The sequence below is a fragment of the Gymnoscopelus microlampas genome (genome assembly GCF_963454915.1).
Source record: "Gymnoscopelus microlampas genome assembly, chromosome: 19".
Taxonomy (NCBI): Eukaryota; Metazoa; Chordata; class Actinopteri; order Myctophiformes; family Myctophidae; genus Gymnoscopelus; species Gymnoscopelus microlampas.
Genome location: NC_139956.1, coordinates 8,002,057 through 8,146,235, shown reverse-complemented (window position 1 = coordinate 8,146,235; position 144,179 = coordinate 8,002,057). Strand labels below are relative to the sequence as shown.

Genomic DNA, 144,179 nt, shown 5'->3' with positions numbered 1-144,179 from the left:
CAATGTCATAGATGGGTTTTTGTACAGTGAAGTCAAGACCTAAATAACCAAAGAATCTGGGGGGGGAAATATTTTGTCCATCATTCAACCATAATGTCTCAGAATGTGACATTATGTATGCAAATTAGACTAATGATTATATTTCAAAAACTGATTCCCTAGAAATTATGGCAGACGCATCATGCTTATTAAAAAAAAAGTGTGCAAAGTACAACAATTACATTAACAGTATCAACTATAGGCTACACTTGATAAGATGAAATGCAACTCAGAAGATGAATTTGAGCAAAATCCAGTTTGCTTCCAATGACAAGTGTACTGAACACTAGGTTACATGTTCATATGTGTCCATGAGATCACGTGTCCCCTGACAGTTAAAGCTGTTAGTGTTAAACCAAAGGTCCAGTCGACTGTACCACTGTCTTGTCCACTGAGGTCACAATACTGAATGGAATTCATTCATCATCATTCAATTTGACTGGCATTTCTCTCACTTAATCTGTAGGAACTTAATCTTGTTTCCTGAAATAACACACACCACGAATAATTCCATGAACACTTCAGGTCCAACTCCAGCTATTCAACTCCAGCTATTCAATTGAATTGAATTGAATTGAATTGAATTTGAGGTCCAACTCCAGCTGAACCTGAAGTGAGGGGACAAAAGAAAAGAGAATGTAGATGACAAGCAATGACACAACAGCAATAAGGCATCACTGAATTGGCCACCAGATGTTTTTTTATTATATCATTATGATCGGGTTCACCTAGCCTGGCATTGACAGACTGATGATGTGGATTCACTCACACGTTCCTCCATGGTATCAGTCTGGACTTCGGCCCATAGGCAGAGAGTATGAGAAATCAGAAAATGAGCGGGCCAATCAGGGGGCTGCTTTTCACTGTCGTACGGACAGCAGTTGAAACGCAGTCACTGATTGGCCCGGTCATGTCTTTGTAATCCTGAGTGTTAAACTCTTAACGCTCCAGGGGCCAGTTGCACCACCTCATACTAAGTTCAAACTTAGCCTAGTTATGGCTTAAATGGCTTTTTAAAAAGCCATTTAACCCATAGCCGGGAAAGTATCTGTGTCATTTTAGATTTCTTTGGCTATTCAAAAATAGCAGATATACAAGCTCATAGCGCGGCACCGAGTGCCGCGCTATGAGCTTGTAGATCTGCTATTTTTGAATAGCCAAAGAAATCTAAAATGACAGAGAAGCGTCCCTGGATTGAATGGGTTAAGCTATAACTAGGCTAAATTTGAACTTAGTGTGAGGTGGTGCAACTGACCCCAGCCCCTGAATCCATGAGAGAAACTAAATGAAAATTCAGGTCGAGTGTCAGGGTACTCAATAGTCAATACCATGTGTGCCCACTGGAAGAAGTGAAGCGAAAGTGGTCTGTGTGGAACTAGTGAGAAAGTTGAGATATTTCACTAAAATACACATTTTCATTCTCCAAATAAATACCCCCGATTATCTTGTAACCTAGTGTCACCACCACCAGGCTTTTCCACGTGGAGGGGAAATGATGGTGTAGTGTGAGAGTCCAGCTGTACAACGTTCAACCACAAGCTGAACCTGTTTGTGCTACACAGTCGCTGTCTCTTTAAAACCACTGCCTCCTGCAAACATCCAGGAAGTCCCTCCCTTTGCCTCTCCTAATTTTCTTCACAAGAAACGAAACTCAGAACTGTTGTGTATTTCTCTCTCAGTCTCTCTTCAGAGTAAACCAAAGTGTTGTGTGTTTTCTCTCAGTGTGAGTGTGGTTGTCAGTCAAATGGCAGAACAACAGCAGCAACAACAACAACAGGGATGTGAGCTGGACCAGGACCAGTTCTGCTGTTGTTCTGTCTGTCTGGACCTTCTAAAGGAACCAGTAACTTTACACTGTGGACACAGTTACTGTAGAAGCTGTATTGAGGGTTACTGGGACCAGTATGAGGAGACTGGAGTCTACAGCTGTCCCCAGTGCAGAGAGAGCTTCAGTCCCAGACCTGTTCTGAGGAAGAACACCTTGCTGGCTGAGGTGAGATGACCTTACAAGTTACAACCACACATTAAACTACATGTTCTGATACACAAAACTCCTTGTTGACTATGTTGATAGATGGTAGTTATACTATATGTTGGTTACTTACTACACATTATGTTATGTATGTTGATAATGTCCACAAATACTAAGAATACTATTTAGATTGCATGTTAGACCAGTGCTTCTCAAAGTGGGGTCTGGGGACCCTCAGGGGTCCATGAGAGGAGTCCAGGGGGACCCGAACAAAATGTGTTAATAGAGCACCACAGTCTGTTTAACCACTGTAACCCTATACATCAGCTACTTGAAAATTGACGATCTACAAGCTCACAATGCAATGATATGCAATATTTTAAAAACATTTTAACAACATAAATCTTGTATGGGTGGCCAACATTTGCCAAATACATATTAATTTGGGGTTCCTTGACATGGAAAAAGTTTGAGAACCACTGGTTTAAACAGATGCTAGGTTTGATGGTATCTTAGTTTCTTTACAGTCTACAGTACTTACATTATTGTGTCATTTTGTTGACTAGGGTAATTTACTCTGATCTTTGACTGTGTTAGTCACTGGTTAATCATTAAACTCTAGCGTCCCTATTGTTGCCATGTCATTCATTGTAGGCAAACATAATAGCAGATTCATAGGATTCTAGTGGTGAAGAGTGTCTGCTAAATGTTTACATTGTAAATGCAAAAGTTCAGAACCAGTTTTCAGATAATGTTACAATGATCTTACTAGATGAACTAATACCTGTCATTTCTCACTGTGTTTATCACCATGAACCTCACAATGACTGTGTTGTATTTGTCATCAGTGAGTGACCTCCCCTCCTCTTCTCTTTACTTCCAGGTTGTGATGAAGCTGAGCAGTGCAGGAGGTCAGCAGTCTTCTGTCTCTGCTGCTCTGCTGTACGCCGGTCCAGCAGACGTGGCCTGTGATTTCTGCACCGGAGCCAGACGTCACAAAGCTCTCATGTCTTGTCTGGCGTGTCTGGCCTCTTGCTGTGAGACTCACCTCCAGCCTCACTACAATGTTCCTACTTGGAAGAAGCAACAAACTAATCCCAGCCACCAACAAACTGCAGGAGAAGATGTGCTCCAGTCATGACAAGCTGATGGAGGTGTTCTGTCGCACAGACCGCCAGTGTATCTGCTATCTGTGCACCATGGATGAACATAAGGGCCATGACACGGTGTCAGCTGCTGCAGAGAAGACAGAGAAACAGGTTGGACCACCATCACTTGAAGACAAATCATAAGATAGAGCATGTTTTAAAGATAGAAGCTAAATAACCATGTCAGAGACATTAAAAGCACAAACCAGGGTGTTGTACAATAAAAAGTATTAAAGGATGAAGTACACCCAATGAACCCAATGAAAATAAAACATTGATCATTTTGATAACTTTTCATGAATCATATTTCACCATTAAGAAGGGGCAAGATGCAGGGGCTTAATATTGATATCTCATCCCTGCAAAGGTGTATTTTGGAGAGGTTACACAGTTGATACCCATTTAGACCTGAGGCCGATTCTATGAATGCCTTATAAATCCTGACCTAAGTTTTCTGAAAAACTATTTTTTTTAATTAAAAAAATAAATAATAATATTGCTATTTAATGTATATAGCAACAACCACACACAGAGGTGTTCGCAGCTGAAAGGTATAACGTATAGGTGTTCCAGGTCTAAATGGGTTAAGAGGATTTGTGGATCCAAACTAAACTGTCTCCAATTTAACTTGTTTTTACCCTGTATCCTGTATGAGTTCTCTTTCTCTCCTGATTGGATAGAATTGGTATCCTGACTTGAAAATGTGCTTTGTTTTCAAGCCAAACTGTCTCTTCCTGTTTCTTGCAGAAACAGCTGGTGACAATTCAGGAGGAAGTCCAGCAGAAGATCCAGGAGAAAAAGAAGGAGCTGAAAGACCTGAGACAGGTCCTGGAGGCCCTGAACGTGAGCTGATATTATGATAATAGTTCTTGTTCTTGTGTTTACTGTGATGCTGTATGGATGAGACAGTGCCTTGTGTCATCAGAAGCACTAAAGCAGTGGTTCTTAAACCAATTAATATGTATTTGGCTGCAGACCCCCATTTGAAAATATTTTATGCCAGCAACCCACGTATAAGATTAGTGTTGTTAAAATGTTTCAAAATTATTCATTATTTTTCACATTCTCTCATGAATATTAGAAAATAGCAGATCTACAAACTCAGAACGCGCCGCGATGCATTTGCCATGTGTTGGGAACTTGTAGAACGGCTATTTTCAAATACTGTAGCTGATTTCCTGAGGCCGATTCTAAAAATGTCTTTCTGAAAAACGTATATTGCTATATCAGTGGTGCTCAAACCCTTTCATGTCAAGGATAACACAAAAAGTGTGTGTGCGTGTGTGTGTGCGTGTGCGTGTGCGTGTGCGTGTGCGTGTGCGTGCGCGTGCGTGTGCGCGCGCGCGTGTGTGTGTGTGTGTGTGTGTGTGTGTGTGTGTGTGTGTGTGAAGCAGAGCTCTGCAGAAGCAGCAGTGGAGGCCAGTGACAGGATCTTCAGTGAGATGATGGTCTCCATTGAGAGAAGACGCAGTGAGCTTAAAGAACTGATCAGAGATCAGCAGCAGACTGCAGTGGCTCAGACTGAGGCTCTCCTGAGGCAGCTGGAGGACCACATGGAGCAGCTGGAGAGGAGACATGCTGACCTGGAGGAGCTGTCCAACACTGATGACATCATCACTTTCATTCAGGTTCCACACATGGCATTTTACTGTTTGGTTTTGACTCATTTAGGAGAAATCAGCTTCATATTTCATCTCATTCCATCATATCATATTATATTACATTCCATTACATCATAGTATATTACATGACATGGCATAACATGACATTATTAATGTTGGTAGTTACTAATACTAATATAGTTCTAGTATACAGTAGTTGTCCAGACCACAATAACAATGTCAGAATTAGGCCTGTCACAATTATTTGAGATAATAACTATTTCAATTTCCCCAAAATAGCAGACCTAAATACTATTAACAAAAAAACAAAATAGGCTATTGGAGAGCCTTTTATAGGGACACATGATCTGATGCAGGACAATGTCACTATGACTGAAAGAGACAAGATAGGTCTGTTCCAAACCATATACTCTGTTGCCACACTCGTTCGTTCATTCGCCCCATAAATCACAATGGAAGCTTGTGAGCTTATTTCCACTATTTCTAAAATATACAGTATACATTATGAAATATCTGCCCTGTGCAATTTGTGTTCGTAGATTGGAACATAAATGTAATATCTATTGATTTGCCAAAAACACAATCACATTGTTAATCGCTAGTTTTAGTTAACTGGTTGAACAACAAGGACATCAGCTCAACTCCATAATTGTGATCAATGTACTAATCTAATGATCTCTTGGTTTAATGTTCTTCCATCCCTGTCTGTACTGGTTTACTTGTCTCTCTCCAGAGTTTCCAGTCTCTCTCCAGTTCCAGTGGATTTCCAGTCTCACCCAGTGTGGTCATCTGTCCTCTGAGGTCCTTCACAGATGTGATTGATGTGGTGTCTGGTCTGAGAGACCAACTAGACAACATCCTGAAGACAACTTGGCCAGAGATATCGAGGAGAGGTGAGATTTAAATGTGTTTCTTGTTTTTCTAACCAGCCATCATAGTAAACATGGATTGATGGCGAACGCGGAAGGAGGCGAAGCCGCGCCTCCGCCCAAGTGGAGCATACTATGAAACTCTGCTCGGCTTGTGTGTGTGTGTCTCTGTGTGCAATACTGTGCGTGCACTGCCTGTGTGCAGCCACAGAGTGCGCCAGAGTGCAGCTACAGTCAAAACACACACACGTCCTTAAATACACAATATTTTGGAGCTGCGTTCGCTTCCAGCGTTCGCGCGTCTTACTTGTGAAGTCAGAAGGCAACTGGAGATATTTGAACTGGAGCAGACTGATGGTACACAGGTTGGCTGTCTGTCAGATTGAACAGTAACATTGAAGAATTTAAGCAAGACTATTCCTCAAAGGAAAGATTAGGGTTAGATTTAAATGTCTTTATTGTGTTTTAACCGGCCCCTATACTGTACAATACATTTCTAAGTGTTGAAACAGTTTGTACAGGTGGAAGTATGTCTGGGAAGGCTACTAAAGCCTGTAGTATGGGGGGCAGTAAATTAGTGAGACCTGCGTTTCATGTCACCCGCTACAGTATATAAATGCACCATTTACCATTTTTTATTATTATATTTTTATGCTCAATAAATTATCTTGAGGAGTTCTCTCTCCTGATTGGATGAAATTTGTAACCCACCTGAAAATGTATTATAAATGTAAAATGAGAGACGGGGAGACAGCTGTCACTGAACAAACACTATATAATAGCAATGATGCTATAATAGCTTGAACTTTTTGACAAAACCCTTGGAACTTCAGTTGAATCCATTCTTCAGTATGATGTCTATGCTATACTGTATATGTGACTGCCTTTAAGAGAGCTACGTTACGACACTGCCGTAAAGCAGGTCTGTTGTCTTTTACGTCAGTCGTATGTTGTGACCTCCTGTAGGCTCACGCTGTATGTTTTACATGCCTGAAGTCAGCAGTAAAGTCTATTGGATTTGACCCTTTGTGTGGACATAGAAATCCTTTACAATGTCATGATGACCTTTACTGTTTTCTTGTGTCTCCAGTTGATGTTTTACATCCAGCGGAGCCTCAGACCAGAAAGGACTTTTTACAATGTGAGTCCATGTTGATGCAGGTTCTGAACGTTGAAGTTTCATTCTGATATGTTGTTATTTAAAGCTCTAATGAGTTTGATCTGAGAGACTAACTCTAAACACAATAAGGTTCATGAGGTTTGATTTTTCTTTTGTCGTGTGTTCTCACAGATTCCTCTCCTCTGTCTCTGGACATGAACACAATAAACACAAAGCTCTCCCTGTCAGAGGAGAAGAGGAAGGTGACTGCAACACGCCAACAACAACCTTACCCTTATCATGCAGAGAGATTTACTAATTACTGTCAGGTGTTGTGTACAAAGGGTCTGTCTGAACGTTGTTACTGGGAAGTAGAGTGGAGTGGTTATGGGGTTCGTATAGCAGTCTGTTATAAAGACATCAGCAGACAAAACATCTTTGGAGACAATGATAAATCCTGGTGTTTACAGTGCTATGATAAAAACTACAGTTTCAAACACAACAGTGTTGAGACTAAAGTGTCAGGGCCTCTCTCCTCCAGAGTGGGGGTGTACCTGGACCACAAGGCAGGTACTCTGTCCTTCTACAGTGTTTCTGACACAATGACCCTCCTACACACAGTTCAAACCACGTTCAAACAACCTCTCTATCCAGGGATTTTTTTTGGGAGCTATGGAGATACAGCAGAGCTGTGTAAGACATGGTAGACATGTTAAGAATACTGATGATGATATTCAGGTGAAAACTTTGTTTTCTTCATTTGATTATAGCTTTTCTCTTCTAGATAAAGCTTGTGTAAGAATGATGTGTACAGTATACTACACCATCATGATCAATACATCCATTGTGTTCCGCTCATTGCATTTCTTTAATAAGCCTGCTGCAGACAATCATTATACAGTATGCCCTGTTATCTTGTTGATATTACTACAGAGCCCTCTGTCAGTCTGTGTAGATTGGTTATACTGAATGTAGTGGTTCTCAAACTGTTGGTCTGGACCCCCAGGAGGTCCCCAAATGATGATATTTTGCTTAATGTGCAACATTGTTTTCTCACTCAACAGTAAACAACATACAGTATGTATAGTGTATATAGGGTATCTGCACATTTCTAAAGTGACAATTTATGGACTTTTAAGACCTATTGAATACCTCTAAAAAATAATAATAAAACATGGCATTACTGCGTCAAAAGTAATCAACAAACTATACTATAAAAACTGGTCAAACATTGGCCAAATATTACCTGACTTAGAGACAGAAAATGTGAAAATAGCCAATCTACAAGCTCACAACACCTTGCAACGTGAGGCTTTGTGAGCTTGTAGATCTGCTATTTTCACAATATTAATGGAGTTACACTAAATGTAATGCTTCCACTCCTGCAATTCCAAGTGTTTGTCAGGGTGGGTGGTCCCCTGTTCAAATATGATTCTTTTTAGGGGTCCCCAGTTCAAATATTATTTTGGGGGGTCCCCAGTTAAATTATGATTTTTGGGGGGTCCCCAGTTCAAATAGGATTATTCTGGGAGGTCGCGGCCTGAAAAGTTTGAGAACCACTGGTGTAATGTCTTACTCCTCAATGTGTCAATATAGGGTATTGTTTGTCAACGGTTATTCGTTATTCGATTTAATCATTTATAAAAATATGTGTGTAAAAGTCAAACTTGTGTCTATGCTACATTGTTCCCTGCACAATGATAATAATTAAATATTTCCACACAGATTCATAATGAATGACATCATTGACATATCATGGGTTAATGACTCATTAACTTTGGATTACAACTGGACTTTGTATCATTTATTACTTATTTTTCCGTTGCACAATGATGAATGAACTGTCTCTTTTCTTCAGTCAGTTTATTAGAACTTCTTCAGCAAAATAGAACAACAGTTTTCAAGTTCACATCATGTACATGTACTCAGAATGTGACATTATGTATGCGATTTAGACTAATGATTATATTTCAAAAACTGATTCCCTGGGAAATACATATTTCAAAATTATGGCAGACGCATCATGCTTGTTAAATAAATATTGTGCAAAGTACAACAATTACATTAACAGTATCAACTATGCTATGGGCTACAACACTTAATAGGATGAAATGCAACTCAGAAGCAAATTTGAGCAAAATCCAGTTTGCTTCCAATGACAAGTGTAGTGGGGCCAGTTGCACCACCTCATACTAAGTTCAAACTTAGCCTAGTTATGGCTTAAATGGCTTTTTAAAAAGCCATTTAACCCATAGCCGGGAAAGTATCTGTGTCATTTTAGATTTCTTTGGCTATTCAAAAATAGCAGATATACAAGCTCATAGCGCGGCACCGAGTGCCGCGCTATGAGCTTGTATATCTGCTATTTTTGAATAGCCAAAGAAATCTAAAATGACAGATAAGCGTCCCTGGATTGAATGGGTTAAGCTATAACTAGGCTAAGTTTGAACTGACCCCACTAGGTTACATGTTCATGTGTGGCCATGAGATCATGTGTCCCCCGACAGTTAAAGCTGTTAAACCAGTTAAGGTCCAGTCGACTGTCCAGGTCGAATACTGAATGGAATTCATTCATCCTTCAATTTGACAATGCTGCTGGCATTTCTCTCACTTAATCTGTAGGAACATAATCTTGTTTCCTGAAATAACACACAAGACACAATGAATCATTCCATCAACACTTCATCAGGTGCAACTCCAGCTGAAGTAAGGGGACAAAAAAAGCAGAAAAAAGTAGATGACAAGCAATGACAAAGCAGCAATAAGGCATCACTGAATTGGCCACCAGATGTCACCCTTGTATAATTTTCAGGTTTCCCCTTTATTATGAGTTCACCTGTCTTGTCTTGTCTTGTCTTGTCTTGTCTTGTCTTGTCTTGCCATGACATGACATATTTGTAATCCTAGAGAGTATTAAGAGTGTTTCACTCTAATATATGTGCTCACTGGAGAGAATGTGGATCTAGTGGAAAAAGTCGAGATATTGTACTAAAATACACATTTTCTGCCATACTCTAACCCAAATAAATACCCCCTATTATTATCTTGTAACCTCGTGTCACCCCCACCAGGCTTTTCCACATGGAGGGGAAATGATGGTGTAGTGTGAGAGTCCAGCTGTACAACGTTCAACCACAAGCTGAACCTGTTTGTGCTTCACATCCACTGTCTCTTTAAAACCACTGCCTCCTGCAAACATACAGGAAGTCCCTCCCTTTGACTCTCCTACTTTTCTTCACAAGAAACGAAACTCAGAGCTGTTGTTTTCTCTCTCAGTCTCTCTTCAGAGTTAACCAAAGTGTTGTGTGTTTTCTCTCAGTGTGAGTGTGGTTGTCAGTCAAATGGCAGAACAACAGCAGCAACAGACATGTGAGCTGGACCAGGACCAGTTCTGCTGTCCTGTCTGTCTGGACCTTCTAAAGGAACCAGTGGGTCTACCGTGTGGACACAGTTACTGTAGAAGCTGTATTGAGGGTTACTGGGACCAGTATGAGGAGACTGGAGTCTACAGCTGTCCCCAGTGCAGAGAGAGCTTCAGTCCCAGACCTGTTCTGAGGAAGAACACCTTGCTGGCTGAGGTGAGATGACCTACAAGTTACAACCACACATTAAACTACATGTTCTGATACACAAAACTCCTTGTTGACTATTGTGATAGATGGTAGTTATACTATATGTTGGTTACTTACTACACATTATGTTATGTATGTTTATAATGTCCACATATACTAAGAATACTATTTAGATAGCATGTTAGACCAGTGGTTCTCAAAGTGGGGTCTGGGGACCCCCAGGGGTCCATGAGAGGAGTCCAGGGGGACCCGAACAAAATGTGTTAATAGAGCATCACAGTCTGTTTAACCACTGTAATCTCACAATACAATGATATGCAATATTTTAAAAAAACATTTAAACAACATAAATCTTGTATGTGGGTCCCTATCACAAAATATTTTCATATGGGGGTCCGTGGCCAACTACATATTAATGTGGGGGTCCTTGATATGAAAAGGTTTGAGAACCACTGGTTTAAACAGATACTAGGTTTGATATTATCTTAGTTTATTTGCAGTCTACTTACCTTATGCTGTCATTTTGTTGACTAGGGTAATTTACTCTGATCTTTGATCTTATGTTTGTAGGCAAACATAATAGCAGATACACAGGGTTCTAGTGGTTAAGAGTGTCTGCTAAACGCTTAAATTGTACATTTTTAACAACATAAAGCAATCAACTTTATGTAATACAAAGGTTCAGAACCACAGTGTTCAGATAATGTTACAATGCTCTTACTAGATGAAGTAATACCTGTAATGTCTCACTGTGTTTATCACCATGAACCTCACAATGACTGTGTTGTATTTGTCATCAGTGAGTGACCTCCCCTCCTCTTCTCTTTACTTCCAGGTTGTGATGAAGCTGAGCAGTACAGGAGGTCAGCAGTCTTCTGTATCTGCTGCTCTGCTGTACAAGGGTCCAGCAGACGTGGCCTGTGATTTCTGCACCGGAGCCAGACGTCACAAAGCTCTCATGTCTTGTCTGGCGTGTCTGGCCTCTTACTGTGAGACTCACCTCCAGCCTCACTACAATGTTCCTACTTGGAAGAAGCACAAACTAATCCCAGCCACCAACAAACTGCAGGAGAAGATGTGCTCCAGTCATGACAAGCTGATGGAGGTGTTCTGTCGCACAGACCGCCAGTGTATCTGCTATCAGTGCCTCATGGATGAACATAAGGGCCATGACACGGTGTCAGCTGCTGCAGAGAAGGCAGAGAAACAGGTAGGACCACCATCACTTGAAGACAAATCATGAGAGAGATCATATTTTAAAGACAGAGGCAGAACTAGATGACCATGTCAGAGACATTCAAATCAGGGTGTTTTACTTTACTTTTCAAGATCTTTGTATTAGTTTTTAGTACAAGGCCCAGGGGCAAGCATACTGCACATACAAATCTTTTCATATCGTATCACAAAAAGACAAACAAAATGTATATACTACATACCCCTATCCCACCCTCCCCCAATTTCAATCCCCAGGACAGTTGTAGGCACAATCGTAAGAGAAAATTAGAAATAAAAGGAAAAACAAAAGGCACGAAAATTAATCAGAGCAGATAGAATAGGAAAAAAAGCAGATGTATAAATTAAAATAAAAACATTTTAGGTTTGCTGTGTGCTGCAGTCGCAACAGGCATACCCCACACTATGCAGCCTGAGTGTTGTGGTAAAAAGTCATGAACGGACCCCAGGTCTTATAGAATTTTTTCTCTGAGCCGGCTATTGAGAATCGCAACATCTCCAATTTAAGGCAAGACATTATATCGCGAAGCCACTGAGTGAGCACGGGCGGGGCAGCATCCTTCCATCGGAGCAGAACAGCACGTCTGGCGAGCAACAGGGCAAAGTCCACCATACGGCACTCGTGTCAATGGGAAATCCTCCCCTCCAACAGTGCCAAACAGCGCAATTAGGGGGTCTGGGTCTAGAGTTCGCCGTAAAATAGTAGATAGGGTATAGAAGACACCCTCCCAAAATGGTTGTAATTGCGCACACATCCAGTATTGGTGCATGAGGGTTGCGTCAGTATTCTTGCACTTGTCGCAGGTGGGGGTTATGTCAGGGTATATACTTGCAAGTTTGACCTTAGACATGTGAGCTCTGTGAACTATTTTAAACTGAATTATACAACAGGTAGTTCCGACCAAGCAATCTGATTGGTTGAAAAGATATCTAGCCGTGCTTCAAACCAGCATGATAGCACAGGCCTAATCACATTAATAAATCACGTTATCGTACGAAGGTATCGCACGGCGAAAATAGCCGATCTACAAGTTCACAACGCGTCGCCATCGCAACGCGTTGTCAGCTTGTAGATCAGTTATTTTGGCCACGTGACACGGTCGTACGACGGAGCATATAGCCTACTGGAATCAGCTGTGTTGATGAGACGGTGCCTCAGAGCGCTGCTACAGGGACTATTTAATGTCTCAGTCAAATAAACTCTTCTCTTTACAGGGAAACGGTTAATAGCGAAACATTTTTATTATGAATTGCCCCACAATATGAATACATTTGGATGTGTTTTGTTGGTAACTGTTGTATAATCGCAATATTACACGAGAGGGTGTGCTTTACCAACATTATTGGCACTTCAGTGATGCTTGCGGAACTCGGCTCCGCCTCGTTCCTGACCGCATCACTGGCGTGCCAATAATGACGGTAAAGCACACCCTCTCGTGTAATATTGCTTAATTAAACAATGCCTTGCACAGAGTGAGGACTTATGTAAAATAGAATCCCAATTTTCAGCGGACAACGTGATCCCCAAATCATGTTCCCAGTCAGCTTTTATCTTGATGTCTTCAGGCGGGGACCATCGACCTTATGATCGATGGTCCCCGCCTGAAGACATCAAATTTTCCTGGCCAAGGCTACATTCACCAAACGTGAATGGAGGAGAAGCATCGTTAGATGTAATTATAATCATCATGGGCGCAGGCCTCAAATTGGAGATTATGTCATATAGTGTTAATATAGCGCCTTTGGCCATCGGGTCAAAAAGGAGGAATTGATCGATAGGATTAATATTGGGCTCTTCGGGGAAAAGAGGTACGGGTGTTTTACAATGGAAAGTATAAAGTACACTCCTTTTGGACCCAATGAAAAACGGCGATTGATAACATTTCAAAAATGATTTCATGTACATTAATCTTGCACTTGCAAAAGTGTGTTTCACTTGAATTTCACTTGTTTTTACCCTTTTACCCCTGTTTTTACCCTGTATCCTGTATGAGTTCTCTCTCTCTCTCTCTCTCTCTCCTGATTGGATAGAATTGGTATCCTGACTTGAAAATGTGCTTTGTTTACAAGCCAAACTGTCTCTTCCTGTTTCTTGCAGAAACAGCTGGTGACAATTCAGGAGGAAGTCCAGCAGAAGATCCAGGAGAAAAAGAAGGAGCTGAAAGACCTGAGACAGGTCCTGGAGGCCCTGAACGTGAGCTGATATTATGATAATAGTTCTTGTTCTTGTGTTTACTGTGGAAAGATGGTGATGCTACGTATAATATGGATGAGACAGAGCCTTGTGTCATCAGAAGCACTAAAGCAGTGGTTCTTAAACCAAATATTATGTATTTGGCTGCAGACCCCCATTTGAACATATTTTATGCCAGCAACCCACGTATAAGATTAGTGTTGTTAAAATGTTTCAAAAGTATTCATTATTTTTCACATTCTATCACAAATTTTAGAAAATTGCAGGTCTACAAACGCGCTGCGATGCATTCGCCATGTGTTGGGAACTTGTAGAACGGCTATTTTCAAATACTGTAGCTGATGTCCTGAGGGCGATTCTAAAAATGTCTTTCTGAAAAACGTGTGTGTGTGTGTGTGTGTGTGTGTGTGTGTGTGTGTGTGTGTGTGTGTGTGTGTGTGTGTGTGTGTGTGTGTGTGTGTGTGTGTGTGTGTGTGTGTGTGTGTGTGTGTGTGTGTGTGTGTGTGTGTGTGTGTGTGTGAAGCAGAGCTCTGCAGAAGCAGCAGTGGAGGCCAGTGACAGGATCTTCAGTGAGATGATGGTCTCCATTGAGAGAAGACGCAGTGAGCTTAAAGAACTGATCAGAGATCAGCAGCAGACTGCAGTGGCTCAGACTGAGGCTCTCCTGAGGCAGCTGGAGGACCACATGGAGCAGCTGGAGAGGAGACATGCTGACCTGGAGGAGCTGTCCAACACTGATGACATCATCACTTTCATTCAGGTTCCACACATGACATTTTACTGTTTGGTTTTGACTCATTTAGGAGAAATCTTCTTTTTATTCCACTCGATTACATTACATTACATTACATTAAATTATGTCTTGGCATAATTTGTGCTGGTAGTTACTAATATAGTTCTAGTATACAGTAGTTGTACAGACCACAATAACATTGTCAGAATTAGGCACAATTATTACATAATGGCCTAATCACAATTATTTGAGACTAGACCATACCCGGTGAAGGGCGCAGGCGAAAGTAGTTGCAAAGTTGGGCTTAATGCACGTCCTGTCGCGCGGTTTCTCCCCCGCGCGCGCCCCGTCGTGGCGCCCCCCTATTTTGGGGTACCAAAAGCGTGGGACAAAAAATTCCAAAAGTGAAAAAGAAAAAAGAAAAAAAATTAACATTTCTTTTTTATTTTCCTGGGTGTCCCCGGACCCCCTGGGGGCCTGCGCACCCCTGTGGAACATGGCGGACCCCTTCGGCTGTTTTTTTTAATATTATAGGAGGGTGTTGTGATGTATTTCATATAAATGTAATTTCAGTAATGCATTGAAGCTGGTATTGAGGCGGTACTAAAAGAGGCGGTACTAAAAGAGTATTTGTAGTAGTAGTTAAGTAAGTATTGTTACTCAATGTATTTACTTGAAAGTGTTTTTAATGACTTTATTAGCTGTAAAGTTTTTTTTACAGATTTTTAAGTATTTGTACTGTTTTTATCAACTTTTAGGTATTTGTAGTGTTTTTATCAACTTTTAGGTATTTGTAGTGTTTTCATCAATCTTTAAGTATTTTTACTCTTTTTTTCAACTTTTCAGTACTTTTAAGTATTTTTACTCATGTTGAGTACTCTGAAGTATTTTTACTCAAGGTATTTGAGTATTCTCTCCGTCCCTCTCTCTCTCTCTCTCCCCATCTCCCTATTTTCACAACGCATCGCGAGGCGTTGTGAGCCTGTAGATCAGCTATTTTCAGTTTGTTGCAACCTTTATTGTGAAGGAACGACTGGAAGTGCTAAGCTATTCAGTCGGACTGTGACATAACACTCTGAGATGCTACCTCGTGACATTGTATCACAGAAATCCACAAAAGTCACCAAAATAACACTGTTCAACGGGCTAATTAGTTAGCATTGATGACATTGACCACACTAACGTTCATACAGGTTGTTGATAAGATGTTTGACGTAGCCGTTTGAGTGACGACAGCAGCGTTGGTTAACATTAGCGTGGCGCATGCTAATTGCTAACGCTACCCAGTTGCAAATTTGGGGTTAATGCACGTCCTGTCGCGCGGTTTCTCCCCCCCCCCCCCCCCGGCCCGCGGTCACCCCTCTCCACGGGCATGTGTGTATCCTACTATAATTCTAGTAACCTGACGGTGGACGTGTGGCTTTGCGAGTTGTTTTGAGCTTGTAGATCAGCTGTTTTGTAAAGATGTGTATATTGTGTGTATCGCGACGCATTGAGAGCGTGTAGATCGGCTATTTTCAATTGATTGCAACCTTTATTGTGAAGGAACGACCGGAAGTGCTAAGCTATTCAATTGCGTGTGACATAACACTGTGAGTCGTGACATTGTGTCACAGAAACCCACCAAAGTCCCCAAAATAACACTGTTCAACGGGCTAATTAGTTAGCATTGATGACATTGACCACACTAACGTTCATACAGGTTGTTGATAAGATGTTTAACGTAGCCGTTTGAGTGACGACAGCTGCGTTTAAACATTAACGTTAGCCGCATGCTAACGCTACCCGTGGCTTAGCTCCACACTGACGGCCCATTATAGGCAGCTGTTGGCTTAAACCCAACTAACGGCAACACAGTATTGGACATAAGCATTCACATACATGCTTTAGACAGGATTAGCAACAACCGGTAGTTTGTTTACATGGCGCAGGACGTCGCGGGTGGCAGCGCGCCGACATCCGTCGGGCGGCGCGGCGATGTTGGGGTAAAGGCCCCACTCCCAGGCGAGGCTTATGCTTGCGCTAGGCCGCGACTTCCGCGGGGCCGCTGCCTCGTCTCCTTCGTGTCTTGTGACATTTGTAATGGACAGAAATGTAAGTTGGGCTTGTTTGTGTGAGAATATTACCACATTGGTTCGAAATGTGTGCTTATTTCAGCATTTAGGAGGTAACTGTGCGTGAGCTGTGTGAAGCGAGCGAGCTGCTGATTTCAATGGCGGCCGCGGCGCCGGGGCCGTCTGGTGTGTTTGCTTTCCACAGAAAGAATTGTAGACAGTCAGAGAGTGGGCGGGGTCTCGGTGTTGCCATGTCGGCGTACTGTAAGCGCTGTAGGGCCAATGTTGGTGGTATAGGGTTCGTTTGGTTTGGCCTCGTTTTCATAGACCTCGTTGCTTGTTTCTCTCGCGAAACCTGGCACAACGACGCATGCGCAGTTTGATCGGAGACCCAGGACCCCATCCACCCACCGTCAGGTTACTAGAATTATAGTAGGACTAGACCATACCCGGTGAAGGGCGCAGACGAAAGTCGTCGTGGGGTTAATGCACGTCCTGTCGCGCGGTTTCTCCCCCGCGCGCGTCCCGTCGTGCCCCCCCCCCCCCCCCCCCGGTCGCTCCCGTCGCGGCAAGAGCCATATGAAATCCGTTTTATTTTTTTCCCAAATTCTGTTTTTTCCATTTTAATATTTCTGAATTCTGTATTTTGCTTTTTATGCTCATTTTTACCATAAAAAAAGTGTCTGGTAAGTGGAAATGAATAAATGTTCAAGATATAACAGTCCATACATGTCTCTGAAAGAAATCTACACAATTCCAAATCTTTAATATTTGCAAATTATATGCAAACATAGAACAGTATATAAGTACATTAAATAGCACCAATATAGGCTTGCTATTTTAATATAGCAAAATATAAATATAAAAACGGATATATAAATACTATGTTGTTATAGTTCTATATATATATATATATATATATATATATATATATATATACAAATTTGCTATATAAAATAGCAAAATAGGCTTGCTATTTTCTGTTGCCCTGCAGCAGGCTTGAGTATATTTTTTGATGGCATTTTACACCACTAACAACATTAATCAGAGAATCACACGTCTTTGTCACAACTCGTGTTTTGTCTTTTTGTAGTTTTATTTTTAACCAACACAGTACAAAGTACTGGACACACAGATGACACACAGGTCATAGATGACACAGGTCATAAACCTGGAAATACAGGAAAATAAACATTGTATTACCATATATTCATAGCATATATGATTCACAATTAAACAGCAGGTAATGTAGCACAGTCTATCACAGTAGAACCGAAATAGCAGAAAATGACTACAATACCCATGAGGCATTCTGAACCATGAGCCAACGCGTCGCCCAAGCTACCATTAAGTTACAGTGTCCAAGTTACAATACACAAAATACACCAAAATAATACTTTTCAATGGACTACTTGGGTAGCACTGATAATATTAACCACAGCTAAGGTTCATAAAGTTTGTTGATGAAATGTTTACATTGTTGATTAAGTCACGATGACGACGTTAGCATTAGCGTTAGCCGCATGCTAGCGCCAAACGTCCGTTAGCTTAGCATCACGCTAACGGCTCATATTAAGTTGGTTTGGCTAATAAACATTAATCCCAACTAACGCCAACACAGTATTGGACATAAGCATTCACATACATGCTTTAGACAGTATTAGCAACAACCGGTAGTTTGTTTACATGGCGCGGGACGTCGCGGGTGGCAGCGCGCCGACATCCGTCGGGCGGCGCGGCGATGTTGGGGTAAAGGCCCCACTCCCAGGCGAGGCTTATGCTTGCGCTAGGCCGCGACTTCCGCGGGGCCGCTGCCTCGTCTCCTTCGTGTCTTGTGACATTTGTAATGGACAGAAATGTAAGTTGGGCTTGTTTGTGTGAGAATATTACCACATTGGTTCGAAATGTGTGCTTATTTCAGCATTTAGGAGGTAACTGTGCGTGAGCTGTGTGAAGCGAGCGAGCTGCTGATTTCAATGGCGGCCGCGCCGCGGGTCCGTCTGGTGTGTTTATTTTCCACAGAAAGAATTGTGCCGAGAGTGGGCGGGGTCTCGGTGTTGCCATGTCGGCGTACTGTAAGCGCTGTAGGGCCGATGTTGGTGGTATAGGGTTCGTTTGGTTTGGCCTCGTTTTCATAGACCTCGTTGCTTGTTTCTCTCGCGAAACCTGGCAACACGACGCATGCGCAGTTTGATCGGAGACCCAGGACCCCATCCACCCACCGTCAGGTTACTAGAATTATAGTAGGATAATCACAATTATTTTCTACAAGTGTCATAATTGTAAACATTTTCAAAAAATAGAAGATCTACAAGATCAGCTTCTGAGCTTGTAGATTGGCTTCTTCCACTGTTTTGTAAAATATTTTGAAAGTATAACATTATTCAATATATGCCCTGTACAATTCGTGTTCGTAGTGTGTGCTGGTTGAACAACAAGGACATCAGCTCAACTCCACCAATTGTGATCAATATTCTAATCTATCTCTGTCTATACTGGTTTACTTGTCTCTCTCCAGAGTTTCCAGTCTCTCTCCAGTTCCAGTGGATCTCCAGTCTCACCCAGTGTGGTCATCTGTCCTGTGAGGTCCTTCACAGATGTGATTGATGTGGTGTCTGGTCTGAGAGACCAACTAGACAACATCCTGAAGACAACTTGGCCAGAGATATCAAAGAGAGGTGAGATTTAAATGTGTTTCTTGTTTTTCTAACCAGCCATCATAGTAAACATGGATTGATGAAGTCAGAAGGCAACTGGAGATATTTGAACTGGAGCAGACTGATGGTACACAGGTTGGCTGTCTGTCAGATTGAACAGAAACATTGAAGAATTTAAGGAAGAATATTCCTCAAAGGAAAGATTAGGGTTAGATTGAAATGTCTTTATTGTGTTTTAACCGGTCCCTACTGTACAATACATTTCTAAGTGTTGAAACAGTTTGTACAGGTGTAAGTATGTCTGGGAAGGCTACTAAAGCCTGTAGTATGGGGGGCAATACATTAGTGTGACCTGTGTTTCATGTCACCCGCTACAGTATATAAATGCACCATTTACCATTTTTTTAAATTATTATTATCATTACTATTATATTTTTGTTCTCTATAAATATAATAGAATCAGGAGTTCTCTCTCCTGATTGGATGAAATGTGAAACCCACCTGAAAATGTATTTTCTAGCTGTTTTACTGAAGAGCTGGAGAGACAGCTGTTACTGAACAAACACTATATAATAGCAATGATTACTATCAAGCTATAATAGCTTGAACTTTTTGACAAAACCCTTGGAACTTCAGTTGAATCCATTCTTCAGTATGATGTCTGTCATATATGCTATATATGTGACTGTGCCTTTAAGAGAGCTACGTTACGACACTGCCGTAAAGCAGGTCTGTTGTCTTTTACGTCAGTCGTATGTTGTGACCTCCTGTAGGCTCACGCTGTATCTACCTTACAATTGGGATCTACAGTCATGCGCCACGACGGTTGTCTGTGGCCAACACGACGGTTGTCTGTGGGCAACTTGCATCAGTGTTGCCACACTTGCGCGCCAGCAACAAGCAACCAGCTTCATCCAACAGCACCGCGCTGCGCACTGCGCATGCGTGGACGCACTTTCCCTAACCAATTACACGCCACTTCACGCTTACAACTCCTGGACATGGCAACCCCACCTACCACGCCCCCCATCCAAATACTGTCTGTCTGTCTGACTCTTTGAGAGGGTTGAACGCAGCGCGCGCCGTCTCGCTGGGCTGAGGGTGCTGCTTCTCAGTTTGCTTTCGTTTTCGGTTTGCGTCTGGAAACACTGTTGCTCTCGCTTTTGGTTTGCGTCTCCAAAACATCTACAGCCCACTTCACGAGAGCCTCGCGCCAGCGACTAGACGGAAGGGTCGCGTAGCGACCCGCACCTCTAGTGCTTTACATGCCTGAAGTCAGCAGTAAAGTCTATTGGATTTGAGCCTTTGTGTGGACATTGAAATCCTTTACAATGTCATGATGACCTTTACTGTTTTCTTGTGTCTCCAGTTGATGTTTTACATCCAGCGGAGCCTCAGACCAGAAAGGACTTTTTACAATGTGAGTCCATGTTGATGCAGGTTCTGAACGTTGAAGTTTCATTCTGATATGTTGTTATTTAAAGCTCTAATGAGTTTGATCTGAGAGACTAACTCTAAACACAATAAGGTTCATGAGGTTTGATTTTTCTTTTGTCGTGTGTTCTCACAGATTCCTCTCCTCTGTCTCTGGACATGAACACAATAAATACACAGCTCTCCCTGTCAGAGGAGAAGAGGAAGGTGACTGTAACACAACAACACCAACCTTACCCTGATCATGCAGAGAGATTTACTTACTGTCATGTGATGTGTACAGAGGGTCTGTCTGAACGTTGTTACTGGGAAGTAGAGTGGAGTGGTAGAGGGGTTTGTATAGCAGTCTGTTATAAAGACATCAGCAGACAAACAACCTACTTTGGAGACAATGATAAATCCTGGGGTTTACAGTGCATTGATAAAAACTACAGTTTCAGACACAACAATGTTCACACTAAAGTGTCAGGGCCTTTCTCCTCCAGAGTGGGGGTGTACCTGGACCACAAGGCAGGTACTCTGTCTTTCTACAGTGTTTCTTACACAATGACCCTCCTACACACAGTTCAAACCACGTTCACACAACCTCTCTATCCAGGGATAAGGGTTGCATGGGGATATGGAGATACAGCAGAGCTGTGTAAGACATGGTAGACATGTTAAGAATACTGATGATGATATTCAGTTGAAAACGAAAGCTTGTGTAAGAATGATGTGTACAGTATACTACACCATCATGATCAATCAATCCATTGTGTTCATCTCATTGCATTTCTTTAATAAGCCTGCTGCAGACAATCATTATACAGTATGCCCTGTTATCTTGTTGATATTACTACAGAGCCCTCTGTCAGTCTGTGTAGATTGGTTATACTAAATGTAGTGGTTCTCAAACTGTGGGTCTGGACCCCCAGGGTAAACAACATACAGTATGTATAGTGTATACAGGGTATCTGCACATTTCTAAAGTGACAATTTAAGGACGTTTAAGACCTATTGAATGCCTCTAAAAAAATAAGATAAAACATGGCATTACTGCATCAAAAGTAATCAACAAACTATACCATAAAAACTGGTCAAACATTGGCCAAATATTACCTGACTTAGAGACAGAAAATTTGAAAATAGCTGATCTACAAGCTCACAACCCCTTGCAACGCGAGGCTTTGTGAGCTTGTAGATCTGCTATTTTCACAATATTAATGGAGTTACACTAAATGTAATGCTTCAACTCCTGCAATTCCAAGTGCTTGTCAGGGTGGGTGGTCCTCTGTTCAAATATGATTATTTTCAGGGGTCCCCAGTTCAAATATTATTTTGGGGGGTCCCCAGTTCAAATATTATTTTGGGGGGTCCCCAGTTCAAATATTATTTTGGGGGGTCCCAAGTTCAAATAGGATTATTCTGGGAGGTCGAGGCCTGAAAAGTGTGAGAACCACTGGTGTAATGTCTTACTCCTCAATGTGTCAATAGGGTATTGTGTGTCAACGGTTATTCGATTTAATAATTTATAAAAATATGTGTGTAAAAGTCAAACTTGTGTCTATGCTACATTGTTCCCTGCACAATGATAATAATTAAATATTTCCACACATAGATTCATAATGAATTACATCATTGACATATCATGGGTTAGTGACTCATTAACTTTGGATTACAACTGGACTTTGTATCATTTATTACTTATTTTCCCGTTGCACAATGATGAATGAACTGTCTCTTTTCTTCAGTCAGTTTATTAGAACTTCTTCAGCAAAATAGAACAACAGTTTTCAAGTTCACATCACTTCCTCAATAGTACAATTAGAGACCAGTGGTGTAAACTAAGTACGTGTACTCAAGTACTGTACTTAAGTACAATTCTGAGGTATTTTTTACTTTACTGTAGTACTTCCCATTTTCAATACTGAACATTATTGGATAGAAATGTAAAAACAGCACGAGTACAGTCAAACACTTTGTCTAAAAGGATAACACCACAAAAGTCCTTGTGGTCTTGTTTCATTGGGGTTCTAGGTACTGGGGGCATTGACCCTTTGACTATCTTAAAACTACATCCCATCACTCAAATACCCCTTAATTGCCTCTGAGATGTAGTGGAGAATTAATAGTCACTAAGTCAGTCAATAGGCTTTTGTTTATCTTATCCAGTGGTTCTCAACCTGTTCAGGCCGTGACCCCCAAAAATAATCCTAATTGAACTGGTAACAGACTGTACAATGAAAGATTATAGGCCTTTAAATTGGTTAATTTAGCAAAGCGTTAAAACTGCACATACCAACACTACCAAAATACGGTAGCTGATCTGCAGTGAAGCTATTTTCGCTATTTTAAAATGTTTTTTAAAATAAAAATTAAGATAAGTCCTAAGACGCTGTGCAAAATAGGGAATATGTTTGATAAAGTGAATGATACAGACAGCACAGCTGTAAAAAAAAAAAAAAAAAAAGAGAGGGGCTTTCGCTGGCCTGGCGGTCCAGACGCATACCACATATGCTGGTAGTCCAGCTTGACAGCGTGTGGTGGGTTCGACTCGACGACCTTTGCTGTATATCACCCCCCCATCTCTCTCCCCCATTTCCTGTCAAAATACTATCCTATCAATAAAGGCAGAAAAAGGCCCAAAATATATCTTTCATTTCGAGTTTCAATTCAAAAATCCAATGTGTGGCCCTTTACTCACTTTATCAAAGTCAGTTTGGCCCCCTATAGAAAAATGTTTTTAGCGGTGCCAGCCGCTCTACATTTGACCGTGTCTGTGTGTCCGTCCGTCCGTATGTTATGTCCGTATGTTTGAGCACGGCAAACGCAGTGTGCAGCCACCAGGAGGCAGAGTTTAGTAAAACACATTTTTGGAATAAATTTACAGGGATTTAACATTGTTTCTCTAGTTCATATATAGCCCAATTAAATAAACTCATCAAAGGCACCGCTTCCTTCACACAGGGTGTGATTTTTTTTATGTCCAGTGAAGTCAAGACCTACAAAACCAAAACATCTGGGGGAAAAAAATGATTGTTTTTTCTAAAAACATCATTCAATCATAATATCTCAGAATGTGACATATTATACATGCACAGTAGACTAATGATTATATTTCAGAAACTGATTCCCTGGGAAATACATATTTCAAAATGATGGCAGACGCTTATCATGTTTATTAACCACTTAAACCCCATATGGGTAACCAGAGTCCCTCAGGGCTCAATACTAGTGTCTTTTCTGTTTTGGGTTATTGTGGGGAAAGCTTTCGCTGCTGCGACGCGTTGTGAGCTTGTCGATCGGCTATTTTCTGTGACCACAATACGGATGCTGGGGTTTTTAAGTGGTTAAAAATAATATTGAATATAGAAGTCCTAAGTACATTTGCTGTATCATTTTGTTTTGTTTATTTAGTCACAAGCTCTCTTTAATGCTTTTCATCAGTTTATGAAAATCACAGACAGACTTAAAGGGCCACTTCCCTGATTTTGAACCCAAATCCTGTTTTCATGAAGTCGAGGACAAAATGAAGATGATTTGGCAGTGCTTCTATGTTTTTATTTTGAATTTGGAATGTTTACTCTGTGACATCACAGGGTGAACCTCAGTTCCTCCTATAGACTACTTGGACGACAGTGTTTCCTGTAAACTGTAGTTCCAGTCGGAACTATACTAATATCAGCTGGAGTCCTGTGACTATATCTTCTCATGTATGTACGCTCCAAATAGTTCTGCTGTCCCTATTTTGGCCATTAAACAAAAATACGATTTATTTATTGCTATGTTTAACAAAATGTGTAAAAAAAAAATCACTACCTTTGGGCAACAGTGTCACACCACGAAGTAGGGCATTATTTATTTTAAGAAAAAAAATCATATAAAGTTGAAATATGGAGATAAAGGTTTTCTGCATAACAGCGACAATACAGTATTTTTGATAGTTTGAATGTGTGTCAAGTCAAGACTCAGAAAGGGAGCTTTGACTTAAGAAAAGAGAATCCTCTTCCTACTGGCTCAGGTATAGTCAGAACTGAACTACACCCCTGCTCTACTACTGCCCTGCTCCACACTACATTTCCCAGAATGCAACAGCAAAATGGCCGCTCATTACCTGATCAGAAACACCTGAAAAGGAATGGAGGTGCTCAGTCAGTATACAAACACACTTCAAAGAGTAGAGAAGGAACTCCAAGTTCTAGAAGAAGTTCATCCCAAAGATGCCAATGGTTGGTGAACTGTTTATTGACTTTGTTTTGCAACTGCTTATGTGTTTGAAATGTGGCTTATAATGTGTTCATGGTTAACTGGCTAAGTTTAAGGAACTCATTGCAGCATTGCACACACATTAAGTAGCATTGTCCTCCTTTTGTGTTTGGAAAGAAAAGTGTGAAATGCAAAATAATACAAAGTTAAAAAGGTTAATTCTGTATGATTTTAAAACTACTAAAATGTAGAAAATTCATGAAATTACCATGTTATGGTTTATTGAGTTAAGACTACTAAAATTTGGAATTCATGAATTTGCCATGGTTAAAAAATGCTTAAAATGCTAAGTGAAAAATAGCCGATCTACAAGCTTGTGGGTCTGCTATTTCCTAAAATGTGTCTTTATTCCATTTCAAGGACTTAAAATGGTTTATTCATTTAAATGTTTAATTCATTTAAAATGTTTAAAATAATTTACTTTAAATAACTTGTTTTAAGGCATTGATTGGTTAAAGACACTTTTGTTTGCCTAAGGGCTGTAATTGTTTTAAAGCATTTATTGTTTTAGAGCATTTATTGTTTTAAAGCATTTATTGTTTTGGAGCATAATTGTTTTAAGGCATTTATTGTTTTGGGACATTTATTGTTTTAAAACATTTAATGTTTGAAACCCTAAGTTTTGAAAACCCTAAGTTGTTTAAAAAACACCCTCATTTTGTTGTAAAACGGCAATGTTGTTAAACCTTGTTTCTTTCTGTCTTTAAGGTTTACAACCTGTCTGTCTGACTGACTATGATTGACCAATCAACAAAAAGAAACCAACAAAAGTGAAATATAAGAGTTGGAAAAATAAAGAAGTTGATTGAGTTTAAGACTGAGTTGTGTCCTTGTATTGGGTTTGGAGCTGAACTGTGACAAACTTGACAATGTGAGCTTGAACAAGCCTAAGTTTATCCAATAAAACATTAATATAATAAGCTGTACTTTTCATGTCATAGTCCTTTTCAAGAGCAGTGGACCTTAACCATGAGATTAATGAAACACAATGTTGGGTTGATAGTGTCCTCAAACTAAATATTGTACAAAATCATTATGTCTTTACTCTGATATTTGCTCAAGAAAAAAATAGTTTCATTTGTATTGACAGCAAAATCCTGTATGGCTATAAGCAAACGAATGGTGAACGCTGCCCCCTTGTGTCCAAAGTGAAACATAACCTGAAACAGAATCTCATTTAATGTAACTTTGCATTCACAGTATTGTTTGTTTTTGTTTTGTTTTTAGAATTCCACAAGTTTAACAAATACGTACATTCAATTCTCACTGGAAAAGATTGACAAAGTGAGGCTTGGAAAGGGAAATCTAGTGACTATTATGAGGTCCTATTCAGAGGTCTGAGAGTGTTTAATGAATGGTTTATTGTTTTCCTTCCAGAATACAGTGAGTAGCCTATGCTTGCATAATGTCTGTTGCTTTGCTGTCAAAGCACATGAGGTGTTGCCTGTTCCGTTGAACAGAGATTTACTATATTCCATTTCCCCTTTTAATGCTGACCTTTTCTTAATCATAAGTTGTCTGTCTGTCAGTCTACCTTCTAGTGTATTTTAATTACAATAAAAGGTTTTAGGCCTATAAGGTCTCTACTCCTATATGCTTTTCTACTCCATGTGAATCAACAGCCAATGCCTAAAAGTGTGTATAATTTGAAACTTGTATGTTCTGAGCTTTTTCATCTGGACCGTGTACATAACACAGCTATATGAATTACAGTAGGAGAGGTTTTATTGGACACAATGTCATAGATGTTTTTTTTTTCAGTGAAGTCAAGACCTAAATAACCAAAGAATCTGGGGGGGGGGGGGATATTTTGTCCATCATTCAACCATAATGTCTCAGAATGTGACATTATGTATGCAAATTAGACTAATGATTATATTTCAAGGACTGATTCCCTGGGAAATGGCTCATTGTGATATCGTAACTGTGCTGATATCGAGAATAACCACTCCAGCATTTCAGGTCACTGTATGTTTATTTGCTTAAAGAAATAGTCCACATGAACCGGCTCAGGTAAACAACATCCTGCCTAGTACAGACTCCACTGCGCATGTCATAATAACTTCTGACCAGAGTCACCAGACTTAGTATCTGATGCCCTCCTCCCGACTGGAGTGATACAAACAGGTAATCAATTATTCCCAGGATATCACACTTATTGAAAAAATATTGTGCAAAGTACAACAATTACATTAACAGTATCAACTATAGGCTACACTTGATAAGATGAAATGCAACTCAAAAGATGAATTTGAGCAAAATCCAGACAATGACAAGTGTACTGAACACAAGCTAAAATGTTCATGTGTGTCCATGAGATCATGTGTCCCCTGACAGTTAAAGCTGTTAAACCAAAGGTCCAGTCGACTGTACCACTGTCCTGGGGTGCAGTACTGTACGTTAGTCCGACAGCGCATTCCTCCGACAGCGCAGCGCTCCGACGTTTCCAATACTAAACCCGAACCAAACCCGCACCCTAACCGTAACCGCACGCGGATGGCACATAGTCGGAGAAAAGGTCTGTCGGATTAACGCATGCCTCCCGTTGAGTTGAAGCCCAAGCCCCATACCTACCCCATAACCCCCCACCCAACCCACCTTCATCACCCCCCATATCCCCGACATTCGCCACAACCCCATTTTTCAGTCCCCCTCCTACCTGAAAGCCCCCCTATACCCACCCGTCATACCCATCCCCATACCCCCCACAGGGAGGCATGCGTTAATCCGACAGACCTTTTCTCCGACTATGTGGCATCCGCGTGCGGTTAGGGTTAGGGTGCGGGTTTGGTTCGGGTTTAGTATTGGAAACGTCGGAGCGCTGCGCTGTCGGAGGAATGCGCTGTCGGACTAACGTACTGCACCCCTGTCCTGTCCACTGAGGTCACAATACTGAATAGAATTCATTCATCATTCAATTTGACAAGGCTGCTGGCATTTCTCTCACTTAATCTGTAGGAACTTAATATTGTTTCCTGAAATAACACACAATTAATGATTACATCAACACTTCAGGTCCAACTCCATCTGAACCTGAAGTGAGGGAACAAAATAAAAGACAATACAGATGACAAGCAATGACACAACAGCAATAAAGCATCACTGAATTGGCCACCAGATGTCACCCTGGACTTGTATCATTTTCAGGTTTACCCTATTTAGCATGATCAGTTCACCTGTCTTGCCATGACATATTTGTAATCCTAGACGAGAGTATTAGAGCGTTTCATTATAATATATGAGCTCACTGGAGTCTGGATGAAGTGGAGAGAATGTGGAACTACAATAGTGAGAAAGTCGAGATATTTGACTAAAATACACTTTTTCTGCCATACTTTACCCCAAATAAAGTATGGCAGAAGCCTGGTGGTGTGTCACCACCACCAGGCTTTTCCACACAGAGGGGAAATGATGGTGTAGTGTGAGAGTCCAGCTGTACAACGTTCAACCACAAGCTGAACCTGTTTGTGCTAAACAGTCACCGTCTCTTTAAAACCACTGCCTCCTGCAAACATCCAGGAAGTCCCTCCCTTTGACTCTCCTACGTTTCTTCACAAGAAACGAAACTCAGAACTGTTGTTTTCTCTCTCAGTCTCTCTTCAGAGTAAACAAAAGTGTTGTGTTTTCTCTTAGTGTCAGTGTGGTTGTCAGTCAAATGGCACAACAGCAGCAACAGACATGTGATCTGGACCAGGACCAGTTCTGCTGTCCTGTCTGTCTGGACCTTCTAAAGGAACCAGTGACTCTACAGTGTGGACACAGTTACTGTAGAAGCTGTATTGAGGGTTACTGGGACCAGTATGAGGAGACTGGAGTCTACAGCTGTCCCCAGTGCAGAGAGAGCTTCAGTCCCAGACCTGTTCTGAGGAAGAACACCTTGCTGGCTGAGGTGAGATGACCTTACAAGTTACAACCACACATTAAACTACATGTTCTGATACACAAAACTCCTTGTTGACTATTGTGATAGATGGTAGTTATACTATATGTTAGTTACTTACTACACATTATGTTACGTATGTTGATACATTAACATTATATTGTTTGTCGACAAATACTATAAGAATGTTATTTAGATTGCATGTTAGACCAGTGGTTCTCAAAGTGGGGTCTGGGGACCCCCAGGGGTCCATGAGGGGGTTCCAGGGGGTCCCCTGGTCCCAACAAAATGTGTTCAGAACATTGTGTTCAGAACAACACAGTCTATTTAACCACTGTAACCCTATACATCAGCCACTTGAACATTACAGATCTACAAGCTCACAATGCATCACAACACATTATGCAATATTTTGAAAACATTTTAACAACCTAAATCTTGGGGGTCCCTGGCAGAACATTTTTACCTGGTAGTATATGTGCAGTCTACTTACCTTATGCTGTCATTTTGTTGATAGGGTTAATGTACAGTAATTACTCTGATCTTTGACTGTGTTAGTCACTGGTTAACCATTAAACTCTCCCTATTCTTGGCATGTCATTCACTGTAGGCAAACATAATTCGTAGGGTTCTTGTGGTTAAGAGTGTCTGCTAAATGCTTACATTGTAATTTTCTTTCCTTGGCCTAGTGGCAATGTGCGTGCAAAGTTTCATGGCAATCGCATGCTGTGTTAATGATTTGTGGCATTTTGTTCAAAACGTACCACTCTTTGGAAGCCAATCTTAGCCAATCAGGATGAAATATGAAAAATCTGACAGAACCATGGTTAAATGACTATAGAGATACTGTGTTCTGATGTGCATGTTTGGACAAAATCTGTATGAGTAATAAAAAAAAAGAATTGTTTTGCAAAAATCGAAATAATAATAGGCCGATCTGAAACATTTTGGGCAAAGGTTCTGCTCTGACATCCATGGAGTTTGCGTGCACAGTTTCACTGCGATCGGGCCAACGGTGCCGGAGATTAGCTGCTCGCAGACAGACGGACACACACACGGTCGGACGGACAGATGGGTTGCAAAACATAGTCCCCGGCCATGCCTTTGGCCTGGTGGAGACAATGTGATTAAGATAATGATCTTAGCCTACTAGATGAACTTGTAATTTCTCAATGTGTTCATGAACCTCACAATGACTGTGTTGTATTTGTCATCAGTGAGTGACCTCCCCTCCTCTTCTCTTTACTTCCAGGTTGTGATGAAGCTGAGCAGTACAGGAGGTCAGCAGTCTTCTGTCTCTGCTGCTCTGCTGTACGCCGGTCCAGCAGACGTGGCCTGTGATTTCTGCACCGGAGCCAGACGTCACAAAGCTCTCATGTCTTGTCTGGTGTGTCTGGCCTCTTACTGTGAGACTCACCTCCAGCCTCACTACAATGTTCCTGTGTTGAAGAAGCACAAGCTGGTCCCAGCCACCAAGAAACTGCAGGAGAAGATGTGCTCCAGTCATGACAAGCTGATGGAGGTGTTCTGTCGCACAGACCGCCAGTGTATCTGCTATCAGTGCCTCATGGATGAACATAAGGGCCATGACACGGTGTCAGCTGCTGCAGAGAAGCTAGATAAACAGGTAGAACCACCATCACTTGAAGATAAATCATGAGAGAGATCATGTTTTAAAGATAGAAGCAGAACTAAATTACCATGTCAGAGACATTAAAATCAGGGTGTTTTACAATGGAAAGTATTAAGTACACTCCTTTTGGACCCAATAAAAAACAGAGGCCATTGATAACTACAAAAGTGTATTTGTAAGTTACAAAGTTAATTTAAGATGATGTGTGGATCCATACTAAACTGTCCAATTTCACTTATTTTGACTCTTTTAACCATGTTTTTATCCTGTATCGTGTATGAGTTCTCTCTCTCTCTCTCTCTCTCCTGATTGGTTGGAATTGGTATCCAGACTTGAAAATGTGCTTTGTTTACAAGCCAAACTGTCTCTTCCTGTTTCTTGCAGAAACAGCTGGTGACAATTCAGGAGGAAGTCCAGCAGAAGATCCAGGAGAAAAAGAAGGAGCTGAAAGACCTGAGACAGGTCCTGGAGGCCCTGAACGTGAGCTGATATTATGATAATAGTTCTTGTTCTTGTGTTTACTGTGATGCTATATGGATGAGACAGTGCCTTGTGTCATCAGAAGCATTAAAGCAGTGGTTCTTAAACCAATTAATATGTATTTGGCTGCAGACCCCCATTCGAACATATTTTACTGTAGCTGATGTCCTGAGGCCGATTCTAAAAATGTCTTTCTGAAAAACGTTTATTGCTATATCAGTGGTGCTCAAAACCTTTTCATGTCAAGGATAACACAAAAAGTGTGTGTGTGTGTGTGTGTGTGTGTGTGTGTGTGTGTGTGTGTGTGTGTGTGTGTGTGTGTGTGTGTGTGTGTGTGTGTGTGTGTGTGTGTGTGTGTGTGTGTGTGTGTGTGTGTGTGTGTGTGTGTGTGTGTGTGTGTGTGTGTGAAGCAGAGCTCTGCAGAAGCAGCAGTGGAGGCCAGTGACAGGATCTTCAGTGAGATGATGGTCTCCATTGAGAGAAGACGCAGTGAGCTTAAAGAACTGATCAGAGATCAGCAGCAGACTGCAGTGGCTCAGACTGAGGCTCTCCTGAGGCAGCTGGAGGACCACATGGAGCAGCTGGAGAGGAGACATGCTGACCTGGAGGAGCTGTCCAACACTGATGACATCATCACTTTCATTCAGGTTCCACACATGCCATTTTACTGTTTGGTTTTGACTCATTTAGGAGAAATCAGCTTCATATTTCATCTCATTCCATCATGTCATATTATATTACATTCCATTACATCATAGTATATTACATGACATGGCATAACATGACATTATTAATGCTGGTAGTTACTAATACTAATATAGTTCTAGTATACAGTAGTTGTACAGACCACAATAACAATGTCAGAATTAGGGCAGTCACAATTATTACATAATGGCCTAATCACAATTATTTGAGATAATCACAATTATTTTCTACAATTGTCTTAATTGTAAACATTTTCAAAAAATAGAAGATCTACAAGATCAGCTTCTGAGCTTGTAGATTGGCTTCTTCCACTGTTTTGTAAAATATTTTGAAAGTATAACATTATTCAATATCTGCCCTGTACAATTTGTGTTCGTAGTCTGTGCTGGTTGAACAACAAGGACATCAGCTCAACTCCACCAATTGTGATCAATATTCTAATCTATCTCTGTCTATACTGGTTTACTTGTCTCTCTCCAGAGTTTCCAGTCTCTCTCCAGTTCCAGTGGATCTCCAGTCTCACCCAGTGTGGTCATCTGTCCTGTGAGGTCCTTCACAGATGTGATTGATGTGGTGTCTGGTCTGAGAGACCAACTAGACAACATCCTGAAGACAACTTGGCCAGAGATATCAAAGAGAGGTGAGATTTAAATGTGTTTCTTGTTTTTCTAACCAGCCATCATAGTAAACATGGATTGATGAAGTCAGAAGGCAACTGGAGATATTTGAACTGGAGCAGACTGATGGTACACAGGTTGGCTGTCTGTCAGATTGAACAGAAACATTGAAGAATTTAAGCAAGAATATTCCTCAAAGGAAAGATTAGGGTTAGATTTAAAAGTCTTTATTGTGTTTTAACCGGCCCCTATACTATACAATACGTTTCTAAGTGTTGAAACAGTTTGTACAGGTGGAAGTATGTCTGGGAAGGCTAATAAAGCCTGTAGTATGGGGGGCAATAAATTAGTGTGACTTGTGTTTCATGTCACCCGCTACAGTATATAAATGCACCATTTACCATTTATTATTATTATTATATTTTTGTGCTCAATAAATGATCTTGAGGAGTTCTCTCTCCTGATTGGATGAAATGTGTAACCCACCTGAAAATGTATTATAAATGTAAAATGAGAGACGGGGAGACAGCTGTTACTGAACAAACACTATGTAAAGCAATGATGCTATAATAGCTTGAACATTTTGACAAAACCCTTGGAACTTCAGTTTAATCCATTCTTCAGTATGATGTCTGTCATATATGCTATATATGTGACTGTGCCTTTAAGAGAGCTACGTTACGACACTGCCGTAAAGCAGGTCTGTTGTTGTCTTTTACGTCAGTCGTATGTTGTGACCTCCTGTAGGCCAAGCCCCCAGAGCCCAGTTCTTGCATTGAAGCGAAATGGACATGCTGGCATAGAGTTAAAAAATCACACCCTGTGTGAAGGTAGCGGCGCCTGTTGAAATGCCATAAAAGATGGGTTGGCGTGCAGGGAATCGCCCTTGAACTATTGCGTTCCTATCTCAGTGACAGAACTATTTCCGTTGTCTCTGGTGACACCTCCTCCCCCTCAGCCCCTCTCACGTGTGGTGTCCCACAGGGGTCTGTTCTTGGACCTCTCCTGTTCTCCATCTACATGCTGGAGCTAGGTCACATCATCCGCAGGCACAAGCTTTGCTTCCACTGTTATGCGGATGACTCGCAAATTTATGTCCCGGTCAAATCCCCGACCAAAGGAAGCTTAGATGGTCTAAGGGCCTGTCTCGCTGACATAAACTCATGGATGTCACAAAACTTCCTCCAGTTGAACTTAAGATAAGACTGAGATTGTGCTCTTTGGTCCCCCACATCTCACTAGCCTTTTAAAAGACGACCTGGGCAGCCTGTCCAGTGCTGTAAAACCGGTCGCCAAGAGCCTAGGTGTCTTCTTCGACTCAGATTTCTCATTCAATGTCCAAGTCAAAAAAACTGTACAATCATGCTTTTACCAACTCAGAACAATTGCAAAAATTAAGTCTGTCCTGTCATCTGTAGATCTAGAGAAACTCATACATGCATTTATAACCTCCCGTCTGGACTACTGCAATGGGCTATACACTTGTTTAAACCACAAAACAATTTCTCGCCTGTAGCTGGTGCAAAATGCAGCTGCCAGGCTTCTGACTAATACAAGAAAACGTGCCCATATCACCCCTGTTTTAGCAACTCTCCACTGGCTTCCTGTTGTTTTTAGAATTGATTTTAAGATACTTTTATTAGCTTTTAAGGCCCAAAATGGTCTTGCCCCTAAATATATCACAGATCTGGTGCCTCCCTATGACCCACCCCGTAGCCTAAGATCCTCTGAGGAGGCCCTCCTAATAGTCCCCAAAACAAATTTGGTCACAAAAGGTGATCGGGCTTTTTCTGCCCGAGCACCTACACTATGGAATGCCCTACCTGTGGAAATTAGGAAAGCAAATTCCCTGACATCTTTTAAAACACTTCTAAAAACACACTTATTCAGGAAAGCCTTCCCCTAGATCCCCCTATCAGCCATAACTGTTTTGTGTGTGCTGTCTTTCTATCTACAGTAGTACCTATTTTATGTTATATTATTTCTTCCTTATCCATGTTCCTTGACTTATTTTAATTACCAGATATGTTTTTACTGCTTATCTGAACTGAATGCTTTTATGTCAAGTCCATAAGACTTTTTAATCTTGTATGCTATGTTTTTACTGTTGTTCAGCACTTTGTAACTTATGTTTTGAAAAGTGCTATATAAATAAAGTTATTATTATTATTATTATTATTATTATTTGATACATTTTGTCATTGATATGTGTTTATAATGTGTTTATAGCCATGTGTCACGTGAAGCTTGACCAATCACTTTGCTGACCAATCAGAGCGTTGACGGGTCTGACCAGTCAGAGCGTTGACGGGTCTGGCCAGTCAGAGCGTTAACGGGTCTGACCAATCAGAGCGTTGACGGGTCTGACCAATCAGAGCATTGACGGGTCTGACCAATCAGAGCGTTGACGGGTCTGACCAATCAGAGCGTTGACGGGTCTGACCAATCAGAGCGTTGACGGGTCTGACCAATCAGAACGTTGGCGGGCCTGACCAATCAGAACGTTGACGGACCTGACCAATCAGAACCTTGGCGAGCCTGACCAATCAGAACATTGACGCAAAAGCCAGGTATAGAGGGCTAATATCCGCTCTATACCTAAAGGTATAGAGCGGCTAGCGCCGCTAAAAATAATAGAGAGGGCACCGGATATCGCCTCCCATCCACTTGCATTGAGTTGCTCACCCAGCGCATGAAGCGAATTCACCCCTTCTTCCGGGTTGTAAAGTGTGATGGGCGTAGCCTATTTGGGGCCACTGTGATACGTTCTGCGTCACAGAAGTGACGCGTTTTACGTCACAAAGGTGCGCGGCCCCGTGCGCAAGCTCGTGAGTCAAGCCCATTGGTCGAAACCGTTTTCGCTCGTACATTTGCAGTGGCCCCGTCCGTTTAAGCTGCAGTACCTACGAATGGCCAGCATGTCATTTCGCTTCAATGCAACCACTGGGTTCTGGGGGCTTGCATGCTGGCCATTCGTAGGTACTGCAGCTTAAACGGACGGGGCCACTGCAAATGTACGAGCGAAAACGGTTTCGACCAATGGGCTTGACTCACGAGCTTGCGCACAAGCTTGCGCACGGGGCCGCGCACCTCTGTGACGTAAAGCGCGTCACTTCTGTGACGCAGAACGTATCACAGTGGCCCCAAATAGGCTACGCCCATCACACTTTACAACCCGGAAGAAGGGGTGAATTCGCTTCATGCGCTGGGTGAGCAACTCAATGCAAGTGGATGGGAGGCGATATCCGGTGCCCTCTCTATTATTTTTAACTCTATGCTGTAGGCTCACGCTGTATGTTTTACATGCCTGAAGTCAGCAGTAAAGTCTATTGGATTTGACCCTTTGTGTGGACATTGAAATCCTTTACAATGTCATGATGACCTTTACTGTTTTCTTGTGTCTCCAGTTGATGTTTTACATCCAGCGGAGCCTCAGACCAGAAAGGACTTTTTACAATGTGAGTCCATGTTGATGCAGGTTCTGAACGTTGAAGTTTCATTCTGATATGTTGTTATTTAAAGCTCTAATGAGTTTGATCTGAGAGACTAACTCTAAACACAATAAGGTTCATGAGGTTTGATTTTTCTTTTGTCGTGTGTTCTCACAGATTCCTCTCCTCTGTCTCTGGACATGAACACAATACACACAAAGCTCTCCCTGTCAGAGGAGAAGAGGAAGGTGACTAAAACACAACAACAACAACAACCTTACCCTGATCATGCAGAGAGATTTACTCAGTTTCAGGTGATGTGTACAGAGGGTCTGTCTGAACGTTGTTACTGGGAAGTAGAGTGGAGTGGTGGAGCGGTTCGTATAGCAGTCTGTTATAAAGACGTCAGCAGACAAGACATCTTAGGATCCGATGATAAATCCTGGTGTTTGCGGTGCTCTGGTAAAAACTACAGTTTCATACACAACAGTGTTGAGACTAAAGTGTCAGGGCCTTTCTCCTCCAGATTGGGGGTGTACCTGGACCACAAGGCAGGTACTCTGTCCTTCTACAGTGTTTCTGACACAATGACCCTCCTACACACAGTTCAAACCACGTTCACACAACCTCTCTATCCAGGAATATGGCTTTATAGCTATGGAGCTACAGCAGAGCTGTGTAAGACATGGTAGACATGTTAAGAATACTGATGATGATATTCAGTTGAAAACTAAAGCATGTGTAAGAATGATGTGTACAGTATACTACACCATCATGATCAATCAATCAATCAATCAATCCATTGTGTTCCGCTCATTGCATTTCTTTAATAAGCCTGCTGCAGACAATCATTATACAGTATGCCCTGTTATCTTGTTGATATTACTACAGAGCCCTCTGTCAGTCTGTGTAGATTGGTTATACTAAATGTAGTGGTTCTCAAACTGTTGGTCTGGAACCCCTGGAGGTCCCCACATGATGATATTTTGCTTTATGTGCAACATTGTTTTCTCAACAGTAAACAAACCAACATACAGTATGTATAGTGTATATAGGGTATCTGCACATTTCTAAAGTGACAATTTAAGGACTTTTAAGACCTATTGAATACCTCTAAAAAAATAAAATAAAACATGGCATTACTGTGTCAAAAGTAATCAACAAACTATACTATAAAAACTGGTCAAACATTGGCCAAATATTACCTGCCTTAGAGGCCTTCACAATATTAATGGAGTTACACTAAATGTAATGCTTCCACTCCTGCAAATCCAAGTGCTTGTCAGGGTGGGTGGTCCCCTGTTAAAATATGATTCTTTTCAGGGGTCCCCAGTTCAAATATAATTTTTGGTGGGACCCCAGTTCAAATATTATTTTGGGGGGTCCCCAGTTCAAATAGGATTATTCTGGGAGGTCCCCAGTTCAAATATTATTTTGGGGGGTCCCCAGTTCAAATATTATTTTGGGGGGTCCCCAGTTCAAATAGGAATATAGCTGCAAGCAGCGATAATATGGGGCCAGGAGAGAGAAAGAGAAATGATAATTCCTTTAACAGGTCAGTTCATGAAAGTCCTTGCGGTCTTGTTTCCAATGAGGGCCTGTGAGCAATTAGGGGTTAAGAGTCTTGCTCAGGGACAAATTTCGTTTCATCGACAGCTATGGCCGACCCTCAAAGAGAGAGAGAGAGAGAGAGAGAGAGAGAGAGAGAGAGAGAGAGAGAGAGAGAGAGAGAGAGAGAGAGAGAGAGAGAGAGAGAGAGAGAGAGAGAGAGAGAGAGAGAGAGAGAGAGAGAGAGAGAGAGAGAGAGAGAGAGGATTGAAGAGACAGAAACATGGAAACGGAATCGATTGAAGATAGAAACGGAATAGATTGAAGAGACAGAGACATTGAAACGGAATAGATTGAAGATAGAAACGGAATAGATTGAAGAGAGAGAGAGAGCCATGGAAACGGAATAGATTGAAGATAGAAACGGAATAGATTGAAGAGAGAGAGAGAGCCATGGAAACGGAATAGATTGAGTCATGTTTTTTGCAATTCAACTTAAATGAGTCTGCATCAAGTGAGGCTTGAACCGGCAACCTTGCGATCATGAGGCACTCTTAGGTAGCTGCAACACTACCTATAGTGCTATAGCTTTGTCCAGGCTGATATCGTCTGTTGAGGATCACAAACTCTTGCCTTCTGTCATGACCCAAGCCCCTGTTTCACTAACACAAAGATCACTCGTTCACAAACCATTTACCAATGAAGAAATTGTACATCTCCTCAGAACCAAAACTAGTGAAAGTAGCCGATCTACAAGCTCACAAACCATTAAAAGTTGTCAGATTGTACATCGGCTATTTTCACAATGAAGTATGTTATACATTGAAAAAACATACTCTCATTGCTATCTGAAAAGTTGTGAGATTGTAGATCAGCTATTTTCACAATGAAGTATGTAAAAAACACTCAATTAAGTATTTCATGTTATCTTTAACAATTGCAAATGTATTCATTGATAGTCATGTTGTGTGAAATGCAACTTAGATGAAGTCTGCACCAAGTGAGGCTTGAACCTGTGACCTTGAGGTTGTGAGACATACACTTAAGCGGGACGCTATTGGACCAAGAGACAAACCTCTGAAAAAAGAGATCACACTGATCATACAGTTTCACGCAAATAGCTGAAAAATCCTGGGTTTAAGTGTTTTTCAAACTGCTCAAGATTGCGGACAACCTAAGGGCGGTGCTTACTGGTCAACGTGATAGATGTGTTCCTCATTAGTCAAGGCACATGTGTAAGCAGGTCTAATGGCTGTCGGCCAAACGAGGCATGACTTTTGCCTGTTTAAAGTTTCAATTTTCAAAAAATTGCTATAGCGCCCCCGTTTGACCAATTGGAGTAAGATTGGTTTCAGTGATATTTGGAATGGCCCTTTACATTTCTGCAAATTTTCAAAGAATGGTAAGTCTGCATGTATGAGTTAGGGGCAGATGAATAATTGTCATAAAACTGCAATATTCATTGGCTCATTAAAGCTTCATTTTTTCACTTATGGAAGATATTTTGCAAACGTTTTTTGGTATAGGTCCAAAGTTCACGTGTAAAAAGTTTCGTGCAGATTACTCAAAAATCCCAGGAGGAGATAGGTTTTAACTGTTTTTCATATAATTCAAAATGGTGGGAGATCTAAAGGTCAGAGGTCAAAAGTCAGAGTGTGAAAGTTGTTCAGCATGAGGAGATGCATGTGTGCATCGAAGTTTCATGGCTGTAGGTGAAACAGGGCATGAGTTGTACCTGATCAAAGTTGGCATTTTTCAATTGAGTGCTATAGCGCCACCTTTTGACGAAAGATTGTGAGAATTATTTCATGATCGTTTTTCATGACCATCTATCATATGGCCGAGTTTCATAAAAAGCGACTGCACGGTTCAGCCAGAACTGCCAAAAGTGGCAGAAGAAGAAGAAACGGAATAATGCCAATAACAATATGGGTCCATGCTGGAAGCCTGGCCCCATAATTATTCTGGGAGGTCGCGGCCTGAAACATTTGAGAACCTCTGGTGTAAGGTCTTACTCCTCAATGTGTCAATAGGGTATTGTGTGTCAACGGTTATTCGATTTAATCATTTATAAAAATATGTGTGTAAAAGTCAAACTTGTGTCTATGCTACATTGTTCCCTGCAGTGCACAATGATAATATTTAAATATAATGCTGAGTTTGCTTTTATCCACTTTCTATGTTTTACTAATTGTACACTTAAACAATGTTGCCAGTAATCTTCAATACATTTTATATATACATGTAATGACTTCCACACATAGATTCATAATGAATGACATCATTGACATGACATATCATGGGTTAATGACTCATTAACTTTGGATTACAACTGACTTTGTATCATTTATTACTTATTTTCCCTTTGCACAATGATGAATGAACTGTCTCTTTTCTTCAGGCAGTTTATTAGAGTTTATTGAGGAAGTGATTTATTATCACGTCCTCAATAGTACAATAGACCAGTGGCGTAAAATAACTAAGTACATGTACTTAGTTAAGTACAATTCGGAGGTATTTTTAGTTCACTGTAGTACTTCCCCTTTTCAACTGAACATTTTATTGGACAGAAATGTAAAAACAGCACAAGTACAGCCAAACACTTTGTCTAAAAGGATAACACCAAAAAAGTCCTTGCGGTCTTGTTTCCATTGGGGTTCTAGGTACTGGGGGCATTGACCCTTTGACTATCTTAAAACTACATCCCATCACTCAAATACCCCTTAATTGCCTCTGAGATGTAGTGGAGAATTAATAGTCACTAAGTCAGTCAATAGACTGTTGTTTATCTATAACCCAGTGGTTCTCAACCTGTTCAGGCCGTGACCCCCCAAAAATAATCATAATTGAACTGGTAACAGACTGTACAATGAAAGATTATAGGCCTTTAAATTCGTTAATTTAGCAAAGTATTAAAACTACACGTTACAAAATACGGTAGCTGATCTGCAGTGAAGCTATTTTCGCTATTTTAAAATGGTTTTCAAAATAAAAAATAAGATAAGTCATAAGACGCCGTGCAAAATAGGGAATATGTTTTATAAAGTGAGTGATACAGACAAGACAGCTAAAAAAATAAAAGATAGTTGACCCTATTATAAAGTCTATCGTGTCAAATCAAATTCATGCAGTTTTAACATAATTCACTACTATGTGTTTCAAGTTTCAATACAAAAATCCAATGTGTGGCCTTTCACTCACTTTATCAAAGTGAGTTTGGCCCCTATAGAAAAAAAAAACTGTTTTTTTTATGTCCAGTGAAGTCAAGACCTACAAAACCAAAACATCTGGGGATTTTTTTAAAATGTTTTTTCTAAAAACATCATTCAATCATAATATCTCAGAATGTGACATATTATGCATGCACAGTAGACTAATGATTATATTTCAGAAACTGATTCCCTGGGAAATACATATTTCAAAATGATGGCAGACGCTTATCATGTTTATTAACCACTTAAACCCCATATGGGTAACCAGAGTCCCTCAGGGCTCAATACTAGTGTCTTTTCTGTTTTGGGTTATTGTGGGGAAAGCTTTCGCTGCACAAGCTTTGTGCAGCTCAACGCGTTGCGCTGCGACGCGTTGAGAGCTTGTCGTTCGGCTATTTTCTGTGACCACAATACGGATGCTGGGGTTTTTAAGTGGTTAAAAATAATATTGAATCTAGAAGTCCTAAGTACATTTGCTGTATCATTTTGTTTTGCTTATTTAGTCAAAGCTCTCTTTAATGCTTTTCATCAGTTAAACATTTATGAAAATCACAGACGGACTTAAAGGGCCACTAACCTGATTTTGAACCCAAATCCTGTTTTCATGAAGTCGAGGACAAAATAAAGATGATTTGGCAGTGCTTCTATGTTTTAATTTGGAATTTGGAATGTTTACTCTGTGACATCACAGGGTGAACCTCAGTTCCTCCTATAGACTACTTGGACTACAGTGTTTCCTGTAAACTGTAGTTCCAGTCGGAACTATACTAATATCAGCTGGAGTCCTGTGTGACTATATCTTCTCATGTGTGTACGCTCCAAATAGTTCTGCTGTCCCTATTTTGGCCATGTCTTTAAACTAAAATATGATTTATTTATTGCTATGTATAACAAAATGTGTTATTTTCACTACCTTTGTGCAACAGTGTCACACCACTAAGTAGGGCATTATTTATTTTAAGAAAAAAAATCATATAATGTTGAAATATGGAGATAAAGGTTTTCTGCATAACCGTGACAATACAGTATTTTTGATAGTTTGAATGTGAGCTTGAACAAGCCTACGTTTATCCAATAAAACATTAATATAATAAGCTGTATTTTTCATGTCATAGTCCTTTTCAAGAGCAGTGGACCTTAACCAAGAGATTAACGAAACACTACTCTGTTGGGTTGATAGTGTACTCAAACTAAATATTGTACAAAATCATTATGCCTTTACTCTGATATTTGCTCGAGAAAAAAATAGTTTAATTTGTATTGACAGCAAAATCCTGCATGACTATAAGCAAACAAATGGTGAACGCTGCCCCCTTGTGTCCAAAGTGAAACATAACCTGAAACAGAATCTCATTTAATGTAACTTTGCATTCACAGTATTGTTTGTTTTTGTTTTGTTTTTAGAATTCCACAAGTTTAACAAATACGTACATTCAATTCTCACTGGAAAAGATTGACACAGTGAGGCTTGGAAAGGGAAAGCTAGTGATTATTATGGGGTCCTATTCAGAGGTCTGAGAGTGTTTTTAATGAATGGTTCCTTGTTTTCCTTCCAGAATACAGTAGCCTGCTTGCATAATGTCTGTTGCTTTGCTGTCAAAGAACATGAGTTGTTGACCGTTCCGTTGTTTTCTTAATCATAATGCAGTTGTACAGTCTACCTTCTAATGTATTTAATTACAATAAAAGATTATAGGCATATCATTTGGTCTCTACACCTATATGCTTTTCTATTCCATGTAAACCAGCAGCCAATGCCTAAACGTGTGTATAATTTGAAACTTACAGTATGTGTTCTGAGCTTTTTTCATCTGGACCATGTACTGTACATAACACAGCTATGAATTACAGTAGGAGAGGTTTTATTGCACACAATTTCATAGATGTTTTTTTTACAGTGAAGTAAATACCTAAATAACCAAAGAATCTGGGGGAAAAAAATATTTTGTCCATTATTCAACCAGAATGTGACATTATGTATGCGAATTAGACTAATGATTATATATCAAGAACTGATTCCCTGGGAAATGGCAGACGCATCATGCTTATTGTGATATTGTAACTGTGCTGATATCGAGAATAACCACTCCAGTATTTCAGGTCACTGTATGTTTATTTGCTTAAAGAAATAGTCCACATGAACCGGCTCAGGTAAACAACATCCTGCCTAGTACAGACTCCACTGCGCATGTCATAAAAACTTCTGACCAGAGTCACCAGACTTAGTATCTGATGCAGTTAAAGCTGTTAAACCAAAGGTCCAGTCGACTGTTCCACTGTCCTGTCCACTGAGGTCACCATACTGAATGGAATTCTTTCATCATCATTCAATTTGACAATGCTGCTGGCATTTCTCTCACTTAATCAGTAAGAACTTAATCTTGTTTCCTGAAATAACACACAATTAATAATTACATCAACACTTCTGGTCCAACTCCAGCTGAACCTGAAAGAAAAGAGAATACAATACTCCAGCTGAACCTGTTTGTGCTACACAGTCACTGTCTCTTTAAAACCACTGCCTCCTGCAAACATCCAGGAAGTCCCTCCCTTTGCCTCTCCTACCTTTCTTCACAAGAAACGAAACTCAGAGCTGTTGTTTTCTCTCTCAGTCTCTCTTCAGAGTAAACCAAAGTGTTGTGTGTTTTCTCTCAGTGTTAGTGTGGTTGTCAGTCAAATGGCAGAACAGCAGCAACAGACATGTGAGCTGGACCAGGACCAGTTCTGCTGTCCTGTCTGTCTGGACCTTCTAAAGGAACCAGTGGGTCTACCGTGTGGACACAGTTACTGTAGAAGCTGTATTGAGGGTTACTGGGACCAGTATGAGGAGACTGGAGTCTACAGCTGTCCCCAGTGCAGAGAGAGCTTCAGTCCCAGACCTGTTCTGAGGAAGAACACCTTGCTGGCTGAGGTGAGATGACCTTACAAGTTACAACCACACATTAAACTACATGTTCTGATACACAAAACTCTTTGTTGACTATTGTGATAGATAGATGGTAGTTATACTATATGTTGGTTGCTTACTAATACTACATGTTATGTTATGTATGTTGATACATTAACTTAACAATATATTGTTTGTCGACAAATACTATAAGAATGCTATTTATACAGTATGTTAGACCAGTGGTTCTCAAAGTGGGGTCTGGGGACCCCCAGGGGTCCATGAGGGGTTCCAGGGGGTCCCCTGGTCCCAACAAAATGTGTTCAGAACATTGTGTTCAGAACAACACAGTCTGTTTAACCACTGTAACCCTATACATCAGCCACTTGAAAATTACAGATCTACAAGCTCACAATGCATCACACATTATGCAATATTTTGAAAACATTTTAACAACATAAATCTTGGGGGTCCCTGGCAGAACATTTTTACCTGGTAGTTTATTTGCAGTCTACTTACCTTATGCTGTCATTTTGTTGATAGGGTTAATGTACAGTAATTACTCTGATCTTTGACTGTGTTAGTCACTGGTTAACCATTAAACTCTCCCTATTCTTGGCATGTCATTCACTGTAGGCAAACATAATTCATAGGGTTCTAGTGGTTAAGAGTGTCTGCTAAATGCTTTACATTGTAATTTTCTTTCCTCTGCCTAGTGGCAATGTGCGTGCAAAGTTTCACGGCAATCACATGCTGTGTTAATGATTTGTGGCATTTTGTTCAAAACGTATCAGTCTTTGGAAGCCAATCTTTGCCAATCAGGATGGAATATGAAAAATCTGACAGAACCATGGTTAAATGACTATAGAGATACTGTGTTCTGATGTGCATGTTTGGACAAAATGTGTATGAGTAATACAAAAAAATTTTTTTTTGCAAAAATCTAAATAATAACAGGCCGATCTGAAAAAAAAATGGGCAAAAGTTCTGCTCTGACATCCATGGAGTTTGCGTGCACAGTTTCACTGCGATCGGGCCAACGGTGCCGCAGATTAGCTGCTCGCAGACAGACGGACACACACACGGTCGGACGGACGGACGGACGGACGGGTTGCAAAACATAGTTTCCGGATATGCCTTTGGCCTGGTGGAGACAACAATGTGATAAAGATAATGATCTTACTAGATGAACTTTTAATTTCTCACTGTGTTCACCATGAACCTCACAATGACTGTGTTGTATTTGTCATCAGTGAGTGACCTCCCCTCCTCTTCTCTTTACTTCCAGGTTGTGATGAAGCTGAGCAGTACAGGAGGTCAGCAGTCTTCTGTCTCTGCTGCTCTGCTGTACGCCGGTCCAGCAGACGTGGCCTGTGATTTCTGCACCGGAGCCAGACGTCGCAAAGCTCTCATGTCTTGTCTGGCGTGTCTGGCCTCTTACTCTGAGACTCACCTCCAGCCTCACTACAATGTTCCTGTGTTGAAGAAGCACAAACTAATCCCAGCCACCAACAAACTGCAGGAGAAGATGTGCTCCAGTCATGACAAGCTGATGGAGGTGTTCTGTCGCACAGACCGCCAGTGTATCTGCTATCTGTGCACCATGGATGAACATAAGGGCCATGACACGGTGTCAGCTGCTGCAGAGAAGGCAGAGAAACAGGTAGGACCATGATCACTTGAAGACAAATCATGAGAGAGATCATGTTTTAAAGACAGAAGCAGAACTAAATGACCATCTCAGAGACATTAAAATCAGGGTGTTTTACAATGGAAAGTATTAAGTACACTCCTTTTGGACCCAATGAAAAACAGAGGCGATTGATAACTTTTCAAAAATGATTTCATGTACATTAATCTCGCACTTGCAAAAGTGTATTTGTAAATTACAAAGTTAATTTAAGATGATATAGGGATCCATACTAAACTGTTTCCAATTTCACTTATTTTGACTCTTTTAACCATGTTTTTTATCCTGTATACTGTATGAGTTCTCTCTCTCCTGATTGGATAGAATTGTTATCCTGACTTGAACATTATGTTTTGTTTACAAGCCAAACTGTCTCTTCCTGTTTCTTGCAGAAACAGCTGGTGACAATTCAGGAGGAAGTCCGGCAGAAGATCCAGGAGAAAAAGAAGGAGCTAGAAGACCTGAGACAGGTCATGGAGGCCCTGAACGTGAGCTGATATTATGATAATAGTTCTTGTTCTTGTGTTTACTGTGGAAAGAGGAAAGATGGTGATGCTACGTATAATATGGATGAGACAGAGCCTTGTGTCATCAGAAGCACTAAAGCAGTGGTTCTTAAACCAATTAATATGTATTTGGCTGCAGACCCCCATTTGAACATATTTTATGTCAGCAACCCACGTATAAGATTAGTGTTGTTAAAATGTTTCATTATTTTTCACATTCTCTCACACATTTTAGAAAATAGCAGATCTACAAACTTGTAGAACGGCTTATTTTCAAATACTGTAGCTGATGTCCTGAGGCCCAAAAATGTATTTCTGAAAAACGTATATTGCTATATCAGTGGTGCTCAAAACCTTTTCATGTCAAGGATAATTGTGTGTGTGTGTGTGCGTGTGTGCGTGTGCGTGTGCGTGTGCGTGTGCATGTGCGTGTGCGTGGGTGTGGGTGTGTGTGTGTGTGTGTGTGTGTGTGTGTGTGTGTGTGTGTGTGTGTGTGTGTGTGTGTGTGTGTGTGTGTGTGAAGCAGAGCTCTGCAGAAGCAGCAGTGGAGGCCAGTGACAGGATCTTCAGTGAGATGATGGTCTCCATTGAGAGAAGACGCAGTGAGCTTAAAGAACTGATCAGAGATCAGCAGCAGACTGCAGTGGCTCAGACTGAGGCTCTCCTGAGGCAGCTGGAGGACCACATGGAGCAGCTGGAGAGGAGACATGCTGACCTGGAGGAGCTGTCCAACACTGATGACATCATCACTTTCATTCAGGTTCCACACATGACATTTTACTGTTTGGTTTTGACTCATTTAGGAGAAATCAGCTTCATATTTCATCTCATTCCATCATGTCATATTATATTACATTACATTACATCATAGTATATTACATGACATGACATTATTAATGCTGGTAGTTACTAATACTAATATAGTTCTAGTATACAGTAGTTGTACTGACCAGATAACAATTTCAGAATTAAAGGGATTGTAGGCAGTTCAGAGATAAACAAAGAAAAAAACGCCAGCAGTTCGTTTCCCCGACCACCAGGGGGTGACGCAGGGAGGACTTCCATAGAGGGGGAAACTTCTAAACGGGCCATGCCGAATATAGGTTGCTTTATTCGGATATAATTCGCGGAACTGCCCGCCCCTGCCGGTTCTCTGAATTTTTATTTTTAAATAGGCTCTTTCATGATAAATTGACCACATATATGAAGTTAAACAACTACATTTTATCCAAATGCTATCTTATAAGTAAATTCTGTGCCTCAAAAATGAAGTTTGAGAGCGAAAGTAAAAAGTTCACACACGCACGGATGCGCACATGCGTGCGTTAATTTACGCCCCGGACAAACATAAATAATAGGGAAAATACGGATTTCAGAAAGAGGACTGTGTTTCAATGCAGGAAAACACCCCAGCATCATTATATAGTGGCTGATAGAGGGGAAAAAAGGCAAAATATATATATATAAATATTTTTCTAATTTAGGCTTAATGTTGCCTACAATCCCTTTAAGTCACAATTATTAGATAATTGCCTAATCACAATTATTTGACATGAGCACAATTCTTTTCTATAATTATCATAATTGTGAACATTTTCCAAAAATAGCAGATCTGCAAGATCAGTTTCTGAGCTTGTAGATTCACTACTTCCACTGTTTTGTAAAATATTTTGAAAGTATAACATTATTCAATATCTGCCCTGTACAATTTGTGTTCGTAGTGTGTGCTGGTTGAACAGCACAACTCCAGCTCAACTCCACCAATTGTGATCAATATTCTAATCTATCTCTGTCTATACTGGTTTACTTGTCTCTCTCCAGAGTTTCCAGTCTCTCTCCAGTTCCAGTGGATCTCCAGTCTCACCCAGTGTGGTCATCTGTCCTGTGAGGTCCTTCACAGATGTGATTGATGTGGTGTCTGGTCTGAGAGACCAACTAGACAACATCCTGAAGACAACTTGGCCAGAGATATCAAAGAGAGGTGAGATTTAAATGTGTTTCTTGTTTTTCTAACCAGCCATCATAGTAAACATGGATTGATGAAGTCAGAAGGCAACTGGAGATATTTGAACTGGAGCAGACTGATGGTACACAGGTTGTCTGTCTGTCAGATTGAACAGAAACATTGAAGAATTTAAGCAAGAATATTCCTCAAAGGAAAGATTAGGGTTAGATTTAAAAGTCTTTATTGTGTTTTAACCGGCCCCTATACTGTACAATACATTTCTAAGTGTTGAAACAGTTTGTACAGGTGGAAGTATGTCTGGGAAGGCTACTAAAGCCTGTAGTATGGGGGGCAGTAAATAGTGTGACCTGTGTTTCATGTTACCCGTTACAGTATATAAATGCACCATTTACCATTTTTTATTACGGGGCCAGAGCTCAGCTCTGGACCTGTTTTGTTATTGGCAGTATTCTGTTACTTCTTCTGCCACTTTTCGCAGTTCTGGCTGAACCGTGCTGTCGCTTTTTACGAAACTCGGCCATATGGTAGATGGTCATGAAAAACGATCAAGAAATAATTCTCACAATCTTTCGTCCAAAGGTGGCGCTATAGCACTCAATTGAAAATGGCAACTTTGAACAGGTACAACTCATGCCCTGTTTGACCTACAGCCATGAAACTTGGATACACATATGCGTCTCCTCATGCTGAACAACTTTCACCCTCTGACTTTTGACCTCTGACCTTTAGATCTCCCACCATTTTGAATTATATGAAAAACAGTCATTGGCTCCTAACTTCTGCATTTTTTCACTTATGGAAAATCCGTTGGAAATTTTTGTAGGCAGAGGTCCAAAGTTCAAGTGTTAAACGTTTCGTGCAGATTGCTCAAAAATCCCAGGAGGAGATAGATTTTAACTATTACAGTGTTATGAAAATTATTCATCTGTGCCTAAAACATACATGCAGACTCACATTTCTTTGAAACTTTGCAGAAATGTACAGGGTCATTCCAAATATCACTGAAACCAATCTTACTCCAATTGGCCAAAAGGGGGCGCTATAGCAATTTTTTGAAAAGGTAGACTTTAAACAGGCATAAGTCATGCCTCGTTTGGCCGAAAGTCGTGAAACTTGCTTACACATGTGCCTTGACTCATGAGGAACACACGTATCGATTTGACCATTAAGCTCCGCCCTTAGATTTTCCGCAATTTTGAGCAGTTTGAAAAATACTTGTTTTTGCCAGTTCTGGCTTAACCGTGCATACGCTTTTTACGAAACTCGGCCATATGGTAGATGCTCATGAAAAACTACCAAGAAATAATTCTCACACTCATTTGTCAAAGGGTGGCGCTATAGCACTCAATTGAAAGTGCCAACTTTGAACAGGTACAACTCATGCCCTGTTTGACCTACAACCATGAAACTTCGATACACACATGCGTCTCTTCATGCCCGACAACTTTCGTGGTCTGACTTTTGACCTCTGACCTTTAGATCGCCCACCATTTTGAATTATATGAAAAACAGCCATTGGCTCATAACTTCTGCATTTTTTCACTTATGGAAAATCCGTTGGAAATGTTTGTAGGCAGAGGTCCAAAGTTCAAGTGTTAAACGTTTCGTGCAGATTGCTCAAAAATCCCAGGAGGAGATAGATTTGAACTATTACAGTTTTATGAAAATTATTCATCTGTGCCTAAAACATACATGCAGACTCACATTTCTTTGAAACTTTGCAGAAATGTACAGGGTCATTCCAAATATCACTGAAACCAATCTTACTCCAATTGGTCAAAAGGGGGCGCTATAGCAATTTTTTGAAAAGGCAGACTTTAAACAGGCATAAGTCATGCCTCGTTTGGCCGAAAGTCGTGAAACTTGCTTACACTTGTGCCTTGACTCATGAGGAACACATCTATCGCTTTGACCAGTAAGCTCCGCCCTTAGATTGTCCGCAATTTTGAGCAGTTTGAAAAACACTTAAACCCAGGATTTTTCAGCTATTTGCGTGAAACTGTATCATCTGTGTGATCTCCCTTTTCACAGTTACTTGTCTGTTGGGCCAATGGCGTCTCCCTTAAATGAATGCCTCACATTCTCAAGGTCGCCAGTTCAAGCCTCACTTGATGCAGACTTAATTTAAGTATTGCAAACAACATGACTGTATCAATGAATACATGTGCAAATGGTAAAGATAACCTGAAATGCTTATTTGAGAGTACGTTTTTTCAACGTATGACATACTTCATTCTGAAAATAGCTGATCTACAATCTCACAACTTTTCATGGTTTGTGAGCTTGTAGATCGGCTACTTTCACTAGTTTTGGTTCTGAGGAGATGTACAATTTCTTCATTGGTAAATGGTTTGTGAACGAGTGATCTTAGTGTTAGTGAAACAGGGGCTTGGTTCATGAAAGAAGGCAAGAGTTTATGATCTTCAACAGACAATATCAGCCTGGACAAAGCTATAGCACTATAGGTAGTGTTGCAGCCTATTAGTCTGAAGGTTGAGAGTTCGAATCCTGTTAATGGCAGTAGGTTGAGATGTCCAATCAAACCATTATGTTTCCATCTCTCTCTCTCATCAATCTAATGTTTCCATGTAACTCTCTCTCTCTTCAATCTATTCCGTTTCCATGTCTCTCTCTCTCTCTATTCACTGGCCCCGTATTATCGCTGCTTGCAGCTATATTTATTATTATATTTGTGTGCTCAATAAATGATCTTGAGGAGTTCTCTCTCCTGATTGGATGAAATTTGTAACCCACCTGAAAATGTATTATAAATGTAAATTGAGAAACGGGGAGACAGCTGTTACTGAACAAACACTATATAATAGCAATGATGCTATAATAGCTTTAACTTTTTGACAAAACCCTTGGAACTTCAGTTTAATCCATTCTTCAGTATGATGTCTGTCATATATGCTATATATGTGACTGTGCCTTTAAGAGAGCTACGTTACAACACTGCCGTAAAGCAGGTCTGTTGCTGTCTTTTACGTCAGTCGTATGTTGTTACCTCCTGTAGGCTCACGCTGTATGTTTTACATGCCTGAAGTCAGCAGTAAAGTCTATTGGATTTGACCCTTTGTGTGGACATTGAAATCCTTTACAATGTCATGATGACCTTTACTGTTTTCTTGTGTCTCCAGTTGATGTTTTACATCCAGCGGAGCCTCAGACCAGAAAGGACTTTTTACAATGTGAGTCCATGTTGATGCAGGTTCTGAACGTTGAAGTTTCATTCTGATATGTTGTTATTTAAAGCTCTAATGAGTTTGATCTGACAGACTAACTCTAAACACAATAAGGTTCATGAGGTTTGATTTTTCTTTTGTCGTGTGTTCTCATAGATTCCTCTCCTCTGTCTCTGGACATGAACACAATATGCAAAAGGCTCTCCCTGTCAGAGGAGAAGAGGAAGGTGACTTTTACATATCAACAACAACCTTACCCTGATCATGCAGAGAGATTTACTAGGTACGCTCAGGTGTTGTGTACAGAGGGTCTGTCTGAACGTTGTTACTGGGAAGTAGAGTTAGTCCATGGGCCAGACGAGAAGTCAGGGACACACGTAAGGTGGCAAAATCTCTTTGGCACCATTTTGTTTGTAGGGTCCATATAAGTACTTTGAAACATGATAACCTTTTCAAATGAGTAGCTTTAATACTTTTTTAGGACATTCATGTTTTTGCCATTATCTCCCCACATTATCTGCACAGTAGTTCTGTATCTGGCCAATAGAACCGTTCGCAATTTGGTGTTAGGAGAATTTCTCACTTGAACTGAGTCAATGGGTACCTAGACATGAAAAATCACAGAGGTTCTCATCCGCCATAGTGCCACGAATGGCGCAATGGCCAAATCAAAAATGGCCGCCATCGCCTAAGATGAAAATCCAACTTTTTTGTTTCTGAGTGTATATACACATGCAATACCTCCATGTTGACTAATTGTGGGGTGGGGAATTCATTTCTGTTATGACCACTTTGGGTGATGTTGACCTTGAAAGGTCATGGTCAAGGTCATCTTGCTATTTCGAAGACCTTGGCCATAACTTGGCCATTGTTAGGACTAAAAACAGGTGTAATAAGACTAATTAAACTAATTCTGGCATTTATAATTCCTTTCTGATATTGTTTTGACCATTAAGGAGCATCTTGTCATTGAAATATGTAAGTCAATGCAATTTTTCAATAACTCAATTACTCAATAACTTTCATTGTATTTTTTTTTCCAATAATGATTTGTATTATTTCTAACAAAAGACATACAAAGACATACAAATAAAATCGTAACTCAAAATCAAATAACAATTCCTCTCAAAGTGCACCATATGTGTGCATGCTGGTTAGTGTGATGGACTTTTACAGGATGGATTTTAAATGTTTCCATGGCAGAGTATGATGCATGGAACTCCAGCAGCACGGCACCCACATCGGCGAGTGTCACACTTGCCTGAATACTTGCATGCTGTGAGCAGACTTGGTGGTAAGGCCTTCAGACACTTAGATGGCAGGAGTGTACCAAAGTGCTCCTCCCATCCATGTTCCATTGGTGCTAGTCTTGCCTGAGGTTCCTTGGCTGTCGCAACAGGTCGCAAGCCCTATGCACCAGAAAGACACCTTGGATGTGGCCTCTGATCACACTACTTGTGGGAGGGAGAGCATCCATTCCAGCACTGGCACAGGTATAGTTTTCTACCCTGAGGTCATCAAATGTCTTGCTGTTGTACTTGAACTGGACCCTGCCCAGACACGCACCAAGTACTTCTCTGTCAACGCGGTGTCTTGTTCGGTCAAGGTGTCTGCCTCTCCAAAGATTGTCAGATATTGCACTGGGTCAAAAGCCATATCTGCATGTTTGGTCCCCACCTTACTCATGCAGTCATCTCCAGTCAGGATGTGTGCCTTGATCACTGTCTTGGCTAGTGGTGCTCCAAGATGAGAGACTGCTTGATGCAGTGGGAGGATGCGCCGCTTCTCACCAGTGCCATACTGCTGCCAGATCTCCTTCATCCTCAGTGCTTGGAAGTAAGTATATGGGGTGTAGTATAGCAGTAATGTGAAGGTGTGTGTGTCATTGCAGACTATGACAACTCTCTTGCACTGTTTCACATGAACAGCCCACTCCACATGCACCACCATGGGGCGGCAGTGGCTCAGGGGTAGAGTGGCCGGGTAGAGTGAACTGGAAACCGCAAGGTTCCTAGTTCGATCCCGGGCTCCCCCAGAGTTAGTGTCGAAGTGTCCTTGAGCAAGACATTGAACCCCTAATTTCTCTGAGCAGTTTGGTGCCTTGCATGGTTTCCTCCGCCATCGGTGGGTGAATGTAACGTACAATCTATGTAAAGCGCTTTGGATAAAAACGCTATATAAATGCACCATTTAGCATTACCACCAGCCTGTCAGCCTCAGCACCAATGGCTGTCCTGGAACTTATGGCCTGCAAGTGTGTACGGACCTGCAAGTTTCCAGACTGTTCCTGCCTTGCCAACAAATTAAAGTGCACAGAAATGTGCAAGCTACAAACCTGCAGCAATCAGAAGGAAGAGGAGGAAGATGAAGTGGAACTGATTGATTATGATGATGATAATGATGACGATGACGAATACTGAAGAATTGATATTGGTATGACAGTTATGATGATGGTGATGATGATCATTGATTAAAGTACCTCTCAAGCCTACTCCATAAACCGACTCTGTCACGGACCCTGTGGTTCACAGACTTGGACCTCCTCTCTGTCCCTAAGGCAAACAAGTGAACCATGTTCTGAACCTTGTTCTGAAGGCTCTGTCAGGGACAGAGCCTTCAGTGTGGCAGCCCCCACCCTGTGGAACTCTCTCCCAATAGGGATTGGTCATGCTCCTGCTCCATGCTCATGCAACACTGGACTCTTAAGGCTGTGTGTCTTGAAAAGACACCTATTCTCTCAGGCTTATGGCATATAGTTGTTTGTTGTTTTGTTAGTTTGGCTGTTGGTTGTTCATTGTTTTTGAAAGGCGCCATATACATTCGAGCTACTATTATTATTATTATTTTATTAATATTAAAGTGAATGAAAGAGAGAAAATTATTCCCCCCCCCCTCTGTATCACATGTTCTGTTCAAAAAAAGTGGCACGCTTTCTTCATTATTTGAATATATGGTTGGTGTCTTTGAAGACTGATAACTGTGACTAATCTACCACTTGGGAAAGGCTATCATGATCAAATATCATCTAGGGATATAGACCTATTCAAAATACAAAACTAGATTTTGCAAATGTTGCACTTGAGTGACCCCGATTAGTGAAAATGCTGTTCACATCGTATCACAACGTGAAGTGTTGTGAGCTTGTAGAAATGCCATTTGCTGAATGTTTGCCCCAGAATAGGCATGCTAGGGTTCATGTGGTTAAATAAGTGAATGTAAGAGATTGAATAATGTTTTTTTCCCTCTGTATGACATGTTCAATTCAAAAAAGGTTAGGCGATTTTTTCATTCTTTGGATCTATGGTTGGTGTCATTGAAGGCTGATAACTAGGACTAAGCTACTACTTGGGAAGGGTTATCATGTTGAAATATTATCTAGGGATATAGACCTTTTCAAAATACCAAACTAGAATTTGCCACCTTGAGTGTCCCTGATTAGTGAAAATCCTGACCTGGGCCCATGGACTAAGTGGAGTGGTAAAGGGGTTTGTATAGCAGTCTGTTATAAAGACATCAGCAGACAAACCTGCTTTGGAGACAATGATAAATCCTGGTGTTTACAGTGCATTGATAAAAACTACAGTTTCAGACACAACAATGTTGAGACTAAAGTGTCAGGTCCTTTCTCCTCCAGAGTGGGGGTGTACCTGGACCACAAGGCAGGTACTCTGTCCTTCTACAGTGTTTCTGACACAATGACCCTCCTACACACAGTTCAAACCACGTTCACACAACCTCTCTATCGAGGGATATTGGTTGGATGGGAATATGGAGGTACAGCAGAGCTGTGTAAGACATGGTAGACATGTTAAGAATACTGATGATGATATTCAGTTGAAAACTAAAGCATGTGTAAGAATGATGTGTACAGTATACTACACCATCATGATCAATCAATCCATTGTGTTCCGCTCATTGCATTTCTTTAATAAGCCTGCTGCAGACAATCATTATACAGTATGCCCTGTTATCTTGTTGATATTACTACAGAGCCCTCTGTCAGTCTGTGTAGATTGGTTATACTAAATGTAGTGGTTTTCAAACTGTGGGTCGGACCCCAGGAGGTCCCCAAATGATGATTTTTTGTTTAATGTGCAACATTGTTTTCTCACTCAACAGTAAACAAACCAACAGTATGTATAGTGTATACAGGGTTTCTGTCCATTTCTAAAGTGACAATTTAAGGACTTTTAAGACCTATTGAATAACTCTAAAATCAAAATTAAAACATGGCATTACTGCGTTAAAAGTAATCAACAAACTATACTAAAAAATTGTCAACATTGTCCAAATACTTACTCCTCATGGTGTCAATAGGGTATTGTGTGTCAAAAGTTAATTGATGTATCGCTTATAAAAATATATTTTAATATGATTTTTTTTTTCACCCTCCCTTTTTTTCTTATTTTATCTCCCATTTTGTAAATACAGTAGGAACATTTGAGTCCTTCAATCAGTTACACACTTAAAACATGCCATGTTAAAAACAAAAGAGGGCGGAAAAGCTTCTGTAATTTCTTTAATATCCGATCTACAAGCTCACAACTTATCTGGCAAAATGAACAAAATGTTTCAATTCATATAAAGGAGTTTGAGACCGTCAAGTAATCATTATTATCAACTTTACTTCATTTACACTGACTTTTTTTTTTCAAAATAAATGTGAGCACTGTGGCTGTAACCTCTATAGCAGAGTGTTTTAGTCTTATTCAGAAGAATGTTTCGATGACGTTTTATACTGTGTGTGTGTGTGTGTGTGTGTGTGTGTGTGTGTGTGTGTGTGTGTGTGTGTGTGTGTGTGTGTGTGTGTGTGTGTGTGTGTGTGTGTGTGTGTGTGTGTGTGTGTGTGTGTGTGTGTGTGTGTGTGTGAAGTCAAACTTTTGTCTATGCTACATTGTTCACTGGACAATGTTAATAATTAAATATTATACATAGTGTAAATATGTTTGCTTTTATCTAGTTTTACTAACTGTACACTTAAACAATTTTGCTAGTAATCTTCAATACATGTTCTATATACATGTAATTACTTTCCATCAGAGAATTCCACACATAGATTCATAATGAATGACATCATTGACATGACATATCATGGGTTAATGACTCATTAACTTTGGATTACAACTGGACTTTGTATCATTTATTACTTATTTTCCCTTTGCACAATGATGAATGAACTGTCTCTTTTCTTCAGTCAGTTTTTAGAACTTCTTCAGCAAAATAGAACAACAGTTTTCAAGTTCACATCACTTCCTCAATAGTACAATAGACCAGTGGTGTAAACTAACTAAGTACAAGTACTCAAGTACTGTACTTAAGTACAATTCAGAGGTATATTTTTACTTCACTGTAGTACTTCCCATTTTCAATACTGAACATTTTATTGGACAGAAATGTAAAAACAGTCAAACACTTTGTCTAAAAGGATAACACCACAAAAGTCCTTGCGGTCTTGTTTCCATTGGGGTTCTAGGTACTGGGGGCATTGACCCTTTGACTATCTTAAAACTACATCCCATCACTCAAATACCCCTTAATTGCCTCTGAGATGTAGTGGGGAATTAATAGTCACTAAGTCAGTCAATAGGCTGTTGTTTATCTATAACCCAGTGGTTCTCAACCTGTTCAGGCCGTGACCCCCAAAAATAATCATAATTGAACTGGTAACAGACTGTACAATGAAAGATTATAGGCCTTTAAATTGGTCAATTTAGCAAAGTGTTAAAACTGCACGTTACAAAATACGGTAGTTGATCTGCAGTGAAGCTATTCTAAAATGTTTTTCAAAATAAAAAATAAAATAAGTCATAAGACGCCATGCAAAATAGGGAATATGTTTGATAAAGTGAGTGATACAGACAAGACGGCTAAAAAAAAGGAAAAAAAAGTACTTGACCCTATTATAAATTAGTCTATCGTGTCTATCAAATTCATGCAGTTTTAACATAATTCACCACTATGTGTTTCAAGTTTCAATACATAAATCTTATGTGTGGCCCTTCACTCACTTTATTAAAGTCAGTTTGGCCCCTATAGAAAAAAAAACAGTTTTTTATGTCCAGTGAAGTCAAGACCTACAAAACCAAAACATCTGGGGGGAAAAATGATTGTTTTTCTAAAAACATCATTCAATCATAATATCTCAGAATGTGACATATTATACATCCACAGTAGACTAATGATTATATTTCAGAAACTGATTCCCTGGGAAATACATATTTTAAAATGATGGTAGACGCATTTCATGCTTATTAACCACTTAAACCCCATATGGGTAACCAGAGTCCCTCAGGGCTCAATACTAGTGTATTTTCTGTTTTGGGTTATTGTGGGGAAAGCTTTCGCTGAAACTGCGACGCGTTGTGAGCTTGTCGATCTGCTATTTTCTGTGACCACAATACGGATGCTGGGGTTTGTAAGTGGTTAAAAATGAATGAAAATGAATATAGTCCTAAGTACATTTGCTGTATCATTTTGTTTTGTTTATTTAGTCACAAGTTCTCTTTAATGCTTTTCATCAGTTAAACATTGATGAAAATCACAGACAGACTTAAAGGGCCACTTCCCTGATTTTGAACCCAAATCCTGTTTTCATGAAGTCGAGCAGTGCCGGTGCTAGGTAATTTGGCGCCCTAGGCAATATTTTTCCTGGCGCCCCCTCCCCCCCCCCACCCCCCCGCACCGCCACCGTTTTCTGCCACAGCGCCACCTAGATTCTGAAAAAAAAATTTTTTTTTTTTTTTGCGCCCCCCCCCCTAGTGGCGCCCTAGGCAACTGCCTACTCTGCCTAATAGGGCGCGCCGGCTCTGAAGTCGAGGACAAAATAAAGATGATTTGGCAGTGCTTCTATGTTTTTATTTTGAATTTGGAATGTTTACTCTGTGACATCACAGGGCGAACCTCAGTTCCTCCTATAGACTGCTTGGACGACAGTGTTTCCTGTATACTGTAGTTCCAGTCGGAACTATACTAATATCAGCTGGAGTCCTGTGACTATATCTTCTCATGTGTGTACGCTCCAAATAGTTCTGCTGTCCCTATTTTGGCCATTAAACAAAAATACGATTTATTTATTGCTATGTTTAACAAAATGTGTAAAAAAAAATGCACTACCTTTGTGCAACAGTTTCACACCACAAAGTAGGGCATTATTTATTTTAAGAAAAAAAATCATATAAAGTTGAAATATGGAGATAAAGGTTTTCTGCATAACAGCGACAATACAGTATTTTTGATAGTTTGAATGTGAGCTTGAACAAGCCTAAGTTTATCCAATAAAACATTAATATAATAAGCTGTACTTTTCATGTCATAGTCCTTTTTAAGAGCAGTGGACCTTAACCAAGAGATTAATGAAACACTACTCTGTTGGGTTGATAGTGTCCTCAAGCTAAATATTGTACAAAATCATTATGTCTTTACTCTGATATTTGCTCAAGAAAAAAATAGTTTAATTTGTTTTGACAGCAAAATCCTGCATGACTATAAGCAAACGAACGGTGAACGCTGCCCCCTTGTGTACAAAGTGAAACATAACCTGAAACAGAATCTCATAATGTAACTTTGCATTCACAGTATTGTTTGTTTTGTTTTGTTTTTAGAATTCCACAAGTTTAACAAATACGTACATTCAATTCTCACTGGAAAAGATTGACACAGTGAGGCTTGGAAAGGGAAAGCTAGTGATTATTATGAGGTCCTATTAAGAGGTCTGAGAGTGTTTTTAATTAATGGTTTATTGTTTTCCTTCCAGAATACGGTAGCCTATGCTTGCATAGTGTCTGTTGCTTTGCTGTGAAAGAACATGAGGTGTTGACCGTTCCGTTGTTGAACAGAGATTTACTATATTCCATTTCCCTTTTTAATTTTCTTAATCATAAGTTGTCTGTCTGTCAGTCTACCTTCTAGTGTATTTTAATTACAAATATAGCTGCAAGCAGCAATTAGCGGTTTCGAGAATAATGGCAGACTGGCAGACTGTGACAAGAGTGGCAGACTGGCAGACTGGCAGACTTTGACAGAGTGGCAGACTGGCAGACTGGCAGACTTTGACAGAGTGGCAGACTGGCAGACTGTGACAGAGTGGCAGACTGGCAGACTGTGGCAGACTGGCAGACTGGCAGACAGACAGACTGTGGCAGACTGGCAGACTGGCAGACAGACAGACAGACAGTGACAGAGTGGCAGACTGGCAGACTGTGACAGACTGGCAGACTGGCAGACTGTGACAGAGTGGCAGACAGACAAACAGACAGACTGTGACAGAGTGGCAGAGTGGCAGACAGACAGACAGACAGTGGCAGACTGGCAGACTGGCAGACAGACAGACTGTGGCAGACTGGCAGACTGGCAGACAGACAGACAGTGACAGAGTGGCAGACTGGCAGACAGACAGACAGACTGTGACAGAGTGGCAGACTGGCAGACAGACAGACAGACAGACAGTGACAGAGTGGCAGACTGGCAGACAGACAGACAGACAGACAGTGACAGAGTGGCAGACAGGCAGACAGACAGACTGTGACAGAGTGACAGAGTGACAGAGTGGCAGACTGGCAGACAGACAGACAGACAGACAGACAGACAGACAGACAGTGACAGAGTGGCAGACTGGCAGACAGACAGACAGTGACAGAGTGGCAGACAGGCAGACAGACAGACTGTGACAGAGAGAGAGAGAGAGAGAGAGAGAGAGAGAGAGAGAGAGAGAGAGAGAGAGAGAGAGAGAGAGAGAGAGAGAGAGAGAGAGAGAGAGAGAGAGAGAGAGAGAGAGAGAGAGAGAGAGAGAGAGAGAGAGAGAGAGCAAAGTGCACATGTCTGAATTAACAGGGTCATGTTTTGCATAATGCAATTTAAATGTAAACTGTGACAAGTGGGGTTTGAGCCGTGGACCTTTGGCACATGAGACTAACACTGTATTGATCAAGCTATTCAATCCACAGCCTTGGTCAGTGAGAAGGGAGAATCCAACAAAACAAAACAAAACAAAAGAGGGAATGAAGTACATCATACATTGAAAACAACTACTCTCAATAAGCGTTTCATTTAACAATTGCATGTTTATTCATTGATACAGTCATGTTGTGTGTAATGCAATTGAGTTGAGGTCTGCATGAGGTGAGATTTGAACCGGCGACGCTCTGGTATCAAGGCAGATGATTAAGCCATTGGGCCAACAGACCCGAACTGATGAAAAGGGAGTTCACACACATGACACACTTTCACGCAAATTGCTCAGAAATACTGGATTTAAATGTTTTTCAAACTGCTCAAAATTGCAGACAATCTAAGGGCGGAGTTTACTGGTTAACAATTGCACATGCATTCATTGATACAGTCATGTTGTGTGCAATGCAATTATAATGAATTCTACATGACGTGGGATTCGAACCAGGAACCCTGTGGTTTCAAGGCAGATGATTAAGCCATTGGGCCAACAGACCTGTACTAGTGAAAAGGGAGTTCACACACATGACACACTTTCACGCAAATTGCTCAGAAATCCTTGGTTTAAATGTTTTTCAAACTGCTCAATATATTTCGGAATGGAAACTAGTGGAAAATAGTCGATCTACAAGCTCACAACGCGTTGCTATCTAAAAAGGTGTGAGATTGTAGATCGGCTATTTTCACAAGAAAGTATGTCATACATAAAAAAAACTACTCTCAAAAGCATTTCGTGTTATTGTCTAAACATTGCACTTGTCTGAATTAACAGGGTCATGTTTTGTACAATGCAATTTAAATGTGAACTGTAATAAGTGGGATTCGAACCAGGGACCTTCGGCACATGAGACTCACACTCTACTGGTGGAGCTATCCAATACACAGCCTTAGACAGTGAAAAGGGAGAATCCAACAAAACGAAACAAAAGCGCGAATGAACTACGTCATACATTGAAAATAACTACTTTCAAGTATGCATTTCTCGTCATCTTTAACAATTGCACATGTATTCATTGATATAGTCATGTTGTGTGCAATGCAATTATAATTAAGTCTACCAGAGGTGGGATTCGAACCGGCTACCCTATGGTTTCAAGGCAGATGATTAAGCGATCAAGCTATTGAACCAACACACCTGAACCTGTGAAAAAGGGCCTCAAACATGTATTTGACACAGTTTCATGCAAATTGCTCAGAAATCCTGGATTTAAATGTTTTTCAAACTGCTCAAAATTGCAGACAATCTAAGGGCAGAGCTTACTGGTCAAAGTGATACATGTGTTCCTCATGAGTCAAGGCACATGTGTAAGCAGGTTTAACGGCTGTCGGCCAAACGAGGCATGACTTTTGCCTGTTTAAAGTTTGCATTTTCAAAAAATTGCTATAGCGCCCCCCTTTGACCAATTGGAGTAAGATTGGTTTCAGTGATACTTGGAAGGACCCTCTACAATATTGCAAAGTGTCAAACAAATGTGAGTCTGCATGTATGTGTTAGGGGCAGATGAATAATTAAAAAAAAGCTGCAATTTTCATTGGCTTATAAAAGCTTAACGTTTTCACTTATGGAAAATCCGCTTGGTTACGTCTGTCGGCATTGGTCCAAAGTTCATGTGTATACAGTTTCGTACAGATTGCTCATAAATCCCAGGAGGAGTAGGCTTTTTACTGCTTTTTACTGCTTTTCATAGAATTCGAAATGGTGGGAGATCTAAAGGTCAGAGGTCAAAAGTCAAACAGTGAAAGTTGTTAGGCATGAGGAGACGCATGTGTGTATCAAAGTTTCATGGCTGTAGGTGAAACAGGGCATGAGCTGTACCTGTTCAAAGTTGGCATTTTCAATTGAGTGCTACAGCGCCACCCTTTGGCCAATGTTTGTGAGTTTCAGGTTTTCGCCGTTTGGCATAGCCCTCTACCATATTGCCGAATTTCATAAAAAGTGACCACGCGGTTAGGCCAGAACTGGCAAAACCGGCGGAAGATCATGAACTCTTACAGATGTAATAAGGCTTCGAGCCTATTGGCCTCGAAACCTTAATAAAAACCAAAGAATCTGGGGGGGGGAATATTTTGTCCATCATTCAACCATAATGTCTCAGAATGTGACATTATGTATGCAAATTAGACTAATGATTATATTTCAAAAACTGATTCCCTAGAAATTATGGCAGACGCATCATGCTTATTAAAAAAAAAGTGTGCAAAGTACAACAATTACATTAACAGTATCAACTATAGGCTACACTTGATAAGATGAAATGCAACTCAGAAGATGAATTTGAGCAAAATCCAGTTTGCTTCCAATGACAAGTGTACTGAACACTAGGTTACATGTTCATGTGTGTCCATGAGATCATGTGTCCCCTGACAGTTAAAGCTGTGAAACCAAAGGTCCAGTCGACTGTACCACTGTCCTGTCCACTGAGGTCACAATACTGAATGGAATTCATTCATCATCATTCAATTTGACTGGCATTTCTCTCACTTAATCTGTAGGAACTTAATCTTGTTTCCTGAAATAACACACAATGAATAATTCCATGAACACTTCAGGTCCAACTCCAGCTGAACCTGAAGTGAGGGGACAAAAGAAAAGAGAATGTAGATGACAAGCAATGACACAACAGCAATAAGGCATCACTGAATTGGCCACCAGATGTTTTTTTTTATCATTATGATCGGGTTCACCTAGCCTGGCATAGACAGACTGATGATGTGGATTCACTCACACGTTCCTCCATGGTATCAGTCTGGACTTCGGCCCATAGGCAGAGAGTATGAGAAATCAGAAAATGAGCGGGCCAATCAGGGGGCTGCTTTTCACTGTCGTACGGACAGCAGTTGAAACGCAGTCACTGATTGGCCCGGTCATGTCTTTGTAATCCTGAGTGTTAAACTCTTAACGCTCCAGGGGCCAGTTGCACCACCTCATACTAAGTTCAAACTTAGCCTAGTTATGGCTTAAATGGCTTTTTAAAAAGCCATTTAAGCCATAGCCGGGAAAGTATCTGTGTCATTTTAGATTTCTTTGGCTATTCAAAAATAGCAGATATACAAGCTCATAGCGCGGCACCGAGTGCCGCGCTATGAGCTTGTAGATCTGCTTTTTTTGAATAGCCAAAGAAATCTAAAAAGACAGAGAAGCGTCCCTGGATTGAATGGGTTAAGCTATAACTAGGCTAAATTTGAACTTAGTGTGAGGTGGTGCAACTGACCCCAGCCCCTGAATCCATGAGAGAAACTAAATGAAAATTCAGGTCGAGTGTCAGGCTACTCAATACCATGTGTGCCCACTGGAAGAAGTGAAGCGAAAGTGGTCTGTGTGGAACTAGTGAGAAAGTTGAGATATTTCACTAAAATACACATTTTCATTCTCCAAATAAATACCCCCGATTATCTTGTAACCTAGTGTCACCACCACCAGGCTTTTCCACGTGGAGGGGAAATGATGGTGTAGTGTGAGAGTCCAGCTGTACAACGTTCAACCACAAGCTGAACCTGTTTGTGCTACACCGTCACTGTCTCTTTAAAACCACTGCCTCCTGCAAACATCCAGGAAGTCCCTCCCTTTGCCTCTCCTACTTTTCTTCACAAGAAATGAAACTCAGAGCTGTTGTTTGTTTCTCTCTCAGTCTCTCTTCAGAGTAAACCAAAGTGTTGTGTTTTCTCTCAGTGTGAGTGTGGTTGCCAGTCAAATGGCAGAACAACAGCAGCAACAACAGACATGTGATCTGGACCAGGACCAGTTCTGCTGTCCTGTCTGTCTGGACCTTCTAAAGGAACCAGTGACTCTACACTGTGGACACAGTTATTGTAGAAGCTGTATTGAGGGTTACTGGGACCAGTATGAGGAGACTGGAGTCTACAGCTGTCCCCAGTGCAGAGAGAGCTTCAGTCCCAGACCTGTTCTGTGGAAGAACACCTTGCTGGCTGAGGTGAGATGACCTTACAAGTTACAACCACACATTAAACTACATGTTCTGCTGCACAAAACTCCTTGTTGACTATTGTGATAGATGGTAGTTATACTATATGTTGGTTACTTACTACACATTATGTTATGTATGTTGATAATGTCCACAAATACTAAGAATACCATTTAGATAGCATGTTAGACCAGTGGTTCTCAAAGTGGGGTCTGGGGACCCTCAGGGGTCCATGAGAGGAGTCCAGGGGGACCCGAACAAAATGTGTTAATAGAGCATCACAGTCTGTTTAACCACTGTAACCCTATACATCAGCTATTTGAAAATTGACGATCTACAAGCTCACAATGCAATGATATGCAATATTTTAAAAACATTTTAACAACATAAATCTTGTATGGGTGGGCAAAATTTGCCAAATGCATACATTAATTTGGGGGTCCTTGACATGGAAAAAGTTTGAGAACCACTGGTTTAAACAGATGCTAGGTTTGATGGTATCTTAGTTTCTTTACAGTCTAAAGTACTTACATTATTGTGTCATTTTGTTGACTAGGGTAATTTACTCTGATCTTTGACTGTGTTAGTCACTGGTTAATCATTAAACTCTAGCGTCCCTATTGTTGCCATGTCATTCATTGTAGGCAAACATAATCGCAGATTCATAGGATTCTAGTGGTGAAGAGTGTCTGCTAAACGTTTACATTGTAAATGCAAAAGTTCAGAACCAGTTTTCAGATAATGTTACAATGATCTTACTAGATGAACTTACCTGTAATTTCTCACTGTGTTTATCACCATGAACCTCACAATGACTGTGTTGTATTTGTCATCAGTGAGTGACCTCCCCTCCTCTTGTCTTTACTTCCAGGTTGTGATGAAGCTGAGCAGTACAGGAGGTCAGCAGTCTTCTGTCTCTGCTGCTCTGCTGTACGCCGGTCCAGCAGACGTGGCCTGTGATTTCTGCACCGGAGCCAGACGTCACAAAGCTCTCATGTCTTGTCTGGCGTGTCTGGCCTCTTACTGTGAGACTCACCTCCAGCCTCACTACAATGTTCCTACTTGGAAGAAGCACAAGCTGGTCCCAGCCACCAACAAACTGCAGGAGAAGATGTGCTCCAGTCATGACAAGCTGATGGAGGTGTTCTGTCGCACAGACCGCCAGTGTATCTGCTATCAGTGCACCATGGATGAACATAAGGGCCATGACACGGTGTCAGCTGCTGCAGAGAAGACAGAGAAACAGGTTGGCCCACGATCACTTGAAGACAAATCATAAGATAGATCACGTTTTAAAGATAGAAGCTAAATAACCATGTCAGAGACATTAAAAGCACAAACCAGGGTGTTGTACAATAAAAAGTATTAAAGGATGAAGTACACCCAATGAACCCAATGAAAATAAAACATTGATCATTTTGATAACTTTTCATGAATCATATTTCACCATTAAGAAGGGGCAATATGCAGGGGCTTAATATTGATATCTCATCCCTGCAAAGGTGTATTTTGGAGAGGTTACACAGTTGATACCCATTTAGACCTGAGGCCGATTCTATGAATGCCTTATAAATCCTGACCTAAGTTTTCTGAAAAACTATTTTTTTTAATTCAAAAAAATAATAATAATATTGCTATTTAATGTATATAGCAACAACCACACACAGAGGTGTTCGCAGCTGAAAGGTATAACGTATAGGTGTTCCAGGTCTAAATGGGTTAAGAGGATTTGTGGATCCAAACTAAACTGTCTCCAATTTAACTTGTTTTTACCATGTATCCTGTATGAGTTCTCTCTCTCTCCTGATTGGATAGAATTGGTATCCTGACTTGAAAATGTGCTTTGTTTTCAAGCCAAACGGTCTCTTCCTGTTTCTTGCAGAAACAGCTGGTGACAATTCAGGAGGAAGTCCAGCAGAAGATCCAGGAGAAAAAGAAGGAGCTGAAAGACCTGAGACAGGTCCTGGAGGCCCTGAACGTGAGCTGATATTATGATAATAGTTCTTGTTCTTGTGTTTACTGTGATGCTATATGGATGAGACAGTGCCTTGTGTCATCAGAAGCATTAAAGCAGTGGTTCTTAAACCAATTAATATGTATTTGGCTGCAGACCCCCATTTGAACATATTTTATGCCAGCAACCCACGTATAAGATTAGTGTAGAAAGGCTATTTTCAAATACTGTAGCTGATTTCCTGAGGCCGATTCTAAAAATGTCTTTCTGAAAAACGTATATTGCTATATCAGTGGTGCTCAAAACCTTTTCATGTCAAGGATAACACAATAAGTGCGTGTGCGTGTGCGTGCGTGCGTGCGTGTGTGTGTGTGTGTGTGTGAAGCAGAGCTCTGCAGAGGCAGCAGTGGAGGACAGTGACAGGATCTTCAGTGAGATGATGGTCTCCATTGAGAGAAGACGCAGTGAGCTTAAAGAACTGATCAGAGATCAGCAGCAGACTGCAGTGGCTCAGACTGAGGCTCTCCTGAGGCAGCTGGAGGACCACATGGAGCAGCTGGAGAGGAGACATGCTGACCTGGAGGAGCTGTCCAACACTGATGACATCATCACTTTCATTCAGGTTCCACACATGGCATTTTACTGTTTGGTTTTGACTCATTTAGGAGAAATCAGCTTCATATTTCATCTCATTCCATCATGTCATATTATATTACATTCCATTACATCATAGTATATTACATAACATGGCATGACATGACATTATTAATGCTGGTAGTTACTAATACTAATATAGTTCTAGTATACAGTAGTTGTACAGACCACAATAACAATGTCAGAATTAAGCTTGTCACAATTATTACATAATGGCCTAATCACAATTATTTGAGATCATCACACACAATTATTTTCTACAATTGTCATAATTGTAAACATTTTCAAAAAATAGAAGATCTACAAGATCAGCTTCTGAGCTTGTAGATTGGCTTCTTCCACTGTTTTGTAAAATATTTTGAAAGTATAACATTATTCAATATCTGCCCGGTACAATTTGTGTTCGTAGTGTGTGCTGGTTGAACAACAAGGACATCAGCTCAACTCCACCAATTGTGATCAATATTCTAATCTATCTCTGTCTATACTGGTTTACTCGTCTCTCTCCAGAGTTTCCAGTCTCTCTCCAGTTCCAGTGGATCTCCAGTCTCACCCAGTGTGGTCATCTGTCCTGTGAGGTCCTTCACAGATGTGATTGATGTGGTGTCTGGTCTGAGAGACCAACTAGACAACATCCTGAAGACAACTTGGCCAGAGATATCAAAGAGAGGTGAGATTTAAATGTGTTTTTTGTTTTTCTAACCAGCCATCATAGTAAACATGGATTGATGAAGTCAGAAGGCAACTGGAGATATTTGAACTGGAGCAGACTGATGGTACACAGGTTGGCTGTCTGTCAGATTGAACAGAAACATTGAAGAATTTAAGCAAGAATATTCCTCAAAGGAAAGATCAGGGATAGATTTAAATGTCTTTATTGTGTTTTAACCGGCCCCTATACTGTACAGTACATTTCTAAGTGTTGAAACAGTTTGTACAGGTGGAAGTATGTCTGGGAAGGCTACTAAAGCCTGTAGTATGGGGGGCAATAAATTAGTGTGACCTGTGTTTCATGTCACCCGCTACAGTATGTAAATGCACCATTTACCATTTTTTAAAATTATTATTATCATTACTATTATATTTTTGTTCTCTCTAAATATAATAGAATCAGGAGTTCTCTCTCCTGATTGGATGAAATGTGAAACCCACCTGAAAATGTATTTTCTAGCTGTTTTACTGAAGAGCTGGAGAGACAGCTGTTGCTGAACAAACACTATATAATAGCAATGATTACTATCATGCTATAATAGCTTGAACTTTTTGACAAAACCCTTGGAACTTCAGTTGAATCCATTCTTCAGTATGATGTCTGTCATATATGCTATATATGTGACTGTGCCTTTAAGAGAGCTACGTTACGACACTGCCGTAAAGCAGGTCTGTTGTCTTTTACGTCAGTCGTATGTTGTGACCTCCTGTAGGCTCACGCTGTGTGTTTTACATGCCTGAAGTCAGCAGTAAAGTCTATTGGATTTGACCCTTTGTGTGGACATAGAAATCCTTTACAATGTCATGATGACCTTTACTGTTTTCTTGTGTCTCCAGTTGATGTTTTACATCCAGCGGAGCCTCAGACCAGAAAGGACTTTTTACACTGTGAGTCCATGTTGATGCAGGTTCTGAACGTTGAAGTTTCATTCTGATATGTTGTTATTTAAAGCTCTAATGAGTTTGATCTGAGAGACTAACTCTAAACACAATAAGGTTCATGAGTTTTGATTTCTCTTTTGTCGTGTGTTCTCACAGATTCCTCTCCTCTGTCTCTGGACATGAACACAATAAACAAACGTCTCTCCCTGTCAGAGGAGAAGAGGAAGATGACTTTAACACACCAACAACAACCTTACCCTGATCATGCAGAGAGATTTACTACCTATCAGGTGATGTGTACAGAGGGTCTGTCTGAACGTTGTTACTGGGAAGTAGAGTGGAGTGGTAGAGGGGTTTGTATAGCAGTCTGTTATAAAGACATCAGCAGACAAACCCTCTTTGGAAACAATGATAAATCCTGGTGTTTACTGTGCATTGATAAAAACTACAGTTTCAAACACAACAATGTTCACACTAAAGTGTCAGGGCCTCTCTCCTCCAGAGTGGGGGTGTACCTGGACCACAAGGCAGGTACTCTGTCCTTCTACAGTGTTTCTGACACAATGACCCTCCTACACACAGTTCAAACCACGTTCACACAACCTCTCTATCCAGGGATATCGGTTGGATGGGGATATGGAGATACAGCAGAGCTGTGTAAGACATGGTAGACATGTTAAGAATACTGATGATGATATTCAGTTGAAAGCTAAAGCTTGTGTAAGAATGATGTGTACAGTATACTACACCATGATGATCAATCAATCCATTGTGTTCCGCTCATTGCATTTCTTTAATAAGCCTGCTGCAGACAATCATTATACAGTATGCCCTGTTATCTTGTTGATATTACTACAGAGCCCTCTGTCAGTCTGTGTAGATTCATGGTTCAACAAAATGTAGTGGTTCTCAAACTGTGGGTGTGGACCCCCAGGAGGTCCCCAAATGATGATGCTTAATGCAACATTGTTTTCTCACTCAACAGTAAACAACATACAGTATGTATAGTGTATACAGGGTATCTGCACATTTCTAAAGTGACTATTTATGGACTTTTAAGACCTATTGAATACCTCTAAAAAATAATAATAAAACATGGCATTACTGCGTCAAAAGTAATCAACAAACTATACTATAAAAACTGGTCAAACATTGGCCAAATATTACTTGACTTAGAGACAGAAAATGTGAAAATAGCTGCAAGGCGTTGTGAGCTTGTAGATCTGCTATTTTCACAATATTAATGGAGTTACACTAAATGTAATGCTTCCACTCCTGCAATTCCAAGTGCTTGTCAGGGTGGGTGGTCCCCTGTTCAAATATGATTCATTTCAGGGTTCCCCAGTTCAAATATTATTTTGGGGGGTCCCCAGTTCAATTATGATTTTTGGGGGGTCCCCAGTTCAAATATTATTTTGGGGGGTCCCCAGTTCAAATAGGATTATTCTGGGAGGTCGCGGCCTGAAAAGTTTGAGAACCACTGGTGTAATGTCTTACTCCTCAATGTGTCAATAGGGTATTGTGTGTCAACGATTATTCGATTTAATCATTTATAAAAAATATGTGTGTAAAAGTAATGATAATAATTAAATATTTCCACACACAAATCAATGAATGACATCATTGACATGACATATCATGGGTTAATGAGTCATTAACTTTGGATTACAACTGGACTTTGTATCATTTATTACTTATTTTCCCGTTGTACAATGATGAATGAACTGTCTCTTTTCTTCAGTCAGTTTATTAGAACTTCTTCAGCAAAATAGAACAACAGTTTTCAAGTTCACATCACTTCCTCAATAGTACAATAGACCAGTGGTGTAAACCAACTAAGTACTTTTCGGAGGCATTTTTACTTTAACGTACTTCCCATTTTCAATACTGAACATTTTAGTGGACAGAAAGGTAAACAGCGCGAGTACAGTCAAACACTTTGTCTAAAAGGATAACACCACAAAAGTCCTTGCGGTCTTGTTTCCATTGGGGTACTGGGGGCATTGACCCTTTGACTATCTTAAAACTACATCCCATCACTCAAATACCCCTTAATTGCCTCTGAGATGTAGTGGAGAATTAATAGTCACTAAGTCAGTCAATAGGCTGTTGTTTATCTATAACCCAGTGGTTCTCAACCCGTTAAGGCCGTGTCCCCCAAAATAATCATAATTGAACTGGTAACAAACTGTACAATGAAAGATTATAGGCCTTTAAATTGGTTAATTTAGCAAAGCGTTAAAACTGCACATTACAAAATACGGTAGCTGATCTGCAGTGAAGCTATTTTCGCTATTTTAAAATGGTTTTCAAAATAAAAATTAAGATAAGTCCTAAGACGCTGTGCAAAATAGGGAATATGTTTGATAAAGTGAGTGAAAAAAAAAAGAGATAGAGGCGTCCGCTGGCCTGGCGGTCCAGGCGCATACCACATATCGTTGCTGTCCGGCAGGAACTAGCTAACTCCATTTTTCCGCTTTTGCATTTCTTTCCATAAATCAGGGCCATTGAACACCCTTTACGTCTGTGTGTTGATTAAAAAAATATTGAACCAATGAAAAGTATTAAAAAGCGCTTCTGACAAAACCAGCTAACTCCATTGGGTCATCAAACTTTCTGCTAAACCAGCTAAGTTCACCAAAGGGGGGTGGAGTTAGCTGGTTTAGCTGACTCAAGGCTCCACCCCCTTTTGACCTCCAACCTCATTGTGAGCTTGGAGGTCCATTCAGTTGTTCTTATCAATGATGAACAAAACCTCCTAACTCCACTTTTTTTTTGTTTTTGTCATTTCCTGAAAAATGGAACATTTTGGAGGTGACATACAGCAGAGCTGTATGTCACCCCCCCCCCCCCCCCCCCCGCCATCTCTCTCCCCCATTTCCTGTCAAAATACTATCCTATCAATAAAGGCAGAAAAAGGCCCCAAAAATATCTTTCAATTCAAGTTTCAATTCAAAAATCCAATGTGTGGCCCTTTACTCACTTTATAAGTCAGTTTGGCCCCTATAGAAAAAAAAACTGTTTTTTATGTCCAGTGAAGTCAAGACCTACAAAACCAAAACATCTGGGGAAAAAAAATATTGCTTTTCTAAAAACATCATTCAATCATAATATCTCAGAATGTGACATATTATGCATGCACAGTAGACTAATGATTATATTTCAGAAACTGATTCCCTGGAAAATACATATTTCAAAAATGATGGCAGACGCTTATCATGTTTATTAACCACTTAAACCCCATATGGGTAACCAGAGTCCCTCAGGGCTCAATACTAGTGTCTTTTCTGTTTTGGGTTATTGTGGGGAAAGCTTTCGCTGAAAATAGCCGATCGACAAGCTCACAACCCGTCACAGCGCGACACGTTGTGAGCTTGTCGATCTGCTATTTTCTGTGACCACAATACGGATGCTGGGGTTTTTAAGTGGTTGAAAATTATATTGAATATAGAAGTCCTAAGTACATTTGCTGTATTATTTTGTTTTGTTTATTTAGTCACAAGCTCTCTTTAATGCTTTTCATCAGTTAAACATTTATGAAAATCACAGACAGACTTAAAGGGCCACTTCCCTGATTTTGAACCCAAATCCTGTTTTCATGAAGTCGAGGACAAAATAAAGATGATTTGGCAGTGCTTCTATGTGTTTATTTTGAATTTGGAATGTTTACTCTGTGACATCACAGGGTGAACCTCAGTTCCTCCTATAGACTACTTGGACTACAGTGTTTCCTGTAAACTGTAGTTCCAGTCGGAACTATACTAATATCAGCTGGAGTCCTGTGTGACTATATCTTCTCATGTGTGTACGCTCCAAATAGTTCTGCTGTCCCTATTTTGGCCATTAAACAAAAATATGATTTATGTTTTGCTATGTTTAACAAAATGTGTTATTTTCACTACCTTTGTGCAACAGTGTCACACCACAAAGTAGGGCATTATTTATTTTAAGAAAAAAATCATATAGTAAATAAGTTGAAATATGGAGATAAAGGTTTTCTGCATAACAGCGACAATACAGTATTTTTGATAGTTTGAATGTGAGCTTGAACAAGCTTATCCAATAAAACATTAATATAATAAGCTGTACTTTTCATGTCATAGTTCTTTTCAAGAGCAGTGGACCTTAACCAAGAGATTAATGAAACACTACTCTGTTGGATTGATAGTGTCCTCAAACTAAATATTGTACAAAATCATTATGCCTTTACTCTGATATTTGCTCGAGAAAAAAATAGTTTCATTTGTATTGACAGCAAAATCCTGCATGACTATAAGCAAACGAGTGGTGAACGCTGCCCCCTTGTGTCCAAAGTGAAACATAACCTGAAACAGAATCTCATTTAATGTAACTTTGCATTCACAGTATTGTTTGTTTTTGTTTTGTTTTTAGAATTCCACAAGTTTAACAAATACGTACATTCAATTCTCACTGGAAAAGATTGACACAGTGAGGCTTGGAAAGGGAAATCTAGTGATTATTATGAGGTCATATTCAGAGGTCTGAGAGTGTTTTTAATGAATGGTTCCTTGTTTTCCTTCCAGAATACAGTAGCCTATGCTTACATAGTGTCTGTTGCTTTGCTGTGAAAGAACCTGAGGTGTTGACCGTTCCGTTGTTGAACAGAGATTTACTATATTCCATTTCCCCTTTTAATGCTGACCTTTTCTTAATCATAATGAAGTTGTACAGTCTACCTTCTAGTGTATTTAAATTACAATACAAGATTATAGGCCTATAATTTGGTCTCTACACCTATATGCTTTTCTATTCCATGTATACCAACAGCCAATGCCTAAAAGTGTGTATAATTTGAAAATGTGAGATTTTTTCATCTGGACCATGTACATAACACAGCTATGAATTACTGTAGGAGAGGTTTTATAGCATTTTTTTTTACAGTGAAGTCAAGACCTAAATAACAAAAGAATCTGGGGAAAAAAATATTTTGTCCATCATTCAACCATAATGTCTCAGAATGCGACATTATGTATGCGAATTAAACTAATGATTATATTTCAAAAACTGATTTCCTGGGAAATAGATATTTCAAAATTATGGCAGATGCATCATGCTTATTAAAGGATATTGTGCAAAGTACAACAATTACATTAACAGTATCAACTATAGGCTACACTTGATGAGATGAAATGCAACTCAGAAGATGAATTTGAGCAAAATCCTATTTGCTTCCATTGACAAGTGTAGTGTACTGAACACTAGGTTACATGTTCATGTGTGGCCATGAGATCATGTGTCCCCTGACAGTTAAAGCTGTTAAACCAAAGGTCCATTCGACTGGTCCACTGTCCTGTCCACTGAGGTCACAATACTGAATGGAATTCATTCATCATTCAATTTGACAATGCTGCTGGCATTTCACTCACTTAATCAGTAAGAACTTAATCTTGTTTCCTGAAATAACACACAATGAATAATTCCATGAACACTTCAGGTCCAACTCCAGCTGAACCTGAAGTGAGGGGACAAAAGAAAAGAGAATACATATGACAAGCAACGACACAACAGCAATAAGGCATCACTGAATTGGGCAACAGATGTCACCCTTGTATCATTTTCAGGTCTCCTCTTTATTATGATCAAATTCACTTGTCCTGTCTTGCCCTGACATATTTGTAATCCTATAGAGTATTAGAGTGTTTCACTATAATATATGAGCTCACTGGAGTCTGGAGGAAGTGGAGAGAATGTGGAACTAGTGAGAAATTATTGTACTAGATAAAAAATACACATTTTCTGCCATAGCCTACTTTACCCCAAATAAAAAACCCTGCTTATCTTACAACCTAGTGTCTCCACCACCAAGCTTTTCCACACAGAGGGGAAATGATGGTGTAGTGTGAGAGTCCAGCTGTACAACGTTCAACCACAAGCTGAACCTGTTTGTGCTACACAGTCACTGTCTCTTTAAAACCACTGGCTGCTGCAAACATGCAGGAAGTCCCTCCCTTTGCCTCTCCTACTTTTCTTCACAAGAAATGAAACTCAGAGCTGTTGTTTTCTCTCTCAGTCTCTCTTCAGAGTAAACCAAAGTGTTGTGTGTTTTCTCTCAGTGTGAGTGTGGTTCCAGGTTGTCAGTCAAATGGCACAACTGCAGCAGCAACAGACATGTGAGCTGGACCAGGACCAGTTCTGCTGTCCTGTCTGTCTGGACCTTCTAAAGGAACCAGTGACTCTACAGTGTGGACACAGTTACTGTAGAAGCTGTATTGAGGGTTACTGGGACCAGTATGAGGAGACTGGAGTCTACAGCTGTCCCCAGTGCAGAGAGAGCTTCAGTCCCAGACCTGTTCTGAGGAAGAACACCTTGCTGGCTGAGGTGAGATGACCTTACAAGTTACAACCACACATTAAACTACATGTTCTGATACACAAAACTCCTTGTTGACTATTGTGATAGATGGTAGTTATACTATATGTTGGTTACTTACTACACATTATGTTATGTATGTTTATAATGTCCACAAATAATAAGAATACCATTTAGATAGCATGTTAGACCAGTGGTTCTCAAAGTGGGGTCTGGGGACCCCCAGGGGTCCATGAGAGGAGTCCAGGGGGACCAGAACAAAATGTGTTAATAGAGCACCACAGTCTGTTTAACCACTGTAACCCTATACATCAGCTATTTGAAAATTGACAATTTACAAGCTCACAATGCAATGATATGCAATATTTTTAAAAACATTTTAACAACATAAATCTTGTATGGGGGTCCCTGGCACAAACAATTTTTCATATGGGGGTCCGTGGTCAAATACATATTAATTTGGGGGTCCTTGACATGAACATGTTTGAAAACCACTGGTTTAAACAGATGCTAGGTTTGATGGTATCTTAGTTTCTTTGCAGTCTACAGCACTTACATTATGCTGTCATTTTGTTGACGAGGGTAATTTACTCTGATCTTTGACTGTGTTAGTCACTGGTTAATCATTAAACTCTACTGTCGCTAATGTTGCCATGTCATTCATTGTAGGCAAACATAATAGCAGATTCATAGGGTTCTAGTGGTTAAGAGTGTTTGCTAAACGCTTACATTGTAAATATTTTACAACATACTGTAAAGCAATCAACTTTATGGAATGCAAAGTTCAGAACCACGGATAATGTTACTATTATTATCAGATGAATTTACCTGTCATTTCTCACTGTGTTTATCACCATGAACCTCACAATGACTGTGTTGTATTTGTCATCAGTGAGTGACCTCCCCTCCTCTTCTCTTTACTTCCAGGTTGTGATGAAGCTGAGCAGTACAGGAGGTCAGCAGTCTTCTGTCTCTGCTGCTCTGCTGTACGCCGGTCCAGCAGACGTGGCCTGTGATTTCTGCACCGGAGCCAGACGTCACAAAGCTCTCATGTCTTGTCTGGTGTGTCTGGCCTCTTACTGTGAGACTCACCTCCAGCCTCACTACAATGTTCCTGTGTTGCAGAAGCACAAGCTGGTCCCAGCCACCAACAAACTGCAGGAGAAGATGTGCTCCAGTCATGACAAGCTGATGGAGGTGTTCTGTCGCACAGACTGCCAGTGTATCTGCTATCAGTGCCTCATGGATGAACATAAGGGCCATGACACAGTGTCAGCTGCTGCAGAGAAGGCAGAGAAACAGGTAGGACCATGATCACTTGAAGACAAATCATGAGAGAGATCATGTTTTAAAGACAGAAGCAGAACTAAATGACCATGTCAGAAGACATTAAAATTCAGGGTGTTTTACAATGGAAAGTATTAAGTACACTTTTGGACCCTGTATCCTGTATGAGTTCTCTCTCTCCTGATTGGATAGAATTGGTATCCTGACTTGAAAATGTTCTTTGTTTACAAGCCAAACTGTCTCTTCCTGTTTCTTGCAGAAACAGCTGGTGACAATTCAGAAGAAAGTCCAGCAGAAGATCCAGGAGAAAAAGAAGGAGCTGAAAGACCTGAGACAGGTCCTGGAGGCCCTGAACGTGAGCTGATATTATGATAATAGTTCTTGTTCTTGTGTTTACTGTGATGCTATATGGATGAGACAGTGCCTTGTGTCATCAGAAGCACTAGAGAAGTGCTTTTCATGTCAAGGACCCCCAATTAATATGAATTAATAATATGTGGACCCCCATTTGAAAATACTTGTGTACCACTAACCCACATATAATATTTGTGTAGTGCAAAATGTCTATTCTCTTAAGATTTTTTTAAATGAGTAGATCTACAAGCTCACAATGTGTCGTGATGTGTTAAATGTGTTGTGAACTTGTAGAACGGCTATTTTCAAATAGCTGATGTATATAGGATTATGGTTGGTTAAACAAAATTTGATGCTATATTAACACATTTTGCTGGGGACCCCCTGGAACCCGCTGGGGAACCACTGCACTAAAGTACCCAGAATGACAGTAAAGAACAGTGACAGTAAATAATCCATCATATCATGGAACTTCTGGAATGGCCAGCAATACTTAATGTTGTAACTGAATTTATTCCCCACGAAGTTCTACAGAAACATGACAACTAATAACCAAGAGTTTCTTTCTTGTGTGTGTGTGTGTGTGTGTGTGTGTGTGTGTGTGTGTGTGTGTGTGTGTGTGTGTGTGTGTGTGTGTGTGTGTGTGTGTGTGTGTGTGTGTGTGTGTGTGTGTGTGTGTGTGTGTGTGTGTGTGTGTGTGTGAAGCAGAGCTCTGCAGAAGCAGCAGTGGAGGCCAGTGACAGGATCTTCAGTGAGATGATGGTCTCCATTGAGAGAAGACGCAGTGAGCTTAAAGAACTGATCAGAGATCAGCAGCAGACTGCAGTGGCTCAGACTGAGGCTCTCCTGAGGCAGCTGGAGGACCACATGGAGCAGCTGGAGAGGAGACATGCTGACCTGGAGGAGCTGTCCAACACTGATGACATCATCACTTTCATTCAGGTTCCACACATGGCATTTTACTGTTTGGTTTTGACTCATTTAGGAGAAATCAGCTTCATATTTCATCTCATTCCATCATGTCATATTATTATTACATTCCATTACATCATAGTATATTACATGACATGGCATAACATGACATTATTAATGCTGGTAGTTACTAATACTAATATAGTTCTAGTATACAGTAGTTGTACAGACCACAATAACAATGTCAGAATTGTCAAATCGTACACAAGCCGTCAGACTGGGCAATTACACCTCGTCCACCCTGTCTCTCAGCACTGGTGCTCCGCAGGGTTGTGTGTTAAGCCCATTACTATACACCCTGCTAACACATGACTGTTCCCCTTCCTTCCCCTCAAATTACATCATAAAGTTCGCAGACGATACCACTGTTGTGGGGCTCATAACAAATGGCAATGAGTCTGCTTACAGGAGTGAAGTGAAGGACCTTACAGCCTGGTGTGACAGAAACAATCTGGAGTTAAATATAAAGAAAACAAGAGAGATCATACTGGACTTTAGGAAGTCAAGGCCTGACCACACACCTCTGCTTATCAACAACGAGGCAGTGGAGAGGGTTTCGGAGTTCAAGTTTCTGGGTCTCAGTGTGAGTGAGACCCTGTCCTGGAGCACCAACACCACTCGTGTGATCGGCAAAGCACAACAACGCTTATACTTCTTAAGGAAGCTGAAACAGGCTGACTTACCACAAAATCTCCTTGTTAACTTTTATCACTGTGCAGTAGAGAGTGTACTGACATATTGTGTGGCTGTGTGGTTCTCCTGCTGCACAAGGGCAGAGCAGGAGGCCCTGCAGAGGGTGGTGAAGGCAGCGAGCAGGATCATCGGGTCCCCTCTACCATCTATCACCTCCGTCTTCACCTCCCGCTGCCTCTGCCTCTCCCAGCGCATTAACACAGACCAATCACACCCTGCACATCATCTCTTTCATCTCCTCCCCTCAGGGAGGAGATACCAGTCCATCAGTGCTACAGTAGCACTTCAAGATTCAAAAACAGTTTTTTTCCGTACGCAGTACGTCTGCTAAATGAACATTGACTGTCCCCCCTCATATGCATTTCAACCGGACTGTGATAATGTATTATTGGTTTCTGTCTCTATTCATTCATCGTGCACTTTAAAATATCACCATGCACTTTATACTCTGTGTTGTATTGTTGTATGTTGTGTGTGTGCTACGGGTACATGGGAGCTCCCTAGTAATTTCGTTGTGACAACTGTGTATGCATTTGTGTGCAATGACAAATAAAAGCCTATTCCTATTCCAGAATTAGGCCTGTCACAATTATTACATAATGGCCTAATCACAATTATTTGAGATAATCACAATTATTTTCTACAATTGTCATAATTGTAAACATTTTCAAAAAATAGAAGATCTACAAGATCAGCTTCTGAGCTTGTAGATTGGCTTCTTCCACTGTTTTGTAAAATATTTTGAAAGTATAACATTATTCAATATCTGCCCTGTACAATTTGTGTTCGTAGTGTGTGCTGGTTGAACAACAAGGACATCAGCTCAACTCCACCAATTGTGATCAATATTCTAATCTATCTCTGTCTATACTGGTTTACTTGTCTCTCTCCAGAGTTTCCAGTCTCTCTCCAGTTCCAGTGGATCTCCAGTCTCACCCAGTGTGGTCATCTGTCCTCTGAGGTCCTTCACAGATGTGATTGATGTGGTGTCTGGTCTGAGAGACCAACTAGACAACATCCTGAAGACAACTTGGCCAGAGATATCAAAGAGAGGTGAGATTTAAATGTGTTTCTTGTTTTTCTAACCAGCCATCATAGTAAACATGGATTGATGAAGTCAGAAGGCAACTGGAGATATTTGAACTGGAGCAGACTGATGGTACACAGGTTGGCTGTCTGTCACATTGAACAGAAACATTGAAGAATTTAAGCAAGAATATTCCTCAAAGGAGAGATTAGGGTTAGATTTAAATGTCTTTATTGTGTTTTAACCGGATTTCTAAGTGTTGAAACAGTTTGTACAGGTGGAAGTATGTCTGGGAAGGCTACTAAAGCCTGTAGTATGGGAGGCAATAAATTGTGACCTGTGTTTCATGTCACCCGTCACCCGCTACAGTATATAAATGTACCATTTAAAATTTAACATTTATTATTATTATCATATTATTATTTCGTTCTTAATAAATTATCTTGAGGAGTTCTCTCTCCTGATTGGATGACATGTGAAACCCACCTGAAAATTTATTTTCTAGCTGTTTTACTGAAGAGCTGGGTGACACAGGGAGACAGCTGTTACTGAACACTATATAGCCTAATAGCAATGATTATTATCAAGCTATAATAGCTTGAACTTTTTGACAAAACCCTTGGAACTTCAGTTTAATCCATTCTTCAGTATGATGTCTGTCATATATGCTATATATGTGACTGTGCCTTTAAGAGAGCTACGTTACAACACTGCCGTAAAGCAGTTGGCTTTTACGTCAGTCGTATGTTGTGACCTCCTGTAGGCTCATGCTGTATGTTTTACATGCCTGAAGTCAGCAGTAAAGTCTATTGGATTTGACCCTTTGTGTGGACATTGAAATCCTTTACAATGTCATGATGACCTTTACTGTTTTCTTGTGTCTCCAGCGGAGCCTCAGACCAGAAAGGACTTTTTACACTGTGAGTCCATGTTGATGCAGGTTCTGAACGTTGAAGTTTCATTCTGATATGTTGTTATTTAAAGCTCTAATGCAGGGCTGCCAACTTTCAGGAAAATCTAGGAGTGAGACTCATCAGGGACGCACACATGAACGCGATTCTTAAAATGTGAAATTCTCTATTTAGCTGTCTTAGGGTCTTCTTTCATTTGTATCAGTCATTGCCATCAAACAATATATGTGAAGAGGTTAAATTGCGTGACTCTCACTCTTAAAGGGTGAGACTTGGCAGCTCTGTCTAATGAGTTTGATCTGAGAGACTAACTCTAAACACAATAAGGTTCATGAGGTTTGATTTTTCTTTTGTCGTGTGTTCTCACAGATTCCTCTCCTCTGTCTCTGGACATGAACACAATAAGCACAAAGCTCTCCCTGTCAGAGGAGAAGAGGAAGATGACTGCAACACAACAACAACAACCTTACCCTGATCATGCAGAGAGATTTACTTCGTACCGTCAGGTGATGTGTACAGAGGGTCTGTCTGAACGTTGTTACTGGGAAGTAGAGTGGAGTGGTAGAGGGGTTGATATAGCAGTCTGTTATAAAGACGTCAGCAGACAAACCCTCTTTGGAAACAATGATAAATCCTGGGGTTTACAGTGTATTGATAAAAACTACCGTTTCAAACACAACAGTGTTCAGACTAAAGTGTCAGGGCCTCTCTCCTCCAGATTGGGGGTGTACCTGGACCACAAGGCAGGTACTCTGTCCTTCTACAGTGTTTCTGACACAATGACTCTCCTACACACAGTTCAAACCACGTTCACACAACCTCTCTATCCAGGAATATGGGTTTGGAACTTTGGAGATACAGCAGAGCTGTGTAAGACATGGTAGACATGTTAAGAATACTGATGATGATATTCAGTTGAAAACTTTGTTTTCTTCATTTGATTATAGATGTTATCTTCTAGATAAAACATGTGTAAGAATGATGTGTACAGTATACTACACCATCATGATCAATCAATCCATTGTGTTCCGCTCATTACATTTCTTTAATAAGCCTGCTGCAGACAATCATTATACAGTATGCCCTGTTATCTTGTTGATATTACTACAGAGCCCTCTGTCAGTCAAATGATGATAATTTTCTTAATGTGCAACATTGTTTTCTCACTCAAACATACAGTATGTATGGTGTATACAGGGTATATCTGTCCATTTCTAAAGTGACAATTTAAGGACTTTTAAGACCTATTGAATACCTCCAAAATGAAAATTAAAACATGGCATTACTGCGTTAAAAGTAATCGACAAACTATACTGAAAATGTGTTAAACATTGACCAAATATTACCTGACAAATAGACAAGAAAATGTAAAAATAGCCGATCTACAAGCTCTCAAGCAGATCACAAGCAGATCACAATATTTATGAAGTCCAACTAAATATAATGCCTCAACTCCTGCAATTCCAAGTGGTTGTCAGGGTGGGGGGTGGGGGTCTTACTCCTCATGGTGTCAATAGGGTATTGTTTGTCAAAAGTTAATTGATTTATCGCTTATAAAAATATATTTCAATATGTTTTCTTTTACCCTCCCTTTTTTTTCTTATTTTATCTCCCATTTTGTAAATACAGTAGGAACGTTTGAGTCCTTCAATCAGTTACACACTTAAAACCTGCCATGTTAACAAAAACAAAAGAGGGGGGAAAAGCTTCTGTAATTTCTTTAATATCCGATCTACAAGCTCACAACATATCTGGCAAAATGAACAAAATATTTCAATTCATATAAAGGAGTTTGAGACTGTCAGGTAATCATAATGTTTTCATTAACTCTACTTCATTTACACTGACTTGTCTTTTCAAAATAAATGTGAGCACTGTGGCTGCAACCTCTATAGCAGAGTGTTTTAGTCTTATTTTGAAGAATGTTTCTCTTTCTGTGTGTGTGTGTGTGTGTGTGTGTGTGTGTGTGTGTGTGTGTGTGTGTGTGTGTGTGTGTGTGTGTGTGTGTGTGTGTGTGTGTGTGTGTGAAAAGTCTAACTTGTGTCTATGCTACATTGTTCCCTGGACAATGATCATATTTAAATATTATACATAGTGTAAATGTAATGCTGAGTTTTCTTTTATCCACTTTTTGTTTGACTAACTGTACACTTAAACAATGTTGCCAGTAATCTTCAATACATGTTCTATATACATGTAATGACTTTCCATCAGAGAATTCCACACATAGATTCATAATGAATGACATCATTGACATGACATATCATGGGTTAATGACTCATTAACGTTGGATTACAACTGGACTTTGTATCATTTATTACTTATTTTCCCGTTGAATGAACTGTCTCTTTTCTTCAGTCAGTTTATTAGAACTTCTTCAACAAAATAGAACAACAGTTTTCAAGTTCACATCACTTCCTCAATAGTACAATAGACCAGTGGTGTAAAGTAACTAAGTACATGTACTGAAGTACTGAACTTAAGTACAATTCGTAGGTATTTTTACTTTACTGTAGTACTTCCCATTTTCAATACTGAACATTTTATTGGACAGAAATGTAAAAACAGCACGAGTACAGTCAACCACTTGGTCTAAAAGGATAACACCACAAAAGTCCTTGCGGTCTTGTTTCCATTGGGGTTCTAGGTACTGGGGGCATTGACCCTTTGTCTATCTTAAAACTACATCCCATCACTCAAATACCCCTTAATTACCTCTGAGATGTAGTGGAGAATTAATAGTCACTAAGTCAGTCAATAGGCTGTTGTTTATCTATAACCCAGTGGTTCTCAACCTGTTCAGGCCGTGACCCCCAAAAATAATCATTATTGAACTGGTAACAGACTGTACAATGAAAGATTATAGGCCTTTAAATTGGTCAATTTAGCAAAGCGTTAAAACTGCACATTACAAAATACAGTAGCTGATCTGCAGTGAAGCTATTTTTGCTATTTTAAAATGGTTTTCAAAATAAAAAATAAGATAAGTCATAAGACGGCGTGCAAAATAGGGAATAAGTTTGATAAAGTGAGTGATACAGACAGCACAGCTGTAAAAAAAAAAAAGATACTTGACCCTATTATAAATGAGTCTATCGTGTCTATCAAATTCATGCAGTTTTAACATAATTCACCACATGTGTTTCAAGTTTCAATACAAAAATCCAATGTGTGGCCCTTCACTTTATCAAAGTCAGTTTGGCCCCTATAGGAAAAAAAACCCTGTTTTTTATGTCCAGTGAAGTCAAGACCTACAAAACCAAAACATCTGGGGGAAAAAAATTATTGTTTTTCTAAAAACATCATTCAATCATAATATCTCAGAATGTGACATATTATACATGCACAGTAGACTAATGATTATATTTCAGAAACTGATTCCCTGGGAAATACATATTAAAAAAATATGGCACACGCATATCATGTTTATTAACCACTTAAACCCCATATAGGTAACCAGCGTCCCGCAGGGCTCAATACTAGTGTATTTTCTGTTTTGGGTTATTGTTGGGAAAGCTTTCGCTGAAAATAGCCGATCGACAAGCTCACAACGCGTCGCAGCGCGACGCGTTGTGAGCTTGTCGATCTGCTATTTTCTGTGACCACAATACGGATGCTGGGGTTTTTAAGTGGTTAAAAATAATATTGAATATAGAAGTCCTAAGTACATTTGCTGTATCATTTTGTTTTGTTTATTTAGTCACAAGCTCTCTTTAATGCTTTTCATCAGTTAAACATTAATGAAAATCACAGACAGACTTAAAGGGACACTTCCCTGATTTTGAACCCAAATCCTGTTTTCATGAAGTCGAGGACAAAATAAAGATGATTTGGCAGTGCTTCTATGTTTTTATTTTGAATTTGGAATGTTTACTCTGTGACATCACAGGGTGAACCTCAGTTCCTCCTATAGACTACTTGGACTACAGTGTTTCCTGTAAACTGTAGTTCCAGTCTGAACTATACTAATATCAGCTGGAGTCCTGTGTGACTATATCTTCTCATGTGTGTACGCTCCAAATAGTTCTGCTGTCCCTATTTTGGCCATGTCATTAAACAAAAATATGATTTATTTATTGCTAACATAATGTGTTATTTTCACTACCTTTGTGCAACAGTGTCACACCACAAAGTAGGGCATTATTTTAAGAAAAAAATCATATAAAGTTGAAATATGGAGATAAAGGTTTTCTGCATAACAGCGACAATACAGTATTTTTGATCGTTTGAATGTGAGCTTGAACAAGCCTAAGTTTATCCAATAAAACATTAATATAATAAGCTGTACTTTTCATGTCATAGTCCTTTTCAAGAGCAGTGGACCTTAACCAAGAGATTAATGAAACACTACTCTGTATAGGGTCCTCAAACTAAATATTGTACAAAATCATTATGCCTTTACTCTGATATTTGCTCGAGAAAAAAATAGTTTCATTTGTATTGACAGCAAAATCCTGCATGACTATAAGCAAACAAATGGTGAACGCTGCGCCCTTGTGTCCAAAGTGAAACATAACCTGAAACAGAATCTCATTTAATGTAACTTTGCATTCACAGTATTGTTTGTTTTTGTTTTGTTTTTAGAATTCCACAAATTTAACAAATACGTACATTCAATTCTCACTGGAAAAGATTGACACAGTGAGGCTTGGAAAGGGAAAGCTAGTGATTATTATGAGGTCCTATTCAGAGGTCTGAGAGTGTTTTTAATGGTTAATGGTTTAATGGTTCCTTGTTTTCCTTCCAGAATACAGTAGCCTGCTTGCATAGTGTCTGTTGCTTTGCTGTCAAAGAACATGAGTTGTTGACCGTTCTGTTGTTTTCTTAATCATAATGCAGTTGTACAGTCTACCTTCTAATGTATTTAATTACAATAAAAGATTATAGGCATATCATTTGGTCTCTACACCTATATGCTTTTCTATTCCATGTAAACCAGCAGCCAATGCATAAACGTGTGTATAATTTGAAACTTGTGTGTTCTGAGCTTTTTTCATCTGGACCATGTACTGTACATAACACAGCTATGAAATACAGTAGGAGAGGTTTTATTGCACACAATGTCATACAGTAGATGTTTTTTTACAGTGAAGTAAATACCTAACCTAATAACCAAAGAATCTGGGGGAAAAAAACATTTTGTCCGTTATTCAACCATAATGTCTCAGAATGTGACATTATGTATGCGAATTAGACTAATGATTATATATCAAGAACTGATTCCCTGGGAAATGGCAGACGCATCATGCTTATTGTGATATTGTAACTGTGCTGATATCGAGAATAACCACTCCAGTATTTCAGGTCACTGTATGTTTATTTGCTTAAAGAAATAGTCCACATGAACCGGCTCAGGTAAACAACATCCTGCCTAGTACAGACTCCACTGCGCATGTCATAAAAACTTCTGACCAGAGTCACCAGACTTAGTATCTGATGCAGTTAAAGCTGTTAAACCAAAGGTCCAGTCGACTGTTCCACTGTCCTGTCCACTGAGGTCACCATACTGAATGGAATTCTTTCATCATCATTCAATTTGACAATGCTGCTGGCTTTTCTCTCACTTAATCAGTAAGAACTTAATCTTGTTTCCTGGAATAACACACAATTAATAATTACATCAACACTTCAGGTCCAACTCCAGCTGAACCTGAAAGAAAAGAGAATACAATACTCCAGCTGAACCTGTTTGTGCTTCACAGTCACTGTCTCTTTAAAACCACTGCCTCCTGCAAACATCCAGGAAGTCCCTCCCTTTGCCTCTCCTACTTTTCTTCACAAGAGACGAAACTCAGAACTGTTGTTTTCTCTCTCAGTCTCTCTTCAGAGTAAACCAAAGTGTTGTGTGTTTTCTCTCAGTGTGAGTGTGGTTGTCAGTCAAATGGCAGAACAACAGCAGCAACAGACATGTGAGCTGGACCAGGACCAGTTCTGTTGTTCTGTCTGTCTGGACCTTCTAAAGGAACCAGTGGGTCTACCGTGTGGACACAGTTACTGTAGAAGCTGTATTGAGGGTTACTGGGACCAGTATGAGGAGACTGGAGTCTACAGCTGTCCCCAGTGCAGAGAGAGCTTCAGTCCCAGACCTGTTCTGAGGAAGAACACCTTGCTGGCTGAGGTGAGATGACCTTACAAGTTACAACCACACATTAAACTACATGTTCTGATACACAAAACTCCTTGTTGACTATTGTGATAGATACATGGTAGTTATACTATATGTTGGTTGCTTACTAATACTACATGTTATGTTATGTATGTTGATACATTAACAATATATTGTTTGTCGACAAATACTATAAGAATGCTATTTATACAGCATGTTAGACCAGTGGTTCTCAAAGTGGGGTCTGGGGACCCCCAGGGGTCCATGAGGGGGTTCCAGGGGGTCCCCTGGTCCCAACAAAATGTGTTCAGAACAATGTGTTCAGAACAACACAGTCTGTTTAACCACTGTAACCCTATACATCAGCCACTTGAAAATTACAGATCTACAAGCTCACAATGCATCACAACACATTATGCAATACTTTGAAAACATTTTAACAACATAAATCTTGGGGGTCCCTGGCAGAACATTTTTACCTGGTAGTTTATTTGCAGTCTACTTACCTTATGCTGTCATTTTGTTGATAGGGTTAATGTACAGTAATTACTCTGATCTTTGACTGTGTTAGTCACTGGTTAACCATTAAACTCTCCCTATTCTTGGCATGTCATTCACTGTAGGCAAACATAATTCATAGGGTTCTAGTGGTTAAGAGTGTCTGCTAAATGGTTTACATTGTAATTTTCTTTCCTCGGCCTAGTGGCAATGTGCGTGCAAAGTTTCACGACAATCACATGCTGTGTTAATGATTTGTGGCATTTTGTTCAAAACGTATCACTCTTTGGAAGCCAATCTTAGCCAATCAGGATGGAATATGAAAAATCTGACAGAACCATGGTTAAATGACTATAGAGATACTGTGTTCTGATGTGCATGTTTGGACAAAATGTGTATGAGTAATACAAAAAAAGAATTGTTTTGCAAAAATCTAAATAATAACAGGCCGATCTGAAAAAAAATGGGCAAAAGTTCTGCTCTGACATCCATGGAGTTTGCGTGCACAGTTTCACTGCGATCGGGCCAACGGTGCCGGAGATTAGCTGCTCGCAGACAGACGGACACACACACGGTCGGACGGACGGACGGACGGACGGACGGGTTGCAAAACATAGTTTCCGGACATGCCTTTGGCCTGGTGGAGACAACAATGTGATAAAGATAATGATCTTACTAGATGAACTTGTAATGTCTCACTGTGTTTATCACCATGAACCTCACAATGACTGTGTTGTATTTGTCATCAGTGAGTGACCTCCCCTCCTCTTCTCTTTACTTCCAGGTTGTGATGAAGCTGAGCAGTACAGGAGGTCAGCAGTCTTCTGTCTCTGCTGCTCTGCTCTACGCCGGTCCAGCAGACGTGGCCTGTGATTTCTGCACCGGAGCCAGACGTCGCAAAGCTCTCATGTCTTGTCTGGCGTGTCTGGCCTCTTACTGTGAGACTCACCTCCAGCCTCACTACAATGTTCCTACTTGGAAGAAGCACAAACTAATCCCAGCCACCAACAAACTGCAGGAGAAGATGTGCTCCAGTCATGACAAGCTGATGGAGGTGTTCTGTCGCACAGACCGCCAGTGTATCTGCTATCTGTGCACCATGGATGAACATAAGGGCCATGACACGGTGTCAGCTGCTGCAGAGAAGGCAGAGAAACAGGTAGGACCATGATCACTTGAAGACAAATCATGAGAGAGATCATGTTTTAAAGACAGAAGCAGAACTAAATGACCATGTCAGAGACAAGAGACATTAATATCAGGGTGTTTTACAATGGAAAGTATTAAGTACACTCCTTTTGGACCCAATGAAAAACAGAGGCGATTGATAACTTTTCAAAAATGATTTCATGTACATTAATCTCGCACTTGCAAAAGTGTATTTGTAAATTACAAAGTAAATTTAAGATGATATAGGGATCCATACTAAACTGTTTGCAATTTCACTTATTTTGACTCTTTTAACCATGTTTTTTATCCTGTATACTGTATGAGTCCTCTCTCTCCTGATTGGATAGAATTGTTATCCTGACTTGAACATTATGTTTTGTTTACAAGCCAAACTGTCTCTTCCTGTTTCTTGCAGACACAGCTGGTGACAATTCAGGAGAAAGTCCAGCAGAAGATCCAGGAGAAAAAGAAGGAGCTGAAAGACCTGAGACAGGTCCTGGAGGCCCTGAACGTGAGCTGATATTATGATAATAGTTCTTATTCTTGTGTTTACTGTGGAAAGAGGAAAGATGGTGATGCTACGTATAATATGAATGAGACAGAGCCTTGTGTCATCAGAAGCATTAAAGCAGTGGTTCTTAAACCAATTAATATGTATTTGGCTGCAGACCCCCATTTGAACATATTTTATGTCAGCAACCCACGTATAAGATTAGTGTTGTTAAAATGTTTCATTATTTTTCACATTCTCTCACACATTTTAGAAAATAGCAGATCTACAAACTTGTAGAACGGCTATTTTCAAATACTGTAGCTGATGTCCTGAGGCCCAAAAATGTATTTCTGAAAAACGTATATTGCTATATCAGTGGTGCTCAAAACCTTTTCATGTCAAGGATAATTGTGTGTGTGTGTGTGTGTGTGTGTGTGTGTGTGTGTGTGTGTGTGTGTGTGTGTGCGTGTGCGTGTGTGTGTGTGTGAAGCAGAGCTCTGCAGAAGCAGCAGTGGAGGCCAGTGACAGGATCTTCAGTGAGATGATGGTCTCCATTGAGAGAAGACGCAGTGAGCTTAAAGAACTGATCAGAGATCAGCAGCAGACTGCAGTGGCTCAGACTGAGGCTCTCCTGAGGCAGCTGGAGGACCACATGGAGCAGCTGGAGAGGAGACATGCTGACCTGGAGGAGCTGTCCAACACTGATGACATCATCACTTTCATTCAGGTTCCACACATGGCATTTTACTGTTTGGTTTTGACTCATTTAGGAGAAATCAGCTTCATATTTCATCTCATTCCATCATGTCATATTATATTACATGCCATTACATCATAGTATATTACATGACATGGCATAACATGACATTATTAATACTGGTAGTTACTCATACTAAGATAGTTCTAGTATACAGTAGTTGTACAGACCACAATAACAATGTCAGAATTAAGCTTTTTCAAAAAATTGAAGATCTGCAAGATCAGCTTCTGAGCTTTTAGATTACATAACATTATTCAATATCTGCCCTGTACAATTTGTGTTCGTAGTGTGTGCTGGTTGAACAACAAGGACATCAGCTCAACTCCACCAATTGTGATCAATATTCTAATCTATCTCTGTCTATACTGGTTTACTTGTCTCTCTCCAGAGTTTCCAGTCTCTCTCCAGTTCCAGTGGATCTCCAGTCTCACCCAGTGTGGTCATCTGTCCTCTGAGGTCCTTCACAGATGTGATTGATGTGGTGTCTGGTCTGAGAGACCAACTAGACAGCATCCTGAAGACAACTTGGCCAGAGATATCAAAGAGAGGTGAGATTTAAATGTGTTTCTTGTTTTTCTAACCAGCCATCATAGTAAACATGGATTGATGAAGTCAGAAGGCAACTGGAGATATTTGAACTGGAGCAGACTGATGGTACACAGGTTGGCTGTCTGTCAGATTGAACAGTAACATTGAAGAATTTAAGCCAGACTATTCCTCAAAGGAAAGATTAGGGTTAGATTTAAATGTATTTATTGTGTTTTAACCGGTCCCTATACTGTACAGTACATTTAAGTGTTGAAACAGTTTGTACAGGTGGAAGTATGTCTGGGAAGGCTACTAAAGCCTGTAGTATGGGGGGCAGTAAATTAGTGTGACCTGCGTTTCATGTCACCCGCTACAGTATATAAATGCACCATTTACCATTTTTTATTATTATTATATTTTTGTGCTCAATAAATGATCTTGAGGAGTTCTCTCTCCTGATTGGATGAAATTTGTAACCCACCTGAAAATGTATTATAAATGTAAAATGAGAGACGGGGAGACAGCTGTTACTGAACAAACACTATATAATAGCAATGATGCTATAATAGCTTGAACTTTTTTGACAAACCCCTTGGAACTTCAGTTTAATCCATTCTTCAGTATGGTGTCTGTCATATATGCTATTTATGTGACTGTGCCTTTAAGAGAGCTACGTTACGACACTGCCGTAAAGCAGCATGTTGTCTTTTACGTCAGTCGTATGTTGTGACCTCCTGTAGGCTCACGCTGTATGTTTTACATGCCTGAAGTCAGCAGTAAAGTCTATTGGATTTGACCCTTTGTGTGGACATTGAAATCCTTTACAATGTCATGATGACCTTTACTGTTTTCTTGTGTCTCCAGTTGATGTTTTACATCCAGCGGAGCCTCAGACCAGAAAGGACTTTTTACAATGTGAGTCCATGTTGATGCAGGTTCTGAACGTTGAAGTTTCATTCTGATATGTTGTTATTTAAAGCTCTAATGAGTTTGATCTGAGAGACTAACTCTAAACACAATAAGGTTCATGAGGTTTGATTTTTCTTTTGTCGTGTGTTCTCACAGATTCCTCTCCTCTGTCTCTGGACATGAACACAATACACACAAAGCTCTCCCTGTCAGAGGAGAAGAGGAAGGTGACTTTAACACAACAACTACAACCTTACCCTGATCATGCAGAGAGATTTACTGCGTTCGGTCAGGTGATGTGTACAGAGAGTCTGTCTGAACGTTGTTACTGGGAAGTAGAGTGGAGTGGTACAGGGGTTCGTATAGCAGTCTGTTATAAAGACATCAGCAGACAAACCCTCTTTGGAAACAATGATAAATCCTGGGGTTTACAGTGCTTTAATAAAAACTACAGTTTCAGACACAACAGTGTTGACACTAAAGTGTCAGGGCCTTTCTCCTCCAGATTGGGGGTGTACCTGGACCACAAGGCAGGTACTCTGTCCTTCTACAGTGTTTCTGACACAATGACCCTCCTACACACAGTTCAAAGCACGTTCACACAACCTCTCTATCCAGGGATAATGGTTCAATGGAGATTTGGAGATACAGCAGAGCTGTGTAAGACATGGTAGACATGTTAAGAATACTGATGATGATATTCAGTTGAAGACTTTTTCTTCATTTGATGATAGATTTTCTCTTCTAGATAAAGCATGTGTAAGAATGATGTGTACAGTATACTACACCATCATGATCAATCAATCCATTGTGTTCCGCTCATTGCATTTCTTTAATAAACCTGCTGCAGACAATCATTCATATACAGTATGCCCTGTTATCTTGTTGATATTACTACAGATCCCTCTGTCAGTCTGTGTAGATTCATGGTTCTACTAAATGTAGTGGTTCTCAAACTGTCGGTCTGGAACCCCAGGGGGTCCCCAAATGATGATATTATGCTTAATGTGCAACATTGTTTTCTCACTCAACAGTAAACAACATACAGTATGTATAGTGTATACAGGGTATCTGCACATTTCTAAAGTGACAATTTAAGGACTTTTAAGACCTATTGAATACCTCTAAAAAATTAAAATAAAACATGGCATTACTGCGTCAAAAGTAATCAACAAACTATACTATAAAAACTGGTGAGCTTGTAGATCTGCTATTTTCACAATATTAATGAAATCAACTAAATGTAATGCTTCCACTCCTGCAATTCCAAGTGCTTTGTCAGGGTGGGTGGTCCCCTGTTCAAATATAATTATTTTCAGGGGTCCCCAGTTCAAATATGATTTTGGTGGGTCCCCAGTTCAAATATGATTTTGGGGGGTCCCCAGTTCAAATATTATTTTGGGGGGTCCCAAGTTGAAATAGGATTATTCTGGGAGGTCGCGGCCTGAAAAGTGTGAGAATCACTGGTGTAAGGTCTTACTCCTCAATGTGTCAATAGGGTATTGTGTGTCAACGGTTATTCGATTTAATCATTTATAAAAATATGTGTGTAAAAGTCAAACTTGTGTCTATGCTACATTGTTCCCTGCACAATGATAATAATTAAATATTTCCACACATAGATTCATAATGAATGACATCATTGACATGACATATCATGGGTTAATGACTCATTAACTTTGGATTACAGCTGGACTTTGTATCATTTATTACTTATTTTCCCGTTGAATGAACTGTCTCTTTTCTTCAGTCAGTTTATTAGAACTTCTTCAGCAAAATAGAACAACAGTTTTCAAGTAAACATCACTTCCTCAATAGTACAATTATAGACCAGTGGTGTAAACTAAGTACGTGTACTCAAGTACTGTACTTAAGTACAATTCGGAGGTATTTTTACTTTACTGTAGTACTTCCCATTTTCAATACTGAACATTATTGGACAGAAATGTAAAAACAGCACGAGTACAGTCAAACACTTTGTCTAAAAGGATAACACCACAAAAAGTCCTTGCGGTCTTGTTTCCATTGGGGTCCTAGGTACTGGGGGCATTGACCCTTTGACTATCTTAAAACTACATCCCATCACTCAAATACCCCTTAATTGCCTCTGAGATGTAGTGGAGAATTAATAGTCACTAAGTCAGTCAATAGGCTGTTGTTTATCTATAACCCAGTGGTTCTCAACCTGTTCAGGCCGTGACCCCCAAAAATAATCATAATTGAACTGGTAACAGACTGTACAATGAAAGATTATAGGCCTTTAAATTGGTCAATTTAGCAAAGCGTTAAAACTGCACATTACAAAATACGGTAGCTGATCTGCAGTGAAGCTATTTTCGCTATTTTAAAATGGTTTTCAAAATAAAAATTAAGATAAGTCCTAAGACGCTGTGCAAAATAGGGAATACGTTTGATAAAGTGAGTGATACAGACAGCACAGCTGTAAAAAAAAAAAAAAAAAAAGCGTCCGCTGGCCTGGCGGTCCAGGCGCATACCACATATCGTTGCTGTCCGGCAGGAACCAGCTAACTCCATTTTTCCGCTTTTGCATTTCTTTCCATAAATCAGGGCCATTGAACACCCTTTACGTCTGTGTGTTGATTAAAAAAATATTGAACCAATGAAAAGTATTAAAAAGCGCTTCTGACAAAACCAGCTAACTCCATTGGGTCATCAAACTTTCTGCTAAACCAGCTAAGTTCACCAAAGGGGGGTGGAGTTAGCTGGTTTAGCTGACTCAAGGCTCCACCCCCTTTTGACCTCAAACTTCATTGTGAGCTTGGAGGTCCATTCAGTTGTTCTTCAATGATGAACAAAACCTCCTAACTCCACTTTTTTTTTTTTTTTGTCGATCTGTTATTTTCTGTGACCACAATACGGATGCTGGGGTTTTTAAGTGGTTAAAATAATATTGAATATAGAAGTCCTAAGTATATTTGCGGTATCATTTTGTTTTGTTTATTTAGTCACAAGCTCTCTTTAATGCTTTTCATCAGTTAAACATTTATGAAAATCACAGACAGACTTAAAGGGCCACAGCTGGAGTCCTGTGTGACTATATCTTCTCATGTATGTACGCTCCAAATAGTTCTGCTGTCCCTATTTTGGCCATTAAACAACAATATGATTCATTTGTTTGCTATGTTTAACAAAATGTGTTATTTTCACTACCTTTGTGCAACAGTGTCACACCACAAAGTAGGGCATTATTTATTTTAAGAAAAAAATCATATAAAGTTGAAATATGGAGATAAAGGTTTTCTGCATAACAGCGACAATACAGTATTTTTGATAGTTTGAATGTGAGCTTGAACAAGCCTAAGTTTATCCAATAAAACATTAATATAATAAACTGTACTTTTCATGTCATAGTCCTTTTCAAGAGCAGTGGACCTTAACCAAGAGATTAATGAAACGCTACTCTGTTGGGTTGATAGTGTCCTCAAACTAAATATTGTACAAAATCATTATGCCTTTACTCTGATATTTGCTCAAGAAAAAAATAGTTTAATTTGTATTGACAGCAAAATCCTGCATGACTATAAGTAAACGAGTGGTGAACGCTGCCCCCTTGTATCCAAAGTGAAACATAACCTGAAACAGAATCTCATTTAATGTAACTTTGCATTCACAGCATTGTTTGTTTTTGTTTTGTTTTTAGAATTCCACAAGTTTAACAAATACGTACATTCAATTCTCACTGGAAAAGATTGACACAGTGAGGCTTGGAAAGGGAAAGTTAGTGATTATTATGAGGTCCTATTCAGAGGTCTGAGAGTGTTTAATGAATGGTTTATTGTTTTCCTTCCAGAATACGGTAGCCTATGCTTGCATATAGTGCCTGTTGCTTTGCTGTGAAAGAACATGAGGTGTTGACCGTTCCGTTGATGAACAGAGATTTACTATATTCCATTTCCCTTTTTAATTTTCTTAATCATAAGTTGTCTGTCTGTCAGTCTACCTTCTAGTGTATTTTAATTACAATAAAAGGTTATAGGCCTATAATTTGGTCTCTACACCTATGCTTTTCTATTCCATGTAAACCAACAGCCAATGCCTAAAAGTGTGTATAATTTGAAACTTGTGTGTTCTGAGCTTTTTCATCTGGACCATGTACATAACACAGCTATGAATTACTGTAGGAGAGGTATTATAGCACACAATGTCATAGATGTTTTTTTTTTTTTTTTTTTACAGTGAAGTCAAGACCTAAATAACCAAAGAATCTGGGGGAAAACATATTTTGTCCATCATTCAACCATAATGTCTCAGAATGTGACATTATGTATGCAAATTAGACTAATGATTATATTTCAAAAACTGATTCCCTGGGAAATACATATTTCAAAATGAAGGCAGACGCATCATGCTTGTTAAAAAAAAATGTGCAAAGTACAACAATTACATTAACAGTATCAACTATAGGCTACACTTGATAAGATGAAATGCAACTCAGAAGCAAATTTGAGAAAAATCCAGTTTGCTTCCAATGACAAGTGTACTAAACTATAGGTTACATGTTCATGTGTGTCCATGAGATCACGTGTCCCCTGACAGTTAAAGCTGTTAAACCAAAGGTCCAGTCGACTGTACCACTGTCCTGTCCACTGAGGTCACAATACTGAATGGAATTCATTCATCATCATTCAATTTGACAATGCTGCTGGCATTTCTCTCACTTAATCAGTAAGAACTTAATCTTGTTTCCTGAAATAACACACAATGAATAATTCCATGAACACTTCAGGTCTAACTCCAGCTGAACCTGAAGTGAGGGGACAAAAGAAAAGAGAATACAGATGACAAGCAACGACACAACAGCAATAAAGCATCACTGAATTGGCCACCAGATGTCACCCTTGTATCGTTTTCAGGTCTCCCCTTTATTATGATCAAGTTCTCCTGTCTTGCCATGACATATGTGTAATCCTAGAGAGTATTAGAGTGTTTCACTATAATATATGAGCTCAATGGAGTCTGAATTGGAGAGAATGTGGAACTAGTGAGAAAGTCGAGATATTTTACTAAATAAAAATACACATTTTCTGCCATAGCCTACTTTACCACAAAAAAATACCCCTGATTATCTTGCAACCTCGTGTCACCACCACCAGGCTTTTCCACACGGAGGGGAAATGATGGTGTAGTGTGAGAGTCCAGCTGTACAACGTTCAACCACAAGCTGAAACTGTTTGTGCTACACAGTCACTGTCTCTTTAAAACCACTGCCTCCTGCAAATATACAGGAAGTCACTCCCTTTGACTCTCCTACTTTTCTTCACAAGAAACGAAACTCAGAGCTGTTGTGTGTTTTCTCTCAGTGTGAGTGTGGTTGTCAGTCAAATGGCAGAACAACAACAGCAACAGACATGTGAGCTGGACCAGGACCAGTTCTGCTGTCCTGTCTGTCTGGACCTTCTAAAGCAACCAGTGACTCTACAGTGTGGACACAGTTACTGTAGAAGCTGTATTGAGGGTTACTGGGACCAGTATGAGGAGACTGGAGTCTACAGCTGTCCCCAGTGCAGAGAGAGCTTCAGTCCCAGACCTGTTCTGAGGAAGAACACCTTGCTGGCTGAGGTGAGATGACCTTACAAGTTACAACCACACATTAAACTACATGTTCTGATACACAAAACTCCTTGTTGACTATTGTGATAGATGGTAGTTATACTATATGTTGGTTACTTACTACACATTATGTTATGTATGTTGATAATGTCCACAAATACTAAGAATACCATTTAGATAGCATGTTAGACCAGTGGTTCTCAAAGTGGGGTCTGGGCACCCCCAGGGGTCCATGGGAGGAGTCCAGGGGGACCCGAACAAAATGTGTTAAAAGAGCATCACAGTCTGTTTAACCACTGTAACCCTATACATCAGCTACTTGAACATTGACAATTTACAAAATTACAATGCAATGTTATGCAATATTTTTAAAACATTTTAACAACCTAAATCTTGTATGGGGGTCCCTGGCACAAACAATTTTTCATATGGGGGTCCGTGGTCAAATACATATTAATTTGGGGGTCCTTGACATGAACATGTTTGAAAACCACTGGTTTAAACAGATGCTAGGTTTGATGGTATCTTAGTTTCTTTGCAGTCTACAGCACTTACATTATGCTGTCATTTTGTTGACTAGGGTAATTTACTCTGATCTTTGACTGTGTTAGTCACTGGTTAATCATTAAACTGTAGCGTCCCTATTGTTGCCATGTCATCATTCATTGTAGGCAAACATAATAGCAGATTCATAGGGTTCTAGTGGTGAAGAGTGTCTGCTAAACGCTTACATTGTAAATGTTTTAAAGCAATCAACTTTATGGAATGCAAAGTTCAGAACCACAGTGTTCAGATAATGTTACTATTATTATCAGATGAATTTACCTGTCATTTCTCACTGTGTTTATCACCATGAACCTCACAATGACTGTGTTGTATTTGTCATCAGTGAGCAGTGTTGGGATAGTTACTAAAACATAGTAATATGTTACTTATTACATATTACTTGTTTAAAAAGTAATGTAGTTACTTTACTTATTACTCCCTGCCAAAAGTACCTAGTTACTTATTACTTTAGTTACTTTTTTTTTCTCGCCCCCAGTAATTTGCATCCTTTCTCCCCAAAAGTCTGACTTTGCATTTTCAACATTAGCAGTTGTTTTTTTTCTCTTTTCTGCAGCCTACATTGTAAAATCCTCATTGTACACTCATTTGAATTATATTAACACTAAGACTTTTACAGTGTATGAATTCATAACTTACAGACTAAATGAAAACCATTTGACGACTATGAATTGAATACTAAGGACCTCAATGGAAACAAGTATTTTAAATGTATTTAATGTATTTTTTGCCTAATAAAATATTCAAATTCAAACACCTGGGCTCAAACAGATAATGACTCATCATGAGACACAATCTGCGTCAGACAGAAAACAGACGTCAAACAGTCAGTGACCTATAGTATATATATATATTGAAAATAGCCGACCTACAAGCTTACGGCGCATCTTCATCGGTTAACAAGTCGCTTATAATAAGCAGACATGGCAACACTGTTTGTTCCGGTTTAAGGGCGGCCCGCCCTTCCGCAGCTGATAATAATTCACACAGACAAGTGCGCAACGTTTCCGTATCCGCTCTAGACCGGATCAGCAAGCAGCCTGCATAGCAACTCGATCCCAACCAGTCTATCATTATATCAATGGACCAAAAACAACACAGGATCAAATAAACACACTCAAACCCAGAGTACCACCGAGGCTCGTGAAAAAAAGTAATAAGTTACTTTTTGAAAAAAAGTAAAGGTAATATTATTACTCAAAACGTGAAAGTAATTAGTTACGTTACTAGTTACTGGGAAAAGGTAATAATATTACTTTAAGTTACATATTACTTTAGTTACTTCCCAACACTGTCAGTGAGTGACCTCCCCTCCTCTTCTCTTTACTTCCAGGTTGTGATGAAGCTGAGCAGTACAGGAGGTCAGCAGTCTTCTGTCTCTGCTGCTCTGCTGTACGCCGGTCCAGCAGACGTGGCCTGTGATTTCTGCACCGGAGCCAGACGTCACAAAGCTCTCATGTCTTGTCTGGCGTGTCTGGCCTCTTACTGTGAGACTCACCTCCAGCCTCACTACAATGTTCCTGTGTTGAAGAAGCACAAGCTGGTCCCAGCCACCAACAAACTGCAGGAGAAGATGTGCTCCAGTCATGACAAGCTGATGGAGGTGTTCTGTCGCACAGACCGCCAGTGTATCTGCTATCTGTGCACCATGGATGAACATAAGGGCCATGACACGGTGTCAGCTGCTGCAGAGAAGGCTGAGAAACAGGTAGGACCACCATCACTTGAAGACAAATCATAAGATAGAGCATGTTTTAAAGACAGAAGCAGAACTAAATGACCATGTCAGAAGACATTAAAATCATGATGTCTTACAATGGAAAGTATTAAGTACACAACTTTTGGACCCAATGAAAACAGAGGCGATTGATAACTTTTCAAAAATTATTTCATGTACGTTAATCTTGCACCTACAAAAGTGTATTTGTAAGTTACAAAGTTAATTTAAGATGATGTGTGGATCCATACTAAACTGTTTCCAATTTCACTTTTTTTACCCTTTTTACCCTGTTTTTACCCTGTATTATGTATGAGTTCTCTCTCTCTCCTGATTGGATAGAATTAGTATCCTGACTTGAAAATGTGCTTTGTTTACAAGCCAAACTGTCTCTTCCTGTTTCTTGCAGAAACAGCTGGTGACAATTCAGGAGGAAGTCCAGCAGAAGATCCAGGAGAAAAAGAAGGAGCTGAAAGACCTGAGACAGGTCCTGGAGGCCCTGAACGTGAGCTGATATTATTATGATAATAGTTCTTGTTCTTGTGTTTACTGTGGAAAGAGGAAAGATGGTGATGCTACGTATAATATGGATGAGACAGAGCCTTGTGTCATCAGAAGCACTAAAGCAGTGGTTCTTAAACCAATTAATATGTATTTGGCTGCAGACATCCATTTGAACATATTTTATGCCAGCAACCCACGTATAAGATTAGTGTTGTTAAAATGTTTCAAAATTGTTCATTATTTTTCACATTCTCTCACAAATTTCAGAAAATAGGAGATCTACAAACTCACTGCGATGCATTCGCCATGTGTTGGGAACATGTAGAACGGCTATTTTCAAGTACTGTAGCTGATGTCCTGAGGCCGATTCTAAAAATGTCTTTCAGAAAAACGTATATTGTTATATCAGTGGTGCTCAAAACCTTTTCATGTCAAGGATAACACAAAAGTGTGTGTGTGTGTGTGTGTGTGTGTGTGTGTGTGTGTGTGTGTGTGTGTGTGTGTGTGTGTGTGTGTGTGTGTGTGTGTGTGTGTGTGTGTGTGTGAAGCAGAGCTCTGCAGAAGCAGCAGTGGAGGCCAGTGACAGGATCTTCAGTGAGATGATGGTCTCCATTGAGAGAAGACGCAGTGAGCTTAAAGAACTGATCAGAGATCAGCAGCAGACTGCAGTGGCTCAGACTGAGGCTCTCCTGAGGCAGCTGGAGGACCACATGGAGCAGCTGGAGAGGAGACATGCTGACCTGGAGGAGCTGTCCAACACTGATGACATCATCACTTTCATTGAGGTTCCACACATGGCATTTTACTGTTTGGTTTTGACTCATTTAGGAGAAATCAGCTTCATATTTCATCTCATTCCATCATGTCATATTATATGACATTCCATTACATAGTATATTATATGACATGGCATAACATGACATTATTAATGCTGGTAGTTACTAATACTAATATAGTTCTAGTATACAGTAGTTGTACAGACCACAATAACAATGTCAGAATTAGGCCTGTCACAATTATTACATAATGGCCTAATCACAATTATTTGAGATGATCACTATTTGAATTTTCCCAAAATAGCAGACCTACTATTAACAAAAAAAAACAAGAGGCCATTGGAGAGCCTGATTTTATAGGGACACATGATCTGATGCAGGACAATGTCACTATGACAGAAAGAGACAAGATGGGTCTGTTCCAAACCATATACAGTACTCTGTTGCCACACTCGTTCATTCGCCCCATAAATCACAATGGAAGCCGTGAGCTTATTTCCACTATTTCTAAAATATACAGTATACATTATGAAATATCTGCCCTGTGCAATTTGTGTTCGTAGATTGGAACATAAATGTAATATCTATTGATTTTCCAAAAACACAATCACATTGTTAATCGCTAGTTTTAGTTAACTGGTTGAACAACAAGGACATCAGCTCAACTCCATAATTGTGATCAATGTACTAATCTAATGATCTCTTGGTTTAATGTTCTTCCATCCCTGTCTATACTGGTTTACTTTCTGTCTCTCTCCAGAGTTTCCAGTCTCTCTCCAGTTCCAGTGGATCTCCAGTCTCACCCAGTGTGGTCATCTGTCCTCTGAGGTCCTTCACAGATGTGATTGATGTGGTGTCTGGTCTGAGAGACCAACTAGACAACATCCTGAAGACAACTTGGCCAGAGATATCAAAGAGAGGTGAGATTTAAATGTGTTTCTTGTTTTTCTAACCAGCCATCATAGTAAACATGGATTGATGAAGTCAGAAGGCAACTGGAGATATTTGAACTGGAGCAGACTGATGGTACACAGGTTGGCTGTCTGTCAGATTGAACAGTAACATTGAAGAATTTAAGCAAGAATATTCCTCAAAGGAAAGATTAGAGTTGGATTTAAATGTATTTATTGTGTTTTAACCGGCCCCTATACTGTACAGTACATTTCTAAGTGTTGAAACAGTTTGTACAGGTGGAAGTATGTCTGGGAAGGCTACTAAAGCCTGTAGTATGGGGGGCAATAAATTATTGTGACCTGTGTTTCATGTCACCTGCTACAGTATATAAATGCACCGTTTACCTTTTTTTTTATTATTATTATTATATTTTTGTGCTCAATAAATGATCTTGAGGAGTTTTCTCTCCTGATTGGATGAAATGTGTAACCCACAAGATGTATTATAAATGTAAAATGAGAGACGGGGAGACAGTTGTTACTGAACAAACACTATATAATAGCAATGATGCTATTATAGCTTGAACGTTTTGACAAAACCCTTGGAACTTCAGTTTAATCCATTCTGATGTCTGTCATATATGCTATATATGTGGCTGTGCCTTTAAGAGAGCTACGTTACGACACTGCCGTAAAGCAGGCATGTTGTCATTTACGTCAGTCGTATGTTGTGACCTCCTGTAGGCTCACGCTACGCTGTATGTTTTACATGCCTGAAGTCAGCAGTAAAGTCTATTGGATTTGACCCTTTGTGTGGACATAGAAATCCTTTACAATGTCATGATGACCTTTACTGTTTTCTTGTGTCTCCAGTTGATGTTTTACATCCAGCGGAGCCTCAGACCAGAAAGGACTTTTTACAATGTGAGTCCATGTTGATGCAGGTTCTGAACGTTGAAGTTTCATTCTGATATGTTGTTATTTAAAAGCTCTAATGAGTTTGATCTGAGAGACTAACTCTAAACACAATAAGGTTCATGAGGTTTGATTTTTCTTTTGTCGTGTGTTCTCACAGATTCCTCTCCTCTGTCTCTGGACATGAAAACAATATGCAAATATCTCTCCCTGTCAGAGGAGAAGAGGAAGGTGACCTTAACACAACAACAACAACCTTACCCTGATCATGCAGAGAGATTTACTAACTGTCAGGTGATGTGTACAGAGGGTCTGTCTGAACGTTGTTACTGGGAAGTAGAGTGGAGTGGTAAAGGGGTTTATATAGCAGTCTGTTATAAAGACATCAACAGAAAAAACGCCTTTGGAAACAATGATAAATCCTGGTGTTTACAGTGCTATGATAAAAACTACAGTTTCAAACACAACAGTGTTGACACTAAAGTGTCAGGGCCTTTCTCCTACAGAGTGGGGGTGTACCTGGACCACAAGGCAGGTACTCTGTCCTTCTACAGTGTTTCTGACACAATGACCCTCCTACACACAGTTCAAACCACGTTCACACAACCTCTCTATCCAGGGATAAGGCCTATATGCTATACAGCTACAGCAGAGCTGTGTAAGACATGGTAGACGTGTTAAGAATACTGATGATGATATTCAGTTGAAAACTTTGTTTTCTTCATTTGATGATAGATGTTCTCTTCTAGATAAAGCATGTGTAAGAATGATGTGTACAGTATACTACACCATCATGATCATTCAATCCATTGTGTTCCACTCATTACATTTCTTTAATAAACCTGCTGCAGACAATCATTATACAGTATGCCCTGTTATCTTGTTGATATTACTATAGAGCCCTCTGTCAGTCAAATGATGATAATTTTCTTAATGTGCAACGTTGTTTTCTCACTCAAACATACAGTATGTATGGTGTATACAGGGTATCTGTCCATTTCTAAAGTGACAATTTAAGGACTTTTAAGACCTATTGAATAAAACATGGCATTACTGCGTTAAAAGTAATCAACAAACTATACTAAAAATGTGTTAAACATTGGCCCAATATTACCTGACAAATAGACAAAAAAAAATAAAAATAGCCGATCTACAAGCTCTCAAGCAGATCACAATATTTATGAAGTCCAACTAAATATAATGCCTCAACTCCTGCAATTCTAAGTGGTTGTCAGGGTGGGGGGTGGGGGTCTTACTCCTCATGGTGTCAATAGGGTATTGTGTGTCAAAAGTTAATTGATTTATCGCTTATAAAAATATATTTCAATATGTTTTCTTTTACCCTCCCTTTTTTTCTTTTTTATCTCCCATTTTGTAAATACAGTAGGAACGTTTGAGTCCTTCAATCAGTTACACACTTAAAACCTGCCATGTTAACAAAAACAAAAGAGGGGGGAAAAGCTTCTGTAATTTCTTTAATATCCGATCTACAAGCTCACAACATATCTGGCAAAATGAACACAATATTTCAATTCATATAAAGGAGTTTGAGACTGTCAGGTAATCATATTTTTTTCATTAACTCTACTTCATTTACACTGACTTGTCTTTTCAAAATAAATGTGAGCACTGTGGCTGCAACCTCTATAGCAGAGTGTTTTAGTCTTATTTTGAAGAATGTTTCTCTTTCTGTGTGTGTGTGTGTGTGTGTGTGTGTGTGTGTGTGTGTGTGTGTGTGTGTGAAAAGTCTAACTTGTGTCTATGCTACATTGTTCCCTGGACAATGATCATATTTAAATATTATACATAGTGTAAATATAATGCTGAGTTTTCTTTTATCCACTTTTTGTTTGACTAACTGTACACTTAAACAATGTTGCCAGTAATCTTCAATACATGTTCTATATACATGTAATTACTTTCCATCAGAGGCTTCCACACATAGATTCATAATGAATGACATCATTGACATGACATATCATGGGTTAATGACTCATTAACGTTGGATTACAACTGACTTTGTATCATGTATTACTTATTTTCCTGTTGAATGAACTGTCTCTTTTCTTCAGGCAGTTTATTAGAACTTCTTCAGCAAAATAGAACAACAGTTTTCAAGTTCACATCACTTCCTCAATAGTACAATAGACCAGTGGTGTAAAGTAACTAAGTACATGTACTGAAGTACTGAACTTAAGTACAATTCGTAGGTATTTTTACTTTACTGTAGTACCATTTTCAATACTGAACGTTTTATTGGACAGAAATGTAAAAACAGCACGAGTACAGTCAAACACTTTGTCTAAAAGGATAACACCACAAAAGTCCTTGCGGTCTTGTTTCCATTGGGGTTCTAGGTACTGGGGGCATTGACCCTTTGACTATCTTAAAACTACATCCCATCACTCAAATACCCCTTAATTGCCTCTGAGATGTAGTGGAGAATTAATAGTCACTAAGTCAGTCAATAGGCTGTTGTTTATCTATAACCCAGTGGTTCTCAACCTGTTCAGGCCGTGACCCCCAAAAATAATCATAATTGAACTGGTAACAGACTGTACAATGAAAGATTATAGGCCTTTAAATTGGGTAATTTAGCAAAGCGTTAAAACAGCACATTACAAATACAGTAGCTGATCTGCAGTGAAGCTATTTTCGCTATTTTAAAATGGTTTTCAAAATAAAAAATAAGATAAGTCATAAGACGCCGTGCAAAATAGGGAATACGTTTGATAAAGTGAGTGATACAGACAGCACAGCTAAAAAAATAAATACATACTTGACCCTATTATAAATTAGTCTATCGTGTCTATCAAATTCATGCAGTTTTAACATAATTCACCACTATGTGTTTCAAGTTTCAATACAAAAATCCAATGTGTGGCCCTTCACTCACTTTATTAAAGTCAGTTTGGCCCCTATAGAAAAAAAAAACTGTTTTTTATGTCCAGTGAAGTCAAGACCTACAAAACCAAAACATCTGGGGAAAAAATGATTGCTTTTCTAAAAACATCATTCAATCATAATATCTCAGAATGTGACATATTATGCATGCACAGTAGACTAATGATTATATTTCAGAAACTGATTCCCTGGGAAATACATATTTCAAAATGATGGCAGACGCTTATCATGTTTATTAACCACTTAAACCCCATATGGGTAACCAGAGTCCCTCAGGGCTCAACACTAGTGTCTTTTATGTTTTGGTTATTGTGGGGAAAGCTTTCGCTGAAAATAGCTGATCGACAAGCTTGTGAGCTTGTAAAATAGAAACTTGAAAATAGCCGATCGACAAGCTCACAACAACGCGTCGCGCTGCGATTGTTGTGAGCTTGCGTTGTTGTGAGCTTGTCGATCTGCTATTTTCTGTGACCACAATACGGATGCTGGGGTTTTTAAGTGGTTAAAAATAATATTGAATATAGAAGTCCTAAGTACATTTGCTGTATCATTTTGTTTTGTTTATTTAGTCACAAGCTCTCTTTAATGCTTTTCATCAGTTAAACATTGATGAAAATCACAGACAGACTTAAAGGGACACTTCCCTGATTTTGAACCCAAATCCTGTTTTCATGAAGTCGAGGACAAAATAAAGATGATTTGGCAGTGCTTCGATGTTTTAATTTTGAATTTGGAATGTTTACTCTGTGACATCACAGGGTGAACCTCAGTTCCTCCTATAGACTACTTGGACTACAGTGTTTCCTGTAAACTGTAGTTCCAGTCGGAACTATACTAATATCAGCTGGAGTCCTGTGTGACTATATCTTCTCATGTGTGTACGCTCCAAATAGTTCTGCTGTCCCTATTTTGGCCATGTCATTAAACAAAAATATGATTTATGTTTTGCTATGTTTAACAAAATGTGTTATTTTCACTACCTTTGTGCAACAGTGTCACACCACAAAGTAGGGCATTATTTATTTTAAGAAACAAATCATATAAAGTTGAAATATGGAGATAAAGGTTTTCTGCATAACAGCGACAATACAGTATTTTTGATAGTTTGAATGTGAGCTTGAACAAGCCTAAGTTTATCCAATAAAACATTAATATAATAAGCTGTACTTTTCATGTCATAGTCCTTTTCAAGAGCAGTGGACCTTAACTAAGAGATTCTGTGTGTTCTGAGCTTTTTCATCTGGACCATGTACATAACACAGCTATGAATTACTGTAGGAGAGGTTTTATAGCACACAATGTCATTGTTTTTTTACAGTGAAGTCAAGACCTAAATAACCAAAGAATCTGGGGGAAAACATATTTTGTCCATCATTCAACCATAATGTCTCAGAATGTGACATTATGTATGCGAATTAGACTAATGATTATATTTCAAAAACTGATTCCCTGGGAAATAGATATTTCAAAATGATGGCAGACGCATCATGCTTATTAAAACAATATTGTGCAAAGTACAACAATTACATTAACAGTATCAACTATAGGCTACACTTGATAAGATGAAATGCAACTCAGAAGATGAATTTGAGCAAAATCCAGTTTGCTTCCATTGACAAGTGTAGTGCACTGAACATTAGGTTACATGTTCATGTGTGTCCATGAGATCATGTGTCCCCTGACAGTTAAAGCTGTTAAACCAAAGGTCCAGTCGACTGTACCACTGTCCTGTCCACTGAGGTCACAATACTGAATGGAATTCATTCATCATTCAATTTGACAATGCTGCTGGCATTTCTCTCACTTAATCAGTAAGAACTTAATCTTGTTTCCTGAAATAACACACAATGAATAATTCCATGAACACTTCAGGTCCAACTCCAGCTGAACCTGAAGTGAGGGGACAAAGGCATCACTGAATTGGCCAACAGATGTCACCCTTGTATCATTTTCAGGTCTCCTCTTTATTATGATCAAGTTCACTTGTCCTGTCTTGCCATGACATATTTGTAATCCTAGAGAGTATTAGAGTGCTTCACTATAATATATGAGCTCACTGGAGTCTGGAGGAAGTGGAGAGAATATGGAACTAGTGAGAAATTATTGTACTAAATAAAAATACACATTTTCTGCCATAGCCTACTTTAGCCCAAATAAATACCCCTGCTTATCTTACAACCTAGTGTCTCCACCACCAAGCTTTTCCACACAGAGGGGAAATGATGGTGTAGTGTGAGAGTCCAGCTGTACAACGTTCAACCACAAGCTGAACTTGTTTGTGCTACACAGTCACTGTCTCTTTAAAACCACTGCCTCCTGCAAACATCCATCCAGGAAGTCCCTCCCTTTGCCTCTCCCACTTTCCTTCACAAGAAACGAAACTAAGAGCTGTTGTTTTCTCTCTCAGTCTCTCTTCAGAGAGTAAACCAAAGTGTTGTGTGTTTTCTCTCAGTGTGAGTGTGGTTGTCAGTCAAATGGCAGAACAACAGCAGCAACAGCAACAGACATGTGAGCTGGACCAGGACCAGTTCTGCTGTCCTGTCTGTCTGGACCTTCTAAAGGAACCAGTGGGTCTACCATGTGGACACAGTTACTGTAGAAGCTGTATTGAGGGTTACTGGGACCAGTATGAGGAGACTGGAGTCTACAGCTGTCCCCAGTGCAGAGAGAGCTTCAGTCCCAGACCTGTTCTGAGGAAGAACACCTTGCTGGCTGAGGTGAGATGACCTTACAAGTTACAACCACACATTAAACTACATGTTCTGATACACAAAACTCCTTGTTAGTGTGGTTGCCCAACAGGGCAACCAGACTATTGTACTCTACACACTTTATTTCTTTCTTTATAGATAAACTTTTTTCAGACCGCATCTCCTCCCACAGTTTTTATCCCCCAATGTTGTGCCATATGTCAAAATGACCGTCTAAATCGGGAATCGTGCGCGTGTATAGGGCTAAGAGATTGGTTGAATAGTTTAATTGATATTAATTTATTAGTGCCATTATATGTCCCCATCCACTTTCATGGAAAAGTGAAAAAACTAAAATTCAAGTATTTTTTTCTCAGAAACCGTAAGAGCTAGAGTTATCAGATTTGGAGGGATAATTCATAATATTGTCCGAAATTAATGAAAAAAATATCACACCATTCGGCCTCATGGTGGCGCTATAACAGCCCCCTTTACGTTTTGGCCTGTAACTCTTGAACCGTAGGTCCGAAAATCAAAATTTCTTTTCACCTGGATTCCTTGGGTCACGACGCATCTCCCCATATAGGTCACGTCCATTTGCGTCAGGATAGATTTTTTGATATTGATTTATTAGTGCATTAAATTTCCCCATCCACTTTAATGGGAATTGCAAAAACTCCCATTCAAGTATTTTTTTCTCAGAAACCGTAAGAGCTAGAGTTACCACATTTGGAAGGGAGGTTCATAATTTAGTCCAAAATTATTAGAAAAATAATTACACCAATCGGCCACATGGTGGCGCTATAACAGCCCACTTTACCTTTTGGCCTATAACTCTTGAACCGTAGCTCGTAAAATCAAAATTTCTTTTCACCTGGATTCCTTGGGTCCCGACGCATCTCCCCATATAGGCCACGCCCATTTGCGTCAGGATAGATTTTCCGCCATTTTGAATTTCCTTCAAAACACACTTTTTGCTCCTTTTCCTTCAAATTTTGTCCTAATCTCACACAAATCGGTACACATGATCTATGGACCCATGCGGTAAAGATATCCAAACGGCATTTTGATTGTCCTTACCGTTCGTCCGTAAATGGCTTCCAAAATTAGTGGGAGGGGCCCGTTTCACCAAAAATGCCAGAAATCACGAACGAAACGTCCGGTCAATCCCAAATTTGAATCACATGTCGAGGGTGCTTTACTCAACAAATTCCCAAAAGCATTTCCACTTTGACCCATAGGGGGACCGGCGTCGGCGCAACCACACTTTGCAATTTCCCCGGAATTGCGACGCGTCTAGTTAGTGTGGTTGCCCAACAGGGCAACCAGACTATAGTACTCTATACAGTTTCCATCTTTATAGATAAACTTTTTTCAAACCGCATCTCCTCCCACAGTTTTTATACCCTAATGTTGTGCCATATATCAAAATGACCGTCTAAATCGGGAATCGTGCGCGTGTATAGGGCTAAGAGATTGGTTGAATAGTTTAATTGATATTAATTTATTAGTGCCATTAAATGTCCCCATCCACTTTAATGGAAAAGTGACAAAACTCAAATTCAAGTATTTTTTTCTCAGAAACCTTAACAGCTAGAGTTATCAGATTTGGAGGGATAATTCATAATTAAGTCCCAAATTATTTAACAAAATATCACACCATTCGGCCTCATGGTGGCGCTATAACAGCCCCCTTTACGTTTTGGCCTGTAACTCTTGAACCGTAGGTCCGAAAATCAAAATTTCTTTTCACCTGGATTCCTTGGGTCACTACGCATCTCCCCATATAGGCCACGCCCATTTGCGTCAGGATAGATTTTTTGATATTGATTTATTTCTGCATTAAATTTCCCCATCCACTTTAATGGGAATTGCAAAAACTCCCATTCAAGTATTTTTTTCTCGGAAACCGTAAGGGCTACAGTTACAAGATTTGGAGGGGAGGTTAATAGTTTTTTGAAAAATTATTAAGAAAATAATCACACCAGTCGGCCACATGGTGGCGCTATAACAGCCCCCTTTACCTTTTGGCCTATAACTCTTGAACCGTAGGTCGTAAAATCAAAATTTCTTTTTCCCTGGATTCCTTGGGTCACGACGCATCTTCCCATATAGGCCACGCCCATTTGCGTCAGGATAGATTTTCCGCCATTTTGAATTTTCTTCAAAACACACTTTTTGCTCCTTTTCCTTCAATTTTTTTCCAAATCTCACACAAATCGGTACACGTGATCTATGGACCCATGCGATAAACCTATCCAAGCGGAATGCTGATAGTCCGTACCGTCCGTCCGTAAATGGCTTCCAAAGTTAGCGGGAGGGGCCCGTTTTACAAAGAATGTCAAAAATCACGAACGAAACGTCCAATCGATCCCAGATTTGAATCGCATGTCGAGGGTGGTTTACTCAACAAATCCCCAAAAGCATTTCCACTTTGACCTATAGGGGGCGCCACAAATGCGCAAAATGTAACCGTTCGATGCAAAAACATGATTTTTGGGGGGATTCCTCTCAAAATGAAACGCAAGCGATCTCAGGAGTGACGACACAATGTAATTGGCGCAGCCTCCGACGTTATTCCTCCCGGCGTATTCCTCGAGTCCCGGCGGCCGCGACCCGCGACCGGCGTCGGCGCAACCACACTCTGCAATTTCCCCGGAATTGCGACGCGTCTAGTTAGTGTGGTTGCCCAACAGGGCAACCAGACTATAGTACTCTATACACTTTATTTATTTGTTTCCATCTTTATAGATTAACTTTTTTTCAAACCGCATCTCCTCCCACAGTTTTTATACCCTAATGTTGTGCCATATATCAAAATGACCGTCTTGAACGGGAATCGTGCGCGTGTATAGGGCTAAGAGATTGGTTGAATAGTTTAATTGATATTAATTTATTAGTGCATTAAATTTCCCCATCCACTTTCATGTAAAAGTCAAAAAACTCAAATTCAAGTATTTTTTTCTCAGAAACCTTAACAGCTAGAGTTATCAGATTTGGAGGGATAATTCATAATTAAGTCCCAAATTATTGAAAAAAATATCACACCATTCGGCCTCATGGTGGCGCTATAACAGCCCCCTTTACGTTTTGGCCTGTAACTCTTGAACCGTAGGTCCGAAAATCAAAATTTCTTTTCACCTGGATTCCTTGGGTCACTACGCATCTCCCCATATAGGCCACGCCCATTTGCGTCAGGATAGATTTTTTGATATTGATTTATTTGTGCATTAAATTTCCCCATCCACTTTAATGGGAATTGCAAAAACTCCCATTCAAGTATTTTTTTCTCGGAAACCGTAAGGGCTGCAGTTACAAGATTTGGAGGGGAGGTTAATAGTTTTTTGAAAAATTATTAAGAAAATAATCACACCATTCGGCCTCATGGTGGCGCTATAACAGCCCCCTTTACGTTTTGGCCTGTAACTCTTGAACCGTAGGTCCGAAAATCAAAATTTCTTTTCACCTGGATTCCTTGGGTCACTACGCATCTCCCCATATAGGCCACGCCCATTTGCGTCAGGATAGATTTTTTGATATTGATTTATTTGTGCATTAAATTTCCCCATCCACTTTAATGGGAATTGCAAAAACTCCCATTCAAGTATTTTTTTCTCGGAAACCGTAAGGGCTACAGTTACAAGATTTGGAGGGGAGGTTAATAGTTTTTTGCGAAATTATTATGAAAATAATCACACCAGCCGGCCACATGGTGGCGCTATAACAGCCCACTTTACCTTTTGGCCTATAACTCTTGAACCGTAGGTCGTAAAATCAAAATTTCTTTTTCCCTAGATTCCTTGGGTCATTACGCAGCTCCCCATATAGGCCACGCCCTTTTGCGTCAGGATAGATTTTCCGCCATTTTGAATTTTCTTCAAAATACACTTTTTGCTCCTTTTCCTACAATTTCTTTCCAAATCTCACACAAATCGGTACACGTGATCTATGGACCCCTGCGATAAACCTGTCCAGACGACATTATGATAGTCCGACCGGCGTCGGCGCAACCACACTCTGCAATTTCCCCGGAATTGCGACGCGTCTAGTGTTAACATTGTTCCTGATCAATGTTAAACTTCAGACCTTAACTCCTCCCACAGTTTTGCCAGCACACACTCGTGCCATATGTCAGAATGACCGTCTAAATCGGGAATCGTGCGCGTGTATAGGGCTAAGAGATTGGTTAAATAGTTTAATTGATATTAATTTATTAGTGCATTAAATTTCCCCCATCCGCTTTAATGGAAAAGTGAAAAAAATCAAATTCAAGTATTTTTTTCTCAGAAACCGTAAGAGCTAGAGTTACCACATTTGGAGGGGAGGTTCATAATTTTCTCCGAAATTATTTAAAAAAATATCACACCATTCGGCCTCATGGTGGCGCTATAACAGCCCCCTTGACGTTTTGGCCTGTAACTCTTGAACCGTAGGTCCTACAATCAAAATTTCTTTTCACCTGGATTCCTTGGGTCACGACGCATCTCCCCATATAGGCCACGCCCATTTGCGTCAGGATAGATTTTCCGCCATTTTGAATTTTCTTCAAAACACACTTTTTGCTCCTTTTCCTACAATTTTTTTCCAAATCTCACACAAATCGGTACACATGATCTATGGACCCATGCGATAAAGATATCCAAATGGCATTTTGATAGTCCTTACCGTTCGTCCGTAATTGGCTTCCAAAGTTAGCGGGAGGGGCCCGTTTTACAAAGAATGCCAAAAATCACGAACGAAACGTCCAATCGATCCCAGATTTGAATCACATGTCGAGGGTGGTTTACTCAACAAATCCCCAAAAGCATTTCCACTTTGACCTATAGGGGGCGCCACAAATGCGCAAAATGTAACCGTTCGATGCAAAAACATGATTTTTGGGGGGATCAATCCTCTCAAAATGAAACGCAAGCGATCTCAGGAGTGACGACACAATGTAATTGGCGCAGCCTCCGACGTTATTCCTCCCGGCGTATTCCTCGAGTCCCGGCGGCCGCGACCCGCGACCGGCGTCGGCGCAACCACACTCTGCAATTTCCCCGGAATTGCGACGCGTCTAGTTAGTGTGGTTGCCCAACAGGGCAACCAGACTATAGTACTCTATACACTTTATTTATTTGTTTCCATCTTTATAGATTAACTTTATTTCAAACCGCATCTCCTCCCACAGTTTTTATACCCTAATGTTGTGCCATATATCAAAATGACCGTCTTGAACGGGAATCGTGCGCGTGTATAGGGCTAAGAGATTGGTTGAATAGTTTAATTGATATTAATTTATTAGTGCATTAAATTTCCCCATCCACTTTAATGTAAAAGTCAAAAAACTCAAATTCAAGTATTTTTTTCTCAGAAACCTTAACAGCTACAGTTATCAGATTTGGAGGGATAATTCATAATTAAGTCCCAAATTATTTAACAAAATATCACACCATTCGGCCTCATGGTGGCGCTATAACAGCCCCCTTTACGTTTTGGCCTGTAACTCTCGAACCGTAGGTCCGAAAATCAAAATTTCTTTTCACCTGGATTCCTTGGGTCACTACGCATCTCCCCATATAGGCCACGCCCATTTGCGTCAGGATAGATTTTTTGATATTGATTTATTTGTGCATTAAATTTCCCCATCCACTTTAATGGGAATTGCAAAAACTCCCATTCAAGTATTTTTTTCTCGGAAACCGTAAGGGCTACAGTTACAAAACTTGGAGGGGAGGTTAATAGTTTTTTGAAAAATTATTAAGAAAATAATCACACCAGTCGGCCACATGGTGGCGCTATAACAGCCCCCTTTACCTTTTGGCCTATAACTCTTGAACCGTAGCTCGTAAAATCAAAATTTCTTTTTCACTGGATTCCTTGGGTCACGACGCATCTCCCCATATAGGCCATGCCCATTTGCGTCAGGATAGATTGTCCGCCATTTTGAATTTTCTTCAAAACACACTTTTTGCTCCTTTTCCTTCAAATTTTGTCCTAATCTCACACAAATCGGTACACATGATCTATGGACCCATGCGGTAAAGATATCCAAACGGCATTTTGATTGTCCTTACCGTTCGTCCGTAAATGGCTTCCAAAGTTAGCGGGAGGGGCCCGTTTGACCAAAAATGCCATAAATCACGCACGAAACGTCCGGTCAATCCCAAATTTGAATCACATGTCGAGGGTGGTATACTAAACCAATCCCCAAAAGCATTTCTACTTTGATCCATAGGGGGCGCCACGAATGCTCAAAATGTAACCGTTTGGGGGATCGATCCTCTCAAAATGAAACGCAAGCGATCTCAGGAGTGACGACACAATGTAATTGGCGCAGCCTCCGACGTTATTCCTCCCGGCGTATTCCTCGAGTCCCGGCGGCCGCGACCCGCGACCGGCGTCGGCGCAACCACACTCTGCAATTTCCCCGGAATTGCGACGCGTCTAGTTTATTTCCATCTTTATAGATAAACTTTTTTCAAACCGCATCTCCTCCCACAGTTTTCATCCCCCAATGTTGTGCCATATGTCAAAATGACCGTCTAAATCGGGAATCGTGTGCTTGTATTTTGCTAAGAGATTGGTTCAATACTTTAATTGATATTAATTTATTAGTGCCATTAAATGTCCCCATCCACTTTAATGGAAAAGTGCAAAAACTCAAATTCAAGTATTTTTTTCTCAGAAACCTTAACAGCTAGAGTTATCAGATTTGGAGGGATAATTCATAATTAAGTCCCAAATTATTTAACAAAATATCACACCATTCGGCCTCATGGTGGCGCTATAACAGCCCCCTTTACGTTTTGGCCTATAACTCTTTAACCGTAGGTCCGAAAATCAAAATTTCTTTTCACCTGGATTCCTTGGGTCACTACGCATCTCCCCATATAGGCCACGCCCATTTGCGTCAGGATAGATTTTTTGATATTGATTTATTTGTGCATTAAATTTCCCCATCCACTTTAATGGTAATTGCAAGAACTCCCATTCAAGTATTTTTTTCTCGGAAACCGTACGGGCTACAGTTACAAGATTTGGAGGGGAGGTTAATAGTTTTTTGCGAAATTATTATGAAAATAATCACACCAGTCGGCCACATGGTGGCGCTATAACAGCCCACTTTACCTTTTGGCCTATAACTCTTGAACCGTAGGTCGTAAAATCAAAATTTCTTTTCACCTGGATTCCTTGGGTCCAGACGCATCTCCCCATATAGGCCTCGCCCATTTGCGTCAGGATAGATTTTCCGCCATTTTGAATTTTCTTCAAAACACACTTTTTGCTCCTTTTCCTTCAAATTTGGTCCAAATCTCACACAAATCGGTACACATGACCTATGGACCCATGCGATAAAGATATCCAAACGGCATTTTGATAGTCCTTACCGTTCGTCCGTAATCGGCTTCCAAAGTTAGCGGGAGGGGCCCGTTTTACAAAGAATGCCAAAAATCACAAACGAAACGTCCAATCGATCCCAGATTTGAATCACATGTCAAGGTTGGTTTACTCAACAAATCCCCAAAAGCATTTCACTTTGACCCATAGGGGCCGCCACAAATGCGCAAAATGTCACCGTTTGATGCAAAAACATGATTTTTGGGGGATCAGTCCCTTCAAAATCAAAAGCAAGTGATCTCAGGAGTGAGGTGACAATATGATTGGCCCGTTACATTTTTTATTAGTGTGGTTGCCCAACAGGGCAACCAGACTATAGTACTCTATACACTTTATTTCTTTATAGATTAACTTTATTTCGAACCGCTACTCCTCCCACAGTTTTTATACCCTAATGTTGTGCCATATATCAAAATGACCGTCTTGAACGGGAATCGTGCGCTTGTATTTTGCTAAGAGATTGGTTGAATAGTTTAATTGATATTAATTTATTAGTGCCATTAAATGTCCCCATCCACTTTAATGGAAAAGTGAAAAAACTCAAATTCAAGTATTTTTTTCTCAGAAACCTTAACAGCTAGAGTTATCAGATTTGGAGGGATAATTCATAATTAAGTCCCAAATTATTTAACAAAATATCACACCATTCAGCCTCATGGTGGCGCTATAACAGCCCCTTTTACGTTTTGGCCCGTAACTCTTGAACCGTAGGTCCTAAAATCAAAATTTCTTTTCACCTGGATTCCTTGGGTCACGACGCATCTCCCCATATAGGCCACGCCCATTTGCGTCAGGATAGATTTTTTGATATTGATTTATTAGTGCATTAAATTTCCCCATCCACTTTAATGGGAATTAATTGCAAAAACTCCCATTCAAGTATTTTTTTCTCGGAAACCGTAAGGGCTACAGTTACAAAACTTGGAGGGGAGGTTAATAGTTTTTTGAAAAATTATTAAGAAAATAATCACACCAGTCGGCCACATGGTGGCGCTATAACAGCCCCCTTTACCTTTTGGCCTATAACTCTTGAACCGTAGGTCGTAAAATCAAAATTTCTTTTCACCTGGATTCCTTGGGTCCCGACGCATCTCCCCATATAGGCCACGCCCATTTGCGTCAGGATAGATTTTCCGCCATTTTGAATTTCCTTCAAAACACACTTTTTGCTCCTTTTCCTTCAAATTTTGTCCTAATCTCACACAAATCGGTACACATGATCTATGGACCCATGCGGTAAAGATATCCAAACGGTATTTTGATTGTCCTTACCGTTCATCCGTAAATGGCTTCCAAAATTAGCGGGAGGGGCCCGTTTGACCAAAAATGCCATAAATCACGAACGAAACGTCCGGTCAATCCCAAATTTGAATCACATGTCGAGGGTGGTATACTAAACCAATCCCCAAAAGCATTTCTACTTTGATCCATAGGGGGCGCCACGAATGCTCAAAATGTAACCGTTTGATGCAAAAACCTTATTTTGGGGGGATCGATCCTCTCAAAATGAAACGCAAGCGATCTCAGGAGTGACGACACAATGTAATTGGCGCAGCCTCCGACGTTATTCCTCCCGGCGTATTCCTCGAGTCCCGGCGGCCGCGACCCGCGACCGGCGTCGGCGCAACCACACTCTGCAATTTCCCCGGAATTGCGACGCGTCTAGTGTTAACATTGTTCCTGATCAATGTTAAACTTCAGACCTTAACTCCTCCCACAGTTTTTTCAGCACACACTCGTGCTATATGTCAAAATGACCGTCTAAATCGGGAATTGTGCGCGTGTATAGGGCTAAGAGATTGGTTAAATAGTTTAATTGATATTAATTTATTAGTGCATTAAATTTCCCCCATCCGCTTTAATGGAAAAGTGAACAAAAACAAATTCAAGTATTTTTTTCTCAGAAACCGTAAGAGCTAGAGTTACCACATTTGGAGGGGAGGTTCATAATTTTCTCCGAAATTATTAAAAAATATATCACACCATTCGGCCTCATGGTGGCGCTATAACAGCCCCCTTGACGTTTTGGCCTGTAACTCTTGAACCGTAGGTCCTACAATCAAAATTTCTTTTCACCTGGATTCCTTGGGTCCCGACGCATCTCCCCATATAGGCCACGCCCATTTGCGTCAGGATAGATTTTCCGCCATTTTGAATTTCCTTCAAAACACACTTTTTGCTCCTTTTCCTTCAAATTTTGTCCTAATCTCACACAAATCGGTACACATGATCTATGGACCCATGCGGTAAAGATATCCAAACGGCATTTTGATTGTCCTTACCTTTCGTCCGTAAATGGCTTCCAAAGTTAGCGGGAGGGGCCCGTTTGACCAAAAATGCCATAAACCACTAACGAAACGTCCGGTCAATCCCAAATTCAAATCACATGTCGAGGGTGGTATACTAAACCAATCCCCAAAAGCATTTCTACTTTGATCCATAGGGGGCGCCACGAATGCTCAAAATGTAACCGTTTGATGCAAAAACCTTATTTCGGGGGGATCGATCCTCTCAAAATGAAACGCACGCGATCTCAGGAGTGACGACACGATGTAATTGGCGCAGCCTCCGACGTTATTCCTCCCGGCGTATTCCTCGAGTCCCGGCGGCCGCGACCCGCGACCGGCGTCGGCGCAACCACACTCTGCAATTTCCCCGGAATTGCGACGCGTCTAGTGTTAACATTGTTCCTGATCAATGTTAAACTTCAAACCTTAACTCCTCCCACATTTTTCCCAGCACACACTCGTGCCATATCTCAAAATGACCGGCTTCACCGGGAATCGTGCGCTTGTATATTGCTAAGATATAGGTTGTATAGTGTAATTGATATTAATTTATTAGTGAATGCATTAATCCCCATTGACTTATAATGGGAAAATGCAAAGACTCACATTCAAGTATTTATTTCTTCGAAACCAAATTCTTTTCCCCTGGATTCCTTGGGTCACGAAGCATCTCCCCATATAGGGCACGCCCATTTGCGTCAGGATAGATTTCCCGCCATTTTGAATTTTCTTCAAAACACACTTTTTGCTCCTTTTCCTTCAATTTTTTTCCATATCTCACACAAATCGGTACACGTGATCTATGGACCCCTGCGATAAACCTGTCCAAACGACATTATGATAGTCCTTACCGTTCGTCCGTAAATTGTTTCCAAAGTTAGCGGGAGGGACCCGTTTCACCTAAAATGTCAAAAATCACAAACAAAACGTCCAATCGATCCCAGATTTCAATCACATGTCGAGGGTGGTTTACTCAACGAGTCCCCAAAAGCATTTCCACTTTGACCCTTAGGGGGCGCCACAAATGCGCAAAATGTCACCGTTTGATGCAAAAACATGATTTTTGGGGGGGGCAGTCCCTTCAAAAAGAAACGCAAGCGATCTCAGGAGTGACGTGACAATGTGATTGGCGCAGTCTCCGACGGTATTCCTCCCGGCGTATTGCTCGAGTCCCGACCGGCGTCGGCGCAACCACACTTTGCAATTGCAAATTGCGACGCGTCTAGTTGACTATTGTGATAGATGGTAGTTATACTATATGTTGGTTACTTACTACACATTATGTTATGTATGTTTATAATGTCCACAAATAATAAGAATACCATTTAGATAGCATGTTAGACCAGTGGTTCTCAAAGTGGGGTCTGGGGACCCCCAGGGGTCCATGAGAGGAGTCCAGGGGGACCCGAACAAAATGTGTTAATAGAGCACCACAGTCTGTTTAACCACTGTAACCCTATACATCAGCTATTTGAAAATTGACAATTTACAAGCTCACAATGCAATGATATGCAATATTTTTAAAAACATTTTAACAACATAAATCTTGTATGGGGGTCCCTGGCACAAACATTTTTTCATATCGGGGTCCGTGGTCAAATACATATGAATTTGGGGGTCCTTGACATGAACATGTTTGAAAACCACTGGTTTAAACAGATGCTAGTTTTGATAATATCTTAGTTTCTTTGCAGTCTACAGCACTTACATTATGCTGTCATTTTGTTGACGAGGGTAATTTACTCTGATCTTTGACTGTGTTAGTCACTGGTTAATCATTAAACTCTACTGTCGCTATTGTTGCCATGTCATTCATTGTAGGCAAACATAATAGCAGATTCATAGGGTTCTAGTGGTTAAGAGTGTCTGCTAAACGCTTACATTGTAAATATTGTACAACATACTGTAAAGCAATCAACTTTATGGAATGCAAAGTTCAGAACCACGGATAATGTTACTATTATTATCAGATGAATTTACCTGTCATTTCTCACTGTGTTTATCACCATGAACCTCACAATGACTGTGTTGTATTTGTCATCAGTGAGTGACCTCCCCTCCTCTTCTCTTTACTTCCAGGTTGTGATGAAGCTGAGCAGTACAGGAGGTCAGCAGTCTTCTGTCTCTGCTGCTCTGCTGTACGCCGGTCCAGCAGACGTGGCCTGTGATTTCTGCACCGGAGCCAGACGTCACAAAGCTCTCATGTCTTGTCTGGTGTGTCTGGCCTCTTGCTGTGAGACTCACCTCCAGCCTCACTACAATGTTCCTGTGTTGCAGAAGCACAAGCTGGTCCCAGCCACCAACAAACTGCAGGAGAAGATGTGCTCCAGTCATGACAAGCTGATGGAGGTGTTCTGTCGCACAGACCGCCAGTGTATCTGCTATCTGTGCACCATGGATGAACATAAGGGCCATGACACGGTGTCAGCTGCTGCAGAGAAGGCTGAGAAACAGGTAGGACCACCATCACTTGAAGACAAATCATAAGATAGAGCATGTTTTAAAGACAGAAGCAGAACTAAATGACCATGTCAGAAGACATTAAAATCATGATGTCTTACAATGGAAAGTATTAAGTACACAACTTTTGGACCCAATGAAAACAGAGGCGATTGATAACTTTTCAAAAATGATTTCATGTACGTTAATCTTGCACCTACAAAAGTGTATTTGTAAGTTACAAAGTTAATTTAAGATGATGTGTGGATCCATACTAAACTGTTTCCAATTTCACTTGTTTTTTACCCTTTTTACCCTGTTTTTACCCTGTATTATGTATGAGTTCTCTCTCTCTCCTGATTGGATAGAATTAGTATCCTGACTTGAAAATGTGCTTTGTTTACAAGCCAAACTGTCTCTTCCTGTTTCTTGCAGAAACAGCTGGTGACAATTCAGGAGGAAGTCCAGCAGAAGATCCAGGAGAAAAAGAAGGAGCTGAAAGACCTGAGACAGGTCCTGGAGGCCCTGAACGTGAGCTGATATTATGATAATTACGGGGCCAGAGCTCTGCTCTGGAACCGTATTGTTATTGGCAGTATTCTGTCACTTCTTCTTCTTCTTCTGCCACTTTTCGCAGTTCTGGCTGAACCGTGCAGTCGCTTTTTACGAAACTCGGCCATATGGTAGATGGTCATGAAAAACGATCAAAAAATAATTCTCACAATCTTTCGTCAAAAGGTGGCGCTATAGCACTCAATTGAAAATGCCAACTTTGAACAGGTACAACTCATGCCCTGTTTGACCTACAGCCATGAAACTTGGATACACATATGCGTCTCCTCATGCTGAACAACTTTCACCCTCTGACTTTTGACCTCTGACCTTTAGATCTCCCACCATTTTGAATTATATGAAAAACAGTCATTGGCTCCTAACTTCTGCATTTTTTCACTTATGGAAAATCCGTTGGAAATTTTTGTAGGCAGAGGTCCAAAGTTCAAGTGTGAAACGTTTCGTGCAGATTGCTCAAAAGTCCCAGGAGGAGATAGATTTGAACTATTACAGTTTTATGAAAATTATTCATCTGTGCCTAAAACATACATGCAGACTCACATTTCTTTGAAACTTTGCAGAAATGTACAGGGTCATTCCAAATATCACTGAAACCAATCTTACTCCAATTGGCCAAAAGGGGGCGCTATAGCAATTTTTTGAAAAGGCAGACTTTAAACAGGCATAAGTCATGCCTCGTTTGGCCAAAAGTCGTGAAACTTGCTTACACATGTGCCTTGACTCATGAGGAACACACGTATCGATTTGACCATTAAGCTCCGCCCTTAGATTTTCCGCAATTTTGAGCAGTTTGAAAAATAATTGTTTTTGCCAGTTCTGGCTTAACCGTGCATACGCTTTTTACGAAACTCGGCCATATGGTAGATGCTCATGAAAAACTACCAAGAAATAATTCTCACACTCATTCGTCAAAGGGTGGCGCTATAGCACTCAATTGAAAGTGCCAACTTTGAACAGGTACAACTCATGCCCTGTTTGACCTACAACCATGAAACTTCGATACACACATGCGTCTCTTCATGCCCGACAACCTTCGTGGTCTGACTTTTGACCTCTGACCTTTAGATCTCCCACCATTTTGAATTATATGAAAAACAGTCATTGGCTCCTAACTTCTGCATTTTTTCACTTATGGAAAATCCGTTGGAAATTTTTGTAGGCAGAGGTCCAAAGTTCAAGTGGTAAACGTTTCGTGCAGATTGCTCAAAAATCCCAGGAGGAGATAGATTTTATCTATTACAGTTTTATGAAAATTATTCATCTGTGCCTAAAACATACATGCAGACTCACATTTCTTTGAAACTTTGCAGAAATGTACAGGGTCATTCCAAATATCACTGAAACCAATCTTACTCCAATTGGCCAAAAGGGGGCGCTATAGCAATTTTTTGAAAAGGCAGACTTTAAACAGGCATAAGTCATGCCTCGTTTGGCCGAAAGTCGTGAAACTTGCTTACACATGTGCCTTGACTCATGAGGAACACATCTATCGCTTTGACCAGTAAGCTCCGCCCGTAGATTGTCCGCAATTTTGAGCAGTGAAAAATACTTGTTTTTGCCAGTTCTGGCTTAACCGTGCATACGCTTTTTACGAAACTCGGCCATATGGTAGATGCTCATGAAAAACTACCAAGAAATAATTCTCACACTCATTCGTCAAAGGGTGGCGCTATAGCACTCAATTGAAAGTGCCAACTTTGAACAGGTACAACTCATGCCCTGTTTGACCTACAACCATGAAACTTCGATACACACATGCGTCTCTTCATGCCCGACAACCTTCGTGGTCTGACTTTTGACCTCTGACCTTTAGATCTCCCACCATTTTGAATTATATGAAAAACAGTCATTGGCTCCTAACTTCTGCATTTTTTCACTTATGGAAAATCCGTTGGAAATTTTTGTAGGCAGAGGTCCAAAGTTCAAGTGGTAAACGTTTCGTGCAGATTGCTCAAAAATCCCAGGAGGAGATAGATTTTATCTATTACAGTTTTATGAAAATTATTCATCTGTGCCTAAAACATACATGCAGACTCACATTTCTTTGAAACTTTGCAAAAATGTACAGGGTCATTCCAAATATCACTGAAACCAATCTTACTCCAATTGGCCAAAAGGGGGCGCTATAGCAATTTTTTGAAAATGCAGACTTTAAACAGGCATAAGTCATGCCTCGTTTGGCCGAAAGTCGTGAAACTTGCTTACACATGTGCCTTGACTCATGAGGAACACACGTATCGATTTGACCATTAAGCTCCGCCCTTAGATTGTCCGCAATTTTGAGCAGTTTGAAAAACACTTAAACCCAGGATTTTTCAGCTATTTGCGTGAAACTGTATCATCTGTGTGATCTCCTTTTTCACAGTTACTTGTCTGTTGGGCCAATGGCGTGTCCCTTAAATGAATGCCTCACAATCTCAAGGTCGCCAGTTCAAGCCTCACTTGATGTAGACTAAATTTAAGTTGAATTGCAAACAACATGACTGTATCAATGAATACATGTGCAAATGGTAAAGATAACCTGAAATGCTTATTTGAGAGTAGGCCTACGTTTTTTACGTATGACATACTTCATTCTGAAAATAGCTGATCTACAATCTCACAACTTTTCATGGTTTGTGAGCTTGTAGATCGGCTACTTTCATTAGTTTTGGTTCTGAGGAGATGTACAATTTCTTCATTGGTAAATGGCTTGTGAACGAGTGATCTTAGTGTTAGTGAAACAGGGGCTTGGTTCATGAAAGAAGGCAAGAGTTTATGATCTTCAACAGACAATATCAGCCTGGACAAAGCTATAGCACTATAGGTAGTGTTGCAGCCTATTAGTCTGAAGGTTGAGAGTTCGAATCCTGTTAATGGCAGTAGGTTGAGATGTCCAATCAAACCATTATGTTTCCATCTCTCTCTCTCATCAATCTATTGTTTCCATGTCACTCTCTCTCTCTTCAATCTATTCCGTTTCCATGTCTCTCTCTCTCTCTATTCACTGGCCCCGTATTATCGCTGCTTGCAGCTATATTACGAATTGTTTTTCGCTCCCTCTCAATTCAAGGCTAATCTTAGTTCTGGCTTAACCGTGCTGTCGCTTTTTACGAAACTCGGCCATATGGTAGTTGGTCATGAAAAACGATCAAGAAATAATTCTCACAATCTTTCGTCCAAAGGTGGCGCTATAGCACTCAATTGAAAATGGCAACTTTGAACAGGTACAACTCATGCCCTGTTTGACCTACAGCCATGAAACTTGGATACACATATGCGTCTCCTCATGCTGAACAACTTTCACCCTCTGACTTTTGACCTCTGACCTTTAGATCTCCCACCATTTTGAATTATATGAAAAACAGTCATTGGCTCCTAACTTCTGCATTTTTTCACTTATGGAAAATCCGTTGGAAATTTTTGTAGGCAGTGGTCCAAAGTTGAAGTGTTAAACGTTTCGTGCAGATTGGTCAAAAATCCCAGGAGGAGATAGATTTGAACTATTACAGTTTTATGAAAATTATTCATCTGTGCCTAAAACATACATGCAGACTCACATTTCTTTGAAACTTTGCAGAAATGTACAGGGTCATTCCAAATATCACTGAAACCAATCTTACTCCAATTGGCCAAAAGGGGGCGCTATACAATTTTTTTGAAAAGGCAGACTTTAAACAGGCATAAGTCATGCCTCGTTTGGCCGAAAGTCGTGAAACTTGCTTACACATGTGCCTTGACTCATGAAGAACACACGTATCGATTTGACCATTAAGCTCCGCCCTTAGATTTTCCGCAATTTTGAGCAGTTTGAAAAATACTTGTTTTTGCCAGTTCTGGCTTAACCGTGCATACGCTTTTTACGAAACTCGGCCATATGGTAGATGCTCATGAAAAACTACCAAGAAATAATTCTCACACTCATTCGTCAAAGGGTGGCGCTATAGCACTCAATTGAAAGTACCAACTTTGAACAGGTACAACTCATGCCCTGTTTGACCTACAACCATGAAACCTCGATACACACATGCGTCTCTTCATGCCCGACAACTTTCGTGGTCTGACTTTTGACCTCTGACCTTTAGATCTCCCACCATTTTGAATTATATGAAAAACAGCCATTGGCTCATAACTTCTGCATTTTTTCACTTATGGAAAATCCGCCGCTTTTGTTTTGTCGGCAAAGGTCCTAAGTTCATGTGTAAAATGTTTTGTGCAGATTACTCAAAAATCCCAGGAGGAAATAGATTTGAACTATTGCAGTTGTATGAAAATTATTCATCTGCCCCTAACACATATATGCAAGACTCTCATTTCTTTGAAACGTTGCAGTAATGTAGAGAGTCATTCCAAATATCACTGAAACCAATCTCACTCCAATTGGCCAAAGGGGGGCGCTATAGCAATTTTTTGAAAATGCAAACTTTAAACAGGCAAAAGTCATGCCTCGTTTGGCCGAAAGTCGTGAAACTTGCTTACACTTGTGCTTTGACTCATGAGGAACACATCTATCGCTTTGACCAGTAAGCTCCGCCCTTAGATTGTCCGCAATTTTGAGCAGTTTGAAAAACACTTAAACCCAGGATTTTTCAGCTATTTGCGTGAAACTGTATCATCTGTGTGATCTCCTTTTTCACAATTACTTGTCTGTTGGGCCAATGGCGTCTCCCTTAAATGAATGCCTCACAATCTCAAGGTCGCCAGTTCAAGCCTCACTTGATGCAGACTTAATTTAAGTTGAATTGCCAACAACATGACTGTATCAATGAATACATGTGCAAATGGTAAAGATAACCTGAAATGCTTATTTGAGAGTACGTTTTTTCAACGTATGACATACTTCATTCTGAAAATAGCTGATCTACAATCTCACAACTTTTCATGGTTTGTGAGCTTGTAGATCGGCTACTTTCACTAGTTTTGGTTCTGAGGAGATGTACAATTTCTTCATTGGTAAATGGTTTGTGAACGAGTGATCTTAGTGTTAGTGAAACAGGGGCTTGGTTCATGAAAGAAGGCAAGAGTTTATGATCTTCAACAGACAATATCAGCCTGGACAAAGCTATAGCACTATAGGTAGTGTTGCAGCCTATTAGTCTGAAGGTTGAGAGTTCGAATCCTGTTAATGGCAGTAGGTTGAGATGTCCAATCAAACCATTATGTTTCCATCTCTCTCTCTCATCAATCTATTGTTTCCATGTCACTCTCTCTCTCTTCAATCTATTCCGTTTCCATGTCTCTCTCTCTCTCTATTCACTGGCCCCGTATTATCGCTGCTTGCAGCTATATTAGTTCTTGTTCTTGTGTTTACTTTGGAAAGAGGAAAGATGGTGATGCTACGTATAATATGGATGAGACAGAGCCTTGTGTCATCAGAAGCACTAAAGCAGTGGTTCTTAAACCAATTAATATGTATTTGGCTGCAGACCCCCATTTGAACATATTTTATGCCAGCAACCCACGTATAAGATTAGTGTTGTTAAAATGTTTCAAAATTGTTCATTATTTTTCACATTCTCTCACAAATTTCAGAAACTTGTAGAACGGCTATTTTCAAGTACTGTAGCTGATGTCCTGAGGCCGATTCTAAAAATGTCTTTCTGAAAAACGTATATTGCTATCAGTGGTGCTCAAAACCTTTTCATGTCAAGGATAACACAAAAGTGTGTGTGTGTGTGTGTGTGTGTGTGTGTGTGTGTGTGTGTGTGTGTGTGTGTGTGTGTGTGTGTGTGTGTGTGTGTGTGTGTGTGTGTGCGCGTGTGCGTGTGCGTGTGTGTGTGTGTGTGTGTGTGTGTGAAGCAGAGCTCTGCAGAAGCAGCAGTGGAGGCCAGTGACAGGATCTTCAGTGAGATGATGGTCTCCATTGAGAGAAGACGCAGTGAGCTTAAAGAACTGATCAGAGATCAGCAGCAGACTGCAGTGGCTCAGACTGAGGCTCTCCTGAGACAGCTGGAGGACCACATGGAGCAGCTGGAGAGGAGACATGCTGACCTGGAGGAGCTGTCCAACACTGATGACATCATCACTTTCATTCAGGTTCCACACATGGCATTTTACTGTTTGGTTTTGACTCATTTAGGAGAAATCAGCTTCATATTTCATCTCATTCCATCATGTCATATTATATTACATTACATCATAGTATATTACATGACATGACATAACATGACATTATTAATGCTGGTAGTTACTAATACTAATATAGTTCTAGTATACAGTAGTTGTACAGACCACAATAACAATGTCAGAATTAGGCCTGTCACAATTATTACATAATGGCCTAATCACAATTATTTGAGATAATCACAATTATTTTCTACAATTGTCATAATTGTAAACATTTTCAAAAAATAGAAGATCTACAAGATCAGCTTCTGAACTTGTAGATTGGCTTCTTCCACTGTTTTGTAAAATATTTTGAAAGTATAACATTATTCAATATCTGCCCTGTACAATTTGTGTTTGTAGTGTGTGCTGGTTGAACAACAAGGACATCAGCTCAACTCCACCAATTGTGATCAATATTATAATCTATCTCTGTCTATACTGGTTTACTTGTCTCTCTCCAGAGTTTCCAGTCTCTCTCCAGTTCCAGTGGATCTCCAGTCTCACCCAGTGTGGTCATCTGTCCTGTGAGGTCCTTCACAGATGTGATTGATGTGGTGTCTGGTCTGAGAGACCAACTAGACAACATCCTGAAGACAACTTGGCCAGAGATATCAAAGAGAGGTGAGATTTAAATGTGTTTCTTGTTTTTCTAACCAGCCATCATAGTAAACATGGATTGATGAAGTCAGAAGGCAACTGGAGATATTTGAACTGGAGCAGACTGATGGTACACAGGCTGTCTGTCAGATTGAACAGAAACATTGAAGAATTTAAGCAAGAATATTCCTCAAAGGAGAGGTTAGGGTTAGATTTAAATGTCTTTATTGTGTTTTAACCGGCCCCTATACTGTACAGTACATTTCTAAGTGTTGAAACAGTTTGTACAGGTGGAAGTATGTCTGGGAAGGCTACTAAAGCCTGTAGTATGGGGGGCAGTAAATTAGTGTGACCTGTGTTTCATGTCACCCGCTACAGTATATAAATGCACCATTTACCATTTTTTAAAATTATTATTATCATTACTATTATATTTTTGTTCTCTATAAATATAATAGAATCAGGAGTTCTCTCTCCTGATTGGATGAAATATGAAACTCACCTGAAAATGTATTTTCTAGCTGTTTTACTGAAGAGCTGGAGAGACAGCTGTTACTGAACAAACACTATATAATAGCAATGATTACTATCAAGCTATAATAGCTTGAACGTTTGAGCAAAACCCTTGGAACTTCAGTTTAATCCATTCTTCAGTATGATGTCTGTCATATGCTATATATGTGACTGTGCCTTTAAGAGAGCTACGTTACGACACTGCCGTAAAGCAGGTCTGTTGTGTTTTACGTCAGTCGTATGTTGTGACCTCCTGTAGGCTCACGCTGTATGTTTTACATGCCTGAAGTCAGCAGTAAAGTCTGTTGGATTTGACCCTTTGTGTGGACATAGAAATCCTTTACAATGTCATGATGACCTTTACTGTTTTCTTGTGTCTCCAGTTGATGTTTTACATCCAGCGGAGCCTCAGACCAGAAAGGACTTTTTACAATGTGAGTCCATGTTGATGCAGGTTCTGAACGTTGAAGTTTCATTCTGATATGTTGTTATTTAAAGCTCTAATGAGTTTGATCTGAGAGACTAACTCTAAACACAATAAGGTTCATGAGGTTTGATTTTTCTTTTGTCGTGTGTTCTCACAGATTCCTCTCCTCTGTCTCTGGACATGAACACAATAAACAAACTTCTCTCCCTGTCAGAGGAGAAGAGGAAGGTGACTTTAACACAACAACAACAACCTTACCCTGATCATGCAGAGAGATTTACTGCGTTCGGTCAGGTGATGTGTACAGAGGGTCTGTCTGAACGTTGTTACTGGGAAGTAGAGTGGAGTGGTAGAGGGGTTTATATAGCAGTCTGTTATAAAGACATCAGCAGACAAACACGCTTTGGAAACGATGATAAATCCTGGTGTTTACAGTGCATTGATAAAAACTACAGTTTCAAACACAACAGTGTTGGGACTAAAGTGTCAGGGCCTCTCTCCTCCAGAGTGGGGGTGTACCTGGACCACAAGGCAGGTACTCTGTCCTTCTACAGTGTTTCTGACACAATGACCCTCCTACACACAGTTCAAACCACGTTCACACAACCTCTCTATCCAGGGATAAGGCTTGGATGGTCCTATGGAGATACAGCAGAGCTGTGTAAGACATGGTAGACATGTTAAGAATACTGATGATGATATTCAGTTGAAAACTTTGTTTTCTTCATTTGATGATAGATTTTCTCTTCTAGATAAAGCATGTGTAAGAATGATGTGTACAGTATACTACACCATCATGATCAATACATCCATTGTGTTCCGCTCATTGCATTTCTTTAATAAGCCTGCTGCAGACAATCATTATACAGTATGCCCTGTTATCTTGTTGATATTACTACAGAGCCCTCTGTCAGTCTGTGTAGATTCATGGTTCTACTAAATATAGTGGTTCTCAAACTGTGGGTTGGTGCGACATTGTTTTCTCACTCAACAGTAAACAAACCAACATACAGTATGTATAGTGTATACAGGGTATCTGTCCATTTCAGATACCTCTAAAATGAAAATTAAAACATGGCATTACTGTAATAAAAAGTAATCAACAAACTATACTATAAAAATGGTCAAACATTGGCCAAATATTACCTGACAAAGAGACAGAAAATGTGAAAGTAGCCGATCTACAAGTTGTGAGCTTATAGATCTGCTATTTTCACAATATTTATGAAGTAAAACTAAATATAATGCCTCAACTCCTGCAATTCCAAGTGCTTGTCAGGGTGGGGGGTCCCCAGTTCAAATATGATTATTTTCAGGGGGTCCCCAGTTCAAATAGGGTTATTTTCAGGGCGGGTCTTCCTCCTCATGGTGTCAATAGGGTATTGCGCGTCAACAGTTAATCGATTTAATCGCTTATAAAAATATGTATTTTAAATGTTATGAACATTGTTTCGTTTTTTTTACCCCCCTTTTTTTCTTATTTTATCTCCCATTATGGAAATACAGTAGAAACCTTTGAGTCCTTCAAACAGTTACACACTTAAAACCTGCCATGTTAAAAACAAAAGAGGGGGAAAAGCTTCTGTAATTTCTTTAATATCCAATTTACAAGCACACAACATATCTGGCAAAATGAACAAAATGTTCAATTCATATAAAGGAGTTTGAGATCGTCAGGTAATCATATCTTTTTTTCCCATTAACTTTACATCATTTACACTGACTTGTTTTTTCAAAATAAATGTGAGCACTGTGGCTGTAACCTCTATAGCAGAGTGTTTTAGTCTTATTTTGTTTCTGTTTCTGTCTCTGTGAAAGTTGTCTCCATATTTAGATGATGTTTTATACAAATGTGTGTGTGTGTGTGTGTGTGTGTGTGTGTGTGTGTGTGTGTGTGTGTGTGTGTGTGTGTGTGTGTGTGTGTGTGTGTGTGTGTGTGTGTGTGTGTGTGTGTGTGTGTGTGTGTGTGTGTGTGTGTGTGTGTGTGTGTGTGTGTGTGTGTGTGTGTGTGTGTGTGTGTGCGTGCGCGCGCGTGCGTGCGTGCGTGCGTGCGTGTGTGCATTTTGTCTATGCTACATTGTTCCCTGGACAATGATAATAATTAAATATTAAACATAGTGTAAATATGTTTGCTTTTACTGTATCTAGTTTTACTAACTATACACTTAGACAATTTAGCCAGTAATCATTTCATCATTCCATCAGTATTCCATCAGAGGCTTCCACACATAGATTCATAATGAATGACATCATTGACATGCCATATCATGGGTTAATGACTCATTAACTTTGGACTACAACTGGACTTTGTATCATTTATTTCTTATTTTCCTGTTACACAATGGTAAATGAACTTTTCTTCAGTCACCGTCAGTTTATTACAACTTCTTCAGCAAAATAGTACAACAGTTTTCAAGTCGACATCACTTCCTCAATAGTACAATAGACCAGTGGTGTAAACTAACTAAGTACATGTACTCAAGTACTGTACTTAAGTAATACTTGGACAGAAATGTAAAAACAGCACGAGTACGGTCAAACACTTTGTCTAAAAGGATAACACCACAAAAGTCCTTGCGGTCTTGTTTCTATTGGGGTTCTAGGTACTGGGGGCATTGACCCTTTGACTGTCTTAAAACTACATCCCATCACTCAAATACCCCTTAATTGCCTCTGAGATGTAGTGGAGAATTAATAGTCACTAAGTCAGTCAATAGGCTGTTGTTTATCTATAACCCAGTGGTTCTCAACCTGTTCAGGCCGTGACCCCCAAAAATAATCATAATTGAACTGGTAACAGACTGTACAATGAAAGATTATAGGCCTTTAAATTGGTCAATTTAGCAAAGTGTTAAAACGGCACATTACAAAATATAGTAGCTGATCTGCAGTGAAGCTATTTTTGCTATTTTAAAATGGTTTTCAAAATAAAAAATGAGAAGTCATAAGACGCCGTGCAAAATAGGGAATATGTTTGATAAAGTGAGTGATACAGACAGCACAGCTAAAAAAAAAATACTTGACCCTATTATAAATGAGTCTATCGTGTCTATCAAATTCATGCAGTTTTATCATAATTCACCACTATGTGTTTCAAGTTTCAATACGAAAATCCAATGTGTGGCCCTTCACTCACTTTATCAAAGTCAGTTTGGCCCCTATAGAAAAAAACAACAACATGTTTTTATGTCCTGTGAAGTCAAGACGTACAAAACAAAAACATCTGGGGGAAAAAAATATAATTATTCTAAAAACATCATTCAATCATAATATCTCAGAATGTGACATATCATGCATGCACAGACTAATGATTATATTTCAGAAACTGATTCCCTGGAAAATACATATTTCAAAATGATGGCAGACGCTTATCATGTTTATTAACCACTTAAACCCCATGGGTAACCAGAGTCCCTCAGGGCTCAATATTAGTGTCTTTTCTGTTTTGGGTTATTGTGGGGAAAGCTTTCGCTGAAAATAGCCGATCAACAAGGTCACAACGCGTCGCAGCGCGACGCGTTGTGGGCTTGTCGATCTGCTATTTTCTGTGACCACAATACGGATGCTGCGGTTTTTCAGTGGTTAAAAATAATATTGAATATAGAAGTCCTAAGTACATTTGCTGTATCATTTTGTTTTGTTTATTTAGTCACAAGCTCTCTTTAATGCTTTTCATCAGTTAAACATTTATGAAAATCACAGACAGACTTAAAGGACCACTTCCCTGATTTTGAACCCAAATCCTGTTTTTATGAAGTCGAGGACAAAATAAAGATGATTTGGCAGTGCTTTTTATTTTGAATTTGGAATGTTTACTCTGTGACATCACAGGGTGAATCCCAGTTCCTCCTATAGACTACTTGGACTACAGTGTTTCCTGTATACTGTAGTTCCATCCAGTCGGAACTATGCTAATATCAGCTGGAGTCTTGTGTGACTATATCTTCTCATGTGTGTACGCTCCAAATAGTCCCCTGTCCCTATTTTGGCCATGTCATTAAACAAAAATATGATTTATTTATTGCTATGTTTAACACAATGTGTTATTTTCACTATTTTTGTGCAACAGTGTCACATCACGAAGTAGGGCATTATTTTAAGAAAAAGAGTTGAAATATGGAGATAAAGGTTTTCTGCATAACAGCGACAATACAGTATTTTTGATAGTTAAAATGTGAGCTAAAATGTGAGTTGAATGTGAGCTTGAACAAGCCTAAGTTTATCCAATAAAACATTAATATAATAAGCTGTACTTTTCATGTCATAGTCCTTTTCAAGAGCAGTGGACCTTTCCTTAACCAAGAGATTAATGAAACACTACTCTGTTGGGTTGATAGTGTCCTCAAACTAAATATTGTACAAAATCATTATGCCTTTACTCTGATATTTGCTCGAGAAAAAAATAGTTTCATTTGTATTGACAGCAAAATCCTGCATGGCTATAAGCAAACAAATGTTGAACACTGCTTCCTTGTGTCCAAAGTGAAACATAACCTGAAACAGAATCTCATTTAATGTAACTTTGCATTCACAGTATTGTTTGTTTTTGTTTTGTTTTTAGAATTCCACAAGTTTAACAAATAGTACATAGGCCTACAATTCTCACTTGAAAAGATTGACACAGTGAGGCTTGGAAAGGGAAAACTAGTGATTATTATGAGGTCCTATTCAGAGGTCTGAGAGTGTTTTTAATGAATGGTTCCTTGTTTTCCTTCCAGAATACAGTAGCCTATGGTTGCATAATGTCTGTTGCTTTGCTGTCAAAGAACATGAGGTGTTGACCGTTCCGTTGTTGAACAGAGATTTACTATATTCCATTTCCCCTTTTCTTAATCATTAATGAAGTTGTACAGTCTACCTTCTAGTGTATTTTAATCCATTCCATTCCATGTAAACCAACAGCCAAAGCCTAAAAGTGTTTATAATTTGAAACTTGTGTTCTGAGCTTTTTCATCTGGACCATGTACATAACACAGCTATGAATTACTGTAGGAGAGGTTTTATAGCACACAATGTCATAGATGTTTGTTTTTTTACAGTGAAGTCAAGACCTAAATAACCAAAGAATCTGGGGGGAAAATATTTTGTCCATCATTCAACCATAATGTCTCAGAATGTGACATTATGTATGCAAATTAGACTAATGATTATATTTCAAAAACTGATTCCCTGGGAAATACATATTTCAAAATGATGGCAGACGCATCATGCTTATTAAAGGATATTGTGCAAAGTACAACAATTACATTAACAGTATCAACTATAGGCTACACTTGATGAGATGAAATGCAACTCAGAAGATGAATTTGAGCAAAATCCAGTTTGCTTCCATTGACAAGTGTACTGAACACTAGGTTACATGTTCATGTGTGTCCATGAGATCATGTGCCCCCTGACAGTTAAAGCTGTTAAACCAAAGGTCCAGTCGACTGTACCACTGTCCTGTCCACTGAGGTCACAATACTGAATGGAATTCATTCATCATTCAATTTGACAATGCTGCTGGCATTTCTCTCACTTAATCAGTAAGAACTTAATCTTGTTTCCTGAAATAACACACAATGAATAATTCCATGAACACTTCAGGTCCAACTCCAGCTGAACCTGAAGTGAGGGGACAAAAGAAAAGAGAATACAGATGACAAGCAATGACACAACAGCAATAAGGCATCACTGAATTGGCCAACAGATGTCACCCTTGTATCATTTTCAGGTCTCCTCTTTATTATGATCAAGTTCACTTGTCCTGTCTTGCCATGACATATTTGTAATCCTAGAGAGTATTAGAGTGTTTCACTATAATATATGAGCTCACTGGAGTCTGGAGGAAGTGGAGAGAATGTGGAACTAGTGAGAAATTATTGTACTAAATAAAAATACACATTTTCTGCCATAGCCTACTTTACCCCAAATAAATACCCCTGCTTATCTTACAACCTAGTGTCTCCACCACCAAGCTTTTCCACACAGAGGGGAAATGATGGTGTAGTGTGAGAGTCCAGCTGTACAACGTTCAACCACAAGCTGAACTTGTTTGTGCTACACCGTCACTGTCTCTTTAAAACCACTGGCTGCTGCAAACATCCATGCAGGAAGTCCCTCCCTTTGCCTCCCACTTTCCTTCACAAGAAATGAAACTCAGAGCTGTTGTTTTCTCTCAGTCTCTCTTCAGAGTAAACCAAAGTGTTGTGTTTTCTCTCAGTGTGAGTGTGGTTCCAGGTTGTCAGTCAAATGGCAGAACAACAGCAGCAGCAACAGACATGTGAGCTGGACCAGGACCAGTTCTGCTGTCCTGTCTGTCTGGACCTTCTAAAGGAACCAGTGGGTCTACCGTGTGGACACAGTTACTGTAGAAGCTGTATTGAGGGTTACTGGGACCAGTATGAGGAGACTGGAGTCTACAGCTGTCCCCAGTGCAGAGAGAGCTTCAGTCCCAGACCTGTTCTGAGGAAGAACACCTTGCTGGCTGAGGTGAGATGACCTTACAAGTTACAACCACACATTAAACTACATGTTCTGATACACAAAACTCCTTGTTGACTATTGTGATAGATGGTAGTTATACTATATGTTGGTTACTTACTACACATTATGTTATGTATGTTTTTAATGTCCACAAATACTAAGAATGCTATTTATACAGCATTTTAGACCTGTGGTTCTCAAAGTGGGGTCTGGGGACCTCCAGGGGTCCATGAGGGGGTTCCAGGGGGTCCCCAACAAAATGTGTTAAAAGAGCATCACAGTCTGTTTAACCACTGTAACCCTATACATCAGCTACTTGAAAATTGCAAATCTACAAGCTCACAATGCATTGCAATATGCAAAAATGTTGAACTTAGTACTCAGTACTTACAATATGCTGTAATTTTGTTGACTAGGGTAATTTACTCTGATCTTTGACTTAGTTAGTTAGTCACTGGTTAACCATTAAACTCTAGCGTCGCTATTGTTGCCATGTCATTCATTGTAGGCAAACATAATAGCAGATACAGGGCTCTAGTGGTTAAGAGTGTCTGCTAAACGCTGACATTGTAAATGTTTTACAACATACTGTAAAGCAATCAACTTTATGGTGCAAAGTTCAGAACCACAGTGTTCAGATAATGTTACTATTATTATCAGATTTCAATTCAATTCAATTCAATTTTATTAAAGTGTCAAATCACAACAAGTTGTCTCAAGACACTTTACATGTAGAGAAGAGACCCGACAATCAGGCAGACCCTAGGTTCTAGGGTGGCGGCCTTCTGCCTCGACCGTGTGAGAGAGAGAGAGAGAGAGAGAGAGAGAGAGAGAGAGAGAGAGAGAGAGAGAGAGAGAGAGAGAGAGAGAGAGAGAGAGAGAGAGAGAGAGAGAGAGAGAGAGAGAGAGAGAGAGAGAGAGAGAGAGAGAGAGAGAGAGAGAGAGAGAGAGAGAGAGAGAGAGAGAGAGAGAGAGATACAGTGCAGGTAGTAACAGTAACAATAGTAGCACATATAATAGTGTAAGATATATATGATAGTATAATATAGTACAGCAATAATGTGTATGTAGTATATAATGGTATAATATAAGAATGTTAAGATAATATACAGTATATATAGTATAGTGGTATAGTGTAGTGTAGTAGAAATCCACGGTCGTGCTCCATGGAGAGGCCCGGTCCGCAGTCACAGTCTTGAGCCGCAGCTGGGGGTCCGTAGTGACAGTCCATGGACCTGCGACGTGGGAAATAAAAGAAACTCCGGGGAGCGGGTCCCCGGTTGTAGAATTAGTGGCAGGCCTTACTTGAGCGTGAATCCGTACAGGGTTAATTACGATTGTACCATTGTACCATTGGGACACAAACCCACACAACCAAAGGGAGGACGAGAAGAGAGAGGACGAGAGGAATTTACCTGTCATTTCTCACTGTGTTTCACCATGAACCTCACAATGACTGTGTTGTATTTGTCATCAGTGAGTGACCTCCCCTCCTCTTCTCTTTACTTCCAGGTTGTGATGAAGCTGAGCAGTACAGGAGGTCAGCAGTCTTCTGTCTCTGCTGCTCTGCTGTACGCCGGTCCAGCAGACGTGGCCTGTGATTTCTGCACCGGAGCCAGACGCCACAAAGCTCTCATGTCTTGTCTGGTGTGTCTGGCCTCTTGCTGTGAGACTCACCTCCAGCCTCACTACAATGTTCCTGTGTTGAAGAAGCACAAGCTGGTCCCAGCCACCAACAAACTGCAGGAGAAGATGTGCTCCAGTCATGACAAGCTGATGGAGGTGTTCTGTCGCACAGACCGCCAGTGTATCTGCTATCAGTGCCTCATGGATGAACATAAGGGCCATGACACGGTGTCAGCTGCTGCAGAGAAGGCAGAGAAACAGGTAGGACCATGATCACTTGAAGACAAATCATAAGAGAGATCATGTTTTCATCATGAGATCAAGACAGAAGCAGAACTAAATGACCATGTCAGAGACATTAAAATCAGGGTGTTTTACAATGGAAAGTATTAAGTACACTTTTGGACCCAATGAAAAACAGAGGCGATTGATAACTTTTCAAAAATGATTTCATGTACATTAATCTTGCAAAAGTGTATTTGTAAGTTACAAAGTTAATTTAAGATGATGTGTGGATCCTTACTAAACTGTTTCCAATTTCACTTGTTTTGACCCTTTTTACCCTGTCTTTATCCTGTATCCTGTATGAGTTCTCTCTCTCCTGATTGGATAGAATTGGTATCCCGACTTGAAAATGTACTTTGTTTACAAGCCAAACTGTCTCTTCCTGTTTCTTGCAGAAACAGCTGGTGACAATTCAGGAGGAAGTCCAGCAGAAGATCCAGGAGAAAAAGAAGGAGCTGAAAGACCTGAGACAGGTCCTGGAGGCCCTGAACGTGAGCTGATATTATGATAATAGTTCTTGTTCTTGTGTTTACTGTGATGCTATATGGATGAGACAGTGCCTTGTGTCATCAGAAGCACTAGAGAAGTGCTTTTCATGTCAAGGACCCCCAATTAATATGAATTTGGCTGTGGACCCCCATTTGAAAATACTTGTGTACCACTAACCCACATATAATATTTGTGTAGTGCAAATGTCTATTCTCTTAAGATTTTTTTAAATGAGTAGATCTACAAGCTCACAATGTGTCGTGATGTGTTAGATGTGTTGTGAACTTGTAGAACGGCTATTTTCAAATAGCTGATGTATATAGGATTATGGTTGGTTAAACAAAATTTGATGCTATATTAACACATTTTGCTGAGGACCCCCTGGAACCCGCTGGGGAACCACTGCACTAAAGTACCCAGAATGACAGTAAAGAACAGTGACAGTAAATAATCCATCATATCATGGAACTTCTGGAATGGCCAGCAATACTTAATGTTGTAACTGAATTTATTCCCCACAAAGTTCTACAGAAACATGACAACTAATAACCAAGAGTTTCTTTCTTGTGTGTGTGTGTGTGTGTGTGTGTGTGTGTGTGTGTGTGTGTGTGTGTGTGTGTGTGTGTGTGTGTGTGTGTGTGTGTGTGTGTGTGTGTGTGTGTGTGTGTGTGTGTGTGTGTGTGTGTGAGAGAAGCAGAGCTCTGCAGAAGCAGCAGTGGAGGCCAGTGACAGGATCTTCAGTGAGATGATGGTCTCCATTGAGAGAAGACGCAGTGAGCTTAAAGAACTGATCAGAGATCAGCAGCAGACTGCAGTGGCTCAGACTGAGGCTCTCCTGAGGCAGCTGGAGGACCACATGGAGCAGCTGGAGAGGAGACATGCTGACCTGGAGGAGCTGTCCAACACTGATGACATCATCACTTTCATTCAGGTTCCACACATGTTTGGTTTTGACTCATTTAGGAGAAATCAGCTTCATATTTCATCTCTTTCCATCATGTCATATTATATTACATTCCATTACATCATAGTATATTACATGACATGGCATAACATGACATTATTAATGCTGGTAGTTACTAATACTAATATAGTTCTAGTATACAGTAGTTGTACAGACCACAATAACAATGTCAGAATTAGGCCTGTCACAATTATTACATAATGGCCTAATCACAATTATTTGAGATAATCGCAATTATTTTCTACAATTGTCTTAATTGTAAACATTTTCAAAAAATAGAAGATCTACAAGATCAGCTTATGAGCTTGTAGATTGGCTTCTTCCACTGTTTTGTAAAATATTTTGAAAGTATAACATTATTCAATATCTGCCCTGTACAATTTGTGTGTTTTTGTAGTGTGTGCTGGTTGAACAACAAGGACATCAGCTCAACTCCACCAATTGTGATCAATATTCTAATCTATCTCTGTCTATACTGGTTTACTTGTCTCTCTCCAGAGTTTCCAGTCTCTCTCCAGTTCCAGTGGATCTCCAGTCTCACCCAGTGTGGTCATCTGTCCTGTGAGGTCCTTCACAGATGTGATTGATGTGGTGTCTGGTCTGAGAGACCAACTAGACAACATCCTGAAGACAACTTGGCCAGAGATATCAAAGAGAGGTGAGATTTAAATGTGTTTCTTGTTTTTCTAACCAGCCATCATAGTAAACATGGATTGATGAAGTCAGAAGGCAACTGGAGATATTTGAACTGGAGCAGACTGATGGTACACAGGTTGGCTGTCTGTCAGATTGAACAGAAACATTGAAGAATTTAAGCAAGAATATTCCTCAAAGGAAAGATTAGGGTCAGATTTAAATGTATTTATTGTGTTTTAACCGGCCCCTATACTGTATTTCTAAGTGTTGAAACAGTTTGTACAGGTGGAAGTATGTCTGGGAAGGCTACTAAAGCCTGTAGTATGGGGGGCAGTAAATTTACTGCCCCCCATTTACCATTTATTATTATTATTATATTTTTGTGCTCAATAAATTATCTTGAGGAGTTCTCTCTCCTGATTGGATGAAATTTGTAACCCACCTGAAAATGTATTATAAATGTAAATTGAGAAACGGGGAGACAGCTGTTACTGAACAAACACTATATAATAGCAATGATGCTATAATAGCTTTAACTTTTTGACAACACCCTTGGAACTTCAGTTTAATCCATTCTTCAGTATGATGTCTGTCATATGCTATATATGTGACTGTGCCTTTAAGAGAGCTACGTTACGACAATGCCGTAAAGCAGGCATGTTGTCATTTACGTCAGTCGTATGTTGTGACCTCCTGTAGGCTCACGCTGTATGTTTTACATGCCTGAAGTCAGCAGTAAAGTCTATTGGATTTGACCCTTTGTGTGGACATAGAAATCCTTTACAATGTCATGATGACCTTTACTGTTTTCTTGTGTCTCCAGTTGATGTTTTACATCCAGCGGAGCCTCAGACCAGAAAGGACTTTTTACAATGTGAGTCCATGTTGATGCAGGTTCTGAACGTTGAAGTTTCATTCTGATATGTTGTTATTTAAAGCTCTAATGAGTTTGATCTGAGAGACTAACTCTAAACACAATAAGGTTCATGAGGTTTGATTTTTCTTTTGTCGTGTGTTCTCACAGATTCCTCTCCTCTGTCTCTGGACATGAAAACAATATGCAAATATCTCTCCCTGTCAGAGGAGAAGAGGAAGGTGACTAAAACACAACAACAACAACCTTACCCTGATCATGCAGAGAGATTTACTCAGTTTCAGGTGATGTGTACAGAGGGTCTGTCTGAACGTTGTTACTGGGAAGTAGAGTGGAGTGGTGGACCGGTTCGTATAGCAGTCTGTTATAAAGACATCAGCAGACAAACCCACTTTGGAGACGATGATAAATCCTGGGGTTTACAGTGCTATAATAAAAACTACAGTTTCAAACACAACAGTGTTGAGACTAAAGTGTCAGGGCCTTTCTCCTCCAGAGTGGGGGTGTACCTGGACCACAAGGCAGGTACTCTGTCCTTCTACAGTGTTTCTGACACAATGACCCTCCTACACACAGTTCAAACCACGTTCACACAACCTCTCTATCCAGGGATAATGGTTTATTGGACTTGGAGCAATGGAGGTACAGCAGAGCTGTGTAAGACATGGTAGACATGTTAATAATACTGGTGATATTCAATTGAAAACTTAGTTTTCTTAATTTGATTATAGATTGTCTCTTCTAGTTAAAGCATGTGTAAGAATGATGTGTACAGTATACTACACCATCATGATCAATCAATCCATTGTGTTTCCCTCATTACATTTCTTTAATAAGCCTGCTGCAGACAATCATTATACAGTATGCCCCGTTATCTTCAGTTTGTGTAGATTCATGGTTCTACTAAATGTAGTGGTTCTCAAAATGTGGGTCTGGACCCCCAGGGGGTCCCAAAATGATGATATGCTTAATGCGCAACATTGTTTTCTCACTCAACAGTAAACAAACCAACATACAGCATGTATTGTGTATACAGGGTATCTGCACATTTCTAAAGTGAAAGGACTTTTAAGACATTTTGAATACCTCTAAAAGGAAAAATAAAATGAGACATTACTGTGTCAAAAATAATCAACAAACTATACTATATAAAATGGTCAAACATTGGCCAAATATTACCTGACAAAGAAACAAATTGTGAAAACAGGTCTACAAGCTCACTAATTAAGTCAAAATTGAAGTCAAACTAAATGTAATGCCTCAACTCCTGCAATTCCGAGTGCTTGTCAGTGTGGGTGGGTGATCCCCAGTTCAAATATGATTATTTTGGGGGGTCGTGGCCTGAAAAGTTTGAGAACCACTGGTGTAATGTCTCCTCAATGTGTCAATAGGGTATTGTGTGTCAACTGTTGATTGATTTAATGGCTTATAAAAACATATTTTAATTTGATGGAACAAGTTTTTTTTTTTACCCACCCCCTCCCTTCTTTTTCCTCCCATTGTGTAAATACAGTAGAAACGTTGGATTCCTTCAAACACTTACACACTTATAACTTGCCATGTTAAAAACAAAAAAAGTGGGGGAAATCTTCTGTAATTTCTTTAATATCCGATCTACAAGTTCACAACTTATCTGGCAAAACGACAACATTATATTTCAATTAATATAAAGGAGTTTGAGACCGTCAGGTGATCATAATATTTTCATTGACTTTACTTAATTTACACTGACTTGTTTTTTCTAAATAAATGTCAGTCTTCAACCTCTAGTGTGTCGTAGTCTGATTTCAAGAATGTCTCTGTGAAAGTTGTCTCCATGTTTAGATGACGTTTTATACAGGATGTGAATTTTCATTTTAGAACAGTCTGAGGACTGAGAGGACAAGACCAATATCTGTGTGTGTGTGTGCGTGTGCGTTCGTGCGTGTGTGTGTGTGTGTGTGTGTGTGTGTGTGTGTGTGTGCGTGTGTGCGCATGCTACATTGCTCCTTGGACAATATAAAATGGGGAGGCAAACTCCATATTAAGAAGTCAATATGACGTCACAGCAGTAGATCGGCTATTTTCAGCATGCAACCAAGTGTAAAATGTGGCATTACGACCCCATCAAGGGTCGAAATATTATGGTATTTAGTCGACTAAAACTAGACAAAAACAAACATTTCAGATGACTGAAATATGACTAAAACTAAACGAAATTCAAAAGACGGTGTCAAAATAAACACTGCGTCACAGTGACATGACAAGCCATGCTGTCTTGTGGGTTGAACCAGGGACCTTCCGGTTTCCGCTTGACATTCTGAGCTGTTAGTCAGTATTTTGCAATCATATTTTTAAGAGGACAATTCTGAAACTTAGTATTTTGCCACAGATACTCCAACCCAGACGTAACCTATACAAAATGAATATTGCATTTTGTCTCAGAAGTGGCATAAGTTCTAAGATTTAACCCTTTATAACACTCACAACAATGTAGCTATTCTATGCTGCTACAAACTATTAGGCATTTATTGTCAACTGGTTTATATACCACTTAAACAAAATACTTTGTTCACAAATAAGCTGAAGTTAAAAAGTAAACGCCATCCCACACAGCAACAGATTCCGCTGTGTGGGATGGCACATTTGTTTGTGTTAAATTGTGACTGTAGACTGAATGCATCAGTGGTCAATTGTAAGCAAAAACAGATTGTTGTAATTGGAAGTAAGTAATATCCATAATTGAATGCAAACCTTTTGCTGAGATCTGCCGACTAACAAAAAATAGCAGTTTCTGGCCAGAGGCACTTGTCTGACCTCTGACCTCACTGGACGGCCCAGTGTTTTTTTTTTACACCTCTCCGGCTTAGCTGAGAGTGTAATGTGGTAGAGGAGGTCTCCCCGAACGTGTGAGTATGTCAAAAGTGCTGACATGAAGAGCTGTCTCCTGTCCAGCGTCCAGCAATTTGTAAAGGCTATGCACTCCAGTGAACAGCATTTATCCATTTAGATACAATCTTAATGTTATTAGAACCGTTCAAAACTGTTTTTGTTACACAGAAACATCATTTGTGCTGTCTAGCTTCGTTTAAATGCTTAATTTATTTAGTTTTAATGTGCACATGAATTGTTTTTCAAGGCTTCTTTTTTACCCCCCCCCCCCTTAACCTTTTTTCTCTTGTACATATTTTTTACTCTTCATACCAGTAACCTGTAAGCTGATTGTACGACGTTCTGTATAGTAGTGTGTATATCTATGTCTCTTATATGTCATCGTGATTTGTGTGCACGGGGATCTCATTTTAAACAAGGTTAGTGCAATTATGACGTTGGTTCTCAAAGTGGGGTCCGGGGACCCCCAGGGGTCCTTGGCCGGGTTCCAGGGGGTCCCCAGCAAAATGTGTGAATGTAGCATCACAATAATTTTAACCTGTTATACTTTGGCTATTCAAAAATAGCAGATCTACAAGCTCATAGCGCGGCACCGAGTGCCGCGCTATGAGCTTGTAGATCTGCTATTTTTGAAAAATCTTGAAGATGCGTGCAAATCTTTGAATATATTTATTTTAAAGCGAACATTTTAACACAAATATTTTCAGATGGGGGTCCGCGGCCAAGTATATATCAATTTGGGGGTCCCTCCCTGGCATGAAAAAGTTTGAGAAGCACTGCTTTATGAGCCTTCCAGTTTAGTAGGCCTTGTATTGTGAATTTTGTACTTCCATGTACTGCTGTTCTCACGTTTTACTAAATAAAGTACATCAAGCAAACGCTCTATAGGATACTCTTATTCTGAAGAGATCGTCCACCGGAAGTCTCACATTTGACGGCTTATAGTTGATACATAGAGTTAAGAGTTGATAGCGGAACACCAGCTGCCGAGAATCGATCGCGCCACCAATCAGGAGCTCGCGCGACAGCGAGCTTGCCACTTCTCCCTCGCCGATTGGTCCACGCCGGACGACACGCCCCCAACAACACGGAAGCGAGCCGAGACGGTCGGCTAAACAAATCCGTAGTGAATGGAGGGAAGGGAAGGCGGAGGAGAGACGTATGAGGATCAGACCAAATAAACGGCACATTTAGAGCATTAGTTAGTGTTTTTTCTTTCTTCATGTGCTCGACATGATGATCGCCGCGGTGTTGTTGACGCTGTGGCCGCTGATCGCCTCGATCGGAGCGGCTGATGCTGGGAAGAAGGACGGAGCTGGAGCTGACGACGAGTGGGTCCACCTGCCTAACAGATGCGAAGGTACTATATAGAGAGTGCTATTATACGAAAATAGCAGATCTACAAGTGACATGACACGAGCTGCAGATCTACAAGCCTTTTTATACGAAAATAGCAGATCTACAAGCTTTATTATATGAAAATAGTAGATCTAGTGACATGAGCAGATGATCTACAAGCTTTGTTATACGATAATAGCTTATCTACCAGTGACATGACACATGAGCAGATCTACAAGCTTTATTATATGAAAATAGTAGATCTAGTGACATGAGCAGATGTCACTGGTAGATTTATTATACGATAATAGCTTATCTACCAGTGACATGACATGAGCAGATCTACAAGCTTTATTATACGATAATAGCTGATCTACTGTACAAGTGACATGACATGGGCTGCAGTCTACGAAAATAGCAGATCTACAAGTGACGTGAGCTGCAGATCTACAAGCTTTATCATTCAAAAATAGTAGATCTTCAAGTGACATGACGTGACCTGCAGATCTACACGCTTTATTATTCAAAGATAGCAGATCTACAAGGGACATGACATGAGCTGCAGACCTACAAAGCTTCATTATACGATAATAGTAGATCTACAAGCTTTCTAATACGAAAATAGCAGATTTGCAAGCTTAATTATTTGAAAATAGCTGATCTACTAAGTGACATGACAGGAGCAGATCTACAAGCATTATTATACGAAAGTAGCAGATCTACAAGTTTTATTATATGTACATTAAATGCCAAAAATCCAAGAAATTCCATAAAATTTAAAACAAAATGTTTAAGGAGTAGTGAAAATAGCGGATCTACACGCGACGTGTTGTGAGCTTGTAGATCTGCTATTTTCACCAGTTTGGGTCACGGGGCGACATTACATGATACTGTTTGTTGTTTGTTTGTTGAAATGTTTCTCTTTCTTTTCTCTCAAGCTATAAAACGTTTGGGAACCAACCAATGGCATATATAACGCGTTGTGAGCTTGTAGATCTGCTGCTCGTGTCACTTGTGGATCTGCTCATGTCACTTGTAGTCGATCTGCTCATGTCACGCCCGCTCAAACGCGTTCATTAACATGTAGGTTTAACATTCACAACCTTACAGCCCGGTGCACATCATCACAACATACGGTTACACTGAGATACAGGATGGTTTGTAACTTGGTCTGGTGTGATGATGCTGATGATAATCTAGGTCAAATGTACCGCATAGGGCAGCATCTCTGAGGCGGCCTTACACTGTATCCCTCAGTGGTCGAAAAAGTACTCAATCTTTTTTTCTTTTTTAACCCATTGACCCCAAGACCTGAGGCGATTCTTAAAAATGTTTTCTAAATCCTAACAGTATTTTGGAAAAAAAAACAAAAAATAAATGATTTTTCAAAAATAGCAGTAAAAAGTACAATATTTGCCTCTGAGTTGTAGTGGAGTAGAAGTAAAAGTACTGAAAATTGGAAATGCCAGCAACGTAAAAAAATACCAAACAATTGTACTTATGTACAGTACTTGAGTAAATGTACTTAGTTACTTTCCACCGCTGGTATCCCTATAATAGACATCCTCATATTACTTGGAGGAAAACCGGGGGCCACTACAGGCGATTTTCATATACTGTATGTTATTCCTGACTGGCTATAGAGAGAGTATTACTGGTATATTTAAAAACAAAGATGTATTATTTTGTATAATGTCTGATTCTGCAAAATTGGGGAAGTTCTCCATAAGCCCCTAGGCTTCTAAACTTATCCTGCGCAATATGGTTATATTTATATATTCCCTTTCTTCTGTTTTTTAACTCTTTATGTGCCAATAAGTATAACTTGAAACAGACAGAGAGAGAAAGAGAGAAACGCTTGACAGACCCTTCTTAATCAAAGATATTTGACCAACTCTAAACAAGTTGTGATGGGACCCTCGTACTATCTCCTGACTCCAGTTATGTCCCTTGGCTTGGTTATCTTTCTATTAGCCAATACAACAACTATTTCTGCTCTGGTCCTTCATAGAATCTGTCCCAGTTAAAAGGGCATGATGGCCTAGTCATGTACTGTACTGTACTGTATTATAT

At 40.0% G+C, this 144,179-nt stretch overlaps 11 protein-coding genes and 1 pseudogene across 12 annotated transcripts in view; all 12 read left to right on the top strand.

Moving 5' to 3' along the window:
• Positions 1-3,075: 3,075 nt before the first annotated feature.
• Positions 3,076-5,019, top strand: LOC311034348 (E3 ubiquitin-protein ligase TRIM47-like; the record flags this gene model as incomplete). The annotated part of the gene is made up of 3 exons (XM_084042228.1): positions 3,076-3,270; positions 3,907-4,002; positions 4,554-5,019. 3 exons carry the CDS (start codon positions 3,076-3,078, stop codon positions 4,896-4,898), a joined length of 636 nt encoding a protein of 211 aa, XP_083898354.1. The 3' UTR covers positions 4,899-5,019.
• Positions 5,020-5,149: 130 nt separating this feature from the next.
• On the top strand, positions 5,150-8,423 carry LOC311035205 (stonustoxin subunit alpha-like; the record flags this gene model as incomplete). Its single annotated transcript, XM_084043283.1, has 4 exons — positions 5,150-5,206; positions 5,515-5,674; positions 6,741-6,791; positions 6,942-8,423. 4 exons carry the CDS (start codon positions 5,150-5,152, stop codon positions 7,454-7,456), a joined length of 783 nt encoding a protein of 260 aa, XP_083899409.1. The 3' UTR covers positions 7,457-8,423.
• A 1,580-nt stretch (positions 8,424-10,003) lies between these two features.
• LOC311035204 (E3 ubiquitin/ISG15 ligase TRIM25-like) lies at positions 10,004-21,528 on the top strand. Its single transcript, XM_084043282.1, has 7 exons — positions 10,004-10,327; positions 11,157-11,531; positions 13,653-13,748; positions 14,275-14,607; positions 19,054-19,213; positions 20,562-20,612; positions 20,763-21,528. The coding sequence occupies exons 1-7, from the start codon at positions 10,091-10,093 to the stop codon at positions 21,278-21,280; spliced, it is 1,770 nt and encodes a 589-aa protein (XP_083899408.1). The 5' UTR covers positions 10,004-10,090; the 3' UTR covers positions 21,281-21,528.
• A 6,967-nt stretch (positions 21,529-28,495) lies between these two features.
• Positions 28,496-55,298, top strand: LOC311035203 (annotated as a pseudogene). Its single transcript, XR_014602932.1, has 17 exons — positions 28,496-28,760; positions 30,004-30,378; positions 30,769-30,864; positions 31,344-31,511; positions 32,050-32,209; positions 33,145-33,318; positions 35,594-35,644; positions 35,795-35,865; positions 36,224-36,295; positions 42,917-43,288; positions 44,553-44,927; positions 45,347-45,442; positions 45,987-46,220; positions 47,282-47,441; positions 50,567-50,617; positions 50,768-50,894; positions 54,051-55,298. The product of XR_014602932.1 is annotated as an uncharacterized misc_RNA (transcript).
• A 7,863-nt stretch (positions 55,299-63,161) lies between these two features.
• Positions 63,162-137,118, top strand: LOC311034710 (E3 ubiquitin-protein ligase TRIM47-like). Its single transcript, XM_084042669.1, has 7 exons — positions 63,162-63,210; positions 73,694-73,736; positions 132,701-133,029; positions 134,536-134,910; positions 135,330-135,425; positions 136,121-136,354; positions 136,886-137,118. The coding sequence occupies exons 3-7, from the start codon at positions 132,790-132,792 to the stop codon at positions 137,054-137,056; spliced, it is 1,116 nt and encodes a 371-aa protein (XP_083898795.1). The 5' UTR covers positions 63,162-63,210; positions 73,694-73,736; positions 132,701-132,789; the 3' UTR covers positions 137,057-137,118.
• LOC311034708 (tripartite motif-containing protein 16-like) lies at positions 63,218-68,371 on the top strand. Its single transcript, XM_084042667.1, has 7 exons — positions 63,218-63,489; positions 64,352-64,726; positions 65,363-65,458; positions 65,823-66,056; positions 66,599-66,758; positions 67,637-67,687; positions 67,838-68,371. The coding sequence occupies exons 1-7, from the start codon at positions 63,250-63,252 to the stop codon at positions 68,350-68,352; spliced, it is 1,671 nt and encodes a 556-aa protein (XP_083898793.1). The 5' UTR covers positions 63,218-63,249; the 3' UTR covers positions 68,353-68,371.
• On the top strand, positions 73,226-77,134 carry LOC311034711 (uncharacterized protein). Its single transcript, XM_084042670.1, has 4 exons — positions 73,226-74,038; positions 74,960-75,314; positions 75,559-75,654; positions 76,362-77,134. Exons 2-4 carry the CDS (start codon positions 75,063-75,065, stop codon positions 76,935-76,937), a joined length of 924 nt encoding a protein of 307 aa, XP_083898796.1. The 5' UTR covers positions 73,226-74,038; positions 74,960-75,062; the 3' UTR covers positions 76,938-77,134.
• LOC311035202 (E3 ubiquitin/ISG15 ligase TRIM25-like) lies at positions 84,598-90,940 on the top strand (the record flags this gene model as incomplete). The annotated part of the gene is made up of 8 exons (XM_084043281.1): positions 84,598-84,611; positions 85,116-85,374; positions 86,645-87,019; positions 87,446-87,541; positions 88,017-88,360; positions 88,653-88,831; positions 89,676-89,726; positions 89,877-90,940. The coding sequence occupies 8 exons, from the start codon at positions 84,598-84,600 to the stop codon at positions 90,392-90,394; spliced, it is 1,836 nt and encodes a 611-aa protein (XP_083899407.1). The 3' UTR covers positions 90,395-90,940.
• LOC311035201 (E3 ubiquitin-protein ligase TRIM47-like) lies at positions 95,064-101,870 on the top strand (the record flags this gene model as incomplete). Its single annotated transcript, XM_084043280.1, has 7 exons — positions 95,064-95,306; positions 97,189-97,563; positions 97,982-98,077; positions 98,628-98,861; positions 99,568-99,772; positions 100,619-100,669; positions 100,821-101,870. 7 exons carry the CDS (start codon positions 95,064-95,066, stop codon positions 101,330-101,332), a joined length of 1,716 nt encoding a protein of 571 aa, XP_083899406.1. The 3' UTR covers positions 101,333-101,870.
• Positions 105,992-118,901, top strand: LOC311035072 (E3 ubiquitin-protein ligase TRIM47-like; the record flags this gene model as incomplete). The annotated part of the gene is made up of 3 exons (XM_084043150.1): positions 105,992-106,281; positions 118,002-118,376; positions 118,797-118,901. The coding sequence occupies exons 1-3, from the start codon at positions 106,039-106,041 to the stop codon at positions 118,899-118,901; spliced, it is 723 nt and encodes a 240-aa protein (XP_083899276.1). The 5' UTR covers positions 105,992-106,038.
• LOC311034712 (uncharacterized protein) lies at positions 124,703-125,667 on the top strand. The gene is made up of 2 exons (XM_084042671.1): positions 124,703-124,949; positions 125,483-125,667. Exons 1-2 carry the CDS (start codon positions 124,764-124,766, stop codon positions 125,651-125,653), a joined length of 357 nt encoding a protein of 118 aa, XP_083898797.1. The 5' UTR covers positions 124,703-124,763; the 3' UTR covers positions 125,654-125,667.
• A 4,788-nt stretch (positions 137,119-141,906) lies between the features above and the next one.
• The window catches only part of cnpy3 (canopy FGF signaling regulator 3), a gene marked incomplete at its 3' end in the record, with an annotated part of 10,587 nt that continues 8,314 nt past the window's right edge, over positions 141,907-144,179 (top strand). The window contains exon 1 of the mRNA XM_084043279.1: positions 141,907-142,128. Within this exon, the coding sequence (XP_083899405.1) occupies positions 142,002-142,128 (127 nt within the window). The remainder of the gene's footprint in view (positions 142,129-144,179) is intronic.

What these genes read in the sequence shown, in the direction of transcription:
- LOC311035204 (XM_084043282.1), top strand. Translation starts at nt 10,091, where the DNA reads ATGGCAGAACAACAGCAGCAACAGACATGTGAGCTGGACCAGGACCAG. An exon ending in AGAACACCTTGCTGGCTGAG is followed by an intron (nt 10,328 to 11,156) that starts GTGAGATGACCT and finishes CTTTACTTCCAG; the next exon opens with GTTGTGATGAAGCTGAGCAG. An exon ending in CAGAAAGGACTTTTTACAAT is followed by an intron (nt 20,613 to 20,762) that starts GTGAGTCCATGT and finishes GTGTTCTCACAG; the next exon opens with ATTCCTCTCCTCTGTCTCTG.
- LOC311034708 (XM_084042667.1), top strand. Translation starts at nt 63,250, where the DNA reads ATGGCAGAACAACAGCAGCAACAACAGACATGTGATCTGGACCAGGAC. An exon ending in CAGAGAAGACAGAGAAACAG is followed by an intron (nt 64,727 to 65,362) that starts GTTGGCCCACGA and finishes TGTTTCTTGCAG; the next exon opens with AAACAGCTGGTGACAATTCA. An exon ending in GCCAGAGATATCAAAGAGAG is followed by an intron (nt 66,759 to 67,636) that starts GTGAGATTTAAA and finishes TTGTGTCTCCAG; the next exon opens with TTGATGTTTTACATCCAGCG.
- LOC311034711 (XM_084042670.1), top strand. Translation starts at nt 75,063, where the DNA reads ATGTCTTGTCTGGTGTGTCTGGCCTCTTACTGTGAGACTCACCTCCAG. An exon ending in CAGAGAAGGCAGAGAAACAG is followed by an intron (nt 75,315 to 75,558) that starts GTAGGACCATGA and finishes TGTTTCTTGCAG; the next exon opens with AAACAGCTGGTGACAATTCA. An exon ending in AGGTCCTGGAGGCCCTGAAC is followed by an intron (nt 75,655 to 76,361) that starts GTGAGCTGATAT and finishes TGTGTGAAGCAG; the next exon opens with AGCTCTGCAGAAGCAGCAGT.
- LOC311034712 (XM_084042671.1), top strand. Translation starts at nt 124,764, where the DNA reads ATGATGGTCTCCATTGAGAGAAGACGCAGTGAGCTTAAAGAACTGATC. An exon ending in ACATCATCACTTTCATTCAG is followed by an intron (nt 124,950 to 125,482) that starts GTTCCACACATG and finishes GTCTCTCTCCAG; the next exon opens with AGTTTCCAGTCTCTCTCCAG.
- LOC311034710 (XM_084042669.1), top strand. Translation starts at nt 132,790, where the DNA reads ATGGCAGAACAACAGCAGCAGCAACAGACATGTGAGCTGGACCAGGAC. An exon ending in CAGAGAAGGCAGAGAAACAG is followed by an intron (nt 134,911 to 135,329) that starts GTAGGACCATGA and finishes TGTTTCTTGCAG; the next exon opens with AAACAGCTGGTGACAATTCA. An exon ending in ACATCATCACTTTCATTCAG is followed by an intron (nt 136,355 to 136,885) that starts GTTCCACACATG and finishes GTCTCTCTCCAG; the next exon opens with AGTTTCCAGTCTCTCTCCAG.